The sequence below is a fragment of the Miniopterus schreibersii genome, assembly GCF_964146895.1.
Source record: "Miniopterus schreibersii genome assembly, chromosome: 17".
Classification (NCBI taxonomy): Eukaryota; Metazoa; Chordata; class Mammalia; order Chiroptera; family Miniopteridae; genus Miniopterus; species Miniopterus schreibersii.
In genome coordinates this window covers 17,439,211-17,562,328 of record NC_138117.1, presented here as the reverse complement: position 1 = coordinate 17,562,328, position 123,118 = coordinate 17,439,211, and the positions used below count along the sequence as shown (strand labels likewise).

Here is a 123,118-nt window from a genome sequence, read left to right as displayed (position 1 = left end):
AACATTTATTAAAGGTCCTTATTAAGACCCCATATATAAAAATTGGCCCCTGGTATCATTCCATCGTTACTTTGTCAGTTCACAGTTTAACCTTTTGTCTTATCATTTGAAAAAAAAAAGTGCATTTTTGAAAAAATGAGTTTTAAGAAGAATAAAATTAAAATAGTTTCACTTTTAAATTAAGTGATGCATTTTAAAATTTGTAATTCAATAAAGTTTCTTGTTATTAAATTGTATCACATTTTGTCATTTTATTTAACATTGAAGCTTACTTTTTTTCCTTTTGTTTAAAAAGTTCCCCTCTCCCAACTATAAGGTATTCTTTTTTTTTTTTTTTTTTAATATATCTTTATTGATTTCAGAGAGAGGACAGGAGAGGGAGAGAGAGAGAGAAACATCAATGATGAGAGTCATTGATCGGCCACCTCCTGCACGCCCCTGACTGGGGATCAAGCCGGCAACCTGGGCATGTGCCCTGACTGGGAATCGAACCGATTGCCTGGATCCCGGGTCGACGCTCAACGGCTGAGCCACGCCCGGCCGGGTTATAAGGTATTCTTAAAGTACACCTTTAATGAAATGATTTCTGCTGGTTTTAAGTAAAAACAAGGGTTGACCAGTAGTATAGAGGATGCTTCTCTTTTTCTGAACCCCTGGTGAGATGCAGGGGTGGTTCTGAGTAGAACATTTGAGCACATCCCATGTGTGCACTTAATGTGAGAGACCAAATAGTGAGTCTTACTATTGGAAAAGACTAGCCAGTTATAAAGTAACTAGAAGTAAAAGTTATCAAGGGTAATATTTGATATTTATTTCCAGGATGGAGTAACTGTTAAATGAACATACAGAGGAATTAAGTTATGCAACTGTGGCAATTAATGAAGAACCTCCTGGGAAATCAGAAAATAACCACCTTGGGTTTTTTGCTCACCTGAGAGGTGATGAGCATTGGTTTATAAGTTTTGTTAAACCATAGCAAAAGCTCTGAAATACTTATATACACCCAAATGTTGAAATCTGTATATACATTACAAATTGAAGGTTTTAAAGTATTAACAAGACAGAAAAAGAAATATCAGGCTGTGCTTTCCACTTTTATATACTTATGATTGCATACAATGATTCTCCTTATAGGCCAAAGTGAAATTTTGGGATTTGAACTGAATTTCTCAAAAACTAAAGTTATGATTTGTGATTTTAAAGGGTTTTAATCAGTTATCCCCTCCAACCTCTGCAACACATTTAACTGTAGAAAATTAGCTATTCAAGAAGAATATTCCACTGGGAAATGTGATGTGAATAATCACTGAGATAAAATTCACGTATTTCTGTCAGTTTATAAATAAATAATAAATAAATACATAAATAAAAACAAAGTACCAGCATTGAAGATGCTGTTTCACAGTAAACAGAACAGAGTTACAACTTCCTAGGTAGTAATGGAAGAATTATGTTGAAGGAAAGCTTAAGTAAATTGAAAGCAGTCAAAAGTAATAGAGAAGTATATTGGAAAAATTAATCATAGCTGTAACTTAGTAAAGATGGAGTTGGTAAGTTTTTATGGAAAACTTGTCACTGCTACTACATCTTTACCACCTAGAAGAGCGCTTGACACATAGTAGGTACTCACGAAATAAGTTTTCTTGGATGTGTTTGTGTCAATGCATTACATTTTTTCCTTACTGTGTTGGAGCTGAGATGTAAAGAATGTTCCGTAGCCCTGCCAGTGTTGTTCAGTGCTTGAGCGTCGGCCCATACACCCAGAGGTCACGGTTCAGTTCCCGGTCAGGGCACATGCCTGGGTTTTGGGCTCGATCTCCAGCAGGGGGCGTGCAGGAGGCAGCCAATTGATGTTGATGTTTCTCTCTCATTGATGTTTCTATCCCTCTCCCTCTCTCTAAAAAATAAATAACATTAAAAAAAAAAAAAGTTCCATTGGCAGAAGACCTGCACAGGAAGGCTAGATAAATACTTATTGGCAATGATTTAGACTCTAAAGGGGGAAGTGTAATGAGCTGGAGTCTTGAGGGATCTCTTTTGGTACTTCAAGTGATGCAACAGTTTTATTTTTAATTGAAAAGTAGTTTTTCAAATCAACCAGTGTTACTCTTGTACTTGTTTATCCAACTGGTGGTGGAAAATGAAAGCATAGATGACTCCTCAAATGACTTACCATGTTCTGATTCCTCTCCCCGGGTGCCATACAAAAACAGCTAATTTTTTTTTCCTTTAATAGCCATGACTGCAAATATAGAAACATTTCATATGTGATACGCCATACAGTCCAGTTAAACTTGCCCTGGTGTTTTCATAATGCAGTAACTGAGCTGCTTTGAGATAAAATGCTTTTTTTTTACCCTTAAATATGGTTTACAATATGTAGCCAAGATATTTTTGTAATCCATTTGAAAGCATAGCTGATAGTATTTTTAAAAAAAGAAAAGAAAAAACTCACCAACACAGGAGCACTGGATTAGAATGGCACCTTTTGCCCTTCGGGCACTACTTCCCAAGCGTGTTTTCTGGTTCATTTGCAGCATACTTCTCACCTCCACGTGGCCCTGGATGGTCTCTCGTTCACAGCATCCCACCCACCCATGCTCCTTCCCTGGGATTACTGTATGAAATATGGGAGAAACTATTTTTACTGGAATAGCTAAGCCAGCAGGAGCTGCATCGATCAGGCTGTACTGTTTTGCCTACAATATGCAGAGACCCTCTGTGTGTGTTGAAGTCTTGGAAAGCTGAGAAAGTTTTGATAACATCGAATGACTGGATCCAGCCTTGCAGAAGTTAGAACTACCCTCGGACTTACTGTCAACGAAAGCCAACCAATTTCCTTTGTGTTTAGCTAGTTTGAAGTAGATTTCTGTAACAAGCAACTGAAAAAAACAGTTTTAATCCTAAATAGTTTTGGATGAATATTTGAGTTAAATGTATAATGATTTTTAAATAAAAATACTGATGTCAGAACATTAAAACCTGTGAAAGCAATACGAATATTTCCAGTTAATTGCAGAAGCATAAGTGATCTGGAAGGAGCATTTAAGTCATAGGTCAGTATCAGACTGACTTCTCTCAGGATTATTTCACTGATCTGTCCATCTTCCCCCACCCCCTTAATTGCAGTCCTAACCCTCATTTTTAAATTCATCAAAACATATTCATAGACCAAATGCTTGTTAATCATCTTCCCATTAGAAACTTTTAAAATTGAGATGTAATTGACATAACATTTTATTAAAGTTAGGGGTCCAAGATTATGATTTGATATATGTGTATATTGTGAAATGATTGTCTCAATAAGTTTAGTTAGCATCCATCACCACACATAGTTCCAAGTTTATTTTTTTTTCTTGAGATGGGAACTTTCAAGATCTACTCTTAACAACTTTCAAATATACAGTGAAGTATAACTATAGTCACCTTACTATGCATTTTTAGAACTTTCTATATTTAATTTTTTTAGACTTCCCATTCTTAGGCTAATGAAGTTTTAACGCTTGCTTTTCCTTTAGTTAATATTTTGATTCTCTCCAGAATGTTTCTCTGGGACAGTTAATTTAATGGCTAGATTATAATGTCAAGGCTGCAATTTCATCTTCCATGAGATTAAGTTGGCATTACTCAAAAAATCCTGCTTGGTGACCGCTATACTTCAGATGATTCAAAGTAGAAAATTTTGATTATGTACGTGTCAGGAAAGAAAGCTTAGATGATGTAGCTCCAAAATCAGTAACAAAACGCCACCACCACCTCACTTTGACTTGTGTAAGACAGCAGTCTCTTTATACGCATCCGAAGGCCAATTTTACATAAATGTTTACGTGGTTGTGTTATGTTCACCTTCACAAGTTCTGAGAGCACAGAGGATTGGTCGAAAGCCATTCTTAACAACCAGCCTGTGAAACCGGTTTTATTATTACCTTTGTCTTTTAGGTCAACATCATGACCTAGAGAAAATGACCTTCCTGGCTCTGTAATTGCTCTGTTTTCCATGAGTTGTTTGTGTGTGCTCGTACCGGACTACTGAGTCCTTGGTAGGAAATGGGCACTCAGAGTGGTTAAGAGCATGGGCTTTGGATCTGCTCAGACTCACGTCGTAGACGACAGACTAGCCGTGGGACTTGGACCGAGGTGCTCTGCCTCTGCCTCATCTGTAAGGAGCAACACCATCCTGCCTTCCAGGGTTGTGGGTGAAGACTAAAGACCTCAGGATACTACCCAGCTCAGTGAGTGAGAGGGTTTTTTGGAACGATCGTTATCACCGCTACAAATGGGTGCGCGTTATACAAATCCTACAACTTGCTTTTTTAATTCAGCGGCTTACCTTAGACACTGCCCGCCGACGCATGTAGATGCATCACATTCACTTTCACCACACAGCGATCTGTGCGTCTGTAACACTCTCTTTTAAAATACTCACCGTGGGTATTTTGTTCTGATGTTTTCTAGGTGAGCGTCTTAGAAGTTTAACTGCTCAGCTAGTGGATATGCACACTGAGAAGGACAGGTATTGCCAGATAGCTTTCCAAAAAAGTGATAGTTTGTTCACCCACCCGTCAACAGAGCATGAATGCCCATTTCCTGACCCTTTGCTAATATTGGATATTATCGATCCTTTTGACTTTTGCAAATCTAGGGGGAAATAGTAACCGCTATCATCTCGTTTTAACTTGTGTTCATATATTTGTCTTTTTGTATATATTATACTCATCTTGTTTCTGTTTTTATTATTAAATATATATTGATGTCAGAGGGAGGGAGAGGGAGAGAGAGAGAAACATCAGTGATGAGAGAGTCATTGATCAGCTGCCTCCTGCACCCCCCCCCCCCCCCACTGGGGATGGAGCCTGCAACCCGGGCCTGTGCCCTGACCGGGAATCGAACTGCGATCTGGATCCTAGGTCGATGCTCAACCGCTGAGCCATGCCGGTTGGGCTTTTCTTGCTTCTTAACCAATTCTTTTTACTTACTTTTTTGTCTATAGGGTTATTTGTCTTTCTTATTAACTTTTAGGCACTTCTAATGCATTCTGCCTAGTAATCTTTAGTCTTTTATAGCCTAATATTTGTGTTTTAATTATTTTTATGTTGTCTTTTGTGGCACAGAATTAAAATTTTAAAAATATAATACAATTTATCAGTATTTTATGGTTTCTAAATTTTATGTTTAGTTTAGGAGGACCTTTTAATCTCAGGTTATAAAAATATTGCCTAGATTTTCTTCCAATGTTCTTATAATGTTCTTTTAAAAAGGCCTTTAGATCTTTAAATCATTTGGAATTTATATTTGTTTATATACACATTTTTCCAAATGGAGAGCTATGCAACCTGACAAAATCAGCTTGACAAATTTTACTTTTAAATTTACAAAAAACCTTGGAATTGCATTGAATTTGTAGGATACTTTGGGAGTGACTTTAGGATTTATTCATATACATAGATGGCCCTACAGGTTTATCCACTGAATTGGTCTGTAGTAACAGTGAGTTCTGTAGTCGCATGGGCTGTGATATCTTTCAGAGATGTGACACATTGTAAAACAAATCTGAAATGGAATTTTTAATTTATAGCTATGGGAAGTTCAGTTTTCGTGTGAAAACTCTCGGTTCGGTTCTACGTGTGTTGAACGCTGCTCTAAGCCAGACATAGTCATGCGCCACGCATCCCGTAGCCCAGTTCCTCATGGCTACACCACTTGCTACAGTTTATTGTGGCTGCCATGGACCCACCTGTCATCCTTACCGGAATGAAAACTACTAGAGGGCAGGGTTTAGGCCTTAATCACAATCATGGCCCCTTTGTCTAATGAAAAATATGAGACTCCTGGATCTGGAATCAAAAGCACATGTAAGGGGTTGATGCCTTGAAAAGGAGGGGAAACATACTATTCTCTGAGAAAGGACTGAATGAGGCAGGAATAGACGCTGATCTATACATATTTACAGGCTACACAGGAAGTTGAGGGGGTTAGGGACCCAATTGTCATAGAGTAGGAGGTAAGATGGGCTTAGGTTTGGAATTTGAACAGAGTAACTCAGAAATCATCAGGCTGAAGAGCCAGGTGAGGGAGATGACCAAGGGAAGAGCGTCCCATGCCCTGGCTGGCGTGGCTCAGTTCGTTGGGCATCGTCGCATGCACTGGAGGGTTGCCGGTTGGATTCCCGGTCAGGGCACATGCCGGGGTTGTGGGCTGAATCCCCAGCAGGGGGCGTGCAGAGGTAGCCAGTGGATGCTACGCTCTCCCATCGATGTTTCTCCCTCTCCCTTCCTCTCTCTCTAAAAAAGAAATCAATAAAAATATTTTTTTAAAAAAAGAGCAGAGTATTCCATTGAGGGCTGAAGCATGCTGTGGGCTCTTGCAAATTAATTTCTTAACCCACTACTCAAACCATTCCAGCTTTGGGTGTCTTTCATGATCACCTCGTTTTAGATGTCTTTCCCATTCATTGTAGTGATGAGTTCTATGAAGTTATTTCATTTGCCTATCATAAAAATAGTGGAATTTCAAAACAAAATCCTCTGCCCGGCTGGGTGTGGCTCAGTGGTTGAGCATCGATCAACCTAGGATCCAGGAGACTGAAGTTCAATTTCAGTCAGGGCACATGCCTGGGTTGCAGGCTCCATCCCCAGCAGGGGGTGTGTAGGAGGCAGCCGATCAATGACTCTCTCATCATTGGTCTCATCATTTCTGTCTCTCCCTCCCCCTTCCTCTCTCTGAAATCAATAAAGATATATTAAAAAAATAAAAATAAAATCCTTGTGTGGGAGCTAAAACATATCTTGCATGCATCCCTACTTACTTAATCTTGTATTTCCCAAATATTTACATGTGAAAAAGTAAAGATTGAGGTAAAACTCTTGTGCTTTATTTTTTAGGGTGAAAATGCCCATATTTCTTTCAATAATAAAATGGAATATGCTTATTTCAAAGTTTTGTTATGAACATGACCAAGTTGTGAACTTAAAAATCCATTTGTTAGGTTGGCAGATTCTGATAAAATAATGGTAAATTTTCAACAAAATCATTTCCTACGCACTATTCTCTTGCCAAGCACCTGACACTGATGCACTCAGAGCACAGTGCTTTATATTAACATGGACAGATACACACGCACATGTATGTATCTACATACATATATTCTAAGATGAAGTAGGACCCCATTTTTTCACAAGAAGTGGTCACATCTTTATGAAATGGGAATTTGGGTCCTGTAATGGCACTGGTAAGTGAAATATCCAAAACTGAGCTTGAGGGAATGAAGGAGTAGTTGAGAAACACCTGAATTTCTTTGGAAGAGAGTAATCAGGTACTGAACTCAGGTAGAACGAAAGCAGTCCTGTGTGCTCCAGTGGATGGACATGCTCTGGGCAGATGGAGTCTTCTAGTGTATCCTTTGCCATTCAGAACATGCTACTGTTATTGTAAATGTAAATATACTATCTTTCTAAGACAGCCAGACCCATTTTTTCAAAAGTATCACTAAAGGTGGCTACAATTTATATTATGAATCTATAGCCTTCTGTGGAAGGAAGCATCTGTTATTAAAATAGCCCAGTATTACTCCAGCAGAAGACACGGACTGCTACCTCTAAATTCCCTGTACTAGACGTAGTCCATGAGTTTTTATTATTTTATTAATAATAAATACAGCTGATAACATCCTATCCTTCAACTGATTTCTCAGCTAAGGACTGGAGCAAGTCTTTATAGACAGCAGAATTCATGAATCGGGGATATGAGTCTCTGTGCATTAAGGTGTAAATCTGAAGCTGTGCGTCATCGAATATGTGTTGGGATGGCTCCACCATGTTCCTGTTGATGACTTCTCTTACTCGGGAGTCTAAGCTGACCTGTCAATAGAAACAAATAAGAGTTGTATTAGATACGTTTCTCTTTGGAAATCCATCCCAAACTCCCATAGCTTGTTCCAGTTTTTAAAAATCCCAAACCAACCAAGGTCATCCAAAAATCTAAGCTCCCAAAAGAAAAAGTGGGTGCATAATGAACAGTGGTTCTCAAACTTCAGTGGCATCAGTTGGGTCCTCCATGAAGAATACGTCTGGGGAGGGGCTATAATGTATATTTCTCACAAGTTCGAGGTCGTGCTAATGGGGATCACACTGCTTTAGAAAACAGCAACATTGCTTTGCTTATTTAAAATGAATATACTATGTCCTTTGAAGAAAAAGGTAGTGTGCCTAGACTTACCCGTTGCTAATTTCCTAATAGCAGTAGGGTAAACCCTGGAGGTCCCAGGCTGTAGCTGCTAGAACACAAATGCAGATTCCCAGGAATGAACACCAGGCTGGCTAGTGAAGGGGAGGCTGACTCAGAAGCACTGTCAAGGGTTCAAATCATGGGGCCTGTGTTTAAACCCTTGCACTGTCCCTGCTAGTTGTGAGGACTTTGCAAAGTAAACTGTACCCTAATGAACTTCAAAAAGTGGAGATGATGATAGTTGGTGAGATTTAAGGAAAATTTATTTAAAGTGCTTGGAATTCATTCAGTCCTGAGGGGAAGTTGGCTCTTCTTGCGCTGATGCTGGCCCATCCTAGACAAGGCTGTCTCACAGAGCAGAGCAAGCTCCTGGGCTCAGACTTCCCCACAGGGCACCAGACAGACAAAAGTACAGGCCAACGTGTCAAATATGGACTCACGCCTCTTCTCTTCAATGTGAAGAACCTTAGCAGACCATCTTGGCGCCAGAGGGTGGTTCTAATGCTATGCAATGCACATTTGTTTAATATAAAACTGAAACTATGATTAGCTGAATCATTAAATATTGGTGGCAGTGACTATCTTTCCAGATGCATATATCCACCCTCCTCTTGCAAAGCCCCTTTTGCCTAGCCACAGGTAACTCCAGCCTAATACATTCAAAACAGCATCTCCAGATCTTTTTCTGTGCAGCCTGTGAAGGAATGGAACTATTTGTTCCCACCCAGTTCTGCGTCCTGCTCATCCCTCACTCTCTCTGGCTCTATATTCAGTAAGCAAGTCCTGGTGACTCTGCCCCTTGAACCCCTCTTGAGTCTGCCCGCCTCTTCCCTCCTCTCTGCCATGCCCCCTTGTGGAGGTTCACTCGAGATTTACTGCTGGATTTCTTGTCCAGCCTTTACCTAACTGGTTTCCTGATGTGAATCTAGTGCCTCTCTGAAGCAGCACTCCATGGGATCTTTCTAAAGTGCAAACCCTGCCTGACACTCTGCCTTGAGCCCTTGCACTGGCTTGCCATGCTCTCAGGACCAAGTCCAAAGCTTACAAGTTCCAAGTTGAAACTTAGGAGCCCTTTTATGGTCAGCTACACTTCAGCCACACCAAGCTATGGACACTTTTCACTGAGATGGGACTGGATACATTTACCCTTGGCCCATCTAGTCCTAGCCTCTGGGATGTCTTCATCTGTTGTGTTTCTCGCAATTTCCTTCCTACTATCCTTGGTCCGTCTCAGGCCTCTCCCAGTGTGTCTCCCTCGTTCCTGCCCCACCCTGGACATGGCTCACCGCACTGGCCCCTGTTAGGACCCTGAGGTGTTGGCTCGTCCTTCATGTCACTCTGTCCCCTTGTGGATGAGTTCCCTGAAAGGAGACGCCCTGTTTCATTAACTTTATATTCTTAGCACATAGTAGGAAATAATGAATGATTTTGTAATGAGAGCTACAAGGCGCTTAGTTTTGAGACCAACCTCACCTCCTAGATTTTGGAGTCGAAAGAACAAAGAAACTCTGGGAGATGAAAACTTTCTTGATTTCACGCCTAACTTCTCTGATACTAAGAAAGGACGCCCTGGGGAAAACCTTTGAAGCATCAGTATCATGTTAGTGGTGCCACCATATAAAATAAAGATGCTTATAAAAAAGATTTTGCTCAGAATAAAAGGATAATTTTATTTAAAGACATGCTTATAGGGTATACTATTTTAAAATAGTATTAATAGTAAAATGCATAGACTACTCCTTCTGGAGAACCTGATGGAAGTTCTGAGTACTTTTCCCAGAAAAATGCATAAAATCTTTCACAGATTTCAGGCTGTCCTTGGAGCCCATTTGTGGGACCATGGTCACGGGAATTTGAATACAGCTGATCCTTGAACAATACGAGGGTTAGGGGCCCTGACCCCATGCAGTAGAAAATCCAGGTATAACTTTTAACTCCCCCAAACTTTACTAATAGCCTCCTATTAACTGGAAGCCTTACTGATAACATAGTCGATTAACACATATTTTGTATGTATATTATATACTAATATTCTTACAATAAAGTAAGGTAGAGAAAAGAAAATGTTATTAAATGACATGGAAGAAAAAATATATTTACAGTACTCTACTGTATTTATTGGGGAAAACTGCACAGTTGAAACCAGGGTTGTTCAAGGGTAACTGTACTATGAGTAGTAGGTGGAGTGATTTTTCTGTGTTTTGGAGTAGCTGTAACCGTGGCAGGCGACCCAGCACTGAAGGGTTACTTTAGCCAAGGCCTCGGGACACAGCCTTTCGGTAGGTACATACCTCCTTAGGAGAAAGAATAGAAATGTAGTCTTCGTATATTGTCCTTGCCTTTTCCTCAATAGTGCTTTCGTTCGCTTCCTTTTTCAGCTCCTCACAGGCCATCCAGAAAAGCATATTTTCTTCACTGAATTCTGTCCGGAGGAATTCCCGGAAAGCATTCCTTCCGGCCGGGGTGAGCATGACCTTGTCGAAGGACTGGGCCCAGGCGCTGACCTCTTCCAGGGTGGGCGTGGGGCTTCGCGGCGCCAGAGAGGAGGAGAAGGGGGCCGTGTTATTGGCAGTTCGTCCGCATTGCATCCCTGGAAGCCTAACTTTTTCCCCTCTGAGAATGAGAATGCGCTTAGGTCCTTGCAGGGAGGGGAAGAGCTGTTCCTGTTTTCTTAAGCCTTTAGCAAAAACAAGTGAGTTTGGTGCTTTCAAATTGTTTCAAATTGGGTTGCAGGGCTACTGCCCAAATGCTTGCAAGCCAAATTGCTAGGATAATTGCTGAGAACACGCTTGTTTATGTCTACGCACATCCTGGAAAAGGTTTTAAATTATAGAAGTAAAGAAAACCCCTGTAATCATCTGAGCAAACACTCCCCAGTCAAGTGGCGGAGCTAAGTCAGCCCCGACCACACTGACTTCTAGAATAGCAATGGGGCAGAGCCTATTGAGTATTTTTTAAAACTCAAAAGAGAATTTTAAAGAGGAGAAAAGAATATAAGTTATATAACTGCAGGTTATAAAGGGTGACAACAAAAACGAGCATTTATGAATTCACCACTTACTTTCGGAACCAGGTAAATAGCTGCGCTTACCTTGGCCCTGCATGCACACTGCTCTTGGACTCCCAGGCCCCGAGGGAACCACTGTTCCTGATTAGGGGTTTTCCCTGTTTTATTTTATTTTTTTAAATACATTTTTATTGAGTTTTTTAGAGAAAGAGGAAGGGAGAGGGAGAGAGAGAAACATCAATGTTGAGAGAGTCATTGATCGGCTGCCTCCTGCATGCTTCCTGCTGGGGATCGAGCCCGCACCCGGGCATGTGCCCTGACCGGGCATCCAACTGTGACCTCCTGGATCCTAGGTCAATGCTCAACTGCTGAGCAACACCGGCCAGGCTGTTTCAGTTGCTTTTTTTACTTACATTTAATTATATTGAAGTCAGAAAACACAGTCTGTTTAACAATGGTCTTTAATATTTCTTTTCCCTTACCCTTTTCACCCTAGTTTCTATGTGTGTATGTATCCCCGAACAATGTATTTGTTAGTTGTGTGTTTTTTTAACTTTACAAAATGGCTTCTGTAACTTGCTTTTCTCACCCAACACTAAGTGTCTAAGATCCACCCACACGGCTGTATGTGGCCAGAAGAGTCCCCGGGAAGGGTTCACCTCTAGTTTTCCATTCTTGCACTACTCTCATCTGATTTTGGTCTCGCTCTTACACTGGCCTCCTAGACACTGGGGTAAGTTATACAAGACGTGTAACCTTGGGATGACCAGTTCCTGAAATGTTCTGTGGAACTAATCTGTAAAACCAGCTGGATCCAGTGTTATTTTGTGGGAAGGTGTTATTGGGTTGAATTGTGTGCCCTAAAAATATATATATATGTTGAAGTCCTAGCCCTCAATAACTCATGATGTGACCTTATTTGAAAACAGGATCTTTGCAGATGTAACCAAGGTAAGATGAGGTAACTGGAATGAGCCCTAATCCACTACGAGTGGCGTTCTTGCAAACAGAGGGAAGGCAACGTAAAGACACACAAGAAAAAGACAGTCATGTGACCGGCAAGAAATATCTGTAAGACAAGGAATGCCAAGGATTGCTGGCAACTGCCAGAGAAGCTAGAAGAAGCAAGGGAAGATTCTCCCCAAGGGCCGTCGGAGGGCGTGGCCCTGCTGACACTATGATTTTGGACTCCTGGCCTCAAGAAAAGTGTGCACTTCTGGCCTCAAAATAATAATAATATTCAAAAAAATTAAGAAAAAATAAAAGAGAGAGATACCATGTACCATTTGCTCTGTTTCCCCCATCATAGCATCTTGCAAAACTGTAGTACAACCTCACAGTCCCCCTGGACATTGCTGACAGTTGAATTCCACATACTCATTTTTGTGATTCCATCTTTTACTGGTTTAAAGATTTTTGAGATCATTATTTTATATTTATTACAGATACTTATAACATCTTAGTCCTTTGGGTTCTAAATCCAAGTGTTGTTTCTACTTAATCTTGTTTGTGGTGGGTTGTTTCCCTTTAGTTTCATAATTTTTGGTCGGTCTTCATCTTTGGTAAAAAGCGTGAGTGGAAACAGGATGTTTGCTTTCCTCCAGAGAGGATGTGTGTTGGCTTCTTCTGAGATCTAGAAGGTGTTACCGACACAGGACCATTTCAGCTCCTTTCAGAGATCAGGGCTTAACCCGGAGTCTCGATTTCAACACCTTGCCCTCACCCCACCCTGGACTTGCCCTTGGAGACAACCCTTCTTTCCTGTGCTTAGCAGTCACTAATCAGGGTTTTGCTTACTGTTTATTTGGTTTTGTTTTTCAGGTACTTTGTCATTTTTCTTATTTCCTGTGAGCCCAGAAATGCAAAAACTTTTAGATTTATGCAAAATCTATGGAACTGATTTTTCTCCCTGCCACACAATAAATTAAAAGGAATTCTGCAGTGACATGTGTTGCTGTATTATGATCTGGTATTACTAAATCGCAGTTACAGAAACTGTGTTTATTGAAACATATAGTGCAAAAAAATAATAAGGTATAGAGTGCCAAAAAAATAATAATAAGGTAGGCATGTCTGTCAACTTAGAGAGCTAAACAAATGAGATTTTACCTTTCTTCGCAGGTTGGAGGGTCGTCTCTTCCGAGTTCATGGGAAGCCCTCCTGGGTCTCTGTTCTTGGTTTCTAACAGTGAGACTACACAAAACGAGACATCAGCATGTCAGTTGAGATCATTCTGCAGCAAAGGAAGCTTTTAAACAAATATTCTAAAGAGAACTCCAGATTGCCAAGCAGAACTTCTTTCTTTTCTTCAAAAAAATGACCCCGATTGGTTTTCTTTAGAAAACTGAAAATATGACAATAAAGTATTAGCAAAAATAAATTATATTTATGATACTGAGGTCTATGCTAATCAAGGGAGAGTTTAGATTTAGAATAATGTTTCTTTTCATAAAAACATGTCTATTAGAAAGTAATAAAAAGGTAGGGGTTTTCATTTCTTTTTTGTTGTTTTTCAAATATTTTAATTAATTAATTAATTTTATTTCTTGCATCTTGAAAACAAGTACATATTCTCCAGACTTTGTTTGCAGTCAAAATGGAGGTTTTATATATTTATAGGTACACATACAAAAGTATCAGAGAGACCCAGGAAAGTGCAATAGAAATCTATTGCATCATTAAAGAGAGTTTAAGTTTCCTTATATACATTTTGTACATAACTTTGCAAATTTTTTCCAAGTATTTTTGTTGTTATTGTAAATGGAATTTTCACTTCCATCTCATCTTCTAACTGGATATTATTTGTACATATGAAGGTTATTACTTTCTTAATAGCTTTATTGAACCATCATTTATAGATCATAAAGTTACACGTTTAAAGGGTGCAATTAAGTGTTTTTTAGCATAATCACAAGGTTGTACAACTATCACTACTATCTAATTTCAGAACATTTTCATCACCCTAAAAAGAAGCCCAGCCAGCTCTGGCTGGTGTTGGCTCCGTGGGTTGAAGCATTGTCTCGTGGACTGAAGGGTTGTGGGTTTGATTACCGGTCAGGGCACATACCCAGGTTGTGGGTTCAGGCCCCCGTTGGGCCGTGTATCTCTCTCTCGCTCTCTCTGTGTGAGAGGGAAACATCAATCAGCTGCCTCCTGCACGCCCCCTATTGGGGATCGAGCCCACACCCAGGGCATGTGCCCTGCCTGGGAATCAAACCTGTAACCCTTCAGTGCCTGGGGCAATGCCCAACCAACGGGGCCACCCCAGCAAGGGCCTTATTGAATTATTTTGTGCTTGCATCAGTTTAGCCATAGTTCTCTTGGGGTTTCCAAGTATACTCTCGTATCATCTGCAAATAGGTAGAACTACTGCGTATTTCCAGTTTTTAGGACTCAGGTCATTATCTCTGGTCTCATTTCATTGACTGACACCTACAGCACAATGTTAGAGAGTAGGGTTGCATGGACATTCTCACCTTGTTTTTGATGTCGGCAGGAATGCTTTTAGTTGCCCATTGACATCAAAACGGATTTTTATCAATGATTATTTGAGCTTGCTTTACCTTTCAATCACTACTGTACTATCTTTTCTATTCCTTTTTTGTATCTTTCCTTAACACTACACCATTTTGTAAGTCTTTCAGTCTATTTTCAGCACATCTGCTTATGAATTTTCAGTGATTTTGTGTGTGTAGCTCTATTTTTTCCTTAAATGCAAAATCATTAGAAACTCAGCAACTCTCCTGACTTGCTGCTTTCATGATGACAGGGCTAAAAACTTCCACTAAATAATGGTTCCTTAAAACAAAACAAAAACAGACTTGAGAGGCACCTGGGTGGTGTTCTCTCTGCAGGAGCATTAATACTGCTTAACTTCCTAGGCTCTTTTGTCAGCAGAAAACATTACTACACAGTAGGTATGAAAAAGCAAAGAGAAGAAGGGTGAATTTGACACAATATTCCTAAAAGAACAGGAAGTTATGTTGTGAACTAAATAAGCAATATTTATTGAACTGTTGACATTTTTTCCATGTCTCATTTTTTAAAAAGTAGAAATATTTAAGGAGACAATGTATTCTTTAAAAAGTGAAGACTATATTTTGTGTCAATTTTTTAAAACCTGAGTTAAATTGTTATTGGTACCGTAAAACAAGAAAATGTGAATCCAAGCCAAAATAGTTTCTCACCATTCAGTAAAGGAAGAACCATGGTTAGATACATTTTGGTAAACTTTTGAGTTACCAAATGGAAAAAAAAAATCTTCAGTCTTCTAGAAAGGAAAAAATAAGTTTATTGTCAAGTGATTAGCAATCTGCATGACTTCTTTTATAAAATGAGATACCAGAAGGCTGGCTATAAAACAGAGTTTTGCAAAAAATAATACAAAGGCTTTGAGAACATATTGCCATTTACCTTTCTTAAAAATTTACGTTACTATGTATTGTCAACATGGATAAACCTCTGGCTGTGTACTTTTTCCATCCCATTTCTCCTCTGTCCAACCCAGAGATAAATACCATCATTAATTTGTTGTTTACATGACCATACATCGTTATGTTAGTCTATATACACATGTATAAATATATAAATATAAACATAAATACACAAAGATATTTTCAACTTTTTAAAAATGTTATTATGTACTATGCATTGCTTTACAATTTGCTCAGTTCCGCCCCCTCTCCTCCCGGTCTAGCACATGAATTTAAACGCTGTGTGGTATTGCACTGTATAACTAACTATACCACACTGCAGTCTCCTGTCCATAAGCTTTGGGGACATTACACCATCAGTCCCATGCATTGTCCAGGACAAGGTCTCAGCCCCTCGTGCCCTCCTAAGGCAGCTGAGAACGGAGGGAGAACAAGGTAAAGCAGCTGGGAGTCTCACCTGTACCCGGATCTCTTTGTACATCTCTCAGATAGTTATCTCTAATCATCTCACTGAGACTGATTAGCAGAGTGAAAGAGTGAAAAGTGGGTCTACACCCAGTCTCTTCACAACTGGTGGGTGTTTGCCCTCTCGGAGGGTCCTAGGCAGTCCCGTGCGTAGGGTGTGTCAAGGTGTTCCTCTCCTCCAGTGTCCCTCCGTCCTCTAGATTCCTACTTGAGGATGGCGTCTTGCCTTGAATGTCAGACTGCTTAGCCTTTGTCAGCCCTGTCTCCCCAAATCCCCACTTGCTGTCTGGATTGTGTCCTGAACGGACACACCGCCCAGCATCACGAACCCATCAGTCCTTAGAGTGTCATTTGCTGCATCTCATGCACCAGATGGACCTTCTTGGAAAGTAACACTATCCCACGCCCATGGGAGCAGACCAAGCTTTCCCAGACATTTCATTTTCAATCTCCACCCCCACCCCCAATTCTGTCACGACTCTTTATCAGTCTCTATATCAGTTTTTCACTGGATAGTGAGGGACTGGTCCAATCTGTAGTCAAGCTTATGTAAATTTATAATAATTGAATTGCCTAGAGTTATGTACACATTTGGCCTCACACTAAGTGCTTTTCATATCCGATATTTCAAAAATGCAATCTAATGTTCCTATGATTTCAAAGAATAAATCATATACATTTCTCTAGACTTTTAACTGTGTGACTCAAATAGCAAAGGTGTTTTAGATTCAAATCTTACGTCTCTCTTTTTAAGCAAGGATTGTGTTTCTTCTATCAGTAAGTTAGCCTATGCTTTTAGATTTTTTTTTCCTGCTAGGCATATATTTTTACATTTTTCTTTATTAAAAAATAAAAAAATTAATAAGGCAGCAGAAGATAAAACGCAAGCTCTTTGTGCTCCAGAACCTTGACCTTTAAGGCCCATCTTAAATTCTAACTCATCCACGAAGCCTGTATTACCAAGTAGAGTTCCTTGAGTTCACTCCTTTCTAGTCATCTAGGCGGCGTTTCTGACCAAATATTAATGTTCAATCATCAACAGCCTCTGATTCTTCTTTAGTTGTTTTCTTTTAACAACATCAGCCTGATTTCAGGAATGTGAATATAGGTCCCTCAAGAGCTAAGGCTCCTTCACAGAACCCAAGTCAGTGTCAGGCATGCGGTAGTTGTTTAAAGGACACTGCTGTGCCACAACTGGGAGGCACAGTTTCTCAGCCAGAAGCACGTTAGTTACAAAGCCCCAAACCTCACCAAGAGCAGCTACAGCAGCAGCACCAGCAGAAGCAACAAGCGTTGGATCCTCGGCTCCCCGCTCCGCGCTGGCCCGGGAGGGAGTCTGACGTCTCCTGGGCTGCGGACATCTGTCGCTTCCGCATCTCCATCCGTTCTGAGCCCATCAGCTGCAACAGTGAAAGGAAAAGGGGCTGGGGCGGGCGGGCAGGGTGACCCCAACATAAGCTTGGAGATTCAATTGTTTGGATCATTGAGAAGAGGCAGTGTGACTATATCCTGGTCATTCCCGCTAATTCTGGTAAAATTTGGTGCTTAGAACTAATTTATAAAACATTTACTTAATGTCTAGCATCTGCCAAGCAGATTTTAGGGACAAGATGATGAATGGAGGGCCCCTGCCCCAATGCACTCATGGTTGAGTAAAGGAGAGAAACACCAACATCACAGACATTGGAGACATGCAGTAAAAGCTTCAATCGGGTCATTTCCCAGCTCCAGGATTCCCTTGGGCTGAACCCATGGGGAACAGTTGAATCACAGCTGCCCACGAGGCCAGGGCATGGATATGGAGGAAGCCACACCAAAAATGCCAGGCGCCCTAACACAGCGGCATGAGGAAACGTTAGACGAGGGAGAATGGTGGGGGTGGCTGCACTTAGTTATAAAATAAATAAGTCACAGAGATGTAAAATACAGCACAGGAATAGAGGCCATAATTTTGTAATAGCTTGGTACGGTGATGACAGATGGTGACTAGACTTAACGTGGTGATCACTTTGTATGCGATGTAAGTGTCCAATTACTGTGTTGTATCCTGAAACTAATACAATGTTGTATGTCAACTATACTTTAATAATAATAATAATTTAAAAAAGGAAGTCCTGGGGAGGCCACCTGGTTCTGAGGCCCCACTGCCATATTCAAAGTTTTGCTAGCTGGGAAACGAAGGAGTTACCCCACTCAGCAATGCAAAGCACTTAGCGCCCGCCTGCTGTGTAGCATTGCTCAGTTATTCTTGGGGAGAGAGGCAGGACTGTGGCCTGTGGCCTATTCAGGTCCCTCCTGCCACCTGCAGGGACAGTCACACTGCCACTGGAAACAAGGTCTGTGCCGTTCAGCACCTCTCCTTTTTCCAAGGACAACAAGAATGATTGAAAGAAAGAAGCATAAAAGTAGTAAGAAACAAGAAATTGCTGAGTCCATTTTTACTTTTGTTGTTATCGTTGAATTGTCGTTGAAGTAAAAGCAGAAAACTATGAAAGCTACATTAAATAACCTCACAGTGGACTGTGGAATTAAAATCTACATACTTTAAATGGGCCAGTTGTATACTATGTGAATTATATCTCAATAAAATGGTTTTAAAATGCTGTTAACTCACTTTAAAGGCAGGATGGGGCTGGAACGCTGGATGTGAGTTCACTTTTGTCCCTAATTTGGTGACTTTACATAAAAGTCATTTGCACTGGGCTTCTGTTGGCCAAGTCATTCCCCTTTTCTGTTTTATAAAGTTAGTTTTCACTGGGTGTTATTAATTTTGTTGGCGACAGCAAAGGTATTCCATGACTTAAAGTCTAGACACAGCAAAAAAGAAAAAAACACACAAGGAAGAGATAAAGACAGCAGGGAATGGCAGCTGTGGTGTGCTGGTGTGTTGGCAACAGTGACAAACACAAGTGTCACAGGCACTAAGGTGATGGGGAGGAGAGACACAGGAGCGTCATACAGGCCTGGGTGTAGCAAGTGTGAGGACTGACAGCCTGACTCCCAAAGGAAATGCTACTTCATCGTCCAGAGCTATGTATGGCTCCTAATACGCAACAGAAATATTAAAGTGTTCATTTGGGGGGGGAAAAATGCCATGAAAATACTTTTCCTGAACATCATGTTCAGTGGGAAATTCAGGTGACTGTGCCAGTCACACTGCACAGCACGTCAGTGCTCTCCTTTACAGACAGGTCAGTGCCAAGATCAGGAATGAAAATTCTTCACTTGAACTTGGTTAAAAGCACTTGAAGTACCCTTTGGCCCAGAGAATTATTATGTTTCTAGTCTTTCCTACATTCAACAGTGGAGAAGTGGGTTCCAAAAGTGCATCCAGAGAAACAAACAGCAGGGCATAGAGCTTACCTACTGACATGTCAGGGTTGATTTGATGGAGGAGACCATGACCACGTGCAATTAATGTCACGTCAGCCCTGACTGTGTTCAATCTTGTACATATTTCAAATCTACCTCTGGTTTGAAATCTAAATAAATCTAGAGCCTACAGGGTATCGTGTATTATGTATGCTTGAGTGTGAACTGAAATTTGGTGTTAATTTAAATCTTCTACAAATCCACACTTTTATGGAAGTGTCTGAAGGATGAAAGCAATAGAGCATTAAGAATGAAATTGGTTTCCTCTTTGATTCTGAAGTGATACAAGAAACATATCCTTCCAAGGAAAAAAAAGATAAGCCCCCCCCCTGTACTCCCCTAATCACCACCATATTTCTAGGCACACTGAATACTCTTCAATACTAGGACAAGGGTCTGGGAACATCTGATATCCTCAGATGCATTTCTGGAGGTGAGGCAGTTTCCTTAACCTAGAACAATTCTCCAAATTAACAATGCAGAGGAGAAGTGCAATATCATCATCATCACCATCATCATCATCATTGCTGCTCTTCAGGCGAGTCAGGAAAGTTGCAGCTAGGGGGAGAGGGGAGGCACCTGGTGGTGCAAGGGGAGGGGGGTGTCAGGAGGCACCCCAGCCCTAGCGAGGGATGAATGGGCCTTCAAGGGCTGGCCTGGAGTGGATACTGTCAAGATCTTTTGGCCAGCAGAGGCTCCTGTAATAAGAAGAGCACCTGTTACCTTTGCAGCATGTGCTCAAACACACCTTGTACCTAGCAACTGCTTTGTACATGTTGAAGTGACCCATCAAATGTTCAGAGCAGCCTTTGCAAAATAGTGTTCTCAGCAAAAGTCAAAGTGAGCTGGTCATGCAGACGTGGTGTCTCTCTAATGGGGTAGAGTAGCAAGTGCAAGTACCACCCATAAGGTGGTCTGGTCAAGTCATCGAACCTAAGTCCATTCAAGCCTTTGAATCTAACACCCAGTGCTGCAGAAGCCCCCTTCCACTCTGGCCCAGCCTACTGGGGCTCTCCTAACCCATTCTGCTTGTGTCAGGAACAAGACATTGGTGGGACTTCTTTTCCACCAATTACAGCAGATGATTATGAAATGTGTTCATGTATATGCAAATGAATCATAATAAAAATGTACAAAAGGTGTGTTCATAAGAAACTAACTCCCCTTCTCTACTCCTTATAGGTTTGTCTGCGCAAATTTTCCCTCTACATCTCTCTTTTTTTAGAAATTCTACTTGATCCCTTAGTAGACAGTAAACACTGGCTCCTCAAATTTTGCCTTCTGTCCACTATTAGTTAGAATTTTCCATCCTGTGATAAAGATCCTACTGTAAATTATGTGAAATAGCAAGCTCCTGTCCTATTTAAAGCTTTCAGGCTGTAATCAGAATCCCTGAGAGCCTCTAGCATCTGAGCTCTCTCATATACAAAACCTTTGTGCATACTATTTCCCTCTGGCCCCTCTTCATTAGCATTTTTGGGGTTTGTTGACTGTCATTAAGTTTTCCTGTTAGTATGAAAAGCTGGATGTTGAAATGGCAGGTACCAAAAGGAACCTTAAATTAGATACTTGGGATGGAAAACTGTCTGGTGATGTCTGAAAAATCTGAAAATGGAGCTATCATATGAACCAGTAATCCCTCTCCTTGGTGCATACCCAAAAAACTCGAAAACATGTATTTGCGAAGATATATGCACCCCTATGTTCACTGCAGCATTATTCAGTGTCCAAGGTGTCCTTTGATAGAGGACTGGATAAAGAAATTGTCATATATAGACACAATGGAATACTACTCAGCCATAAGAAAAGATGAAATACTGCCATTTGCGACAACATGGATGGACCTTGAGAATATTGTAAGTGAAATAAGTCAGGCAGAAAAAGCTAAGAACCATATGATTTCACTCAGATGGGGGATGTAAAATTGAAACTTGTGGACATAAACAGCAGTGTGGTAGTTGCCAGAGAGAATGGGGTAAGGAGGTGGGGGGTGAAGGAGGCCTAATATATGGTGATGGAAGATCATTTGACTTTGGGTGGTGGGCACACAGTGCAATATACAGATCTTGTAACATAGAAATCCACACCTGAAACCTATATAATCCTATTAACCAATGTCACCCCAATAGATTTAATAAAAACACTGAAGTAAAAAACCCCCACAACCCTCTATGACTAGAATAGTAGTAAGCCTGTATTTTGTACACAGCATGGCAACATGCAGCATGTTGGGGTGAGGTAAGAATAAAATTTTTGAAGTTAAAATATAAATAAATAAACAAACAAACAAGTACTATTTGGAAAAAAACTTAAAAATTAGGTACTTCGATTTTATCTCCTATAAGAGATTGTCTTTAATTGGATTATTGGTTTGTCCTTTAGAAAAAATTTTTTTCTTGGGAGCACTCTATTTCTCTAAGAAATGACATTATTGGTTGCATTTCATACTTACTTCCATATAGATTGCTTCCTATAAGAACCTAGTAAAACTCCTCACTTACATTTAGGTTATGGATGAGAGGTAAAAAGACATTTTCTGTAAAAGATTAGAAAGTAACTCAAATTGCAACTGCTCAACTGCAAAAGCGGTCACCGACATCATGGGAGCGAGTGGCTGTGTTTCAGTAAAACTTTACAATTTTAATTTTGTAAAATGATCATGCATCATGAAACACTATTCTTTTTAAAAATTGCCCCCCAACAATTTAAAAATATTCAAATTGAGTTTCTGTGTTGGTGAACACATCAAGCTGCTGGGAGGAGGAAGCACCCAGAGATCGCCTGGAAGCTCCAGGCCCCTCTCCCATACCTTGCCCTATGTATCTCTTCCATTTGGCTGTTCCTGGGTTGCTGAGCCCCCTCCCTCCAGGCAAGAATGAATCCTGCCAGCAGACTGCCTTTGGATGTAAACTGCAGCTCTTCCCTGAATCCCCAGCCTACCTCATCAAGATTTTGGACTTGCCAAGTTTCCATAATTGTGTGAGCCAATTCCTCAAAATAAATTCCTCTCTCTATATATAAAATAAATAAATAGAAATGTTTAAAAATGTAAAAGCTATTCTTAGTGCTTAGACCATATAAAAACAGGCAGTGGTCTGGATTTGGCCTATGTGCCTTAGTTTGCTGACATCTGTAATAAATATACAAAAATTTCAGTAGATTATTTACAATTTTAGTAAAGGAAGTACAGATTCTAGGGTTGTAATACCTCATTGGCTACACTAAAGAATTTCCTACCATACCTCATGAATATTTAGTATACCACAATGTAGCAAGCTACATATCATAAATAAGTAGTATAACAAATTCACATTTCTGCCTCTAGCCCAGGCCAAACCCTTCATTTCAAAGCACATCAATCCAATTGCCTACTTGCCGCCACAATTGGAGCTCTCGTGGACATCTCAGACTATAGGGTCTAAAATAGACTCTAGAGTCTCCTCTCCTGCCCCCTCTGTTTCTTCTCCAGTCTTCTCCAAGCCCATACATGGCACCCACATCCTAGGAGTCACTGTGACTCCTCTCTCTGCATCTTGCTCATTAGCAAGCTTGCCAGATCTCCAGAGTGGATGTTATTGTGTCTGCTCACTTCCCTGCAACTCCACTGCCCCTCCGGCTCAGTTTGGCACTTTGCCTGGATTGCTACAATGAGTCCAGCAATCCATCCCTTTCTACGCTACCCCCAAAGACTTTCCGCTACAGTGGCAAAGTTGAGCGGTTGCAGTAGAGACCATGTGGCCCACAAACTAAAACATTTAGTGACTTAAAATAGAACCCAGATTCTGTTAGTCCACTGTGGCCTTCAATGGCAATCTATGACACCAGAACAAAATTTACTTTTTATCAGAGCTTGCTTCCTCCGCTAACAGTTTTTCAACTAATGTGCAGTTTCCCCTTTGTCTACATGAGCAAATGCAGCAATACTCACACCTTTCTCACATTTAACTTGTGAAATTATTTTGTGGAGCAGATTTCAAGATCCTATTTTATCTACAGGGAAACTCATACTCAGAGAGGTTGTGTGATGTGCCCAAGGTCTCAAAGTCTGCCCCCAACAGACTTGAATCTACATTATTGGCTCCAAGTTGCGATCCTTCCCCCACTCTTGCTCTTAACACCACAGCTGTGCACAGGCCATGATTAGACAGGTTTGGGTTATTTTTGGATGTCCATCAGGGAGAATGTCTCTGGGGTCCTTTTCCCAGCAGGGCTGCTGCTAATTAAAATGGACTGACAAAAACTTCAGAGCATCACCTTGGTTCCACATCGCCTTAGTGTTCCCAAGACAGTCCTCGAGGGGCTGAGCTGACGAATGTTTTTGTCTGCTTATTTTTAGGGTGTGTGTGAGAGAATCTTGGTTCCGCAAGGGTTTGGTTTCCTACAATTTGTGACAAAATTTCTACTAAATTTTAAGACCCCATCCCCATTGGCATGAAAAATTAAATAGCTAGATATGTTGAACAAACATCTAAAATAAAAAAAAATTCAAAGAATTGACATTTTGGACTATCTACAGGGGACTGTAGCCATTTGATAATTTCTCTCTCTCTCTCCTTTCTCTCTCTCTCTCCCTCCCTCTCCTTCTTTGTGAGACAACATAAGGCAGTTAGATACAGAGATCTGGGAATAAAGCTTCCATTCTAAGGAATACATAAAATGGCTCAAATAAACAAAGTTAAAAGCAATCCAGAATGTCACAAAAATACCTACAGCTCCTCACTGAAATTCAGCAAATTTATGTAGAATCTTCCTTTCACTTTTATGAGTAGTCTAATTTATTAAACAGTCCTGATGATCTGAATTTGCCAGGAATTACATTAAGTCAGGAAGAACAGAACTCTTTATGTATGGCCCCCATTAAATGCAAAGAAATATCTATTTCTTTACACATAGCAGAAGATGTATGAATTGGTATCTGGTTATCACTAGAAATGGATATTTACAGAAACACAATAAAGGCATATGGTAAAGTCCACACATCAGAGATTCTCTTGGGACCAGCAGAAGATAGAGAAAAATATACATGTACTTTTAAACAGTAGTCAATTCTTGGTTCCAAGGATAATAACCTCTTACCATTATCAACAAATTAAGAAATATCGTCCCTTAAACCTCATTATCACTCCACCTTGAGACATAAACGTCTTACATGGGTGGGGTGAGGCCCAGGTTGCACCATCCTTTCCACTGTCTTGCATAAATGGAACAACCATATAAGCCTGTGTTGATTTAGCCATACGGCCCTAGAAGGGTTATAAGTGCTGGGTGGTGTAGGCTTAGAACAGCACCACAAACTTGTGTTCTAGCTCTTGAGCAAATACTGTTCACTTACTGTCAGAGGTGACAGAGGCACAAATGGAGACAACCCAGAGGACAAGGTGCTCCCCTCTGCCTCCCTGCTGTGCTAAGTGCACTCTGTCCAACCCAGGACCTCACGAAGCCGAACTGCTGGGTAACGTTGCATAAGATGCTGTTGTCTAACATTAAAATACTAACGTACCTAAAAATTATTTTACAATTTAGAGTAAAATTAAATAGTAAGTAGCAATTGAGCACTCCAAAACCAGAAAGTTTAGCTCGCTTTAATAATCAGTGAAATAACTCAAGTACAATATTACAGCTGGGCAATAAAGCATATTACTCATATTTCACAAATGATTTCCCATGCAAATAGCTAGAATCTAATCAACTGGATTAGAATCAAAGTAATTTGTCCTGTGCAAGCATAATCATGTAATATTATCTTGAGCACTCAGTCACATCCAACTTTATTGTAAATGGCTGTTGCAAAAGCCCACTCAATCATACTATGAACTGACTCACCCCATGCAGTGTTGTCTAAACTCTTGAGCTGCTCAAGGTAACATTCAGGAACCATCACAGATGCTGCCGGGTAGTCAGTGACTCACACTTATTGTACTAAATGTTAAGCTCTGACTCAGAGTGAACCCTATGCGTTGCTGACTGACACTATATGTATCTGAATAGAAGCTCACATTGTAAGTCACCTGATAGTGCACTGAAAACCAATCCACAATATTCCCAATTGGACAGTGATTCACATTACAGTCATTTTGGGGCCTGACTTAACACATACGATTTCAAAACTCAGTTCTGCTGAACCAGCTTGGGAGCATGCTAGAAAGTCACTCCCTGCTTAATGCCCTGTATTTCTGTCTAAGAACATGTGGTAGGTATACAGAGATGCAGGGTCAAGGATCAGATACGCAGTTCACGCACTAAAGAAAACCAAGTTTTCCTTCTTCAAGGATGCAGGCACAGTTCCTAGAAAGGTTATTTCTGGAAGATACCATTCCTATTAATAACTTTGCAAGGCCAGGTGCTCACATGAAAGGCTCTGCCTTGTAATTCCTAAACTGCTCACATGAGGGCTGGACCTTTAAGCCCCACCAACTCCTCTGTCTGCGTCAGGTGAATGTCACTGCCACATGCAGAAATGAAAGAACACTAGGATTACAGAAACTGCTATTCAAGGGCCTCAAATGAAACCAGGAACCAGGTTATTGTTCTAAAATAAGAAAGTTTTTTTCACTTTCATTCTTGCTTGTCCACAAAATCTGGAATAATAAAATCTCTCTCTGTGTAATTTTGAACGCCTTTACCCAAAAGCTCTTTTTACAGGAAAGACCTTCAAAGCCAGCAGGAGATTTTTAAAATTTAAAAATGATTTTTAATGTAAAACTGCTACAAGGGATTAATAGGATATGCAACCAAATGTATACTCCAGTGAGACCTTAAATTCTAGTGCTGGCTCTGCTTCTTGCTTTATCTGTGACCTTATCTTACCTTAGGCAAGTCATGTGGTCATACCTTCTGCTGTGAGGGACCATGATGAAGCTGAGGGACAACAGCAGCCACAGCACTGCCTGGTCTTACTTGTGTTGGAGATAACATGTTTGTATGTTTTTCCTTATATAATACCTCTGGTTTCCTGTTTGCGAACAGTTCATAAATCTGTAGGAAATCACCAGTGCGGGGTTGAAGAGCCCCGGGGAGTGACTCAGAAGACCTAATTCTAATGCTACTTCAGCCCCCAGAGACATCAGCATTTCTAGCCCCTAAGGTAAGTTTCCACATTTTCTTAAATAAAATGGACTCAGGACAATATTTTAATGCAGACCTTGGATTTTTGTATTTTTTTATGCATATCTGTTTTACAAAGTGAAATATGTTGAAGGTTAGAGACAATTTTCTTAAAATGATGTTCAAAGCTTGTATGTAAATATTTCATAATTATTTAAAAGATGGGTACAGAAGATGTAGAAACACATTGTATTTAAATTTAGATACTGATATAAAAAATATTTACTGTTTTTCAAATTTTTCATGATGGACATGTATTTCATTATATATACTCTTTCTAACACACAAAATATGCATTTTTCCCCTTATCTTTTTATATTTTGAAGTTTACTTGGCTAATGTAGCATCAATATAATAATAGTAATAATAGCTTTTGTTTGGTATGCGCCAGAGTTCTACGATATTAATTTAGTGAATTCTGGCAGCTACCCTATGAGGTAGGTACTTTTATTATCCCCAATTCGCTGACGATAAAACTAAGGCACATAGAGGTTAAGTAACTTGCCTAAGGTCACACAGCTAGGCTGGGGTTTGAAACCAGTTACACAGCCCAGGACTCTTACCCATCAGGGTATATTGTCTCTCATTGGAGTTTCTGATACACGATACAAAAGATGCCACTTGATGACTAGAAGATAAACAGGACAAAGCCCAGTATAAAGTTAGCTTCTGAGCAAAAAATAAGAATTCACAGAGAGTCATTTTATTACAAGTGTCCTTACCAAGTCTGGGCAGGAAGTCAGACCGTTTTTGCGAACTCGGACCCTCATTTAGTTAATTAATCCCACCATCTGGAACCACCAGGAGTGAAACGAAGGCCCCGAGCAGGATCTGTGCCCAGAGGAGGGGGGCGGGCCATAGGCGGTGACTGGAGAATCCTGCAGGAGCTCCCCGCGCCCCGCATCCCCGGGCGAGGCGAAGTCCCAGGGGGCAGTGACCGCGCGCAGCCCGCGGGCGAGCGCCCAACGCACCGGCTGCGGCTGCGGGGGACACGGAGCCACCCGCCCCTGCGGAAACCTGAGAAGCGAGGGCTGCGAGGGGACATTGCCCCGCTGGCGTCCTGCTCCCGTGGAAGCTGCGTCCGCGGCCACTCCTCCACCCCGGCCGTCGCACGTGGCGCGGACGCGGCAGCGGCACCCCGGGATCTCGGTCAGCGCCCCCTTTCCTAGCTGCTGCTCGCCTGCGTTTTCCTCGGACGCGGGCAGATCCTGAGGCTCGCACCGCGCTCGCCAGCCCCCGAGCGCCCGCGCTCCCCCGCCCGGCCCCCGCCCACTGCCCCGAGCGCGGGAGGGCGCCGGGCGCACGGGCCTCCCCCGCCGACTCCGCCTCCAGGCCCCTCCCAGGCCCGTCCCCAGCGACGGGGGCCGGGAAGCCGCGGCGCACACCGATCCCCCCCAAGCCCGCCTCCCTCCCTGAGCGCGCCCCGCCCTGGGTCGCTCTCTCACCCACGCCCCCCTTCCCGTCTCTTCAGCCCCGACGCCCAGACTCGTTCCAACTTCCTGAGAGCAACTCCGAGAACGCGGGAGAGTCCATTACCCAGGTTTGTTCAAGAAAAACACCCGCGACACTCGCTCCTAAAAACGCCGAGGCGCGGGTTCAAGGGCGTGAATGCCGACGGCCAGGCGCACCCGCCAGGGTCCGTGCGCCGGAGCCCTTTCCCCGCCCTGCTCCTCGGGTCCTTCGCCCGAGCGGCGCGTCCCCTAAAGGGAGGCTCTGCGATCCAGGGGGTGCCGGCCCTCTTCCTTCCCACCTGCGCTCCGCCAGCCCGCCCCCGGCTCCCCGCCGCTTCCCAGCCCCGGCTACCCAGACAGAACGCCCACGTCCCACCCGCCTGGAGTTTCCCAGAGACTGCGGGTGTCATCATGCGTTTTAGGCGTTAAGGGCTAGGCTCCCGCGTCCCTCACCCGCTCACTGACCACGAGCCAAGAGGTCGAAACGTGCCGACGCCCTGGCGGAGCCGATAGAAACTGATTCTGGGGGCGAGACCCCCCCCCGAGACGCGGTCACGCCCTGAGCCCGCACACCTCCGAATACGCACTGCCTACTGCACCTGAATGTACCCGCGGAGCGGGCGGCCGGTCCCGCCCGTGGCGATGACGGGCGCGCCGCGTGTTGCCCGGCGAGCGGGCGGGTCGGAGGCGCTGGAGAGGCGCGGGAAGCGGGTACTCACGACTCCTGCGTCCGCCTGGAGAGCCGGAGGGGAAGCTCCGGCCGGCTGGCCTCCGTGGGCCGCGCGCCCGCGTCCGGCGTGTGTCTGATGATGATGGTGATGATGATTTAAATAATACCAAGTGGTGTCCTTTCTACGTCGCGACTGCTCTCTCCGGCTTTCCCCTTCCTCCGGCTCTGGCTCTTTCCTCTCGCCCTCTCCCCTCCTCTCCTCGCCTCGGCTCTGCCTCCTCCCTCTTTCCTTCTCGGCGGGGCAATCCCAGGTCTCACCACCTCCCTCTGGCGGCCGCTCGCTCCGCCGCGGTGCGGTGCGGGCTAGCGGGGGTCGCCCGAGGCCCCACGCGGGACCCAGTCCATGCCGGGACCGTAGCCTCCCTCCTTCAGCCGGGATTAGGGAGCGCCGACAGCGTGGGTGCGAAGCACTGCGCGCGCTGAGGGTATTTGCAGAGCCCCCCTCTGTGATTCCAAGGCTCCGGCGCTCAGAGGCCCAGCGAGACCCCAAAGTGCGGAATGCGTGTTCCAACCTCGTGAATGAAGAGCGCCCAGGGAGGTGCGCGTGCTGGGGGTGCGCCGCGCAAGGCGGGGCTGCTCGGGCCACGAGGTCCTTGCGGGGGACCGCCCCGCCCCTGGAGGGCAGCCTGCTACCTTCCCCCTTTCCCAGGGTGTTTCTTGGAGCTCCGCCCCCGGCCCCCCTCGGTGCCACCTCCGCTTCTGGTTGTCCCACCCGCCTTGGGAAGGGGGCTCCTGGCGCACTCCCGGCTGGAGGGAGCCAGAGGCTCCACCTAGTTGGGGGGCGGCGGAAACGCTAACTCCTGACTCCGGATTCTGCTGAGACCCTCGGCAGCGGCTCTCCGTCCCCAGGGGACTCCGGAGTCGGGCGTCAGAGGGAGGCCCGGAGAGTGGAGGAGGAGCCTTGTCGCCAGCTCTGCCGGCAGGGATCGCCGAGTGTCCCTAGAGACCCCAGCTTGCCCTCGGGAGCGAGACGCAGTGGGACCGCTGGGGCCGCGCGCCCGAGCTCCGAGAGCTAAACTGAAGCTGGTTGCTGACCTGAGACAAAAATAACATCACGTCATTTCCTCCCCGGCCTCTCCAGCTGGCAGAAGCCGACAGGGCAGGGGAGTGGGCGCGAAAGGAGGGGCCGGAGGCCCCTCTGAGGGCGCGGGGAGGAGGGGAGGGCGACGCGCGGGACCCGGAGTCTGAGAAGGAGCCTCGGGAAGGACGAGGGCTTCCTCCCGCTCCCGCGGACCCTGAAAGGAAATGGCCCAGGAGAAAGTAGCTCGGAAGGTTTCCCGAAAGGAGGGGCGTCAGGCGCGTCGAGGGCGACTTCTCCGTGGACGCGCTCAGTGCCGTCACGACCTCCCCGTCCCCGTTTGCGGACCGCAGCCCCCACCGCCCGGCGTGGGGTGGCCCGGTGGGGGTTAGGGAGGAGCTGGGGCCCTGCGGGCGTCCGGGTGAGGCCAGGGAGGGGCATGGTGGGGACGACGGTACTCACGGGCACCGACGAGCGCTGCCCAGCGCTGGCGTCCCCTTCCCGGCGCAGGGGTCCCCCGGGGGTCGGCCAGGCAGCGAGAGGCGCCCCGCGAGCCCCGCCGCTGGCCGGGCGGGAAGCGGCCGCCGCGGAGCCTCAGGAGGGGTCTCCGGGGAGGCGAGAGAACCGCGCGGGGTTGGAGAGCGCGCTAGAAGGAGGCCGAGCAGCTTCGGGGCGGCGGGGGAATCTGGGATCTGCGCGGGGCCGGAGAAGGGAAGGGGGAGGGGTGGGAGGAGGGGAGAGACAAACCGGCGTGCGGTTCCTGCTGGGTCCAGGTACACACGGACTGAGGAAAACGCGCCCTCGTGTCTTTACTGCAGCACTACTTTGGGGATGCAAGAGAAGGTTGGTGAGGGCAAAAGAAAAGGCCTCTGGTTAGGTTCTCTGCCCCTCACTTTCCTTCCCCCCCTTTCTTCCCCTCCCCCCGCCTCCCTTGCCCCCCACTCCCCTCTTTCTAACACCAGGCCATTCCAAGTGCGGTCCCTGGAGCAGCCGCTTCCCTAAAAAGTTGTTAAAAACGCAGAATCGTCGACCCTACCGCACCTCCTGCATCAGAATCTGGTGTTAACATTCTCAGGGGATCCGTATGCACACAGAGGCCACGTGCCGCGTACCGAAGGGCCTGCGCGCACATCTCTTGATTCTTTAGGATTTGGGTGAAAATCTCCTAGTTCACTTTTGCAACCCTCGTTCTTCCTCCCCTGTCTCTCGCCCTCTCTCTTTCTCTGCCCTTTGCCACCTAGAGCTCTACCTGCCAGAGGCACAGAAGGTGGAAATTGGTTACCAGTTTCTGCTGGGATAGGTGCCTGGGAGAGGGATCCCACACGCGCCTCGGGCTGGAGGGGGAAAGGGCCTGGCTGAACTGGCTTTGGTTGTGCTGGGTGGGGTCGGTGGGACGGCAGACCTGTCGGGGCCCTTAATTAAGGATACACTCCGCACAGGCCCTCTTCCTGCACTTTCTGTGCCCATCTTAGTCTCTGGAACACGGGCCTTTCCACCTGCCACTTGTTGCTTAGGAGACCTAGTGGCCGGGGGGAAGGTAAAACCCTTGCTTTTCTCCTTGGAAAGTCGAAGGAAGGATTAATTGAGAAGTTAGAAGTCCAGGGTCCTGGGCTCAGACTCGCGACTAACTTGACGGCTAACCTCGGGAAAGTCTCTTACTCTCAGACTATCTGGGTCCTTTATAAAGTAAAGGGGTTGAGCGCGGCGGCTTTCCGAGGTCGCGGGTTTTGAGAAGCTCTCAGGGCTTCTTGGTCCGCTAACTTGTATCGAAGTTTCAAACCGGAACCCAGCCCGGCCAATCCAAACAGCCCCCTCGAGCAACACAAAAAGGCACTTTAATCCGACTGTGAAAAGCAGGAGTGGCCGTGGCCAAGAAACACGAAGGTGGAGGAGGGAAGCGGCGTGAAAGTGACAGGCCGGCTGGGCGCGCGCCAGGGGGTCCGGCGCGCGGGGCGCGGGGCGCGGGTCTCAGGGGCCCTGCGGCCGCTCTCCAGGGTCCTGAAGGCGGCCGGGCGCGATTCCACCGCTCCGCAGCGCCCGCGGCCGCCGTGTTTCCTTTCCCCGGGGGAAGTCTTGTGGGAAGCGATTGTCAAGAGGGAGGGAGGAAACCTAGCAACCCGTTCTCATTCATGAGGCCCTTTCTGGGGAGCTGCCGAGCGCGCTGGCGGATTTGTCTTTCGCTCGTTTGTATGCGCCCCGGGAGAGGTTGGAGCTCGGCTTGCATTTCCGAGTAAGTTCACACACTCTTTCATTTCCCCTCATTACTTTTCCCGGAGAACCGGGTCGCTCTCCTAGTCCTGTGGCTCTTCTCGCCCCTGCCCCCGCTTTCTGGCGCCGCACGTTTATTTCAGCGGTTGGAGCTGGGAGCTCGGGAGGCTTCTGGAGAATCGCCAGCAGCTCGCTCGAGGGGGGGGGCGGGGGGGGCAGGAGCGATTTGGAAAAGGCTCAGAGCCGGCCTTGGTGCCCGGCGTTCTTCTCGCCAGGGGAGGACCGCAAGGGACGCGGCCCTTCGGCTGGGGTTTGGGGTGGGGGCTCAGCGGACCCCAAGCGAGCTCGCCGCCTTGGCGCGGCTGGACCCGGGCACCCGCGGGGTGGCGGGCAGCGGCAGGGGCCGAGCGCCTGGAGCGGGGTGTCGCGCGGCCTCGGGGAGCTCGGGGACGTGGGCGTCGGGCGGACTCCGTGCTAAGGAAGTTTAGAGAGAACGCGCTCGGTCCCCGGCGACTCAGAGCTAGGCTTTCACGCAAAGGCTTGGACAAAGCGGAAAACGACGAAAGTGAGCGGCAGGCACCCTTCTGCGACACACGCCCCACTCCACGAAACCTCCACGGGCCTTTCGGGGGTCCCAGACTTTGCGTCTCCGGCTCTGCTTCCAGACGGTTTTGTGAGAATGTGTGACCCTGTGTTCTGACTCTCTTCCCCTCTCGCAGCAGCCCTTCTTTCTAAGACATTTGCAACCCTTCCCGCCCCCGCTTCCCTCCACGCTTCATTAGGCATTTTGCTTCGGTCCTGTGCTTCAAGACAGAGACACTTGTGAGGGAAATAGAGGAAATATTCAAGCAGAATTAAAGTCCCAGACTCAGTCCCAGAAACACAAAGCTCGGGCTCCTTTGCTCTTCTGGAGACAGTCCCCTTTCACCCTTCCCTAGAGTGGTGTTTCCTCCCCACATCAGCAGCCTCTCCCCAGTTCTGGCTTTAATTAGTGGGGGGCGGGGGGGGGGTGAAGCATGGTAAGTGGAGGGTGCTAAAATCCACTTACTTCTTTTGGCCCTTGCGGCAAGGACAGAGCTACACAGTATCAATGTAGCCACAAAGTTCTATCTGAGCAAACTTACCTGAGGAAAGACCTGCCTGAGGTCTTTCCAGAGAGTTCATTCTCTCGTTTAGGCCTCTAGATTCTAGAGGACAGCCTGCAGGTTTCAAAGATGTTAGCCACAAAATGGAATCATCTTGGAATCTGTGTTCCTGAAAGCACTGCTCCTTAGGGAATACTTTATTCTGATGGAATATCCACTTTCCTGATTAATCATGTTGGCTATTGAACCACACAGAGCAGAAAAGCACAGTGCTCCGAGTCAATACAAAGTCTCATCCCTTGAAAGGCAAATTGAAATTTTTCATTTACTCCCAAGTAGTACCATTTCATAAAGGAAGCATCCTTTATGGAGTAGGGTGGGCCCCTAATCTAGTACGGCTGGTGTCCTTATAAAAAAGGGAGATTTAAACACAGACATGCACACAGGAAGAACGCCGTGTGAAGATGAAGGCGGAGATCACAGGGATGCACCTACAGGCCAAGGGATGCCAGGTTGCCAGCAACACCAGAAGCTAGGAAGAGGCATGGACTAGTTTCTCCCTCAGAAGGTATTTGGCCACAAGACTGAAACGTGGAAACCCCGACTGAGCTTCCAACCTGCTGGCTTGCCCTACAGACTTCAGACTTGCCAGCCTCCAATATATCCTGTTGGTCCTGGTAGCCTGGAGAACCTTGGCTAATACACCCTAATGGGAGTACTATCTATCATCTTTCACCTGGACTATTAGAATATCCCCACAACTGGTATTTCTTCTCCTTTGCCTTATCCTAATTTTTAGTATAGTCTCAATACGGAAGCCAGACATCCTTCTAAATGTAGGTCAGATGATGTCATGCTGCAACTTCAAACTTTCAATTGGCTTCTTATTTCAGAGTAAAATCCAAAGTCCTTACACCAGCCCTCAAGGCACCAAGTGAATGTTCCCACCCTACCTCTAAGACCCCCTTTTCTTATACAGCACTTATTGCCATCTGACATCCAATATCGTCACTTGTTTATGTGTATGATTTTGTTTATTGCTATATCAATAGTGCCTAGAACAATGTTTGACCCTTAACAAAATGCTCAATACATATTTGTTGGACAAATGAATTAACAAACAAACTTCAATATCATTCAACCATAAAAAGGAATGGAATTCTGATACATACCACCACATGAATGAACCTTGAAAACGTAATACTAAGTGAAAAAAGCCAGACACAAAAGAACAAATATTGGCCCTGGCAGGTGTGGCACAGTTGGTTAAGCATCGTCTGGTGCGCTGAAAAGTCACTGGTTCGATTCCCAGTCAGGGTGTGGTCAGGGCACGTGCCCAGGGCTGGATCCCTGGTGCATGCCAGAGGTGTGCAGGACGCAGCTGCACTGGAGGCAGCCAATGGATGTCCACCCCCCTTTCCTCTCCCTTCTCTCTCTAAAAATCAATGGTAAAAATATCCTCAGCTGAAGAGTAACAACAACAACAACACATATATTTAAAAACCAGAAAACACACACAAATACTGTATAATTCTATTTATATGAAGTACCAAAATTAGGCAAATTCATATAGGTAGAAAGTGGTTACCAGGGGCTGGGGAGAGAGGATAACGGGGAGTTATTGTTTAATGGATGCAGAATGTTTGAATTGATGAAAAAGTTCTGGAAATAGATGGTGGCGATGGTTACACAACCTTATGGCTGTATTTAATGCCACTGAATTATGCACTTAAAAATAGTTAACATGGTAAACTTTATGTTATTTAATATGATACTCAAAACCCTTCAGGGTGTGGGCTATGCAAAGTTATCACAATGTTACTGACTATATTCCCTATGCTGTACTTTATGTCCCTATAGCTTATTTATTTTGTAACTGAGAGTTTGTACCTTTCATTCCCCTTCACATTTTCCACTCATTCCTCCACCCTTTCCCCTCTGGGAACCATCAGTTTGTTCTCTGTATTTTTTAGTCTCTTTCTGTTTTGTTTATTTGTATTTTTTTAAAATTCCCTATATGAGTGAAATCGTACAGTATTTGTCTTTCCCTGTCTCTCTAGGTCAATCTATGTTGTTGCAAATAGCAAGGTTTCATTATTTTTTACTGCTGAGTAATATTCCATTACATCTATGGAATATACAATGTAATATATGTGGAATTTATATACATTACATCTTTATCCATTCATCTGTCAACGCCCGCCAAGGCTGCTTCCATATTTTGGCGAATGTAAATAATGCTGCAATGAATACAGCACATGTCTTTTTGAATTTGTGTTTTCTTTTTCTTTGGATAAATACCCAGAAGTAGAATGGATGGGCCATACGCTCGTTCTGTTTCTATATTTTTAAGGAACCTTTGAGCCTGTGTTCTTTCTTCGGTAACATTCTGTATCTCCAGAGAGCAGGAAGGGGATTGTTACAGCAGAGCAAAACCCCTGGAGAGAGCCCCAGAGACAGCCTGCCTCCCCAAGCATGCACTTAGCAGCATCCCCATGGTGACTTCCCCAGCTCTCTTAATTAAATTACAGCAGCCTCCTTACACAATTCCTGCCTGGAGCCTACACAGCGCCTATGTCCACTGCAACCTCTCCCCGACCCTGTGGATGGAGTGATCTTTCCAAAAGGCAAACGTGATCATGTTACTTGCCTCCCTCTAACCGTGAATTGGCTCCTTATTTCTCTACCGTACTTAGTGTGGCGTAAAGACCTTTTCTTGAGTTGTTGCTCTGCACTCTGTTTACTTACCCACAATTCTCACTATTCCTTTGTACCCAAAGCTTCAATCACATTAAGGTTCCTTCAGTTCCTAAAATCCTCTTGTTCAGTCCTGTTCTAGGCACTTCATTTAAAACTGTTCCCTCTGCTCAAATCACGCCCCTTTCCCAATTTGCTCCTCCTCTTCTCCCCCAGGGCAATCTCCTATTTAGCCCTCAAGTCTTGGCTTGCATGCCATTTCCTTGGGGACGCTTTCCCAAGGTGGGTTAGCTGCCTGTCTGCTTTCTCTTATCCTGACACTGCTTGCACTGTACTGTGGCCTCGGTTCCCCTTTAGACTCTAAGCCCTGTGAGTATCAGAGCTTTGCCTTATTTAGAACTGTCTTCCCAAAACCTGAAGCAGTACTAGGACACAGTGTGTACTCAGTTCTTGTTATATGAATGGATGTAGAAAGGACATGATCTGGAGTTGATAGTTATTAACGCTGGGTAATGGGTACGCAGGGTTTTATTATGCTATTTTTCTCCACTTTGATGTATGTTTGACATTTTCCATAATAAAAATATTTTTAAAAAGGACATGATTTTAAACACTGTATCTTCTCTCTTCTTACATTCCTATAGATAGAAACTATGGGATAGAAGCTGCCGCGATTCCATGTGCAAGCCTCATGGGAATGTGCTGAGAGAGGCCTGATGCAAGAGGGAACCTGGGCCCGCCTTGCTCGGAGAGCCTGCACTCTATTTGTTCCCATCAGCCCCTGGCCAGACCCACCGATTTCACACTGACGGGCACAAAAATAAACAAACAAAATGGCAAGAACAAGGGAAGTCATTGTTCTGTCCAAAGTGGACAGTCTGTGACGGGCCTCAGGAAGGCTGCCTGGGCTTTGCAGCCTGTCCAGTGGTTCCTCATAAACGGGGCTTTGTGTGAGCCTCTCTTGGGCTGTGCGGGCCCTGTTGTTCTAAAGCTTTCTTCCTCTCTGGCCTGGCTGCTCAGTGAACTTGTTAGCAATCATGGATTTCTTTGAGTTGGACTCGACTGAATTAAATTGCTTTGCTTGGCATTTTAGAAAGGATGTTTTTCTTGAGGAAGCTGGAGTTTGGTACTGCTTTGAAATTACACATTTTGGGGCCATTCAAGATTCATAACTATTATTAAATTCCTTCAAGACACATGAGACATTTGGCTAAAGGAAGATTTTAACAATGACTTTAGCTTAAAGAGGTCAAGAGAAAAATGAATATCTTTAAGGTTTCACCCAGATGGTGGGAATAAAGCAGGGAAATAATGCACTTCTGTCTACTAATCAACTGGCCAATCAATATTGTCTGGGCTCTTAACCATGGGCCCAGTAGGTGCGAGGCCCGGCCTGTAGCTTGGAATTAACTAGGTTAACAACTGTTGTGGGATAAACTGGCTACAAACATATGGATTCCAGGGGTTCCCCAGGACAGCAGTGCCGGATGAATGGGAAGCCTGGATCCAGGGATGCAGACTGGCTTTTTATTTTAATTTTTTAATTTTTTTATTTTTTAAAAATATATCTTTATTGATTTCAGAGAGAGGAAAGGAGAGGAGGGGAGAGAGAGAGAGAGAGAGAGAGAGAGAGAGAGACAGAAACATCAATGATGAGAGAGTCATTGATTAAGCCCACAACCGGGCATGTGCCCTGACTGGGAATCGAACCCTGATCGCCTGGATCCCAGGTCGACGCTCAACCGCTGAGCCACGCCCAGCCGGGCCAGACTGGCTTTTTAAAAAAATTCAAAGTATCTGATTAAAAAACAACAACTCGTGAAATTACATGTGACAGGTATTATTGTCTTGATTTTATAGATGATAAAACCAAACTCAGATAATTAAACTGAACTTGGACCTCAATTATAAAAGCAGTACTTAGTTGCCTGGGGACAGTTTGTACCTGGGTATACTGAAAGGATGCACATTACTGAACTTTTTCAGTTGGAAAAAAGATGTTTTCGAGTAATCAGATTTCAGTTAGTTACAACTGAGCCTTGGGTTTTTACCGGTTTGAAATCCTGCAGTGCGTGAATTTCCACCAGATGTCACCATTTGCCATTCTATCACTCTCTTCAGTCTTGCTTCTAAAAAGTATCAGAAAAGAAGAGCCCATTTTGCTCTTGGGCTCCTCAGAATGGTTATTGTGTCTGGGTATGAGGTGGAGGGCTGTGAGCTCTGAACCTTGACTCAGTGAGATGGAATTTGAAAATGTAGTGAGCCGTTTGCTGCCCTGATTTCCAACCCTTTGTGATTTCATGTATCTAAGAACCAGCCAATTTCTGATGGATGAGTCAAGTAGAGTTATAACCTGGCCTTTGGCCATTGCCGCACAGAAAAAGAGGAGGCTTTGAAGTGAAGGGGGGACACCAGGAATGCTGCAGTTTCTCAGTGATCAACAGTAGAAGCCAGTGCCAGATGGGGCTGGGATTTGGACCAGGCTTGAGCGCAGCTTCTGAGAAGGGGCCAGAAACAGCCCCAAACACCAGGCCTCTCACCTGCTCAAATTTTATATGTCCCAAATTACACTACTGGAAGTTCATTCCTTTGGATCTAATATTAGCATTCCCTGTAGATTTTGTGAGCAACAATATATTAATTATTTTACACCTAAGTGCAAATAAATTTCAACTTTATTTTTTTTCTAATGGGAGAAACCAGGCCGGAATGAGAGAATGAGGTGCCTAGGGTGTGCCTGGGGATGTTGCGGAAGGGGATAAGGTGAGGGGTGGGGGAGAGAGAGAGGAAGGCAGGCTTCTCTTATATCCCAGTTTGGCCCAGACTAATGGCGTTTATTGGCTGATCATATGCTCATTTTTTAAACCAGCAACAAAGTGTCTATATAATTAAATGCATGTCCTCCTTGGAAGGTGCTGATGGAAATAAAGCTCTCTTTTCAACTAAAACTTCAAAAAATATATCCTTCCCAACATGTGACCTCCTGGGCAAAAGGTCACAGATGAAAGTCTCAAATAAATGGGGCTAAATTCAACTTGCAGACATGGAGAGAGCAGATTTATTACAGAACTGGGAGATGTGTGAACTTCATGATACCAGATGCTTTCATCATTTCTTTCTGGTAATGTTTGATGCATACTGTTTGGTCTTACTTTGCTCAACTATTTTTGCACAGCCTTGAGTAACTTTTAGTGATGACTTATAGGTAAAAATATTCATGTTCCAGTGTGTCTGGGTTATCAGATGATCACTCTGTCTGACTCAAGAGAGCAGCGAGAGTCACACAAAACCTTCACAGTCCACCTGTGTCCCCTGGGGTGGAGGTGGGGTGCTTGGTGACTCTAGACTTTAGTTGCTATGGGGCCCATCCACAGAGCTTTGCTAAACAGGGCATAAACAGAGGAGATGTGTGGATTTATCTCTGAGATGTGTTTACAGGCATAACTGGGAGATAATGTGGGTTCCATTCCAGACCACAGCAATAAAGTGACATTTTTGGTTTCCTAGTGCATATAAAAGTTAGGTTTACATTATACAGGGGTCTTTTAAGTGTGCAATAGCATTATGTCTACAAAAACCCACAATGTACATATATTAATTAAAAATACTTTATTGTTAAAGGAACCATCACCTGAGCCTGTTGGAAGAATGGCACCAATGGACTTGCCTGACACAGAGTAACCCACAAACCTTCAATATTGAAAAGCACACTGTCTGTGAAGTTCAATAAAGCAAAGCACAATAAAATGAGGTATGCCTGTATAAAGTTTGTGAATGCCAAACATAAAAATGCCGTACTCAAACATCTAAATCAGGGCTGCCTTCTTTGAGCATTGTGGCTGCTTTGGGAAACCCATAGGCAGATTCAAAGCTGTAGTTGCTCAAAACATGTGCTGGACAATTCCTTCAAGGCTGTCTCATAATCTACAGGAGGGCGAGGACTGACTGTGCAAGGGGTGGATACTAAATCCACACTGGACCAGTTCTGTCTTCTGGGAATTGGAAATGAGAACATGGAGATGCAATGACAGGAATCTGTCAGTGCCAAGTTGTTTTTCTAGAGTCTCCCACAGACTCCTGGGCTCAGGTTCCTGAGCAGCCAGGTTCCTGCCTTCCTGCTGTTTCCTTTTATCTTCTCATCACATGCAATTTGAACAGGCAGTTAGAAAAATGTGTGAAGACTATGTTTATGATGTATTAGTTCATTTTCAGTCTTATTTTGAATAAAAGTTCTTGGAATAATTCGGTCTATCACTTGAAAATGAATCCTTACAATTTTCAGTGTTGAGAATTCAAAATCATATAAACAAAATATATTCTTATGGAAAAACATATTTGATTACATCGTTGTTGTTAAATTAAATTACTTATGTAGTGCAAAATTTGGTTTCATTCTTGAATATTTGAATATATTCCCAATAGTCTCTGCATGGTTTAAACTATTATCTTTCAACATAATTTGCTTTATTTTAAATTCCCGTTTTCCAGTCATTTTAAATCCAGTAGCTATAAAGCCATTCCACAGAAGTTTCCAAAATAAACTCCCAAATGATTCAAGCCTAATCTGAATTGGTTTTACCCACAGAATGGAAATAAACAGTTCACACAGAACCTCTAACAAGTTTACGATCTAATGTTCCCAGTAGAGTTCACTTACATCTCTACCTTGTAAGAAGGCAAAAGTTTAATATAAATTAGCTAGGATGTTTGCAGTGATTTTATGGTTCTGTAAAGGCTGGTTTGATGTTGGCAGGAAAGCAAACATGATTTTATGAGACCTTTTGAACAGTGGAGATGAGACTTAGATATATTTTTTCCTAACCATTAATTTAAAATCTGAGAGTTAATAAAACTTATGTAAGAAAAAAACAACACATACCATAATAGTTCACTGACAGCAACCAGGATTTTTACAATATTGTTTTTAGACTTGCAAACAGGATTTTTTTGTCATTTTTAAAGATTTTTCTGAACAATCAAGATCCATTGTGCTACCCAATGAGTGTCTGAATCATTCTGATATATATATAGGATATGGAAAGTTGTTTTTTAATTTATTTTTTGTTTAATTTTAAAGGTTAAATCTTAAGTTCTAGTCTTCAAGATTAAAACATTTTTATTTGGACAGACTTACAGCATTTAATTCTGAGCTATGCTGATTATTTGTTAGACATTAACACATGCCCACCCCCACTACACCAAATAATCTTTTAAGAGATAATTCTATTAATAGTTAAGAGGACTTACAGACTTAAACTGTACTTTTTACAAAGATACACACAATGCTAAGCAGGAAAACTGTCTCATTTTGGGGAAATAATGTTATCTGGTGGTAGAATTTCATGCTTAGGAAATTCACTTTATAAAACTACAATTTTAGGAAAAACACCCCTTTGCTTCTTAATGTCCTTATGTTCCTTAATTAATATATTAATTTTTTCCTCTGGCAATTTTGTAGAAAGTAGTCTATAATTTTTCTTTTATTACTATATGGGATATAATCTTTATATCAGAGACAAACATTCAAGGGTTAATAGCAATAGCCATAAAATTTGTCAAAGTTTTCTGCTTTTTAAAATATTATCTCCTGAAACAAACAAACAAACAAAACATAAATAAAGAGTCATTTGTCTTGGTAAAGGGAAGTTGTTTAGGTTGGGGAAAATTGCACAGATGAGGTAATTATCATTAAGGTTCTTGGTGTTTCTCTTGGGGTTGATTTGAAAACAATTTTAACATAACATCAATAAGATAAAGCAACATAACATCAATAAGATAAAGCGAGCAATGGCTCTAAAGCTTTCTTAGGTTTGATATTCTTTGTCTATAAACCCTTTCCTTGTCAAGAAAGGATCGTGGATTGAGGAGATTGTCTTACCTTGATATCATGCATAGCCTTGGTGCCCCCTTCCTTTTTGGTGGTTTGGTGAATATTTGCATTATATGCCTCAGCCCTAGGCAGGGGCAGAAATTGCTTCCATATGGATGGCCTGGAGAAATGTTTCTGGAGGCATTGTTAGTTGTCTTGGGAAAGCTTGGGCATGTTTTATAATAAAGGATCCAAATGAGTCCTGTAACCTGATTTTAACACCACCAGCCCAAAATCCATTCTATTTCTCTTCATTTGGCTAATGACGAGCTGTGTCTCAGTCCCCTGGGGACCGCCTTGGAAAGTGACACTAATCCAAGCGAAAGGATTATCTGTTTTGTGGATCAGCAGTTCATCCACAGATATTTAGTGCTCTATTTCAGGTAGGGCCTCCTATTTTGAATGTCTAGGTATGTTACGACTGCCCTCTACAGGTAGAAATGTATTCCTAATTAAAATTTAATCCTAAATCAAAACTGAAAGAAATGATTCAAGTGATATATTGCTTAGTATACAATGATAAAGGAAATAGATTGCTTGGCAGAATTCTGTACTAGCGGTGTGTGGTAGGGAATCTTGGGCTATGCGACTGAGAGGCAGATGGTCCGCCTAATCTATTTAGGTTCCTTAAAACATCATTTTAGTACCAGTCAGCTTTGTGGCTAGAAATGTATGCTAAACCCATACCCAAACTTAAGGCAAGGATTATCCCTCTTTATGTCATGTAGAATTAAAGTGGATTTCTTATGAGGTAACTAATCATCTAATGATTAAGGCAAGATTTGGCTTGTGACATCATATTTCATACTTGTCCTCAATGGACAAAAACTAAAAGTGTTTAACTTAAAAAAGGGAACACAGGGATGTCTGTTTTCATCACTCTCGAGATGGGGAGAGTTGCTACGATTATCCAGGGGGCCTTAATCTAATCATATCAGAGCCCACAAAATCAGAGAACCCTTCCCAGCTGTCCTCAGAGAAAGATACGGTACCACGTTGCTGACTTTGAAGATGGAGGAAGTGGGTCCTAAGCCAGGGCAGCCTCTCAACACTGGAGAAGGCAAGGATGCAGATTCTCCCCCAGAGCCTCCAAAAGGAACTCAGCCCTGCCAGATAGTCCAGTGAGACCCACCTCAGATAGTCTGTGTTGGCTTACGCCAGGAAAATTGCAACAATTTGTCACAGCAGCATTAGAGACATTATACAATATTATATACTATTATTTTAGGTATTAATAATCAGTGTATAATATTGGTTTTGATTGTTTTTAAATCTTGGCCTAAATTGAACATTCATAGCAGCTAGATTGAACATTCGTAGTAGAGATGCATTGGTTAACTTAGAAATCCCTGTCAGTACTTATCAACAAAAATACGCTGCTCGGTACACCCGGCCACTAGGTGCGGAGATTCCAGTGGTGTCACTCAGTATCGGAAAGACCGCAGCCGAGCCTTGGAATGGGGAAAACTTGGGCTCAAGGTAGGATTGTCAGGTTAAAATAATGGGCGCCCTGTAAACTTTGAATTTTAGATAAACACGAATCATTATTATTATTTAAAGGATAGTTTAATGATTTTGAGAGAGAGAGGAAGGGAGAAAGAAACATGGATGTGAGAGCGCAACATCCACCGGCTGCCTCCGCACGTCCCGCACCGGGGACCCCAACCAGGTGCGCCCTTGACCAGGTGTCAAACCCACACGTGACCTTCCGTGCCCAGGAGGACGCCCGACCAACTGAGCCGTACCGGCCGGGGCAACACAACTCATATTTTTTTAGTATAATTGCAACTATTGCATGGAAGGGACATTGTTTGCTAAATCCGCAACCCTAGGGCAAGATAACTTTTATGACCCACGTCTGAGCATCCGTTTTCTATATAAAATCGCAACAAGAACGCCTGCTCCCCTGATCTGTTAAATCCAAGTGAAAGTCCATCTATTTAAAAGTACTGAATTAAACTTTTCAAAAGATCTCTGCCTCCAGTGGGTACCTTGGCACTGGAGTGGCCCGCTGGGTTTCGGGGGGACCCCCACGTGGCCGCCCCGCTTTACCCTCCCTCGGGACCGGCCAGTCCGCGCTGGGGGCGGGGGGGCCCGAATCGCCGCGCCCCCGGGCTGCAGCTCCTCGCTCCCGAGCGCGCCGCCCCGCGCCCGGCTCTGTCTGACGCTCCGGGCTTCCGGCTTCCGGCTTCCGCCTTCCGGGTGGTCACATGCCCCTGGTCACGTGACCGACACTCCTGTCATTCTACCGCTGCCACTCCGGCTTCCTTCTCCTGTGCTGCCCTCAACGTCTCCTGGGTGGTGGAACCTCCTCACTTTCCGGCGTCCGAGTCCCCCGCCGTCGCCTAGGCCTCCGGACCGGGCAGGAGAGGCTCTGACTCGGCGCCCGAGCTCGGCGGTGGCCCCGACGCCCCGGACCGCCGCGCCCCCCTGCCGCCTCTGGGTGCGTGGCCGGGCCCCCGGGCTCGCGGAGGGAGGCCGCTCTCAGGGCGCGTCGTGCGGGGCCCTGCCCAAGCGCGGCCGCCCCCGCGGTTCCTCAGCGTCCCCGGTGCGCGCAGGTTCCCCGCCGCTCGGGCCCTCGGGCCCGGGTTCCAGCTTCCCTGCCTCTCGGGCCTTGGCCGGGTTAGGAAACCGCAGAGCCTTCCCCGCAGGGCGGGGGCCGCGAGGGCCGGGCGGGGGCGAGGGAGAGGACGCGTTCAGGGCGAGCTTTCCGCGGGGTGGGCCCGGGCCCGCCCCCCGGAGGCTCGGGTCGCTCGGGGCTGAGGCGACCGCCCGGGGCACCTTGGCGGGCGGGCGGGCGGCTGGGGCCGGAACGAGCCCGCTGGGGCCGGAGCCCCCGCCCTCCTCGCCCCGGGGTTCGGGCCGCAGCGCTCCGAGGTCGAGATTAAGTTGCAGACGCACCGCGGGCATTGGGACCCTGGAGCAGAACCTCAGCTCCTCTGCGGCCGTAGAAGCCTGAGCTGCTGTTTTACGTAAAGGAGCCTCCGTGTTTAGTGTCGTGATAAAATCAGGCCTAAACCTGTGTCTGCTCGTTTCGGGGTGAGACTGACTCAGAAGCTCGTGACTTGTAGGTCCCTGTCGTCAGACTGGACTCCCACTGTTGGCTGTACCTAAGTTATAACTGGTATTTGTTCCGAAAATTTCTCCTGAAATTGATTTTGAAAATCGCTCTGAGCTTTGGTTGGAAAAATAAAGCTCTGTCTTCTAGGAAATTACACCCCCACTTTGGTTATTTTAGTTCGAATGAGTAATTTCAGAAAGGACTTACAAGTTTTTCATGTCACGTGAAAATGATGCTTAGTAAATGCAAATAAAATAATCGATCCTATCTGTACTTTACAGGCTCTTATTTTTTCTGTCAGAAGAGGAAAGTTGATCCCAACTCTCTACAGTTAAAATACTGTCCTATTTTGTATGCCTGTTCTATTTAAGCATGTCAGTTTAAAATACTGTCCTATTTTGTATGCCTGTTCTATTTAAGCATGATTTCCGATGTCAGTTTCTTAAATGGGTTACTGTAACAAAAACCTTTCCTGGAAAAGTATAGACCTAGAGAGAACGCTTTTATGGAGCAGCACATAATTGGTGGACAAGATTTGAAATATAATGATATTCATGTTTAGGATATTTACTATTTGTGGTGAATGATGGGAGAGAGTAAGGTAATAATGATGATATTATTATTAATAACGGTAGTAGTTGTTAAAAAATAACAGCACCTGGTATTCTGGTTTTACCTTGCATCAGAATTGAAGATCTGTTGGAGAACTGTCAAGATCACAAAATTTAGATGACCAAAATGGACATCCGTGGTGCCGTGGATGCTGCTGTCCCAACCAACATTATTGCTGCCAAGGCTGCAGAAGTGCGCGCGAACAAGGTGAACTGGCAGTCCTATCTTCAGTAAGTACTGCTTTGCTGTGAATCACGGGTGATCATGCGCTTTTGCATCAGACTTTTTCATGGTCATGCTTCTATGAGAGAAATATTGGAACCATACTAATAAATGTGGAAGAAGACACTTCCTTCTTAGAATAATTAGCTGTCCTCACCCGAGGATATTTTTTGCATTGCTTTTCAGAGAGAGTGGAAAAGGGAGAGAGAGAGATAGAAACATCGGTGTGAGAGAGACACATCAATTGGTTTCCTCCTGCTCACTCACCAACCAGGGCCAGGGGATTGAACCTGCTGAAACCAAGGTACGTGCCCTTGACTGGAATCGAAGCCGGGACCTTCAGTCTGTGGGCCGACGCTCTAAAAACTGAGCCAAACCGGCCAGGGCCTGTGTCCTCATTTTATTGCAGAATGCACTTAGACTAGAGCACAGGGAGTTTCATGTTTATAATCTAAATAGAATAATGTTGTTATTGATCATAAAGCACTGGCTGACTGGCAGAAGTTGCTTAGCACTGGAATTTGGAACATTTTTAGTTACATGGGGATTTTAAATTGCTTTCTCTTCTGTTCCTCCTTTTCCAAGGCCTCCATACTTTATAAGTTGTATTCTCCATTTTTCCTATTTCTGTCCATTGTTCAGTTGTCCATCTCATGAATTTCTTTTATAAAACTCCTCTGCTCTGTATGTCTGCCCACAAATATTCACCAAATGTTAACTGTATGCCTGCTGCTGAGCTGTTGGTTGTGGGGACATTAGTGGGTATGAAATGTGCCTCCCCTAAAAGAGCTTACAGATTGATAGGGGCTGGACATAACACATGAACTATCAGTGAATCTTACATCACAGTATATTCTGATAAAATAAAACCTGTGGAAGAGTTCCCCAATGTCAAAGGCTTAAATAATATAATAACGCTTTATCTCTCACAAATTAACATGTTATTATGAAGATAAGATTTGATTGAGCCTAGACAGTACATACAGTAGAACCTTTGTTCTTAAACTTATGTTGCCTGTTCTTAAAGGTATCTGGCACATAGCGATTCTAGGTAGAGGAATTGTTAAGACTGGTGCCTGATTCGGTGTGGGATTTTAGAGAAGAGATCAGAGCCCCTAACCTGCTATATTATAGGACTGTCAAAGGAAGACTCAGAAAATATTTGAAACAAGAAAAAAAAGGGTTTCTTGCAACAAATGCTAGGAAGTCTGACTTCAGAAGGAATATCTTGTCAAGTAAAAATAATTATTTGAATGCAGAAGAAAGTTGTAAAATTATAAGATTACCAAGTGTAACGTTCATCATGTACTTTCTTAATGGTAGGAAAACTGCATCTTTCCACATACTTATCCTGTTTACAAAGGTATAACGTGCTTTTACACATTAGCACAGCAAAATCTGGGGGCAGGGAAGTCGTTTTAGCTAGGCAGTTCAGGTTTATGTAAAGACTTCATTTATTTTGGGGCCAGAACCAGATGGAATGGTTTTATCTTAGCCTGTCCCAGGGTGCAGAGTGCATTTTGTCTTTACTGGGATATGACATGCTTAGCCACAATGGCAACAGGACATAGAGTATTTCTTTGCTTCCGTTGTCCCATTAGCCAGACTGGGGATGGAGTGGGGGGGGGAATATATGTTAGTGGCCTCAGTTCTGTCCCTGTAGGGTCTGTCATGCCTATGTGACCTGTGGGAGGAGAGGTTCAATACACGTATGTGAGCGGGGATTGTTTCACATAATTTTTATAGCAATCCTGTGACGTAAGTCTTTTTGTCCTTATTTTATAGATGAGGAGATAGCTGTTCAGATAAGTAACTTGCATGCTCATATAGGTTTTACTTGGTCAAGTGGTTATTAAAAATTTTTTATTGAATGCTTCTGCCTAAGTGCTAGGTAGAACTGCCATTCAAATTCAGTCTGACTGATATGAAAGGAGTAACGTGGTCCGATGTGTGCTTGACAGCCATCTGGTGGTACGTAAGAGATGTGGAGGAGGGTGGATTAGAAGCAGGAAAAAGTGGGGGCTGTGGGAGGTTGACCTGGAGGTGAGACTGTGAGCTGCTCGCGCAGAGTAGAGAGCAGCACTTGGGGAGAACCCGTGGAGTGAGGAATGAAGAGCGCTTTCCACGGAGCCTGAATACGGGCATGGGGGGGCGAGGAGTAGGTGAAGGGGACTGAAGAGGAGTGGCCTGATGGGCATGAGAAGAATGCAGACGTCAAGAAAGAGAGTGTCAGGTGTGGCCACATGGCCACCTGCCTCAGAGATCTAGAAAGACAAGGACTGAAAAGCCATGTTAAATAAGGAACATGTGTGAAGACAGTTCAGTGCTAGAATGAACTAAAAGCCCTGGCTGGCTTGGCTCAGTGGTTAGAGTGCTGGCCTGCCCACCAAAGGGTGTCGTGTTTGATTCCCTGTCAAGGGTAGTACCTGGGCTGCCGGTTCGATCCCCGGCCAGGTTGGGGCATGTAGGGGATCAGGATGAAGTTGTTTTTTCTGAGAGGAGGAGGATCTCATTTTCCTGAGTCTGGAGGAAAAGCATATGCTGGAGAAAATGATCATAGAAGTTTATATAAAGTGTTGTTAGTCTTGATAAATTAGAAGTCCAAATAAACTGTTTGGCTTGGAAGGGGAGTAAAGGTGAGGTTTTGGATAGTGCTAAGAAGTGACATACTTTTGGGTTCTTCCTATGGGCCAGGCATTGCGCTAATCGCCCCATGTGAACTGTGTAATTTCATCCTCAATTCAGCCCCTTAAGAGCAATGTGGTTATTGTTGCCACTTCACAGATAAATTCACTCAGTCCAGAGAGGTCGCATGATCAGTAAGTGGTGGAGCTGAGCTTTGAACTCAGGTCTTTTCGATGGCAGGGCCCCGTGTCAACCCTCATGGTTTACTCCTGAGGAGAGAGGAGGAAGACTGAAATGTCTACGTCGCTTGCTTATAGCGGTTATTCAACTCTTACTCAACAAGAACACCTTGTTCTTACTTTCTAGGGGCCAGATGATTTCTGCTGAAGATTGTGAATTCATTCAAAGGTTTGAAATGAAAAGAAGTCCTGAGGAGAAGCAAGAGATGCTTCAAACTGAAGGCAGCCAGGTGACTGATGTAAACATTATATCACGGACACTTCCCCACATCATTACAAATTCTAGAAATGTTTTTAACGACTATGTGATATTCCATTGTAGGTACGCATCATAATTGAGCTACAAGTCCTTTTTTATTGGAAAAGTTTTTGAATGACTTCCAGTTTTCTTTGTTAATTTTGGAAAAATGTTATATTGACTATGTTTATTCTCTTATCCTTTTCTGCATTTCTGAAAATCTTCTGAGAATAGATTTCTAGAAGGGAAATCACTGTTTCAAAGTATATGATACTTTTAAAGTTGCTGAACTTTTTTGTAGAAAAAAATTTTCACTTTCTGTTCTCACTAGAATAATAAGCAGTTCCGCTATCCATCCCATTTTCTGATGTGGGACCCTGATTGGCTGAAGGAGCTCACATACAACTCAGCCTGACTCCCACAACAATTAGTCATTTAAATTCCTGGGAAATTTGGGAAGGAATGTGTTGTTGGTGCCAGTTTCTGTTGAATTCCAGAGAGGCTGTTACATAGTTGATAACTTGAAGAATGGAGACAGGTCAAAGCCTTCTGATTCCAATTCCCACTACCCTTGTTGTTCTGCTTCCTAGTAAACACCAAAAAAAGAGAAAAAAATTCAAGACCAATAATGATATTTGATTGTCTACATAACTTAATCTTTATGTTGTCTTGAGTAATTAAGAGTTGATAGTGGCTAGGCCTGTCTATTTAAAAATAGTAAGTATTTTGAAATTTACCACTAGAAATGAGCAAAAATCTGAGGCAAGTCATAATATGGTCCTCCCATACCTTATCACAATATTTGTAAAAGGCATACATTTTTAGTAATTGAAATCTGTTGGTGAATAGCACTTGTATCCTAATTTAGACAAGCAAAATATAGGAGTTGGCAAAAGTAGGTTTATAGTTGTGAGTACATGAAATGCAGAGTTTATTCCTGTACTATTATTATTTATTAATTATTGTATTATTTACCAAATGAACAACTGTAAACCTACTTTTGCCAACTCCATGTTATACTGAAATTCCATTAATATGTTGTGTTTTTAGTTGAAAACAGTAATTAACATTGATTTCATTTTTTCTAGTGTGCTAAAACATTTATAAATCTGATGACTCATATCTCCAAAGAACAGACAGTTCAGTACATACTAACTATGGTTGATGATATGTTGCAGGTAGGTATATTCTTAATATATTTGGTGACTTTGTCTTTTTGTGTACTGCACAGTAACAACATTTTTGTAAGCTTTCACTTACAACACTGGTTCTCTTTTAGAATGTAATAATATATTTTTCTTAATTATATGAGTTGTAATTTGCTAATAGTGATAAAGATGGGAATGCATACGTATAGGCTGTTTTTGTTGTTTTTCAGCATAGGAAGTAATCCATAGGTATTTTCCCCCTGAAACATCTTGGAGTTCTTTGTGAACACCAGCAGTGTTTGGTGAATCACTTGAAGCTTTTCGGATGCTCTGTGTACTTTCCGATGAAATGGCTCCTTCACTTTCAGTCATTCAACAGATTTCTATGCCCCTGTGTTCCAGGCTAGTGTGAGGCACTGGGTCTTCAGTGCTGAATGTAGGCAAGGTTCTTGCCCTCAAAAGCATTGTCCCTTTGGAGAATGTTTTGCTAATCGCCTGAGACTTGTCTAGTTGTATAAAGTTTCTATTTATTGCCTACTCTCCCTGAACACAGAGGAACCTCATTTATTCACAATTTTGTATTTTACACCTGAGTACAATCTAGGTTTAGATTGTTGGTATATAGAGTAGTTCTTTTTGAAACAGGTTGTCTGGCTGCTAAATCCAATGCCTGTCTACATGTCTTAGGAGACTTGAAGAAGAGTGTCAATCTGGCTGCCAAGGGTTGTTCTGTCAGTTTACAAGAAAAAACACTTATTGATAGCCTACTATGTGTCAAGCACTGTACTAACTCTGATTGAGAATACAAAGGTTAAGAAGAATGGTGCTGTCTACCTAAGGGCCTTCATGTCATTTACAGGAATGTAGTGATTTTATAATGTGAGAGAGGATCAATACACAGCCTGGGGTGATGCAGGCCTATGAGAATGGCCTTGGTCCTCTGAGCACTTTTTCCTTTAAAAAAGTAAAGTTTAGAAAATTGGGGAATGTTGTGGTCTGCATTGGCTATCCTGGTGGTTATATGAGACTACACCTAGAATGGGGAGGCTATGAGTTGGTATGTAGACCTCTGTTTTATTTATGTCACACACACAGACACACACACATATCCTCAATTTTTATGTATATCCACATAGCTATAAATTAAAAACCATGAGTTCACACTCTCTCAAATTTCATTGTATCTCGGTACTACAGACTTCATTCTCGCCTCCTCTTTCCATACTTGTAATCTCTTCTGACAGTGAGATTGTGAGATCCTCTAATCCTCCATCTATTAACTCATTTATTCTACTCTATAATACAAAGAAAATATTTTTTGACTTACGTAACTGAAAAACAAGCCCTTTACCTAGAGTTCAGTGTTTGTTTGCAGTACTTTATCTTTAAACTGAGGGTATGTAGTCAGAGTATTGTGTTCAGGTTTCGTTCAGACTGGTTAAATTATTTTTCTTGAAATAATTTGGATTCATTTACTTGTATTCTACTTTAGTTTTTTTCTCACCCTTGTTTATTTTATTTTATTATGTAAAACATTAATGTGCTTCTAGAAGTCAAAACTATATACAGAAAAACATGCTCAGAAATGTCACCAACACTTTACCCCACCCCTTGTACTCCATTCCCACCCATCTCTTGTAGGTAACCAATATCCTAGATTTCTGGTTTATTTTTACTGTTTTTCTTTTTCCTTTTTTTTTTTTTTTTTTGGCAAAAATAGGTAGGTACATATGTATTTTCTTATATTTCCCTCTTTTTTATACAAAAATACATACTGTGAAAAGAAGGCTTTATGCATATTCTCTTAAAGGTTTGTAATGGGACTCCTGGGACAATGATGGTTGGTATTACATTTTTAAGCAGGAATTGAGACCACAAAGGACTAGTAGCAGAAGATGGATTTTAAAGTTATTTAAAACGTATAAAATAGTTTCTGCTCTTAATGTATGTAGGGTACTTTGTTCATTTACATGCACAATTAAAATTTTAACTTTGGAAATAATCTACCAGTGGAGTTAATGATGACCTACCGGAACTTTGAGTCCTTTGATAAAGTCATCATCACAACCATTTCCATTGTTACTCTGGACTATAGTGTTTATTGCCTCAGGAGATGGTAGTGTGTTCCTCAGATGGGGTAACTGTTAGCACAGACCAAAATTAAAACCAGTGTATTTAAAAAGAATTAAATGTTGATCTGAAAATTAAAATTATTGTTTATGTTGTTATTTGTACTTTTACCAAATATAGCTACTTAGAAACCACATTCACTTGGTGAACCTGATAGTGGATTTCAGCCAATAATATGAGTAGAAGTGTTGAGATAACAGTGGGAAAGGCAGGTCAGCAGTGCAGGCTGAGAAGAAATTACCTTAAGAGTGCTACACCTTGCAGGGCTGGCATCTGTTATCTTGACTCACTTGAATTAAACTAATCATAATAATTAAAGGTGATTTCATTTTTTAAATATCCCTGTACCCATTACCATCCCTTTTCCCCTCATAATAATAACAACAGGGAGGCAAATCTCATACATGCTGGAAAATAAAACACTCAAATTGATGGGATATAAAATGAAACGTTGAGTAACAGTGCACAGTGGTTACATTCTTTAGAAAAACACATTCTGACTAGTGATATCATTTCTTTTATTTTTTAGGAAAATCATCAGCGCGTTAGCATTTTTTTTGACTATGCTAAACGGAGCAAGAACACTGCCTGGTCCTACTTTCTGCCAATGTTGAATCGCCAGGATCTCTTTACTGTTCATATGGTAAATTTGAATTGGTCAAATTTCTGATTTAGGGAAGAAACACAGGCATTTATGACTTGGTAACCTCCCAGTTCCCAGAGGAGTAACTGCTGTGATGTTAACTTTTCAAAGTAGTGTTTTCTTATTGGTGTTTAATAATGTGGAGATATGGGGAAGATAAAAGAGAGAGGGTTGCTCTGATATAGTTTTTGTTTTGTAGAGTGTAATGATGAGTCCTTAGCATAAAAGCCTTATAATTCACACGTGCAAGTAGCTCTGGACATCTCTGAAAGAATTAACCAAATTTTACTTTATAAACTAAATTTTGCTTTGAAGCAGCTACTGTGTTTAATTTTTATTTTAATTAAGCAATTTCTTAATTACTTTTTAATATCTTAAATACGATCCTGTTTTAAACTGAAAGGCTATCTTTGGAAGTCTTAACACTGAAGAATCTTTTAAGGAGTGTGTGGAGAAGTTATGAGAGGACAGTTGAGAGAATAAATCTCTGACCAGGCCTTTTCTGTTCCCAACAGGGAGTGAGCTGTGGGGCGGGGGAGGCTCCTGAGGTTGCTCATCTTAGTAGATGCCTTTAGTGAATCACTATCAGTGAAATAATTTTGAGCATGCATGTTCTCTCTCTCTCCTTATATATACATGTTCATTTATGTGTGAGTGTATTCATATATTGTATATATTTTAACACATAAAAAGAAGTTAAAAAGGAGGACTCATGAAATAAACTATTTTAAAGAATACTTTAAAAAAACGATAATATATTTTATTTTTTCAAATTTTAGAGGCTTGTTTTCACTGTCTGGATACTGGTTTAAAAATCTTCCTAATTTTGATGGTTTTATAATAAAATTGACAAATATATTAAAGACCAAATATAAATTTAGGGTAAAGTTCATCATTATTAATTGTGTAGCCAAATCCAGGTTTTAATTTCTTTATGATTTCAATTACTTTTGGCTAATCTTTTAAATTTTGAGAGTCAGATTATCTTTGATATATCACTGATAAAGGAGCTTTATGCTAGGAGTAGAAACCTCAGGTCTCTTGTTCCTTTGTTCCATTTTGATTGTGCTTACATTGCTGATAATACTTTCAATTCCTGGTTTCCGTATGGGAACCTTTTCAAGTCACTTATCTATTTTGTGGATGTTAGGTCAGTTTGAAGTAAATAATATAACTGTAAATTCATTTAGCTAGGCACATGAAAATGTCAGTATGTCCACTTAGTAAAGTAGTTGAGGTGCTCCTGTTAGCCCTCCATGGTGTAGAATTCCAGATATGTCATGACACTTGAATGCTTGACACACTGACCTTAAGTGTGCCTCCATCACCTGGCTCAGCTGTATCCAAGTATAAGAACAAATATCAGTCCACCGGCACAGGAGTTATTTGGGGGTTAGCTAACCTTAGCCTTCCATTCTCGACTAGGATTAATTATTGCTGAATAATTGGAGTTTTGAAACACTGGCTTGCTTTCAGAAAGTTCTGAAAGAATATATAATTGGGTTTGTGTGTGGAGAAGTAGTATTTTATACTGCCTGTTTTGTTTGTGTATATATAGGTTTTCAGATTTATTGTATAATTATTCAGGTGTAATTGACAAATTGTAAGACATTTAAAGTGTACAACATAATGATTTGATATACATATACTTATAGTATCTACTTAATAAAAAAATCATGATTAGTTTTATAGCTTGAAGAAAATTGAGAAATCTTTGAACGAGGAGAAAAGGGTATATTTTTATATACCAAGAGAGATGGCTCTTTAACGCCAGGATATATTTTACTTCAAGATAAAGGTTTTTAAGTATGAGAGCTCACAAGGGGCTTGGAATGAGCAAGGTGCTGGCTGGCAATTTGTTATAGATTGCTCAGGACTCTGGCAGGTGCTTTGGTGAAAGTCTGCTGCTGAGAAGGATTTCTGCATTCTTTTGATTTTTGCTGGTCTTATAATGAATCCCAGTCTTACTTTTGAAACTCAAAATAATACAGAGAATGTCATGAAATTCTTAATTTAACGACTAATTTTGGTTCACTTTATTGGAAATATTTGAAAATCATTTGGATTATATTTAAAAATTAACTTTTAAAAATGAAATATAAACTATTTTTGGAGGAGTTGAGTGTTAAAAAAACGTAGCAAAATGGTTACAAGTCCTGGTTTTGAAGGTATATGATGTGATTTTAAAAACCGATATAGTATTCACATGCATTTCTTATTTTTTAGGCAGCAAGAATTATTGCCAAGTTAGCAGCTTGGGGGAAAGAATTGATGGAAGGCAGTGACTTAAATTACTATTTCAATTGGATAAAAACTCAACTGAGTTCACAGGTAAAAGACATTTCTTTTGGAATATAACATCCATGTTCCCTTAAACTGTTTGTGGTAATTATGGGAAATTACAAAGAGTCTTATATTAAAATAATGCCATTTTGAACTTGATAAGTAAGCCAAACTACTGTTAGGTATGGTAATATGCTTCACTTTTTCTTTGACTGGCTTCAGCTCAACCCTTTCTGTCCTTTCTGCCACTTGGTATTTTCCATTCATGCTTTTCAGTGGGCAGGGATTACCTCCTTTCCAGTTGGCTGCCAAGATCACATAGGTCGGAAAATTGAAAGGAATCACACAGCTCCAAAGAGCATACTCATGTAAGGCTTTTATGACTGGAAAAGAAACTGTACATCCGGGAGAGAGTGCAGGCAAGCTTTGGGGCTGAGAGGCTTCCAGAAGCAGCACCCACATCTGTCTCAGGACTCTGGACCACCAATTGTGGGAGAAATCTTGGTTTTGGGAGAACTCCCCAGAAGTTTCTAGTGGGATCTTTCATGCCCTGTTAGTCACTTAACCAGGCTGAGCTGCCTAACTAGTTACACCAATAAACAAACTGGCCCTGGGTGCCACCAGGGAGTTTCAAACTGTAAACAGCACTTCATACATCACTAGTCAGCCCTCTTATTCCAGCCTTGGCCGAGTCCATATCAGGTTTCTAGGCACTCCTGGGCAAGCTGGGGATGCTGGGACCAGCTGTGAGACGACAGCCTCACAGAGTCGCTCAGGATTTCACTGTATCATTGTGGGGCTGAACGTTTTGGCCTGAGGTTAAACATGAAGCCTGCTTACTGGTTGTCTTGTTGCTTTCAGGCCTCTCTGGTTCTGCTTCCCCGTGGAGGAAGTAGCTTGCTGGCTTAGTGGCTGGGAAAAGGACAGGTTTTCTGGTTTTGTCTTCACAGTTCCCTAGAACAGGGCAAAAGACAGGATACTTATGATGGCTTAGTGGTGTGTTTCTCTTAGGCTTCCAGTATTCGGTGGTAAGGGGAGACTTGGTGGGAATGATCAGAAAAGGAGTGACATGAAGGTGGTGGGGGAGGAGCATTCTGGGGGAGAAAGGTAGAAGAGAATGAGATTTTGGTATTGGGATGGGTGATGTGAAGGAATGGGACCAGGAGAAGTAATACTGGCTGCTATTGTGTCGTGTTAGATTTCAAATAAATGTCTATTAGAAATACATTTTTGGAAAGTTGTCATTTAGATTTCAATGATGATTATTTTAATAGATTTTAATTTGAAGTATAAGAGATACACCATGACATTTTGCTGAGATTGGTTTTTTGACTTATTGCCTGTGTTTTGGAGGGAGCCTAATTGTTTTTATATTTGGATAGGGATATTTTGGGGTGTCTTGAATAAATTAAGTATTTTTTATGTCAGTAGCATAAATATTAACACTTTTTTGCTTAGTTTTAAAATGTATTTTTCCAAGAGCCACAAGTTTATAGATTTTAGTGAGTTTGTGAGGTATTTAAAAAGCAAGATATTTAGAACATGAACATCTCATTTTATAATTTCTAAATGTATATCATTTGGGATCAGAATACTTAGTTAAATATGTATATCCCTGCTTTTTTCTATTTGAATTTAGTTCTTCCTTTGAGCAAACTTAATTCTGCATTAGTGTTAGCTTTATTGTATAGTGCTATATGGTATGGTGCTATAGTGCATTAGTGTTAGCTTTATGGTATAGTAGTAATGGGACTCTATTGTAGCTAGATTCATAAATGAAAATAAGCAGGAAAGAATGTATACTTGTAGTTTGCCACTAACATTTTGAGTTGTTTCATCTAAGACTTTTCCTCATAGGAATAACATTTATGTTGTGTCTCAGATGATTTGTCACTTTTGGAATGATTAACAAGGGTTGTAACCATATTGAGCAATTGGAGGAAATATTCCTTTCTTAAAAAATATTTTTTTCATTTTTAATTTTTTTCCTGTTTTTTGTAATTAAAAATTTTTAATGTTGACACAATTGCAGGTATCCCCCTTTCTCCCACCCTTTGCCCACCTTCACCAACCCCCCCCTCCCCCTCCCTTGGCTTTCACTAAACTATTGCCTGTGTCCATGGGGTATGTATATTGATTTGAGAGAAGGGAAGAGAGAGAGAGAAAGAGACAGGGAGAGAGAGAAAGGGAGAGAAAGAAACGTCGATTTGACTCTTTGGTTGATTAGGTTGATTCATGCATGTGCCCTGACTGGAGATCAAACCTGAAATCTTGGCATTATCGAGATGATGCTCCAACCAACTGAGCCACCCAACCAGGGCGTGCGGGAAATATTTCTATTGTCACTAGTGGAAGCAAATATTTCAATGTATAGAACAGTTTTCATTAGAATTGGTATTAGATAAGTTCTCTTAAAAACCTTTTCTGTATCTTTCTAGCATATTCTTTCTATCACCAAGTCTTTGGCTTTATTTACGGTATGGCATTTCTGCTTTGCAAGTTCTTCTGCTTACAGAATGACTCTTCAGGGTTCCCAGGCCCAATCTGGCTTTGCTTCTCGGAGCCTGGTCACTGCTTCTGCTAGGCTCTGTATTGCACTCTCTCTCTTGCTGTGGGCAGACACCTCTTCTATAGCTTTTTATCAGAATTAAATTACAGACTTCTTGTTAAAAGAATGAAACATAGGATTATTTGGGATTTTATTTGCTACTTTGCTTTAATGTCATTTGATAACACTATATCTGGAAGGTCTCTTTTTCTTCGATGTATTTTCTCTCTCATAAAAGGGACCACAATTTCATGATTCTAATAGAAATAAATTTTCAAAAGTCTAGATTAGTTGCAAGTTTGGATATTTTGTTCTTTGACTTACAGCGACATTTAGGAGTATTATACTTGGTTATAGGGGGCTCATGCCTGACACTTAGTAGGCAATAGTTATTGAATAAAACAAAATAAAAATTTCCTTTCAGAAATTTATTATCACTTTTCTTTTGTATATTTGGCCTTTCACTTTCTACCTTAAAATTTCCTTGGTCATTTCTATATAATGAGTGAAATTTTGGTTTTCAGTGTAACTTGTTAGCATTGCTGTGATAACCAGATTTTAAGTTCTGTGTAGTATCTTCCCATCATGAGGCTCCTATTTCAAAAACTTGGCACAGAATATAGTGTAGATAGTTCAGCTTAAGACAATTGTCTTATTGGAGAAACAATTTAGTAAGTAGATCCTGAGACTTGGAAATTTGTACCAGCTTCACTCCTGAAATTTAGCTGGAGCTTAGTATTCAGCTTATTATTGTTCCGTTTTAAATAATATGTTGATTAAGATAGTATCTGGATGAGTATAATGATAATTTAGCATATTCATATCATCCTCATTCTTTTTCTTAGTTGATGATACTCCAATAAGTAGGATTAGGGAAAAATAAAATTTGGTTAGCTCTCTTTCATACACTGATAAATTAGGATAAAATTAAAAGCAAAACTAAGTAATAAGTTATTTATTTTGTAATAGAAACTGCGTGGTAGCGGTGTTGCTGTTGAAACAGGAACAGTCTCTTCAAGTGATGTAAGTACATTCCTTCTTAATTCACTAGCCTCCTAACACCCTGAATATAAGTTATTTTGAGTCATAGACATTTACAGTTTTGAAGATGTTTACTAGTGCCCCGAATGTAAATTCATGGATTTGATGTCACCTCCAGTTAGGTGAATGATATTGTAACACTATATCTAAATATTTATGGTCTCTAGTGATCACTGTTCTGTGGATACACATGAGACTTGTGCTTCCCTGTTACTCTCCTTCTCGGGCCACTTTGTGTCAGATCTGAGAATCAAAGCAAGAGCAGATACACAGTTGGAGCAAATAATCATAAAGTTATTGTCTTCAGAGCTTCAGTTGTCTGATAAACTAATATCTTTCTAATAGATGAGTGAACATTGTGTCAAACAGTTGAAAACAGTTCAATAACCTTTATGCCACTGAAACACCGTTGCTCAAAACGTGTTGCTCAAGGCTTTATATGGGGTTACATGGTGGCCAGACCCTCTTCCCCCTCTTTTTGGGCCAACTTCTCCCTATATTTTTGTAGAGCCAAAAAGTTAAAGGCTAAAACTAATCATGTCTCTCAAGTTTGTTTTTTGGTTAGAGTTATTTTCTCCACTTGGGAATGGTATAACTTTATTGTACTCAGAATAGCTCCAAAACTGGTAATACATTTGGACAACAGGGCTGGAATGATTGGAACCAGTTGAGAGAAAGATAAGGGGACAAAAGTTAGAAATGTAGGTAAAGTGTATCTAGCTTCATTTGTTGGAAATATCTCTGGAAAACTAAAAGCATCTTTAGAGGATAGTGTCTATAGTCTGCCTATAATAGACCTAAATGAAGCTCTGTAGAAGCCATTTAATGCCCATATTAATTACTGATACTTCCATATTTTGCATAGAACATACTTGTATGTATTCTCTGAGATTATAGATGGCAGCACAACCCACTTTCAAAGCCAAAAGTGGGTCTTTTCTTGGGTTGAAGGATTTGACAAATAATGTATTAGACCAGAAAATGGCCATTAGCCTTCTGAGGTGGAATCAGAACAAGGTGTAGAACTAGATGAGCCAGGGTGAGGGGAGGTGGTCGGGCAGAAGTCTAGATATTCAGCCATAAGTAAATGTTTAAATTGGGAATCTTTATTTTATATGACTTGAATTTCTACCAGCTGTAATTTTGAAAAAAATGTTTAATTCATGTATTAGACTTATTGGTAGATTTTTAAAAAGGTGTTTTTATAATCATGTCTTATAAACGAATTTGAGTGGTTGTTAAAGTGTTTGTAAGTTATTAAGGCTTAGATAATGACTTGCAAGTTCTGGTGACGTTAAACTCTGATTTTACTTTTTCTATCCAATTATTAGAAAAACAAAAATGATTAACTGAATTGACTGGCATTAGTCAAAGTGATTTACCTAGTAGACTCATACATATACATCCCAAATGTAATTAGCATCAGGGGTAATTGTGAGTAAGGAAGAGATGGCCTTTGATTTCCCACTTTCTTCCCTTTAGTGCCCTTCAAACCTGAATGTACTCTTTGTTACTGTTTCAAATGGCTGTCAACTTCAGTAAGTTCAGAGTAGGGTGTTAGCCTTGCTTAGATATTTGTATTTTAATAGGGAAATCTAAATTGGTAATCCATAGTGAGCTCTTACTGTGCCTGGCATTGTTTTACTCATTTTACATTTACATTTTCTTGAATATTCACACTCCTTTGATATAGATCTTACCATAAGCCACGTTTTATGGATATGAACAGTGAGGCTGTGCAGAAAGGCATACCAGGTTACCCAAGGTCATTCAGCTAATGAGTGGCAAAACTCCCAAAGGAACGAATTACTTACTGAGATAATTACTTTTGAGGCAACTGAACTGGAGTTGGATCTTTAGTAGGCATTCTCAAGTCTCACAGCCTATTCTGACTTGTGAAAACATCGGTATTATATCTTAAAATCCCTTTAGATTTTCAGAGCATAGAAAAAGTTTGGCAAACTGCATTACATGATATTGCCACTTGATGTCAGTATAGAACATACAAAGAAAAGGTTGACACTGCAGAATGAGAGAGAAATATGACAAAATTTCCATGCCATGGAAGCATCCTAAATTATGAGTGAATTGTTACAAAACTTTTATTTAAAGGACATTACATATGTGGAATTTCCTGAAAATGAATTGTGTTGTTTTTGCCTAACTATGAAGATAACAGTGACATCAAATCGTATGCACTTACCTTAAGCTTCCTGTTCAGCCCTTCGCTGGCTGTTGCGTGTGAATGATCAGGCTTCTGCTCTTCTGAGGAAGCTGCACAGCCTTGGACGCTGATTGTTGTGCTGAAGCCCTGACAAAAGAGGAATACTGTGATCTCTCAGAAATGTGGAGGTTTTAGAAAGAACCCAGGAATTTTCTATTTGTTCTTTTTCTTCTTTCTTCTGCCCGACTTCACTTATACATGTGCCTAGGGGAACGAGGTGACTCCTGGCTCCCTCATTTGACTTTGTCTTGTTTTCTGGCTATTTTTGGTGTAGACCTAGTTCAGCATCAGTTATTTCTAGATGAACGTGGTTTCACTGGTAGTAAAGTAACTTGATTAAGTTGCCAGGTTCTCTTTTTGCTTATTTTATACTTTATCTTGGCTTTTGTTATTGTTAATCCTCACAAAAATGGATATTTTTTCCATTGATTTTTAGAGAGAGTGGAAAGGAGGGAGGGAGAGAGAGAGAAACAGAAACACCAATGTGAGAGAGACACATTGATTAGTTGGCTCCCACATGCGCCACAATTGGGGTAGGGATTGAACTTGCAACCCAGGTATGTGCCCTCAACCAGGAATTGAACCAGCAATGCTTCTGGGTTGGGGCCAACTTTCTAACTACTGAGCCACACTGGGCAGGGCTATCTGGCCTTTTAATGTTCTGGAGCAGTTCTGTCCAATAGAACTTCCCATAATGATGGAAATGTTCTGTATCTACACTTTCCATTATGGTAGCCACATGTGGCTATTGGGTAGTCAGAAATGTGGTAAGTACGAGTGAGGAAGTAAGTTTTCAATTTTATTTAGTTTTGGGTTTTTTTTTTACAGCCTTATCAAAATACATTTCACATACCATAAAATCCATCTATTTGCAGGTCAGTGGGTTTTAGTGTATTTACAGAGTTGTGCAACCATCACCACATCTAATTTTAGAGCATTTTTAGCACCTCAAAAAGAAACCCTGTACACATTAATAGTCGCGCTCCATTCTTGCCCCCATTCTCCTAACCTCTGGCAACCACTACTCTACTCTCTGGATTTGCTTCTTCTGGCCATTTGTTATGAATGAATCATATAATATGTGTTGTCTGTGCCTGGCATCTTTTACTTAGTGTAATGTTTTCAAGATTCATTCATGTTTTAGCACAGTAACAACGGCATTTTAGAATGAGAAGGGGAAAAAAATACCTTTTTTGGCTTTTGGCCAAATTCCTTAAATTGTTTTCTGTGATGATTCTAATATCTTTGTTAATATGAGGTTTTATTGCTTTAACTTTGCTTTTACTTTAACGCCATGCTGATGTGACACTTTTCAATCTTCCAGAAGAGCTGGAGTACTTGAATGATTTAGTTCTTTGCTACTTTGTTGATTAGTACATCAAAACTGCTGCACAAGTAGCCCAAATGAGTGGGCTGCATCAGTAGTTCATACAGTTCATACATTTCAGGCCTGTTATTTAACTGCAACAAATTACATCATCTTTTTAAGCCTTGGGTTCCTCATCTTAAAGAAAAGGGGGGGGTATCATAATATTTCCCTTTTGTTCTTTATTTAAATTTTTAATTTTTATTATTTGTTTGAAAGTACTGAAATATATCATGTTAATTGTTTTTATAAAAAGAAACTTTTTTTCTTTTTTAGACAGTTTTTTGGTTAGTTATTGAGGGTTATAGGATCCATTCTGATTATTGAAAAAAAACAGAAAAACTTTACATCAAAGAAAAACTGTGCTTGAATGACATTTAAGCAAATAGTATTTGGGAAACAATATAGTGTGTATCTAGTACATCTTTTTTGTGTGTATGTATTTTTGTTAAGTCAGTCCAAATACAGGCAGTTTTCTTCCACCAGATAAATGAATAACCTTAGCAATGTAAATAGAAACTATTATCTGGCTGAATGAGCTCTTTTACCATAAATATATTCTAGTAAAACAGAATGACGTAAGGTATAGCCAAAATTGATTAGCAATTTTTATAAATTCTCAAATTGAGATGACTTAAAAAAAACAACTAAGCAATTTTGTAAGATCTATAACTACCAAACATTTATTTTTGGATCTAAATAGGATAATAGTGCTGTGTTGTGTATAATTCTGCAGTATTGATTATTATCAGTATAAAATTTTTGGTCAAACTTGTAATTACCAAACCATATCTATTAGAGCCTCATTCATTTGGTATTAGTATAAGATATGAAGTTTGGTTGTATTTCTTTTTGTTCATTCATTCAAGAGATACTTACTGAGTGCTGCTGGGTACAGTGCACTGTGCTGGAAGCGTAACACTGAACAAGATGGGTAAGACTCCTACCTTCATAGGGCTGCCTTGTATCCCAGGGAGGACAGCATTAGACAGGTTATTACACACTTTGATTATTTTAGTCCACTTGTGGCAGTGCTTGCACAGGTCCTTTGAGAGTGTACAAGGAGTAGAACCTTAATTTGTGTTTTTTTTTAAAAACATACATTTAACAGAAAATTTCTGCAGTGTCACACAGAAATCTGTGTCTTAGGAATGAGAGGTGATAAGAGTGACTTTTTATATTATGCTGTTCAATACTGATTGGATATATTATGATAAATATGTACAAAGCATCTTATGTAAATTCAGGTCAATAAAAGTCATGTACGCAAATGTTAATAAGGTTCCATGCTACTTGTCAAGTCATACTTCTAGTTTGTATCTATACTTCATACCCAGAAGCTGATCTTAGAGGCATCTTTCTTGGGAGTTCTGAGCATAGGAGTTAGGGAGCCTCAGGGAGAGGCCACCTGGGAAAGGCAAGGCTTTAGGGAAGACACAGAGATGCTCTTCCTTATTTGATTGTTTCTTGTGACTTTGTATTTGGTAGGCGCAATATTTGATCACCACAAATACTACCTCATCAGTTTGGTGGTTCTTGATATTGTCCTGTAAGTTAGACTATTTCTCTACTTTTCAGTTCTTGTTCAGTTTGTCTTTGAAATCTCATGAGATTTCAGGACTTCCTATTAGAATTATAGCTATGCCAAACAATACTTTTCAAATTACTGTCTGCAAACAGAATAGGAAATTCCAGCAAAAAGAAAAATAATACAGCAAGAAAATATTAAGTTAGTGTTTGTATTGAACAATATGGAAGATAGTAGTACATTTATATATAATTATCATGGAAGTCAGTTTAAGGGAAGTGATCATATAGAATTTGGGGGTTTCTATATTTGGTCTTTTTTTTTTAAAAAACAGTATCTTGCTAGGCAGCAAACAAAAATGCTTCACTTGGAGAAAATATAAAGGGTGGGGAAAAAGTAGGTTTATAGTTCATATGGAAAATAATACGATAATTCATAAATAATAATACAAGGATAAACTGTGTTTCACATACTCACAACTGTAAACCTCCTTTTGCACTACTCTGTATTTTTCAATTTTAAGTTCTACTTTTTTTCCTTCTAAAGCCAAATGGCAAAATAGAAAAAAATAAGATCAAGTGCAATGAATATTTAATTATTCACTTAGCAAACAAGCATTTTTAAAGTGCTGCTATTTATCAGGGACTATGGTAAAGTGCTGAGATTAAAAAAGACTCCTCTTTTGCTCGCTGGCCTAATGGGGATCACACACACACACACACACACACACACACACACACACACACACACAGAGGGCAATAATAGGGACATATATGTCATACCGTGAAAGGGATGAATTCCATCTGGAGAAATCAGAATACAACAGTAGATGCAGCAGCAAAGTTGTTGAATATTATATGACAGGCATCACTGAAAGTTCATATATTAACTAATAATATTATCCCCATACTCCAGGGGATTTGCCTGTTTTCCCCATTTTATAGTTAGGAAGCTCATACACAGCTTGTAAGTGGGTGAGTTTGACAGACTGGTTCCAGAGCCTTTGTTCTTTTTAAAAATAGGTTTTTTATTGATTTTTTTTTTTTTTTTTTTTAGAGAGAGAGAGGAAGGGAGATAGAGAGAGAGAAACATCGATGAGAGAGAAACATTGATCGGCTGCCTCCCACACTCTCCCTACTGGGGATTGAGCCCACAACCCCAGCATGTGCCCTAACGGAATCGATCAGGTGACCTCCTGGTTGATGGGTCAACATTATGTTATACTACAACTTTCTTTCATGGTGGAGGAGTTAACATTTGACTTAGGACTTGCAGCAGCAGGTGAGTGGAGAGGAGAATGGAAAAGAGCTTTCCAATAAGTAGTTGTAGATAGAGGTCTGGTTCTCAGGTGGAAAGTAACTGTTGGGATTGGCAATTTAAGGTCACTGGCAATCCTAGCATTTGCCATGTTAAGTGGGGTGATAAAATATAAAACAGGTAAAAATTTGGTGATAATTCTTTCAAGGAACCTTTATGTATTGGGAGGAAGAAAGGTGCAGAGATTGGTACAAGCTTTAGGGTTAGTTTAAAGATGGATAAGGCCCGGCCGGGCGTGGCTCAGCGGTTGAGCGTCGACCTGGGATCCAGGCGATCAAGGTTCGATTCCCGGTCAGGGCACATGCCCGAGTTGCAGGCTCCATCAATGACTCTCTCATCATTGACGTTTCTGTCTCTCTCCCTCTCCTTTCCTCTCTTTGAAATCAATAAAGATATATTAAAAAAAAAAAAAAAGGTAAGAATTGAGTATTTTTAGAGGCTGAGAAAAGGAAACCAATCAGAGAGGTTGAAGATACAGGAGAGGGGTCTGGTCGATGGACCGTTGTGTGGGAGGATTGGGATTCAGACCTTGCTGGGGCGTTGGGCCTTGGACAGGAAGATGTCTGCCTGTCTCCTAGGTGAGAGAGAAGTAACAGTGGCTGTAAATGAAGTTCAGCTTGGGGAGTGAGGTGTTGATAGCTGAGTGAATCTCTTACTAATGGTCCCTGTTTTTTCTCATATTGCTGAGAGTGAGGGCAGAGATTAGGACAGGAGGATAGTGGTGAGTATGTGACAGTGACTGAGGAATGGCAGAACAGACTAGAATTGCTTGATGACTTTGCACAGTTGTACGATTTTCTGCAGCAGTATCGTATTACCTTTGTGTAGTATTAGAGATGGTGACTGGGTGGATTGATTGAAAGCTGATTATTTTCTTAAAAAGTATTGACTAATTTATACATGAGATTAATAGGACAATGTAAGTGAAAGACAAAGAAGTGAGACAATTTACTTTGTTTAACTGAAAGCAATAATTCAATCATTTACCAGTCAGTGTTGCCTTCACTGTATACTTTGAAAGTAATTTCTAGAATGGCGTTTGTATTACCTCATAGTGTATAATAGGAGAGAGTACAGTTTTAGAACCAGCATATTTTATATGGCTCATTTGTAATGTGAATCCTGAAGCTGTAAATAACAATGAAGAGTCCATATTTGAAATGTATCATGTATTTCACAATAGTATGGTAAATGGACACAGAAAGGAAGACATACAGTGAACCAATAAATTTTTGTGTTGAGAGGAATTGTTGATGAATGGAAGAGGAGAGAATACCCTAGGTTGCCTTTTTACTGATCACATGTAGAAACCTTGCTTAGTCTGTCTCTCTAAACAAGAAAATGGAATTCCTCCTTCACTGAGGATTACTACCTGCTGATTTAATTGGAAAAATACACATTTTTTTTCCACTATGGAAGATTGTTTTAGAGCTGAAGATTCACTATTTTTTCGGTCATTAATTTCTGCTAATGTTTTGAGTTTTCAGGCAAATTATATTATTGGATATATTGTCTTTTGGGAACTATGTTCACTATTTTCTAGGTAAAATCAAGATAACCTTTTCTTTTGTAACTTTTGATTAATCCACCAAATATATCTATATCATTGTGTTTTTGTATTTGAGTGCTTGGAATTTCTTTGAAGTGTTAGGTTTTAACAAACTTTGTTTAAGTTAAAACATTGTGTATATTAGGTTTTGTGAATTTATAGAACATCCATGAATCTCTCTTTTCTTCCTCTTTCTTTATTTTTCATTAGTATGTTCTTTAAGGCTAGAGTTTGAAATTACCTCTTGTCTCTCCATTTCTTATAGATGTAAGGCTCATGATAAATAATTAGAGTAGAGCCCAGGCCAGGTGTTACTACTAGCTTTGCTAAAATGGAGGAACCTGCAAACTCCTGGGGATATTATTCCTGTTTGCTTCTAGTTCCAGATTTAACTACAATTTCTCCAAGACAATGCTTTTGAACTAATAGTTTTTAAAAATTATAGTCTTTTTCAAGTGTTTAATTAGATGTTTTATATGCTGTGTAGTTTTTAAGGTTCTCAGTTACTGAGTTTCTATGAAATGTCTAACTGTATGCTAAATGAATTAATTTACTTAGTTCTAACAATACTTTCTCAGGTGCTTGGGGATGTCATCCTCTTTGAGGATGAAGATATTGAGTATTGGAAAGGTCCAGTAACTCACCCAAGATCGTTCAAATATAGGCCTGTCTCAAAGCATACACTTTTATCTTTTTAATTTTATTGTTTTTTGATATTTCTATAATTATGAAGAGTAGTATTCTCCATATAGTGCCTCTATTCAGGGAAATGAAACATTGCCAAGTAATTATAAAAACTGTATCAAATATATAATTACTTTGGTCCTTCATTTCTCTGACTATGTATGTTAAGTAATCTTGAACTGTGTAGGTTTAACTTGGCAGAGAAAATCAGCTTTATTTCTAAGAGGTAGAGAGAAAAGCAAAAATGTGATTGACTTTTGAAAAAATATTAGGGACTTTTGAATGTTCTAATGATAAGAAATTCTAGTAAAAAAAAAATTCAGACTTTTTGTATATGCGTGGTCTCGTGACTTTAAATGCTTCCCAATCTTAAAACCTTGTACTTCTTGTGTAGAGCTCTCAGTATGTGCAGTGTGTTGCTGGGTGTCTGCAGCTGATGCTTCGGGTCAATGAGTACCGCTTTGCCTGGGTAGAAGCAGATGGGGTAAACTGGTGAGTGCTCTTTTACTTTCAATGTAGAATAACCTTCAAAAGATTCTACCCTTGACATTTGCAAAGAAATTAATAGTATTAATCATCCAAAAGAAGTATTTAAATTTTTTTATGCCTGTTTAACAGTGAATTATGCTAACCTTCATAGAAGTCACTAACTAATGAATACCAGATGGAATGTTTCCCCTTTCCTTAGCTTGGTCTGTGCTATTATAAGAGATTAAGGACTCCTAAAAACCTTATCTTGATAGAACAAATTCCAGGTACTCAGAATAGAAAAGCAGTCATAAAAGTATCTTGTACATGCAGGCAAAAATCAATAAGAAAAGGTCTTATTAGGAAAATAATGAATATAAGCCATTCATTGTAATGCTATAGAATTAATTCATTCTTGTGGGCTCCTCATTTGCAGGTCCAGAAACTCTGAGGAGCTGTTTCCTCAGATGTAACGAATGCATTTATACAAAGTACTCACCCCAAGCCCCCCAAAACAAATGAAATCCTCTTTTACAACCAGAAGGTCAATTTATTTATTCATAATGAGATAACTCACTGCTCTTTTAAATTAGTGAAGACATTGTTTGTTGGAAAATATATACAGGAAGCTAGTTTATCAACAGAAGGTTGCGTGGTAAGCAAGGTTTCAGAGCAAGAAAAGTTGACTGAAAAATTCTGGTGCTGTGTCAGCCTAAACATAGTTAGTGCAAACATTTTAGGTAGAGTGAGCCACTCTTATAATTTAGAATTTTTGTGTCAGTGTAGGGAACCGTTTACCAGTTAAGTTCCCAGAAGCCAGCCAAGGGCCAGCCAGTTTGTAAGCAGGCCTTTCTAAGGATAAGCAGCCACAGGACAGTGGTGTTAATAAAGGCAGACTACAGGTGGTGTTTCCAGCCCGTTTACCTTCTTAAAAAAATGATGATGCAGTATTTTGCCAATACAATTAGAAAGGATAATTATTTCACTATTAATATTATTTTCCTAGGCAATTTCATAATTCGCCAATTTTCTTATCATTTTAGCCATTTATTTTTTTTTTTTTAGTAATAGTTGGGAATAATGAATGAATATTTATCAAATAATGTCTGGGATGATGAAATAGAGTAAATTTTCAAGTTATAGATAACATAAATCCCATAGTGTGCCTTAGGTTTCAAAGACCTGTGTGATAATAGCAAAATAAATTGAATTTTATTCTATTCACAAAAAGTAGAAATTCTTTGTGTTCTTTGGAAGACTGGTAAGAGAATAAGAGTCACAAAACAGCAATTTCTCCCCCGCCCCCCCCTTTTTTTGTTGGTCACTTATGTTAAGACTTTCTTTCTATTTATTTATTTAATTCATTTATTTATGTTAAAAATTTTAATGTTAACATTATTGCAGGTTTCCCACCTTTTGCCCACCTGCACCCACCCCTGCCTCCCCCTCCCTTGGCCTTCACCCCACTACTGTCTCTGTCCATGGAGTATGAAGTATGTTTTTTAGCTAATCCCTTCACCTCCTTTATCCAGCCACCCCTATCCCCCTCCCCTCAGATATCGGCCAGTCTGTTCCATGCATCCATGCTTCTGGTTCCATTTTGTTTGCCAGTTTATTTTGCTCATTAGATTCCACATATTAGTGAGATCATATGGTACTTGCCTTTCTCTGACTGGTTAATTTTGCTTAGCATAATACTCTCCAGGTCCATCAATGCTGTCACAAAGGGTAAGACTTCCTTATTTTTTACAGAGCTTAGTAAATGTACCACAGCTTTTTTACCCACTCATCTACTGGTGAGCACTTGGGCTGTTTCCAGATCTTGGCAATTGTAAATAATGCTGCTATGAACATAGGAGTACATATGTTCTTTCTGATTGGTGTTTCAGGATTCTTAGGATATATTCCCAGAAGTGTAACGGCAGTTCAATATTTAATTTCTTGAGGAAATTCCAGACTGTTTTGCACAGTGACTGCACCAGTCTGCATTCTTACCAGCAGTGTACTAGGGTTCCCTTTTCTTCACATCCTTGCCAGTGCGTGCTGTTTGTTGATTTATTGATAGTTGCCATTCTGACAGGTGTGAGGTGATACCTCATTATAGTTTTAATTTACATCTCTCTGATGATTAGTGATGTTGAGCATTTTTTCATATGTCTATTGACCATCTGTATGCCCTCTTTGGAGAAGTGTCTATTCAGGTCCTTTGTGCATTTTTTAATTGGATTGTTTGTCTTCCTGGTGTTGAGTTGTCTAAGATTTTTATATATTTTGAAAACCCCTTATTGGATGTATAATTGGTGACTGTGTTCTCCCATACAGTGCTTTTCTTTTCATTTTGTTAATGATTTTTTTTGCTGTGCAGAAGGTTTTTAACTTGACATCAAGTTCCATTTGTTTATCTTTTTCTGAGTTACCCTTGCCCTCAAGATATATCAGCAGAAATATTGCAGCAAGAGATGTCTGAGATTTTACTGCCTATGTTTTCTTCTAAGGTTTTTATGATTTTGAAATTTACATTTAAGTCTTTTATCCATTTTGAGTTTAGACCATAGAGGGAGGTGTACTACTGCCCCTGAGCTCAAAGCAGGGGCCTTATAGGTCGGGGACCCAGACAGCTGGTGCTGCTGTGTCTCTGAGGGTGCACAGTGAGGCTTGTTCTGCCAAAGCTGTTGCAAAATGAATTCAGCTGCTGCCATGGGAAAGAACAGTTGCTACCAGGGTGAAGAAACGCTGCTGAGTAATACAGGAACGGGAAGCCAAAAGGAGACACTCCCTTCTCCCTCCATCCTTGCAGTCAGCCTCTAGCACCTCCTATTGGCAGAACCAGCTGGTAAAGCAGAAATGTGGCTTGAAGTCTTAGCAATAGCATCACGAAGTGTAGAAGCCTTACCTTAGTAACTGGAAGAATCAGACAGCACAGGAAACCAGATATTAGGGTGTTACTAGAATAAAATTACATGATTTTACAGATGTTGAAATACTGATGTTAATATTAAATAAATGCTAGTCTTACATAACACCCAAAATAGAAAAGACTCAAGGGAGAAATCATTCATAAGAAAATTAAGGGCAATTTAGCAAATTTATAACTAGTATACAAATCACAGAAATGGAGAAATGGTGCCAATGTAAACCTTCCACTAACTTAGTAGTTATAGATTGTAAAATTAGATTTACAATTTGTTTATATTAATAGACTTATTTTTTAGAGCAGTTTTAGGTTGACAGAAAAATTGAAAGTGCCAAGTTCCCATATATACCTGCCCTTCCATAGTTTTCTCTGTTATTAACATCTTGCATTCGTATTCTACATTTGTTTCAGCTGGTGAACCAATGATGATCTATTCTTATTAACTGTGGTCCATAGTTTATATTAGAGTTTGTTCTTTGTGTTGTACATCCTAGTCATTTTTTAGTGGCCTAATTTGATAGTTTGTTCTTCCTTGTGTGAATGAGGCTTTCCCCAGGGCAATTACCTTCGTGCTCTTTCTTGGTGTAAACTCTTTCATTTCCATTAGCTTTCCCAGTTTTCATGTCAGTAAAATGAGAGGTTGAACTAGACACTTCTCAGGCTCTAACCCCCCAATTCAGTGATTGGCTATGTCAAATTTAGATTCAGCCCGGCCGGGCATGGCTCAGCAGTTGAGCATCCACCCAGGATCCAGGCGATCAGGGTTCGATTCCTGGTCAGGGCACATGCCCTGTTGCGGGCTCGATCCCCAGTTGGGGACACGCAGGAGGCAGCTGATCCATGACTCTCTCATCATTGATGTTTCTGCCTCTCTATCCATCTCCTTTCCTCTCTATGAAATCAATAAAGATATATTAAAAAAAAAAGAAATTATAAAGATATATTTTTTAAAAAATTTAGATTCATAGTGGGTTTTTGCCAAACTCATTCCTTCTTTTCTCTCTGAGTTTCCTAAGTATTTTTAAAGCTATACGTGATCATCTTGGTTGTCCAAATTCAAAATCTTGATATAACATCTGACTTCACTAGGATGTGCACCTGTCGTGCCACCAATCCTGTTGATTTTAGCTTCTTTAATGTCTCTCGTGTTCTTTATACCGTTCCTTCTGCTGTATTGCAAGTTTGTGTTTCCTTCCTCATTGCTTCCCTGCAGCAGGCGCTGCTGCTTGAAGTCCTGTGACTCCTGGAGAGCGGGTTGAGTGAAGCTGTGCTGCAAGTGGTCCTCCCTGAGTAGGAGTCAAGAGTGCTTGTTATGGAAGGAAAGGAACCGAGGGCATAATTTCGTTCCATCAGTGCAGAAAGAATAATCAATTATTTCTTTTTTGTTGTTACACTGTCATATTAAATGTTTTCTTAATATGTGTTCCTTTACAGCATAATGGGAGTTTTGAGTAACAAATGTGGCTTTCAACTCCAGTATCAAATGATTTTTTCAATATGGCTCCTGGCATTCAGTCCCCAAATGTGTGAACACCTGCGGCGCTATAATATCATTCCTGTTCTGTCCGATATCCTTCAAGAATCCGTCAAGGAGAAAGTGACAAGAATCATCCTTGCAGCGTTCCGTGTAAGTGCTTTGTGCTAGTGTGTGTGCGTGGGTGGGTGGCGTTTTCACTGTGGAGTCCATTTCCACTTAGGGCCTTTAGCAGCTGGGAAAACATCACTTGTTCTTCGTGCACTTGTAAAACGCGTCTTGGTGGACACAGAGTAAAAGCCACTGATTTGTATTTACGCCCTGGGGACTGGGACAGGTGGGAGGAAAGCTTTTAAGTGGATGAAATGGATGAGCTCTGGAATGCTTGTAAGAAAAGGTAGTTGCATTGCATTTGGACAGAGGAAATCCCCCCCCCCCTTTTTGACCTATAACACATAGACCCAGACAACAGTGTGGTGGTAGCCTCGCCAGAGAAAAGGGGAGTAAATGGGGACAGAAAGAGGCTTTCCTTTGGGTGACAGGCACATGGTGCAGTATGCAGATGATGCTCTGTCCAGTTACAGACTCAATGTCACCCCAATAAACACAATAAAAAAGGAAGCCCTTTTGTTGCTTCTGTTGTTACAGTGTTTTCCAAAAGACTATTCTTGAGGCTTTTCTCTTATGGGACCCTTATTGTGGTATGGAATTGTATTTCAGATTTTGGATCTACTAACTTGCAGTATTTCTGAGCAACTATAAATATATGTGGTAGACATATATATATTTCCATAATATATGCAAATCCAAGTTATTGGCTTCAGAATCTGCTTTTAACCATTATTTGTTATTGTGCTTTCTTTAAATAAACAACAAATCCAAAATAAAAAGTGTACAGATATATCAGAGACATTTAAATAGCATTGACATCACATCTGCCAACTGTAGTCACTTACATCTTTGTAATTTTTCTAAGCACATAGAAATAAACATATAAATAGGCCTGTAATTTTGTTTTGTATTTAAAAATAAAAATGGCATCATGTGATGCTGTTTTATAACTTTATTCTTAATACTATATAATGAATATGTTTTCATTTTTATATGTGTTTATCTTCAGTGTTCTTTTTAATGGCTATATTCTACCATGTTGATGTAACGAGGTTTACTTAACCAGTGTTCTATTGATGGGCATGTAGGGTTTTTACATATGCTTGCCCACTTTAATGAATATTTCTGTTGGATACAGTTCTAGGGATGGATTTGCTGAGTATACTTTTCTACAGTTTTGATAGGTAATATCAAATCACCTTTCAAAAATGTGCAAATTTACATTTTTATCAACTATATATTGGAAATGCATGCTTTTCCATTCTTTTACTTGCAATTAATATAATCTTTTAATTGTTACAAAAAATTAGGTGAAAATTAAATTGTTTTAAATTTATATTCTGTTAATAATGGGTGGAGCTGAACATCTTTTTAATATTTTTATCAGCCATTTATATTCCTCCTATAAATTGCTTATTCATAGCATTTGTCACATTTTAATTTTTAAAATTTGATGTGTAATAACTTTTCTAGATGTTTATAGCTAATAATAATAGTAATAACTAATGTTTATGAGAGTTTATTCTGTGTCAGGCACTGCTTTAATTGCTTTAAATGTATTATGCATTTAATCTCCCAAGAACCCCATGCAATGGGTCTGAGGTCACAAGAGGTTAAGTAATTTGCCAAACTGGCCACAAAGCAGCAGAGCTGGAATTCAGACTCAGGCAGTCTGACTCATGATTCTGTTTGCTACTTTAGTTTGGTGGTTTTCTATGATTTTTTTCCTTTCTTTTCTCTTTTTTTATGTTTTGTGTCTCATCTCTGGATTTTTGTTTTGTGGTTACTATTAGGTTTGTGTAAATGTCTCATACATACTAGTGCCTTTTTTTTGTATTGCATCTTATGTTCTTTCAATGCTATGCATTCAGGTCTTTTTCTCTTCGCTTTTTATGATTTTGTCACAAATTATCTTTTATATGTTGATCATTTGTTACCAAATTGCATTAACAATTAACATTTGTTGCAAAATACATGTTTAATATTCATTTCTGAAGTAGATTTGTAATTTCATGCTTCTGTCTGTTATTCAAAGTTTTATATACTTTTGTCTTTTTGTTTCTGGTAGATCTCCTTTCAACATTTCTTGTAATGCAGGTCTTGTGTGGGGTAAATTCTCTCAGCTATTGTTTGTCTATGAAAGCCTTTATTTCTCCTTTATTTCTAAATGATAAATCTGCTGGATATATTATTCTTGGCTGATGATTCCCCTCTTTCAATATTTTGAATGTTTCCTTCCACTCTCTCCTGGTTTATAATGTTTCTGTTGAAAACTCTGATGGTAATCCAATTGGGTTTTCTTTGTAGGTTATAGTCTTTTCCCTGGCTGCATTTAGAATTCTTTCTTTGTCATTTATTTTGGACAATTTGAGTAAAATGTATCTTGGAGGTCTTTTTATGTGAATATAATGAGGTGTTCTGTTAGTGCCCTCTATTCTAAAGTCAGGTTCTTTCCATAGGCTTGGAAAGTTCTCATCAACTATTTATTTGTGGAGGCTCTCTGATCCTTTCTCCCTCTCCTATCCTTCTGGTATAACCATTATCCTTATGTTGCTCTTTCTAATGGAGTCAGATGGTTTCTATAGAGTTCTTCATTATTTTTAACTCTTCTTTTTTTCCTGCTCTTGGGTCATTTTTAGATTTTTATCTTTGAGCTTACTAATTTTTCCATCTGTTCTGCTCTGTTTCCAATGCTCTTTAATGCATTCCTCATCTTGTTTATTAAGTTCTTCATTCCCAGAATTTATTTGGTTCTTTTTTATGGTTTCCGTCTCTTCGGTAAAGTACTTCTTTTGTTCATTAATTTCGTTCCTCAACTCACTGAACTGCCTTTTCTGTGCTGTCTTTTATCTTGTTGAGCTTGTGCTTTTACCTTGTTGAGCTTGTGCTTTCTTTTGCTGAGCCTCTTCTTAACTGCAATCTGAAATTCTCTGCCATTTACATCACAGTGTCCTATAATTTTCAGTTTGGTTTTTGGAGACTTTTCATTTTCTTTCTGTGCTCCTGTGTTACTTTGATTGTTCCTGGCATTTGTTGGCTTGTTTCTCTGGCTGTGCATCTGAGGTAGTTAACTCTTTTCTTGTTTAGATACCTATTTGTTCTTAACAATTTAGTAAGTTGATAGGTAAGGCACTTTCTTTTGTTTTCTAGTAGATGTTACAGTTAAATTTTTGTTTTCTCTTCCTTACATTATTTGCGCCTCTGGGATTGTAGTGGAGTGTCATCCCTTTGGTTGAGGGATGTAGTGGAGTCATCCCTTGCCCACAAGTACCATGCTTGCTGGTAATGTGGTGGGCCCCCAACCACACATGTGGCCACTGTCTCTATCCCCCCTCTCCTCCTACCTCCTCTCCTTGTCTTTCCAATATGCTCCCCTTTAGATGTACTGATGCATGGATTGTTCAGGCATGTTTGTGTGTTGAGGAGAATATTCTTTGTTGAGTTATAGTTATTTATTGCAAATTCAAAGAGAGAAACAAAGGAGTCTTTTCACTTTGCCATGATGCTGACATCACCTTCTCTGGGCTTCTATTTTCTAATTTAGATTTGAAATTATTTAAAATAGACCCAATCTATTGGCAGGAATATTAGGTTTTTTTGTACTCTTCTGTGCTAAATTAGTGACAATACAATCATTAGGTGAGCATATTTAGGGCTGAAAATCAAGAGTGTCTTTAGATGCCCACAACTTTGATGTACATGACTAAGTTAAAATGGAGCCGTTAGGAAGGACATAGTTAAGCCTTTTGATTTAGACCATCCAATATGTGGAAAAAACCAATGTGTCCTTTTTTCTTTATATTCTATTCCCTTTAAAAAAGATTTCACTGATAAGTTTGTTTGAGGATGGTCTACTGATATATTTTTCCCCACATCCTGAAACTCAGGAAGGAAATTTTTGTGCTGAAGACTTCAGGAAGCTTGCTGAGCTGCTATGGGCTGAAGAAATCTAGCAGCTACTAATTATTATTTTTTCCACTTGACTGGATGAATTTATTTTTGAAAATGTCAATCTCACTTATTCATAGCAGGTGCTGAACTCCAGGTCTCTCCACATGTTATTCTATTGGTTAAACTGATTTGTCAGTCTTTAGTTCCTAATATAAATAAGAATGTTTTGAGCCTGTGACTGAGAAAGACATTGAAGATCATATTTGTATTTTTGAGTTTTACATCTGTTGAGTTTTATTTCTCTTTTTGGCTTTCTTTCTCTCTTTCTCTTTTTATTTCTCTTTTCTCATCAGATAATGAGATAAATTATATTTTTACAACTGTATGATTTTTAGTAGAAAGGCTTAGAAAGAAATACCACTAAATTGAATTTTGATTTTCATTAGTTATATTAATCACAATGTTTAATTCACACGCACATACATATATACACACAGAGATATGTACATACATATACCTTCCTGTGCAGACAGTTCATAGCCATAATCCTTTCAAAGAAGCCCACTCTAGTTTAAATGTATGAGAATCTTTTGCCCACTGCTTTGACATGGAAGTAGTGCTATCAAAAATTTTTATTCCCAAGTTTATCCCTCATCCCTTATTACAGGAATCTTCCTATGTTGTTCATGAGATATGATGAAGTCTAATAAGACTGAGAGATTTTTAATCTTGGGGTAAGTTTTTTTAATACAGTGATGCTTCAAGTGTGGTCCACATGTCAGTGTAGTGCTATGAACTCTTGATCAGCAACCTTTAATAAGTAAGTTCTGTTGGCTGTCTGTATATCTTTTTTGGAGAAATGTCTCTTTATGTCCTCTGCCCATTTTTAAAAATCTGACTGCTTATTTTTTGTTATTGAGTTATATTAATTCCTTAAGTATTTTGGATATCAAAATACTTTTCAGATATATATTTGTGAATATGTTCTCCCATTCAGTAGGTTGTCTTTTCATTTTGTTGATGGTTTTCTTTGCCATGCAGAAGCATTTTAGTTTGATGTAGTCCCATTTGTTCATTTGTTGTTGTTGCCTTTGCCCCGCTGACATGGTTGGATTTAGTTCTACCAGCCATTTTACCATTTTCTCTCCCTCTCTCTCTTTTTTTTTTTGTTCTCCTGTCTTCCATTATTGCCTTCTCTTGGGTGAATTGGATCCTTTTTGGAGTTTCATTTTAATTTTTCTATTGGCTTTTTAAATATTCTTTGTGGTGTTTTATTTTTTAAAGATTGTTTTGATGTTACAATATACATTCTTAACTTCTTTTCATTATATTTAAAATTAAGATTATATATCTTATGTAAAATATATGTGTTTTTCCTTTTTTATATTGTAGTTGTCATATTATATTGTATCAACCTATGTTAGAAACCTTAAATACAGTGTTTTAACTCTTCCTTTAAATGGTCTTATTGTCCTTTGTATTTATCCAACTACTTACCATATCTTCAACTTTTCCTTCTTTTCTGACTAGTCAGCTTTCCATTTGGTAGTATCATTTCTCATTTTCTACAGAATTTCTGTTAGCCCAGTGGTCAGCAAACCATAGTAGTTCGTGGGCCAAATCTGGCCTACCACCTGTTTTGGTAAATAAAGCTTTGTTGGAACACTGCTGTGCTCATTTTTAATGTATTTAGTATGGCTGCTTTAGACTACAACTGTGATAGATATTTCAAAGCCTAAAGTATTTACTATTTGGACCTTTGTAGAAAAAGTTTGCCAATTCCGGCTTTAGCTTATCTTCAGCTACATATCTGCTGGTCAACAATGATTTTAGTTTTCAATATCCAAAGATAATTTCATTTTACCTTTATATTTTTAATTGATATATATAACATTATATTACCTTCAGGTATACAACATATTGTTTCAATATTTGTATATATTGTGAAATAATCACCATGGTAAGTTTAATTAACATCCATTACCACATACAGTTACAAATGTTTTTTCTTGTTATGAGAACTTTTAAGATTTACCTTCTTAGGAACTTTCAAATGTACAATATAGTATAATTAACTATAGTTACCATGCTGTACATCATATCTGCAGGACTTATTTATTTTATAATAAAATAAATTTTATCCACTTCTCACTTCCTGCTTCTGGCAATTACCAATCTGTTCTTTATTTCTATGAGTTCATTTTTTTAATTTTAATTTTTTGTTTTTAGGTTCCACATATAAGTGAGATCATACAGTATTTGCCTTTCTCTGCCTGACTTTTTAAACTTAGAATAATGCCTTAAAGGTCTATCCATGTTGTTGCAAATGGCAAGATTTCTTGCATTTTTATGGCTGAGTAATTTTCTTTATATATTCATCTTTAATGGACACTTCGATTGTTTTCGTATCTTGGTGATTGGGAATAATGCTGCAACGAACATAGGGTGCATATTATCTTTTCAAGTTAGTGTTTTTCTCTTTTTCAAGTTAATACTCAGAAGTGGAATTCCTGTATCAGGTGGTAGATATAGGTTCAATTTTCTGAGGAACCTCTGTACTGTTTTCCACAGGTTCCACAGTAACCAGTTTATATTACCATTAACAGAGCACTGGTGCTCCCTTTTCTCCACATCCTCGCCAACACTTGTTATCTCTTGTCTTTTTTATGATAGCCATCCTGACAGGTGTGAGGTGATATCTCATTGTGGTTTTGATTTACATTTCTCTGGTGCTTAGTGATGTGAAGCCCCTTTTAATGAACCTGTTGGCCATCTGTACATCTTTGGAAAAATGTCTATTCAGATCCTCTGCCCTTTTTTTAATTGCCTTGTTTGTTTTTTTGTTGGGTTGTATGAGTTCTTTATATATTCTGGATATTAACCTCCTTATCAGATATATATTGTTTGCAGACATTTTCTCCCATTTTGTAGGATGCTTTTGCATTTTATTATTTCTTTTGCTGTGCAGAAACTTTTAGTTTGATGTAGTTCTACTTACTGATTTTTACTCCTATTGCCTGTGATTTTGGTGTCCTAACCAAAAAATTATTGTCAAGACCAGTGCCAAGGAGCTTTTTCTCTGTTTTATTTTAGGAGTATGTCAGTTTCATGTATTTAAACAGTTTTGAGTGAATTATTGTGAGCTGTGTAACAGTGGTCCAGTTCCCTTTTTTTTTTTTTTGCATGTGGTTATCCCATTTTCCTAATGCCATTTATTGAAGAATATTCTTTTCCCATTGACTATCCTTGGCTCCCTTCTCAAATATTAGTTGACTGTATATGTAGGGGCTTATTTCTAGGTGTTCTATTATGTTTCATTACTCTGTGAGACTGTTCTATGACATTACTGTACAGTTTTTATTACTATAGCTTTGTAGTTTAGTTTGAAATCTGGAAGAATGATGCTTTCAGTTTCATTCTTCTTTCTCAAAATTGCTCTGGCTATTTGGGATCTTTGTAGTTCCATATACATTTTAAGATTTTTTTTCTGTATCTGAAAAATGCCCATTGGATTTTGTTAGGGATTGGTCACACTAATTTCCATATGCTAAGCTAATTCTCTTTCTGTGTTTATTTGGTATAATTAATAGGACTATAACTTGATTACAGAAATAAACAAATTTCAATTTTTGGTACAGTTGATTTGGAATTAATGGTTATTACAGGATTTTTATTATTATTTATTTTTATTTTTTTAATGCAGGCATTTACCAACTTGGTGAATGGTAGCTTTCTTAGGAGTTTGCTTTTTCTTGTCCCTAGGCCTAAACATGTTCTTTGCTCAGAAATATTGGTTTATTCAGTGAACATTTTATCTGTATAAATATCTAGATTCCTTGCTGTTTTCATAAATACTCTTAAAAATGAAAAAAAAAAATCATAGGAGAAAAACTAGGGACTTTGCCTGAATGTCAATACTTTTCTGGTAATTGTTCAAGCAAGAGAGTTTTTTATTGTTGTCCTTTCTGCACCTGTAGGTTGATTGAAGGGGGGGAAAGGTGACTGAATGGAAACTAGAGAAATACTTGAAACATTCTTTCTTAGTATACTAAGTGATCTTGGTGGCCAGTGAATGGAGAGTTCACTGTAGTGTGCTCAGGAGCAGGCTGTGGGAAAGGATTGTGATGGATTTAATTATAACATGTTCAGTATTTTGAGGCTTGTATGGGTCAATAATTTAAAATGTTTAGTAAGCCAGTAAGTAAGCAAGGAATCAGAAGTACATTTCTGATGTGAACAGATGCTTAGGAAAGAAGTAAGGATTTAGATACACTTGAAGGTGATAGTTAACCTGTCAATAGGGGGAGGAGGAGAGAGGGTGTAAAAGTAAGTGCAGAGCTCTGAGAATATCCCATAACAAATTATGTAGTTTCTCATTATATCTTTGTCTAAATCAGAACTTTTTAGAAAAATCAACTGAAAGAGAAACTCGTCAAGAATATGCTCTGGCTATGATCCAGTGCAAAGTTCTGAAACAGTTGGAGAACTTGGAACAGCAAAAGTATGATGATGAAGATATCAGTGAAGATATAAAATTTCTTTTGGAAAAACTTGGTGAGAGTGTTCAGGATCTTAGGTATGCTATTTTTAATTCTCACAAGCTAGAGATATTGGGCTTTGTTTGACTTTTTTAGTATCTTAAGGAAAATTAGATTTGTTACTAAATATAAATTCAAAAGATTTCACTAAAGCATTATGTCTTCTATTAAATATTTGGAGGGTAGGGCAGACTGGCTCATCACCATGGTAACAGTTGGTCAGAGCTGTGTGTCATTTCTTCTTTGGGAGGAGTTCCACCATTTTCTTTTTAAAATCAGACCGACTATACTACCACAGGTTGTTGGCCCTACCATGGAAACCTTCAGAAATCTCCCCCGGGTTAGAATTTTTTCAAGCAGTAATGGTTGTTAATTTTTGGAGGAGTTTTGCCCATATATGGAAAAATAGTATATTTTTTCTGCTTTTTTGAAGTTTCTGTTGGTTTATTTTTTATATTAAACATTATACAAAGGATGTACATGAAGCAAAAAAAGAAAAGAAAATGCTTACACAGTACAGAAGGGACTCCATGCCACTTACACCATCTTCCCAACCTGTTTCCATGCCCCTTCTCCCTGGCACATGTGCACCACACACACAGACCCACACACACAGAGACAAATGGGATTCTGTGTATTCGTCTAGATTTGTTATTTTTTTGTTTAATAATATCTTGCTGATCTTTCCCATTAACTCATATGTTCTTTGCTTTTTAATTATTGATACATTTTGAAAAGAGTTACTCTTAAGAAATACATCTTTTTCTATAGGTGGATTGGGTTTGGAAGCCAGGCTGACTCCAGTTTGAATTGTTTGGCTACTTTTTCCAATTGTTTAGCTACTTTTTCCAACCAAAGAATTACCTCTTCACTGTTGGTAATCACATTGTAACATATTGTACAGATATGTTTTTGTTTTTGTAATACAATATAGTAGTTTATAATGTTTATAATAGTATTAGAATATACTATTTTATTTTATGTTAAAGTAAGATACTTTTACATAAATTTGTATTAATGTATCTAGTGGTCTGGAAAATACAGTAAATATATGTGTATATATATATATATATATATAATCTCCTTACCTGAGGAAATGTTTTTATTAATATTTGAGAGAAAGAAAGGGAGAGAAAGAGAGAAACATTGATCTGTTGCCTCATGCATGGACCTCGACTGGGGATCAAACCCACAACCTAGGTATGTGCCCTGACTGAGAAACCCACAAACTTTTGGTGTGTGTGTTGATGCTCCAACTGAATGTGCCACCAGGCCAGGACACAAATACAGTATTTTAAGAGGCAAGGTAGAAACTCTGCTAGATTATCAGATATTTTACTGATATACATTTATGTATACATTTATTAGGGTAGGGATTTTGAAAGCAAGTACTCCCTTTAATGTCTTATAATGAGATTCAAATTTGACAGGAATATTGGACCTTAGTACCCTGAGTCAATTTCACATGATTTATAAAGCTTATTTAAGCTGTTTAAACTTTTTTTTAGTGGAATTTTGTTAATGTATAAAGGATGGTCAGTCTTTGTAGTTAAATAATCAGTGAAGATGTTTTATTGTGCTTAATTTGGAGGATCTTTTGGGTTTTTATAAACTCTGAATTCTTTGAAAATTTTTATAGCTCATTTGATGAGTACAGTTCAGAACTTAAATCTGGAAGATTGGAATGGAGTCCTGTGCACAAATCTGAGAAATTCTGGAGAGAAAATGCCGTGAGGTTAAATGAGAAGAATTATGAGCTTCTGAAGTAAGTTTTAAATTCCAGTTTATACTCTAATACCTATTGTTCTACATCTTCACAAATACATTTTGTCACTCTTTAAATTTTAGATATTCTGTGGTTTTAATTTGTATTTTCTTGCTCATTAATGTGGTTGAATACTTTTTATGTGCTTATTGGAAGTTTGTATATCTTTTTTTCCAGAAGTCTCTGTTGAAGTATTTTTTTTTTCCATTTTATAAGTTCTATATGTATTCTGAACATGAGTTCTTTGTCTATATATTCATCACAACTATTTTTTTCTACTTTGTCACATACTGTTTACTCCTTAGTTTTAATGTAGCTCAATTTATTAATCTTTTTCTTAATGGGTAGTGCTTTTTTGTGTCCTGGTTAAGATGTTATTGCATCCCCAAGGTCATGAAGATATATTTCTGTGTTATCTGATAAAAGCTTTGTTGTTTAACTTCTCATATTTAAATCTTCATTTCATCTGGAATTGTTTTTTGGGTAAAGTATAAAGTAGGGGGTCAAGATTCATTTTTTTCATTACATGGATATCTGATTGAACCAGTACCTTTTATTGAAAGTAATATTTTCCCCAGTGCTTTGAGGGCTCCCTTTGTCATAATAAGATGTGCAAGTGTCTGTCTTTCTTTTTCATTGAGATACATGTTATATACCACACAATTCACCCATTTAAAGTATACAAATCAGTAGGTTTTAGTATATTCACAATGCATGTAATCACTAACACAGTCAATTTTAGAACATTTTCATCACTTCAAAAGAAACCTCATATTCTTTAGTTATCACCTCTCTACTAACCCATTCACCCAACCCTAAGCAGCCACTAATTTACTTTCTGTCTCAATGGATGTGCCTATCATGAAAAATTTATATAAATGGAATCATGTAATATTTGTTCTTTTGTGACTGGCTTTCTTCATGTATCATAATTTGTTCAAGTTTCATTTATGTTGTAACACTTATCAGCACTTTATTCCTTTTTATGGTTGAATTATATTTCATTATATGTCACATTTTATTTATCTACTCATCAATTGATGGACATTGGATTCCTATGAAAAATGCTAGTAATAAACATTTGTGTACAAATGTTTGTGTGTATATATGTTTTTATTTCTCTTTGTTGGTTATCTACCCAGGAGTAGAATTGCTGAATCATATGGTAACTATGTTTAGCTATTTGAGAAGTTGCTATTTTCCAAAGTGGCTGCATAATTTTACATTCCCACCAGCAGTGTATGAGGGTTCTGATTTCTCCACATCCTTGTCAGTACTTGTTATTGTCTTACTTTTTAATTCTAGCCATCTTAATGTGAAGTGGTATTTCATTGTGACTTCTATTTGTATTTTTCTGATGGCTAAGGATGTCAGGCATCTTTTTGTTGTTGTTGTTTTTATTGATTTCAGAGAGAGGAAGGGAGAAACAGACAGACAGACATCAGTGAGAGAGAGTCATTGATAATCTGCCTTGTGCACACCCCTACTGGGGATCAAGCCCTCAACCCAGGCATGTGCTCTGATAGGGAATCGAACCATGACCTCCAGGTTCGTGGGTTGATGTTCAGACACTGAGCCACATCGGCTGGGGCTCTTAGTCATTTTTTAAGGTAATGTACACAGGCATTTTTGTGGAAACATGGAAATATTTCTGTAGAATTGATTCCTAGAAATAGAATAGCTGGATTAAAAAGTCTGTGTATTTTAAATTCCATTAGGAACTGTCAAAATTGTTTTTCCCAGCTGGCATCACCATTTTATATTTAATTTATTCATTTTTTTCAACAAGTGTTTATTGAACATCTATTGTATGGTCAATACTGTTTTAGGTATTATAGATACAATGACAAATAAAACAAAGTTTTCTCATTATACTTACATTATATTTGGAAGAGAAAGACTAAACAAATAGTCAAGTAAATATATAATGACTGGTGGTCATTAGGACTGTGAGAAAAATAAATCAGGAAGAAGGGTAGAGAATGATGGGGGGAGGGTGTTGTCTTAGGACAATCTGAGGCTCCTAAGCCAGAGTTGACATTTGAGATGAGAACTGAATAAAGGTACTTTCTCAGTATTCTACTGGGTTCAATTAGCTAATTCTTTAAGACGTTTATATATATCTCTAAGTGAGTGGCTGTTGCTGGCATGTTTGAAAGCAATTTTTTTAAATGTTAGCTTTCTATTTACCTATTCTTAAAAATTACTCACTCTGATCAGCTATCAGAGTTATGCTCTGCTTGTAGAATGAGTTGAGAAGTTTTCTACCTATTTCTCTGCCCTTGAACAGTTGTAATAACATAGGAATGAGAATGATCCTTGAATAATCTCCACTTGCACTCCTGAGAAAAGCAGCCCTTTCCCAGCTAACTGGACTCTGAGCCATGTAGTTCGTCCCTTTTCCCCTTCACTCCCAGAGACACAGAATCCCCTGAGGAAGATGAACCCTCTTCCCGGGGTCCTTGAGGCAGCAGAAATCATGGTCATGGCTCCAGGTGTCCAGCAGAGGGAGCTTTTCTCAGCTGTTAGTAGTTGGATCCCCTTAGAAGAATCCTGAGACCCCAGCAGCAGTTTTACTTTGCTCATACCTTACTCTGAAAAGTGTATTAGGAGGGCAGGGAAGTCAGGTCTGTGAAGCTGGGTTGCCGTCCTCTCAGGAACATTCACTTGCTCTTGTGGATTTCGTTATGTGAAGTTCAAGTCTTTTGTGAGAGTAGGAGCAAGAGAGGAGAGAGGTATGTTCATGCTCAGGCTCCGTCTTGAACAGAGCTCAAGGTAATTTGTTCTTAATCCTAACAAAAGGTTTACAAATGGTTTATTTTCAAAATATAATTAGTAAGGATACAAAGCAGTAGAGGACTCAACACTAATGTGCAGCTGGTAGTTACACATGAAAATAACATTTCCTCAAATTGGAGTTGTCTTTCTTACGAGAGCAGGAGAGGCAGTCCCTGATATTTCAGGAATTGTGCATGGTACACATTGTGAATTTGAAATTAAGCTATTATATATGTATAAAAGTTGAAAACTATTAACTTATGTATAACATATTAAGTATTATAGTGAAATCTGTAGAAAATACAATTGTATTTATAAATGTCTGTTTTCAGAGGATATCTGTGTTATACCTGTGCACTGCTATGCTCTATAGAAGAATCAAAAATTGACCTCTTTTTGTATTAAATTTATTTCAGAATTTTGACAAAACTTCTGGAGGTATCAGATGATCCACAAGTCTTAGCTGTTGCCGCTCACGATGTTGGAGAATATGTGCGGCATTATCCACGAGGCAAACGGTAAGAGACAAGCCATTAATATCATTTGGATTTTCTGAAGCACTCAATTAATGTTTGGTAATAATTATACTGTACTTTTTCCCTCAATTCAATACATTAAAAAAAAAAAAGATGCTTTAAAAAATAAAGTATAAAAAGGCATAAAGATAAAAGCCTCTCTCTCACTCCTGGCCCCCATCCACCCATCTGTGAGGTTGTCTTAAACCACCAAAGCCCTATTGCATTAAGATGTTACTTATCACTGACTATGTAATAGTTATATCTCCCACTAGGCAATGCAGACTGGGGAATCCACACTTGCGCTGGAGTTAAGAGACTCCACAGCTCTGTCCACAGCCACGTCCTTGCAAAGGAACAGAGAACCTCTTTCCATTCACAAAGCAAATAACATTTTCACTTTACTTTTGCATCTATAGTAACTGTATTTTTCAGGGTGTTAGGAGGTGCAGTGATAGAAAGCAATGTCAGTTGTCAATCATCTTGGTGCTCTTGACAAGAGTAATTTTCTCCGCTGGTTCACTGTCCAGGAGGTCATGTGATATATCCCATTGTTATAAGAAAGAACAGATATCTTAAAAATCAAGTGTTTTTCAGGAAATTAACATGGCTTCTTCTACTGGGTGCTTTTTAACCCTGTGTTCCCTGAAATCTGCCCCTGAGCCCATATCTGTCTCACAGCATGGCAACTGGTGGACTTAGTATTGATCTCATATTATTACGGATATTAGGTGATGTTCAGTATTACTGATTTTAAGCAGGCCAGAAGTACTAATAATCAAGAAGTTAATTCTCAACTACCTAGAAAGCTATATCTAGAATACTATGTGAGATACCCAGGTAGATGATATTTGCCTGGATTGGGAAATGAGAATAGCAATTAGATTTATCATTAGAAAGTCAAAAGAGGAATATTTGAATACTTTAAATCTATGATTTGGAGAAAATGATATAAAAAAGATGTGTCGGTTTCTTTTTAAAATCCTTGGCACTTTGGGAGTTGGGCTTTCTGCTGACTGACAGCACGAGTTTGAAAGTAATTGCAGTATCTTGACAAAGTGGCTTCTGTTCTTCAGGGTTATTGAGCAGCTTGGTGGGAAGCAGCTGGTGATGAACCACATGCACCACGAAGACCAGCAGGTTCGCTACAACGCTCTCCTGGCTGTGCAGAAACTTATGGTGCACAACTGGTATGTGCCGGCTTTTCCCTCCCACTCGCACACTGGTCTGCAATGTCTCCCTTGTCCATAAGTTCTTATGTAATTGCTCCAATGAATGATAGTTTTTAAAATCAGTGATAATTTTTAGTTTTGAAATTTAAAATTTTTTTTCCCTCTTATTGAATTTTTTTGGGGTGACACAATTCCACAACATCTATACACTGTATTATGTGTTCATTTTTAAATATCTAGAAATATATTTTAGCAATTCATAGCAATGCCATGATAATTTTTAAAAAACTGTATTAATGTTCTGAAGAATATGTATGTATATTCAAAGTACCAATATCAAACACAACTCCAGAGGTAACTAAAAGGACCCTGTGACATAAGTGAATCAGCCTTTTTGGAATGAATGAAATGCAGTTTGACTAGACTGATCAGAGACCACAGTTTTGCAAAGTTTAACTATTCAGCATATGGCTCATCTGACTGGATTTTACCAGTTCCCACGAAAACACAAAATGATTGATATATTAAGATTTAATTCTCACATTTCACTTTTATTCATTATAGTTTTTTGCTTTTGAAATAACCGATCAGGTTTTTCTGTCTTTAAAAAAAAAAAATCAAAATTATTGACCTCTGCATCCACTTAAAACAATAAAGAGTGACTGCTTGTTAAATGGTGAGCCATTTATGTACAGGATGGAACAAGCCAGGATTCCCTGTGTGATGGCTATTGTTAGCTGATGGTTGGATGTTCGGCATGGCATCTTCTGAGCAGTTCAGGTGCCTCTCTGTTCCGCACCCTGTGGGAGCATGCTCTGGCGTTACTATTTTTGTTAATGCACAATGAACAAATATACATTCCCTATAACTGACAATAATACTACCAGAAAGAATTAATGGTGCATTAGAATGTGTACGTCCGAAAGGTGAAGCAGATGCAGTATAGGAGAGCATCCAGATGCCACTGTGGCATTATATATTAACTTTTACGATCTTACCACTTAAGCCCTTTCTCATAAATGCTGACATTTATGCATTTTTTCAACACTGTGTTTTGAGCTCTTACTTTGTACTCTGTTATGTTAAGTGCTGGGTCATAGCTGTGGTGGAAGTGGGCACGACTTTATGTAGGATGATTAGAGATGGCCTCTTGAGGAGACCAAAACAGCTAAGCTGGGGTAATAGTGAAAGGAGCCAGTCAGAGAGCTCAGGTAGGGGGTAATTAGTTCAGGTAGAGGGAATGAGAGTGTACAGGACCATGAAGCAGCAATGAGCTTGGTTTCTTTAAAAGAAATGTCTGGAGGCATAATTTTTATGTGACAACTGGGGGTGCTGGTGCTACAGGCACCTAGTGGATAGAGGCCATGGATGCTGCTAAACACCCTACAATGCACAGACAGTCTCCATAACCAGCAGCTGTACTGCCCAATGTATCAGTGGTGCTGAGGTTGAGAAACTCTAAAGGACAGAATGAGGCCAGCATGAAAAATAATGGGCAAGGAGAGTTTGGCAGGGATCTGGTTGCGTAGGGTCTTAGAGGCTGTTATTTGACTTTTATAAGATGAGATGAAAGCCATTGAGAGATTTTTTTTTTAACAGGGAAAGGATAAGATTTGATTTATGTTTTAAAAAGTTTGTTTAGGCCACTCTGGGGAGAATGGATTGTGCAGGAGTAAGTGTGAAAGCAAGAAGACCTTTTTAATAGGTTCTCATTGTGGTCTAGACTAGAGGTGGTTAGCTTGGACTATAACTATAACAAGAAGCAGATGGACTTAGGATAGATTTCAGAGCTAGCACTGGCAACATTTGATGGCCAAAACCAGTTTTACTTTGTTCATAACCTCAGTGCAAGAAGAATGAGATCTGCAGAAGGCACACAAAATAGCATCTATCTGTTTAGCAGGAGGAAATACTTGCAGATCTGTCAGTCAAATGTGGAATACTTTCCTGGATTTCCCCCTTTTGTCACTTCAATCCTAGCCACATTTCTCTCTTTTCTATTTTCCACCACCTTTTACCCCCTCTATGCCCTGTTCCACTTCCACCCCCTGCCCCACAATCACCATGCCGTTGTCCATGTCCATGGGTTCTCTCTCTTTTTACTTTTCCACCCAATCCCTCCACCCCTCCCCAATACCCCCCGCCCCCCACCAGAGCTGTCTGTCTGCTCTCTATCTAAGAGTCTGTCTCTGTTTTGCTTGGTAGTTCAGTTTGTTCATTACATTTCACATGTGAGTGAGATCATGTGCTACTTGTCTGTCTCCGACTGGTTTATTTCACTTAGTGTAATGTTCTCTAGGTCTAGTTGGTTGAGCATTGTACTATGCACTGAGCCACATTTTTCAGTATGAATGAATTAGTAATTTTATCTCTCTTGGTTTATGTCTCTTTCATGAAATTTGCTTAAAGAATGTTGGCATTTAATAGGTTGAGGCTGTGGCAACTGGTGAGCTTATATTTGTCTGGTGATTTTCTCAGGTTTCTGTGAGATAGTTTTATTTTCCCCTTTTGTTGAAATTAGGGTTGCTAAAGTATAATTCTTGTTTTAATTTCTCTTGAAGAATTTATTGTTGGGTTTAGCTTTTTTTTAAAATGTATATTTCTGATGTGAAAGAAAAGATAGGTATGAAATAAGATGTGGACCTTTTCCCTTTGCTAGTGGAGAAAATGTTTTGATTGAGAATTTTTTTTATATGATCATACACTGAAGGTGAGATGTTTAAAATTTGATATCCCCCCCTCCTGAATTTAGGAACTTGATTTAATCTCATAATATATTTTTTGATGTGTGTACAAAAGGAAAAGTAAGTATCTTTAGCCAGAAACTGGTTTATTCACTTTTTATCATTGACTAGCTGATGAGAGAATATCTTCCCCTGCTAATTATGTGCCAAGCTATTTTAACTTAATGTTGTTGTTTTTAAAAAAAATATGTTTTTATTGATTTTAGAGAGAGGAAGAAAGAAAGAGAGGAATAGAAACGTCAATGATGAGAGAGAGTCATTGGTCGGCTGCCTCCTGCATGCCCCCTACTGGGGATAGAGCCCGCAACGCGCAACCTGGGCATGTGCCAGGAATGAAACAGTGACCTCCTGGTTCATAGGTCAATGCTCAACAACTGAGCCACGCTAGCCAGGCTTAACTTAATGTTTTAATTATAATAAATCCCCTTTAATGGACAAGCTTAGTGTCAGTATTTTTTCTACACTTTCTTTATAAAGGAATTTTCACATAAAAAGATTAGAATTCACGTATGACCTGTAGATTTTGTTGTTACATATATAATTCTTTGGCTCTTTGTGCCAGAGAATGAAAATTGCTCAAGTAATAGCAATTTACTTTACCTTCGATCAATAAGAGACCAAACAGAATGCCGTTTGGAAAGTAAATCTTCAGCAGCATTATCCCCAAAGGTAAAAGGATTTTGAATCAAATCTTTATGCAGATAACTAAGTTGTCCTATTTATGTCATACTGGTAAAGATGGCCTTTCTACTTACCTAAAATAGAAGCTTTTATTACCTAAAATATGGTTCTAAGATGTTTACACCAAATAAAAAACATGAAAGCACAGTTGATTTTGTTTCCTCTTAGCATTTGTTTTGATTTAATTAAAATTAATTTTTATAGGTGATATATTTTAGTTGAAAATAATTAAAATATCATCATGGATAGAAGTGAAATAAAAGTCTGCCTGAGTGGCAACAGCAGCAGCAGCTTTCCATGGCAGGTTTACTTGTTATCTGCAGTCATTGTTTTGCTCCTAAGCTGTGCTGAAAAGATTTCTCACACACTCTTGATTTTTTTTTTACTTTTCTATCATAAATGATTTTTAGCTATTTGACATTGCATTATTCCTAAAGTGTCTGTTTATTAGAATAAATTATAATTTTGATATAAAGTAAACATTTTTTTACTGTAGGAAATATTCTTTTGTTTTAAATATAAGTTTAGAATTACATTTTAAGTATAAATTAGATACTTTTAAAATCATAGAACTGGGCTATCTTTGGATATTGATTTTGATTCTGTTTTAAGGAGTTAAATATTATGTTCCTGGATAATATAGAGATGGATTTACCTCTATTTTACATAACATGGAGTGTAAAGTTATATATCGTGTGAAAATAATTTTTACAAGTTTATGATTAATTTCAAAATTATTTCCATAAATTACAAGTATTCATAGAGTAGCAGTGCTTCTCCCCTCTACTTGACATCTGTATTTGGATGGAATAATGGATTACAAATAACGGTAACTGATTTTTGGTGGGGGAATTACAGGGGCGGGGCAGAATAGACAGTTGGCACACACTGGTGCTGCCCAGTTCAGGAGGCCTGGGACCGGTCACTCCTACTCACAGCCCTCCTAAGTGACACGCACAGCCTTCTGGTCGTCCTGTGCCCACCATGCACTTCTGGCACGTCCCTTGTTCTTTTGAGGAGTGCTGAATTTTCATATTCGTAAGTTTGGCAGAATATATAAATAATGACAGCGTACTCTAGAGAACTCTTATATGTGCCCCCAGTTTAAACTTTCTAACTTAACATCATAAACTGTTACCGTTTTTCTCCTACAGAATGATTGTGTGTGTAATCAGCTTGTAATTCAGGAGCAACTCTGTGCATGTGGACAGCTCAAGACTTCAGGAAAGAAACACTGAATTTTGTAGGTAGAGGATCGCGTGTAGAATTTTTTATTTGTCTCTGGATTCTCCTTCACCCTTATTTCAAGCAGAATAATAAGTTCTAAGAGTATTACCCTCTGTAGATATTTAATGTGTAGGTAAATAATGTAACAGAGAAAACCCACCAAGCCAAGCGAATGCGTGACACTGCTTTGTTCATGGAGGTTTATATCTGCTTAGGATATTTTAGTTATTTTGTTAGTACATAGCCATAAATACAGTGATTAAAATAGTTACTTATGAACTGAATTGAAGGAAAAAACCCCTAATATAAGTTTTAACCTTTTAGTGCTAAAAATCATGTTACTAAAACACTCCATATGATTTTAAATAAACATTTCCAGATTTAACATTTTTTGGAATTAATTTAGAAAATTGAGTTCTCTCTCTGAAGTGCTTGGAATTTTCCACATATGTTGTGGTTATTTAATAATAATAATAATAAAAAATAGAATACAATAAATTAAAAAGCTATTAAATAGTTACAAAAACCAACCAACCAACAAAACACAACAACACACAAATATAACTTGATTTTTAAAAATATATTAAAACTAATTCCAAGTAAAAAGGAATTCTTTATAGCTGTTGTCTCACTATTACTTGAGCAACCCCAGGTCTCCTAGTCTAAAGTTGCTTCTACTTTACTAGTTAGAGATGTCTTGTTTTGTTTTAATATGTTTTTACTGAATTTTAGAGAGAGAGGAAGGGAAAAGGATAGAGAGATAGAAACATTGTTGAGAGAGAAACATCATTTGGCTGCCTCTGCACGCCCCCTTCTGGGGATGGAGCCTTCAGCCCCAGGCATGTGCCCTGACCAGGAATTGAACCATGACCTGCCATTTCTTTTTTCCTTCTTGCACCTACGGACTATTTGATGTTTCACTTCAGGTAGTGATCTCGAGGGAAATATGACTCAGTATCAGCTTCCTATCTCAGTTACAATTTCCTGGAGATGACATTATATCTTTGATCTCTTTTAGAGTGTTTTTATGATGTTTTATAGTTATTAGAAAAATATCTCCTAACCATGCTTTTAATCAGAAGTTAATACTAGAGTTTGTATTAGCTACACCAAGAGTGAGTGTTTTCCAATGTTAAGACAATTTTAAGAAAGTCAATCGTAAGGTATTTAGATTACTGCAGCCATTTATTTTCTTCAGTTATTAGATATATAAATGATTGAGATGTCTTATTTGGTAAATCGATTATTTTTTCATGGTTAGTATGTTAGTGATGTTAGTACAATAATCAGCATAATTTTGAGACCCTACTTTTTCCATTTGCCTAGTGTTTTTCTGCCTACATAAGAAAATTGTGTGTATATGTATGTATACATACATATATATACTTCCTTTTCTCAGATACAGTTTGCATATTTAAAATACAGTATATCCAGTTTATCATCTTTTGACAATCTACAACAATTTTGCTATTTTTCTCTCAAGAAACAGTTGTTTTAAGTAAGAATATGTGTTCTGATTTATTAACTTGCATTTTTCATAAAGTTGAAGGGATGGTAAAAATTTATTCTTAGGTGATAATTTAAAAAAATTGTTGCAGTGTTTTTATAGTCAGTAGAAGCTACACATTTAAATAGAAACTGCATAGGAAATAACATAAATGATAAAATTATAGAAACAACTTAATCACTAGGTTATTCTTCCAGAACAAAACAGGAATGTAATAGTTTCTGCTAGTCAAAGAGGACCTTAGTAAGCTAAGGCCTGAACATGTTTTTGGTTCTTTTTGCTCACTGGGAATGGTTAGCTTAAATAGAAGAAAATATATTCTAAGAATGTCACTGCAGCTCACAGAACCTTATACCTGGCGAGGTGCACAGTCCACTGAAACCGGGACCCAGAAAGCTGGCAGGAAGCAAGCCCCCTTTTCCATCACCCTTTTTTTCTGGCCACATGATTCTCATGTCTGCAGTCCTTGTACTTAGTTCTTTCCGTAGATGGGCTCTCCTGCCCCAAAGCCTGTCAGTGGTTCCGCAGCAGCAGGCAAGGCCTCAGCCTTCCTATACCACGCTCCTGCTTTTGGCTGGCTCGGGCTGGCTGGGCCCTTCCAATATCTGGGCATGGGGAGTTCCTTTGACTCCTGCCCAGCCTGTTCCTTGGCCACTTGTCTCTCCTTTACCTGATGAAGGAGGAACAGGATCTGAACAGCAGTAAAGAGGTGATTTTATTTTTTTGACACATTGCATTTGATGTCTCTGAATTATATCCAAGAAGAAATAAAAAAGGTAGTCAGAAATGAAAGCTTGGAGTTCAGGAGCAAGATGTAAGCTAGGGCAATAGATCTAAAGCCATCAGTAGAGGAAGGAATGAAGTCATGAAAGTGGATGAGATTATCCTAGAAAGCATGTGTGGAACAGAGCTTCTTCACCTAGGAGGTTTTTGGATTAACTCCCTGAAATTGTACGCAGAAATGCGGGTATCAGTATTTTCTGTGGGAAGGATCTATGCTTTTCATCAAATTCTCAAATAGCTGGGTAATCAATGGCATGAAGGCCCGAGAAGGCAGGATGAGATAGTTAGTTAGGGAAAGATAATTAGGTAGGGACTGTCTACTATTAAATGTGTAGACAAACTTCCCTGCCAAATACCCCTGCTACTGATCAGATTAAAACTCTGTTGTCTGGACTGGACTAATTTAGCAAATAAATATTCATTGAAGTAAATTGGTAAATTGGGAAGGGTAAGTCTCCTATTTATGTTGAATAAATGTTTTCCTCATAGCTAAAGTTTACCTTTTTCTGTTCTTAACTTTTAATTCGAGGGTGGGGTGGGGACAGGTAGCAATGCAATTTGTTAAAAATGTTCAGAGTATCCCTCGCTTTTTATCAGTCATTGGGTGTCCTATAGATAGCAGGTAGAGGTAGAGTGCAACAGTTCTATTCATGACCGTGAGAGGGAAGAGAGATCACATTATTGAGGCACTGGCCAGGGACATAATATTATCTTTTTTTTTTCTTTTCATAATATTATCTTTATAAATCTTCACACATCTCTGCCAGGTAGGTGCTACTGTTCTCATTTTTACAGATATGAAGTCTGGTGCATAAGGGTGGTCAAGCAATTGCCCAAGCTCTTCAATTTATGCAGGTAGATTTTAACATGGATCTGTGTAACCCCAAATTCCAAATTTGGTATTACTCTATCATGCTATTCAGTAAGGCATACTCAGGGGCCTGATGGGGCACCATTGCCCGCACTCCCTCCCCACGCACAGTAAGAGCTCTTAACTTGTCAGGGGTTGGCCTCGGCACTCAGATGGCATTGCTGCGCAGCTAGCCCATCGTCTCTCCTCTTTTTTCATTGTCAGTGTCTATCGCTTACTGTCCGTTAGTCTTTTTCTTTTCCGCTCCAAGTCCTTGCCATTTCTATCTGATTTCAGCTACCTCTGCAGTTGGCTGAATTATTTAAGTTTTAAAAATCTCTTCTGCCCTTTTGTTCTTGCCACGCCCTGGCTTTTGTGCAGCTTTGCCCGGCAATCAGTCCCTCCTTTCCTACACCCGGGAACTAATGCATCGGCCCCAGTAGGTTGATTGCCTGGCTTTCCCTTCTTTTTGCCTCATTTAATCACTGCCTACTGCTCCTGGCTCTTTGTTGGTGGGAAGAGATGCCTTTCCACCTCCGTTTCCTGGCTTTCCTTTAGGTTTAGAGTGATGATGATTCTGCTGCCATTGAAAGGGAAAGTGACTTATTTCACAGGTGTTAAGAAAGTGACTTCTAAGGAAAACTTTGCTGGACTCCTAAGACTCAAGCATCTTCCCCAATTGTTTTTAGGAGTAGACAGAATATGAGTTATAAGTATTTTGATAAGATAAATATAGCTTTCTTCATAGCCTTTAAAAACAGAGCTATAAGAATAGACTTTTTATGTTGTGACAAATAGGAACCATTTAGTTTTCTAAAATAAATTTTTAAGTTGAAACTTTAGAACAGGAAATTGAGCTTCTAATTTGGAGAAAATTGCTAGTAGGAATTATTTTGTCTTAAAATCATGTTAAATTAGAGCCAGTGTAAATTTCAGGTTTGTCTATAGAACAAAATATTAACTGTTATTGAAAGTTTTCTCATTTGTGAAAAATTAGGTAACTTTTATTTTTTTGCTTTTTTTTTCACTTGAATGATCTTTGGCATAGTTTTGAGTATAAGTTGTGGTCTAAAATGTTTAAAATAGTTTTGATTTAATCTACATTTTGCTAATTAAAAGTTTTACCTTGTTTTTCCTCTACTGACAAATGGTTTCTTGTCAGTGGTGAGTGCTCTTCAGACCATGTTGTTCATATATTTTCCTTTTAGATACATTATCAACATTTAATTTGAAACATAGATCTCTTTCCAAAGGACAATATAAAAGGAAATCATCACATACTACCTTTTTATTTGTTTTGTTTTATTTTTTACTCTCCTGTTTATTTGCTTAAACTAGTCTTGGATGATTAGTCTCTCAGTGGAGTAGATAATATTATCATATGTTCATAATTTACTTTGACTTTGCTGCCTATTTTCTTGCTGCTTAAGATTTTCTATATTGTTGGTTGTTAAACTTTATTTTGTTAGTTCTGGATTGATATCACAGCCTTTCTACTCATCTGCATGGATAAGAGTTAGAAAAACAGGCAACAAATAATAGATGAACTGTCGGGTGGAAATTATGTCAGGGCTGCTGGATACTGAGGAAACTTTCAGAATTGCAATATTTGGGAAAAAAATTCAGAGTTCTACCTCCATCTGTTTGAATTTATTTAAATTTGTAGGTAAGCTGTTACCTAGCACATTTCAAATGCAAGTGACTAACCTAGTCACATATACTTGCATTAAAGCCAGTGTATATCTAGTACAGTATAGATAATAATGTTTATGCAAGAGGAGAAATAATTGGTAGGATAGTTTCAGCTGACAGTATAACAGGTTTAACTGCTGGCATCTTTGTGTCTCCCGGTGTTTCAGTCCATTTCCCCATCGGAGAAAAATGCACACTTTTTCAGGTTCTCACTTTCCTGCAGGATTCTTCAACTACTTTTCATCTGACAGTTATCAAGCTCCTAGAATATGCCAGGCACTGATTTAAAAACTGGAGAAAGATAAATCAGACACCTTCTCCTCACTCATTCACTTAGGAGTCTTATTAACAGCAAGTAAAAGATGAACAGACTGAAAAATCAACAACTCTTCTAGGATCCATCAGAGGGGCGAGGGCACAAGGCAAACCACTGTCCTATGAGGTTGGAGAGTCAGACCGGTGAGCACAGGGAGCCAAGGCTTACGGAGCAGAGACTCACCAGCAGAAACTAATGTGGGAGCAGGGCCTGGGCAGGAAGACGCAGACTGTAATTGACGGATTTCAGGAGGCGCAGTGTGGACAAATCTGAGACTTAAAAACTTCAAGGGGACCAAATTATAGGCGGTCTCCATCACAGAGTGAGTTTAGCTCCAGAAGCTAGACCAGGTTCTCACAGTAAATATTGGGGGGAATCCCCTTCGGCTTCTGGCAGGGGGAGGGAGAAAGGAACCATTTTGAAACACACCAGGGCACTGTGTTCTTAGCAAGGCCTGTCCTCAGGGGAAACTAGTTAACCAGAGCCAAAGCTCAACACTTCACATATAACTGTATGTTAGAAAAACGATAAACAGTATAAGACACAGCTGATCTAATGATAAAGCCGGTAGTGACAGGTAAGGGTCTGTTCTTGAACAAAGCAAGAGATAAAGAAACTTTGGATTTGATATTTAGATTTTATAGCTAGTTTAAGAAGATTTGATTACTGGAATTCCTATAGGAAACATAACTTTGTTATTGCTAATTTTGCCTAAATTGCTTTTATAGACTTCTCAGTAGACTCTGATGCAATTGCTTTTCAAATGTAATTTCACCTTGGCCCCCTCCTTTAGGACCAAAACTCACATAAATAGACTATATTTTTAGAATCACTGACTTCCTTGTTTGTTGTGTTTTAATCCCATGATCACTCTTGAGGGATACTGCTAATTTGTTAATCTTTGAATTTAGATACTTTGGAAAATGAAGTGGCACCCTGCAGCTGTTAAAGACAGATTTTCCAAATGAACATACCTGGGGTTTCAGGATATTTATACTCTGTGCCCTAAGACTTAGATAGGTAGGTAGGATAATGCCTTACTTTTCTTTCCATGGCAGAGGGCGAGGGGAAGGGGAGGGATTGCTAGCTCAGTCGCTCTCCAGAGACAGTAAATTTTCAAAAATGTACCGCCATGGGAAAGAGTCTTCCTGATGGGGATGTCCAATTCTTCAACTCCTGTAGGGTCTCTGCCACGGTGACAGAAGAGGAGGTGCCATTTAAGTGTATACCTTAACTCCTATGAGAGTTCTGCCAGCATGCTTTAGAGTACTTTTGGGGGCCCAGAAGTCATCCTAGGGAGAATGATATTGCAAGAAGAAAGAGCCCTTGGGGTGCAGGAAATTGAAGAGGTTTGTTTATTTAAATCATAGGCTATTAATAAAGGTGTCCATTTGTTTTTATAAAAAGAAATGGCTAGCAATTATGGAAATATATTTGAGAAAATAAATTGAGGACTCACATTGTGCTGTTAAGCTCTTTTTTCTTATATCTCTACAATAGTATATCTTCAGCCAGTGAGAGGTAGAATAATGTACTATGAGACAGTACTATATAGTGATTAAAACTCTGAGTTTTAAAATTAGATAGATTTGAATACAAATATCCTCCCTGCATCCTAACATGACAACATTTCATTTGTCATTGCTAACCTCCAGTTCCTTATCTATAATGTGGGGCTCACCTGTGTCTTTCATGCATGTTATTGGGCACAGTAATTGAGAACATGCATATCAGGCAGTGAGCAGTGCAGTGCTTAGTCAACAGCAGGCACTAAGAATAGTACATGTGGTGTTGATCACTACTTTCCCTTGGCTGAGATTTTAAAGTATCGTGGAGACCATTTGACATGTGGACTTTCTTTTGGAATTTAAATATGTTTCTGTAAATTAGATGCAGATGAGAGAGCACTGTGATTTTTATATGGTTCAGTCGTTACACAGGAAAATCAATTCATAAAACAAAATTTGATTAGTTTGTATATAATACTCAAAATCATGATAAAAGTTGAAAGAATAACTCCGTTTATAACTACAGTGAGTTCGCATTTAAGAAAATAGGACTGTAAAATTCTTAAATTTTATTTTTGCTCTTTACCAAATAGAAATCTGTGTTGTAAATGACAATATAGTCCATATTTTCTAAGCTGAATTATTTTTATACATTAGGAAAGGAATGTTTCGTTTATGATTAATATTATACCCACTTGTTTTCCAAAACAGGACAGATAAAGGTTAAGAGAACTAAAATTATGACTCAGTTCTACTTTTAATAATTATTATGATAAACTCAGAAAGACATGGGATATAGAATTCCAGGTTCATTATAATTTTAGTTATGAAAATTTACACACTAAAAGACTAGATAAAATAAATAATACAAAAGTGATAGTAACAGTAGATTTTCTGTTGAGCTTCTTGGCAGCCAAGGCAAAAAGGAATAAAGGGAGACTGTAGTTTTCATAGATTAATATGTTGGTCAGGAGAAAATTCACTTTTTTCTTGCCATTAGATTATCTAGGTGAAGTTACCGTATAGTTTCTGGCACTGAATTATATAGCTGAAGTTACCATGTGTTTAAATTATGTAAGTGAGGTTGGTATGTTGAATGATAACTATAGTTTTAAAGAAAGAGTAGTAATTTTTGACCTTTTAAACAACCCTAAATACAGTGGTCCCTCGGTTTTCTAATGTCATCCGTTCCAGAAGACCGTTTGAGCTCTGAAACATTCAAAAACCAAGGGATCCGCTGCCGACAGCTGGGCCTCAGGGTCTTGCCCTCAGCGGAAGCCGTGGGGCATGTTCGACCTCCGAGGCGAGTTTGGAAACCGAAGCATTTCCTCCCGGGTTTACGGCATTCGTAACCCCAAATGTTCGTCATCGGAGATGTTCAAAAACCGAGGTGCCACTGTGTAGTGAAGTTTGGCAATTAATTATAATGCATCGAAGGCCTGTCTGTTGTTCTAAGTGTAATGCAGGCCAGGTGTAAATGCTCCCCGGTGTCCTAACGGAATGGAACCCAGGTGGCTAAGGGGGCCTTCGGACCAGCCCTTTCCAGCCTCGGCTTCGCAGTGGTGCGTGTGGGAGCCGGAGGGCAGGCTGTCGGTTACAGTGGCAGCTGAAGCGTGGCATTGGTGCCGTTGTCAGGAGGATGAAGTGGTCTTTCTTAATCACACGGACACTCTTAGCAAACAGCACGAGCTCCTTTGTGGGCTGCTTTCAGATGCCTCTTACAGTGGGATCCCAAGTGATTTAGGGTATGGCTGACATTCAAGAGGAGAAAATATTATACTTCTCCAACTTGCTTTGTAGGTAGTGGAAGCAAAGACTTTATATCAAACCTCTGTGAATTGCTGGTATAAATCAGGCACTTTATGAGTGAATTGTAAGTTGAATTTTTATTGTTGTGTTGATCTTCATGTAGAGAGAGGAAAACTAAATAAATACTCAGGCTAATTCATTTAAAGTAGCTCTTGAGTCCTTCGCTATAGATACATTATAATCCTTTGAAGTAAAATCTATAGTAGTTTTTCCTTTTGCCTGACAGTAAATGTAACTTTAACCTGAAGACATTATTCATATCTGCTTATTATTTTCTAATCTATAACAGTAGGAACAGTGTCTGTTTTCTGCGTCCTCTAGGCTCTTACTGGAGGCTAGGCAGCCTCACGGTACAAAGAGTAGGATCTGAGCCCCGGCCAGACGTGATTATGGAACTTAGAGCGAAGTAGGCAGGTGCTGCGGTGCGCGTCCAGCTCGGTCCAGCTCAGCTCCGTTCCTGAAGGAGCACGTCACGCCCTGCCTGGAGCACGGGAAGCGTGCGTCGCCCGTGATCGCCCCGCGGCTCCGTGTGGCCCTCACCTGTGCGGGCCTGAGACTGTCTGGGGCAGAGTGCGTGTCGTGCTCCCTACCAGGCCGCGCTTCCCCAGCGCTGTGGTTCCTGATGTTATCTCTGGGGGCTCGTTTTCACGTGCTCTCGTGTTCATCCCCAGATGTACACTTGCATTCTCTAACGTCAGGGAGTGTGTTTTCCCTGTGTCAGTCCACCGACAGGGAATCATACCTAAGTGGATTTTTAAACTTCTTAGGTTGCAGGAGTGGCAGCAGCAGTAAACAAGGCTTTGTCCAAACAGTGAAGCAGACTTCACCCGAGCAGTAATTACACTGCCTTGTAATCGTGTGCGGAATGACTTGTTTGTGTGTGTAATGACTTGCTTGTGCATTTTGAATAGAGTGTTTGACATTCATACAGTATAGGTACTTTTGAAATTTGGAGATTTGTTTTCTAAGACTAGTTTATTAATTTTTAGATATTAAAGTATATGAAGTGTATACTGTACTTAGATTTTGAAAGAGATCCTTTGTCTTTGTCATTTAAAGTCTAATTTACCTTGTTGTTTTATTTTTTTTTAGGGAATATCTTGGTAAACAGCTCCAATCTGAGCAACCTCAGACTGCTGCTGCCCGGAGCTAAACTGTGTCTCCAGCCTTCCCATTTCACCTGTGACCGACCACCTGGAGTGTGAATCTCACTAGTTGAATGACTTTTTATTTTATTTGTAATTTCTTCTGTGTGTAGCTTTTCCCACTGCTGATTTCTGGTAAAAGTCTTTGTCCATTAACTTGTATAAAAGTAGACGCTTTCTGTACCTAAGGAAAGGATTACTGTTACATACATTGCTTGTGTTTCTATATTTATTGTTCTCTGGAAATGAATCTAGTTATTAAAGAGTTCTCACTCCAAATAGGGTTTTCTCTTTACTCAGTCCTTACTTGGACTTTCACAAAACCACCTATTGTTTCTTCTTTTAAAAGTTTCATTTTTTCAATTACAGTTTACACTTAATATTATTTTGTTTTTTGTTTCAGGTGTACTGCACAGTGGTTAGACAATCATACTGTACACAAGTGGCCTCCGCAGTATTTCCAGTGCCCGCCGGGCACCATACATACTTATTACAGTATTGCTGACTGCATTCCCTGTGCTGTGCTTTACATTCCCGTGGCTATTCTGCAGCTACCAGTCTGTACTTCTCAGTCCCTTCACCTTTTCACCTAGTCCCCCAACCCCCCTCCCCTCTGGTAGCCATTGGTTTCTTCTCCGTATCTGAGTCTGTTTCTGTTTTGTTCGTTCATCTATGTTGTTCTTTAGGCTCCACATAATAAGTAAAATCATATGGTATTTATCTTTTGCTGCCTGACTTTTTCACTTAGCATTTTCAACATAGACATCGCGTGGGAATAGTTAAAATGGTGGGTGCTTTGTTTTTGTCAAGAAGTTCATGTGATTTTTCTCAATGCTTTTACTTTATATTTGCCATGAAAATAGGTCATATGATCAAACCAATTTTTTTTCTTGACTGAAAGTTTTTAAATTTTTAAATGCTTAGACCTGTGGTAGACAGTTAGACACACATGAGCAAAGCAAGGACAATGGGCCAGACACAGAAGGTCACCAAGGTGGAAAGCCCCCAGTGCCTGGCAAGGGACAACTGTAGGGTGGGACCTCATCCCCAGGGTGACCTTTTCTACCCTAGCATATGGCTGGTCATTTGGTTTGGGCCCCTGAACGTTCCTCTTTAGAGATAACATCTCGGCCTCAGTTATATTTCAGCTCCAGGCCCAGAAAAGCAGCAAAGCCAGGCAAGAAATGCCATGGTTGACCTCAGGACAAGCTGCATTAGATAATGACCCCCTGCCCTGGTGCTGACCAATTGATCAGCAGAGGTCTAGACTCTGAGAGGACACACTTGGAAAGCTGCTGAATATTCTATTGAGATCTTCTCCTAGGACCTCCCCTAGAATCTCCACCTTTAAAACCCTCGGTACGGAGGACCCAGCCTGCTCTCCTTCCTGGGAGCATGCCCACGCCTTCCCCTCCATCACCTTTACCTTCCTCACTTCTAAGCTCCAATGGCCCTTCCTTTGCCTCTTTAACTTGTTTCATAAGCCCCATTTCTTCTACAAATTACTTCTACCTCTGTGATATTCTAAATTAAATGTTCTCTTGTAGTTTGAGTCTTGGCTCTGAATTCTTTCCTAGCTAGAACTCTACGAGGTTGCTAAACCCAGATCTGGTCTGACCCCATCAGTCTAATCCCTGGTGCTGTTCCTGCCACTGCCAACAGACCTAGATATTTTGCTTCCCAAAACATGGAAAAATACTAGACAGAACTATATTTAGGTTTTTAAGACACTGAATTTCTATAAGTTCTGGACAAAAGATCCAAGATGGCTGCAGATTAGATGGAAGCTACACTCACCTCCTCCCAGGACCAAACTGGAGTGATAACTAAAGTACAGAAAAATCATTCTGAATAACACACTGAAGTGTAGCTGGAGAGAAGCCTTATAACCAAGGACTTACAACCAAGCCTGGCTCCCATGGGTGGAGCTGAACTTCTGGAGGGATATGTCAGCTGTGGGGCATTCCCCCTGTGAAGTTGGGGGTCTAAACCCCAAGCCAGGCTCCCCGGCCCAGAGTACCAGAACTGGGAAAGGCTCCCAATAACATCTGGCTGGGAAAGGCAGCTGGGTTTGTGTCCACCAGGGAGAGACAGCTAGAAATGCAGGCCAACACACAAAATTTTGTTCCCAGACATTCACTCTGGGCTCCTATGGAGGGAGGGCAGAGCGGACTAGAGCTGCGTGAAGAGAGTGCTTATAAATGTAATCAGGACTATATGGTAGAACAAATTTTATTAAGCATTTTTAAGCATCTTAGCCTAAACGAAAACCACAATGATTACAAAATGTTTACTCGACCTGTGTAAACACAGCTTGCGCAGAATTTTCTCTGTACTTATTTATGCATGTATTCGTCTTCATCAGACTTCTCAATTTGTCAGAAATAATTTCACTAGCCCTAGCAGGTTTGGCTCAGTGGTTAGAGTGTGGGCCTGAGGACTGAAGGGTCCCGGGTTCGATTCCAGCCAAGGGCATGTACCTTGGTTGCAGGCTCGACCCCTGGCCCCTGTTGGGGTGCATGCGGGAGGCAACCACTCGATGTGTCTCTCTCACATCAGTGTTTCTCCCACTCTCTCTGAAAAGCAATGGAAGATATCCTCAGGTGAAGATTAAAAAAATAATAATTTCACTAAAAGTTGAAATATATTAGAAAAAATTCGGTGCAGAATTTAGGTAACATTTTATTGGATTTTTGTTGTTGAGGGCACAATAGGTTTTACAAAGTTTGACGGGAAACTCAACTAAATAAACTAATTTCTAAAATATCCATTAATCATTTATAATAAAATTAACCTTGACCACTTTTGCACAGTAATTTTAAGGGGGGAAAAAAAACCTTTGGGTTTTCAGATCTTGAGAGGAACATAGACGTTCACATTAAAGAGAGAAGGAAATTGTCTCTTCCTTTTTAGAAAACTACTTTCCTTTTGGCCCTCATTTTAAAGATGTGTGAAAAGAGCCTTATCATTCACCAGAGAAGCTTGATCCCACACATTGCACCTGGCCAGTCACAAATATCGGATTTATAGAATATATGCAATTAGAAAGTTCTCATTTCCTTCCCCTTTAGCAACATTAGAGTAATTGTAGTTAATTTTCATATAATTAAAATTTAAATAATTTTTTGGAAAGCACAGAATCAAGTTTTGATGCACTTGGCTTATTTTATCATTTAAAGTAGAGACTATCTGAGACTAAATCTTCGAACTAAGAGTTAGTATGTGTCAAGTCCAACCCTTGTGATGAAATCACTGTTCAGTTTGAAATTTCTCTCGTTTTACTGTACAAAGCGTCTTGTTCTGGTGAAGAGATGTCGCTCCCTTAACTCTCTGAACAAAGTTTCCAATGGCAAAGTCAGTTGGAAAGAATGAGCTGCAGGTAATGTTACCTCCACATTTATGCAAACCTTACACAAAGCCCACACTTTTTCCACTCATAAAAGAGACGGTGTTGAATATTCTTCAAAAAAGAGAAGAAGCCCGGCCAGGCATGGCTCAGTGGTTGAGCGTCGACCTAGGATCCAGGAGATCAGGGTTCGATTCCTGGTCAGGGCACTTGCCCGGGTTGCGGGCTCCATATCCAGGCGGGGTCATGCAGGAGGCAGCCGATCAATGACTCTCTCATCATTGATGTTTCTCTCTCTCTCCCTCTCCTTCTTTCTGAAATCAATAAAGATACATTTTTTAAAAAATTAAAAGAGAAGTGGAAGGGATACTGGCTCTAGAGGTTTTACTCTGCAGCAACCACCCATGCCTTTGTCTGTTCCCCTCTCAGAGAAGAAAGGGAAAGCCAGGATACTTGATTGAAAGAGCCAATGTACAAAGATTAGCGAATCACAATGTGACACAGGCAGAAATAAAATATTAGCAACAAGAGCATAAAGGCTGCAGGGGGGAGGAAATGGAATTATGCCCTTGTAAGGCTCTTACATATACATGAAGTAGGATAACCATATAAAGTAGACTGTGATGAATTCAGGATGCATATTTAATGCCCTAGAGCAATCACTAAAACAATAAACAGACTCAAAGGTCTAGCTAAAGAGCCATTAATGAAGATAAGATGGAAAACTAAAAGTACATGATTAACCCAAAAGAGGACAAGAGAAGGGGCACGCAGGAGAGAGGAGACACGCAGAAAATCAGTAGCAGGAGAGGAGGCCTAACCCGGCAACAACGATGGCGCTCATGGGAGCCTGGGGCTCTCACCACTATACACCCAGAGTTTAGCTGTTCAGCGGCCACCTCCAGGACATCAGTGCTTCCGGTTCCCGAGGTTTGGGGACAGGGGTGCTCTAGAGCCTAAGTGGCTCGTTTTTATCACCTTCCCCCACCTACCCTGTTGCAGGCTATTAGAGTGGGAAAAGCAGAAACCCAAGGTGGCTCCCACTCGCCCGCTGGGCCTCCAGTGCTCTCCACACCTCTGCCTCCTTCGTCTTCTGTTCTCGCTGTCCCTCTGGGTTTACTCCCTTTGGTTTGTCCTTTGTCTGCCCTTTTTTATCCCCTGCAGGCCTTTGGGTGGGGCTGGGAAGGACGCAGACATGAATGTATTTAGTTCACCAGGTTTAACCTGAAGTCCCGAAGGTGGTGTTTTTCATCAAAGTTGATGTGTAAGGTCCATGTTAGAATAAGCCTGGATTAAACTTGGCAGTAAGGGGGCAGATGTGCCAGAGGGTGTGGACTCAGGAGCTGGGAGGGCTTCAGAGGCTGTTTGCCCAACATCTGGAGCTGTGACAGTTATAGTTAGTATGTGTAAAGGATTGAAAACGGCTCCCAATCATTATATGTGATTATTTTGTGCAGTTTAGAGACAGATGGGTTTCCTGCCTCTTCTTGGCACACCAGTGACAGGCAACCTGTTTTATCGCAAACAGCTTTGGATGGAATGTTTTCTTTCTTCATCAGTTTCTAGTTTCTAGGTATCTCTTCCGTTTAATATCATCTTACTGCCTGTCACTTTCATCTAAGTCTTATATGCCGCCGACTCAAAACAGAGGCCTGGACCAGCTATGACTGTCCTCCTGGACCCCCCTTCCCCTCTCCCCCACCCCGGGCCGCCCGACATGCTGGTCCCTATGTTCTGATTCCCTTTAGGTCAGGCCCGGTCCTGGGTCCAGTCAGCTGTGCTGTACAGGAGGCCACCAAGGCCGCATCTGTGAACAGAGCCCCAGTCCAGACACCCAGACACTCCTTACGGTGAAGATCACAGGCACAAGTGCTCTCTCTAGAGAGCAAGTCCTCAGGACCACATGGAACACACGAAAATGTCCTGTTTTAAAGTGGTGCAGTGACCACCCACCAACTCAAAACCTCACTTTTGTGATCACTTCTCCAGACAGTTCCTCCTGGTGTGTAGGCTGCCTGGGGAGGAGGGTCACAGCCACAGTGGCTAACACATCACATGACACAGGTTTGCTTCACCTTTCTATGTCAAAGTGTGACCTAAAATGTGCAGCATTCAAAAAGATACATTTTAAATGACAAAAATAAAGAATTATTGTTTTAGAATAAATGTTTTAAAAGAAAGTAGAATCTTAAGGATAAAGATTTGTGTTACTTCAAAGGTGGAACATGGCCCAAATCTACTAGAAAATGTTGGAGCCATATTTATGTATAAAAATCTCCTTTTACAAAATGCCATTTTAATAAAAATTGTTTTGAGACGAAGATGTCTGAGTGACTCTACATATTCAAATTATGCAGTTACTATGCAGTTTTTATTGGTGCATTTAAATTTTGAAAGTAGGAAACTCTTGCTTACCTTATTTTTTCCTGCCAAATTGCTGCTAAATATAAATGACTGTCAAGGAATGAATATTTATCATATGCTAAACACCATGCTGAGCTCAAGCAGGAAAAATCAAACAAGAAGCTACAACTTACTTCCTAATACCCATGAACCTAAAATATGTTGTGTTTATCTCACAAAATACCAGGCATGTACATAGCTTTTTCCTAAAAAAGTTATTTCATTTCCCAATAATAAGATAGAGGAAGGAGGCCATTCATGAATATCAGTTGGAAACCAGCTGAGTATCTTGCTTAGAGTTCAAGGGAGTTTGCCACCAGCTGATTTATGGGGGCCAGTTCTCTGTCCTGTACTTTGATATTTGAGGCTGGATCCAGCGTCAGCAGTGGCTTCCTGACATCAGGCTCTGGCTTCGAAAACCCTCCCACCTCACAGTGCCAAAGACCAAGTGGCACATAAAGAAACTCAGAAAGCTCAGCAGCTTCTTGTGAGATAACCACATCCCCTTGGGAGGCAGGGATCTGAAATGATACGTGGAAAGTTAAGACTCTCCAAAAAGGCAATGGTAAGCGGACAATAAAGATAACAGACCAAACCGCTCTTCCCAGTTGGGGGCACCCTTTTGATGGATGAAGTGGGGTGTCCCTTTCCCACTGTGTGCTGGGAGAGGAGTCCTTCCAATACCTCGAGAAAAATAATTTTCTGAGCCTCGCAGGGGAGGCTGAGTGATTTTTATTTGTGTGGAATTATACCCCTGGGTTTCCAAAGTCACAGAAGAAGTGTAGCTGGGGTTTCATAGAGCTAGAAGCAAAGCCAGTGTCCAGAGTTTTCTTTCCGTGTTGGAACTGGGTGCAGTTCAGCACCAGGCCAGCTGCAGCCCATTAGCCCCTTGCGTGGGGTCCGCATGGCCATGGGCCGTGTGGGCAAATGCAGGAGAGCGCACCCAGGGCAGTAAGACTCCCAAGAGCCTCAGGGTCCAAGAGAACAGAAGAGCACAAGAGGGTGAGTTTCTTTGTTCGGGGAATTAGCAACCCACATCTTCCTGGGGTTTCAGGGGACATGCCCATTTGGCCAATGACCTCTTTTCCGAGGTGTGATTGACAGCAAGCACCTCTGCTAGTCCCCCCAACTTTACCAGACGTGTCTACCTTCCCTTTGCTCCCTTCCTGTTATTAATAACTAGGTTAATTACCATGGTATCGCTTTCAGGTGGAGATGTTAGCTAGGCTTTGGAAATGAAATCGTGGGTTTTCTTTTCTGCTTATGCAATGTAAGTATTGCTCTCCTCCCTCAAATAGGATACACGCCAGTCTCAGGCTGGTGTTGTTTATGAAGCCCGTGTCAAGGACAGAACTCCAGGAGAATAACTCAGCTACTCAGCAAACATCCAGACAGAGCGTAATGGATCCAAAGAAGTCACCAGAGCATTAGCTAAACTGTCTCTGGGAAAAATGACAACATTCATTAAATCTGTATGGTATTTTATTCAATTATATAGTGGTTTAATAACTTCACCTGATAAACCATCTGTTCAGCTTCAATTTTCGTTAAGCAGATAAAAATGTTGAATTCTAAAAAAATTAAAAATATATATAAAAAAGGAAAGCCATCTTAGGAAAGAAGGAGAGGGAAGGGATTCCAGGGGCCAACTCCTTGCAGATCCTCAGAAGATTTTTTGGGGAGGTGGGGCCCTGAAGAGGTGTGGGCTCCAATGTGCAGGGGAGGCTGCTCAGCTGCTTCAGTGGCCCCAGAGGCCCTGGGACTCTGAAGAACAGTCAGTGTTCAGCTATTGACTGGCTGAGAGGTTGTGAAATGGGAACCGGCCTCTTTTTTAGTAGTCATGAGGTGGGGAATGAGTTGCTTTCTTCCTTCTAGAGACGAGAGGGCCTGCAGACATGAGATGGGTTAGTGAGATGCCTCCAATAAAGGCTGCTTATTTACATTGTGCTTCCTGGAGCAGAGCACTTTTTGGAGATAAAGTTTTCCTTCAATAAAATGGTGCCTATCTGACAGCTTTGTTACGAAGATGGCATGAGATGATGAATTTGAGTTAAGGGCATATTACAGGTCTTTACACATAGTTGGTGCTCAATTACTTACTTCAATAACCAGGAACATGTTTGGGGGATCATGTCCTTATGAGAGAGAGGCTGGCCAAGATTGGATGGCCCTCCACAACTATCATGCACAACTCAGTTTAGAAGCAGATTTGGGAGCTATTATCTTGAAGCACTCACTGGTTTGTAATTATCAATCCTATACTCCTCATGACCCAAATTTTCAAGCTGTGCGTTTGTTTTCCTAGTTACCTGCCAATATCTGCTTTTTTGAACACCACTCAGTGATCACCGTTGCTATGTTAATTTAGGTGAATATAAAACAAAGATGGATTCTTTTTAAAATTTGCATGAATGCAAATGGGTTTTTGGAGCTGAATATCATGGCCTTGTTTTGGTCACTGATTTGTGGGAGGACATCGTGAAATGTCACTTCCACTAGCTGGTTTGTTTTTTCTAGAACCCGGACAATAAGTGAAGTGTCTGCTCTTCCTTTCAGGGAAGGAGACAATGAAAATGACACTGCACTCTTGCTCGCTTGCTTTTCCAGGCACATCTGGACAAATTGAAAGCAGAGTAGAAAGCTGCTCCTTCTTACACTTTTCAAAGGTGCATTGAAGGTAAACTTCATTTTAATTGTCACGTCAATCTTTAAGATAGACGAACGAAAACTGAAGCAGCACAGAAGGAAAACTGGGGCAAGCAGACAAAAGCTCATGGCCTGACTGAGTCGTGTCCCTGCTCCCTCCAGATCTGCACATCAAAGACCGAGGACAAAGGTGGGGTAATGACCGCAGGCTCTTGGCTGAATCCTTTGATTCTGGCTTGAGATTCGTAGAGCTCTTACAGCCCCTTCTTCATCAGTTTCACAAGTAAGCAAACAACTCATAAAGACAATTTATTTATGCCAGTAAATAATAGAGGTAAATTCAGGCCAACTAGTAAGCACATTATATTTTAGTAGTATTTCTAACGTAAATATCAAGTAGAGCCCATCACACCTATGCTTGGCACTGTGGAGTGTTTATGAAGCATCTCTGGTAGCTTTACAGTCATTTCATCTGCTCCCTGAAATGTGTTTGGATGACACAGGCCAGCAGTGGGAAGGGTCGGAGGTATGGGTGGGGTGGGTGCATCCAACCCAGTTCTGTAGGCACTGCTATAATCAAGAGATTAGGTAAAGTTGGGGTGTGTGGAGGGCTGGGGTAGGGGAGACAGATCACCAAAGTGAGGCAATATAGTTTAAATGGATCTTTAAAATAAAGGGCCAGGGAAACATCTAGAGAGTTCAGCTTTTGAGTCAAGAGACTGAGACTCAGGAAGCAGAGACAGAATACCTGGTTTCAGGCATTGCCTGTGGGGTTTGCTATGGGCTCCAAGCAGGGAGGTGGGTGAGTGGGATGGCTACGCTCAAAAGGCCAGGATGGGAGCCAGGAGTCCTTCGCCAGTCATAGCAGCTGGAAGGTAAAAAATTCTGCATGTTTATGACGAGGGTCTTTATTTCCAGCCAAGTGGGGCTCACAAGAAATGCTCTACTTGCTTTGTGTATTGGTCTCCTTACCCAGGGCACACTCAGGAGCATTCTTGGGCATCAGTGAGGCATCATAATATCCAGTGACTGGTGGCCCTGCAGGTGGCTGGCACTTGCATTTGTACCAACAACCCCAGTGATGCTATAAGATTAAACTGTTTCCCACCCTCACTCCCTCGGTGCCCCATCACACATTTTATTCTTTGCCAAAGTGGTGTGTTAAAAGCCTGGGCTGTAGAGCCAGTGGATCTGGGCATAAGTCCTGGCTCTGCCACTTACTAGCTCTGTGACCTTGGGCAAGTGATTCAGCCTCTCTGTGCTGCTGCTTTTGCTTTGGAAAATTGGTGATTACAAGAGTACCCAACTCATAGGACTTTTATAAGGAATACATACAATAACATTTAGAGGAACTTAGATTACTGCTGTAGAAGTGTTAAATAAACCCCACTCACCAATGCCTGACAGTCCTGCCAGCTTTTGGATTCTTTGAAGTTTAACTGAACACATCAACAACAGCTGACACCTCCAGCACTCATGATGAGTAAGAGTCCCGGGCTGAAGACCGGAGTTTAAGCAGGAGATAAAGCTGTGTTATTTTTCATACAGTCCCCAAATCCAGGGCTGAATTTCCATCAGCGATTTTATTCTGTCCCTGCTGTCAAGCCCGGCTGCCTCTAACCCATTTCCAATGGGTAATTTGTCTCCATGATCTCAGGGAATGATCCTCCGCTTCCTCCCGCTATAATTTATTCTAATCACATTGGCTTGTTTTTATTCTCTGCTGCTAAGCAACACGTACTGAACTCTTCCTCTTTGTTCTTTTTTGTTCTTTTTTCTCTCCAGCTCAGTACAAGAAGCTCCTTTTGAACCAAGCATGGCACAGTTCACAAAAGCAAATAACAAAAGAGCGAGAGCGCGTGGAGGGGAGTGAACTGGTCCCAGCGCCAAGCTTTGGGAAGCCCTGCACATCATATAACAAGCATGCGAGAGGCGCTTCCTAAACCCTCACCAGCAGGATGTACTAAAGACACACGAGTGCTTGATATCGTGAGGTCTCCGTTTGCCTGCCCACCGGTAACACCTACCCAGGCAGCAGGCAGCTGAGAGGAGGGTCGGGAAGGCAGCCCTGTCTGCAGAGAGGGGCCTGGCAGGTGCTCAGGCCTGCAAGCGCCGCCCGCTGCCAGCCGCACGGCCACCTGGGCGATGCTGAGGACAGCCCTGGCTCCTCACTCCATCTTCCCTGAGCATCGCCTCTCCTGTCCCTGGCCTTGTGTAAGCTGGAGGGACGCGGCAGGGCAGGCACCTTGCTGGCGTGAGCCTGGGCCCAGAAGTCCCTGGGACTTGCCTGGTAGAATGTGATGTAAAGGTTATCTGATGAGTTTGTAGAAAAGCTTTTCAGACCAGGAACTGTTCTGGCCTCAACTCAAGCGCAGCAAGGCTGTCATTTTACTTCTGGTTCTGTCCGAGCTCGGAGCCAGCCGTCGGAGGCTCCCTCCCTGCGCGGCTCTCCCACCAGCAGGCGAGCTGAGCGCTGAGCCTCCTCCCAGAGCACCGACGGGGCTGCTTTCTCTGTGGAAAGACACGGCTGTGAGGTCAGAATTGTTCTAATATTTATTTTCTGTACAAACCAATATCTCTGGTGAACATGGGTGCAAAAATCCTAAACAAAATATTAGCAAATCGAAGACAACAATACATCGAAAAAATAATTCATCACAATCAAGTGGAGTTCATTCCAGGGGCACAAGGATGGTGCAACGCATGCAAATCAATACACCACATTAACAAAAGAAAGAATACAAATCATATGATATTATCAATAGCACAGAAAAAACATTCGATGAGATACAACATCCATTTATGATTAAAACACTAATAAAATAGGAATAGAAGGAAAATACCTCAACATAATAAAGGCCATATATGACAAGGCATAAAGGACATATATGCCTTCCTGTATACTAACAACAAAAGTTCAGAAAAAAATAAATGAAAAAAAATTATTTTCAATTGCAACCAAAAGAATAAAATACCTAGGAACAAACTTAACAAAGGATGTGAAGGAGGTGAAGTATATGGTGATGGAAGATGTTTTGACTTTAGGTGGTGGGCACACAGTGCAATATAAAGATCTTGTAACATATAAATCCACACCTAAAACCTATATGATCCTATTAACCAATGTCACTCCAACAAATTTGATAAAATAAACACACAAAAACCTTAAAAATAAAGGAGTTGTAGGTTTAGAAACCTCAAAATACACTCACAAAATTAACCTTAAAGGCGATATCCAGCTTTAAGGTTTTTTTCAGTATCTGAGAGTTAAAGGAATCATGTCAAAGCTACATTAAACCCTCTTATACAAGAAACCTGTGTAGAGTGAAGGCCTCTTTCGCCACTGGTAGCTCACAGTGGGCGCCGGCAGTCCTAGCGAGAGCTCTCGGCAAGTGAGGAGGAACCGAATTCAGTCATTATCTGCGCTGTGCGCGATCAATGCATAGGTCCCGGCAGGTCAGGAGGTGGCTGGTGGAAGCTACCTCGGTGCTCCTGAGCCACCATGTGGTCTGGGGGCCCCTCTTCCTTCCATCGCAAACCTTGGCTGCCTCAGCGAAGGAAGCGGGGTACTGATTTGGAGGAAGAGGGCTGGGTGGTGTGAGGGAGCTCAGTTTGGAGGACTGTTTTAAGCAAGAGCTTGGACCAAGGGGTCCTGACCATGTTTGTCTTAAACAGGTCAGACATGAGCCAGAGGCTGGGAGAGCAGGAGCCTCAGAGACAGTGTGAAGAAGGCATTCGCTGGCAAATGGGAAAAGCTGCGCAGTTTTCTTACATTTCAGATCTGATATCGCTCATCCTCAAATACCTTGTCATGTCCTCACTTTCCAAATGAAGATTGATCGCTTTTCTAAAAGCCATATGGAATGTTTCGAGAGACTGCACAGTAACAATGCAATGAATATTTACTTATGTGTTCATGTTGCCTCTGAAAATGCAGTTTGTTTTTAATGTTTTCCTTTTTCTCTCCTTTATCTATTATTATTACTCTTGGTGCTTGCACACTCACCGTCTCCCAGTTTTAAAGAACATTGGATGAACTGTCCGATACTTAAATTACCCTCTCCAAGGCTTAACTGTGTCTGAGTTATTCTGGGTTGAGGTGGGGAGATAAGAAAAGTCATTCAGTTTCTTATTTGCATACGGTATCTTGACATGTTAATAAAACAACCCTGAATAATTAATAATAATCTTTTCAAGTTATAATGTATATATGTCATAGCTGTAGTCATTAGTGCCAAGTGAAAATGAGGGGGAAATGGAAATTTTAGCCATAATCTCATTACTGAGTTCCTCAGGGGTATACATTATACTTTAATAAAGCAATAGCTTGGGAGAATTTTGCTATTTCAATGAATTCTGGTGTAGTATTATTGCTTTAGAGAAAATTTAATTCTAAAAAATCTTATTTCCCATTCACACATCTGAAAATATGTTTAGGCTTATTACTTTTATTCTCAAATTCAGTTATCAACTTTTATTTTTGTTATTTATTTATTTATCTTTAACCCTCACCTGAGGATATTTTATCCATTGCTTTTCAGAGTGGAAGGGAGGGGGAGAGAGAGAGAAACATCGACGTGAGAGAGACACATCAATTGGTTGCCTCCCGAGGTACGTGCTCTTGGCTGGAATCAAATCCAGGACATTTCAGCCCACAGACCGATGCTCTAATCACTGAGCCAAAGCGGCTAGGGCTCAACTTTTAATTATTAGCCATTTTTAGCCTTATTCCTAAAACCATGTGCTTTATATGTACCTTGGTGTCTCTGTCCTTGAATTCTCCAGCCCTTGAGAGTCAATTTCCCCTTTATTATCTAAACAAAATAATTGATCCCTTATCTTACGTGACTATAACAAGCTTGGTCCCTTCCCAAAGAGTGTCCGTGAAGGTCCTGGCTGTGGGTAGGGTTTTTCCTGGTTGTTACTTGTTCTTTCTTCAGGTGACTTCCAGTTGTTTACCTTCCACCTCTGGCCACGCACGATGCCACTATATCTGTGAATCTCTTCATTTCATCTCTGTCCCAGATGCTGAGCCAGTCCCATCCCCTTTGTCCACAAAACAGAGCGAGTGAGCACAGGCTGGTGTGGGGGCTGGGAGGTGACACAGCAGAATTACAACCCAGAACAGGAGATGGTCTACACCTCTCTGTCCTCATGATTATTGCCTGCCCCTTAGAATCCTTCCCTACTGATGCCCTCTTTTCCTCGAATGCCTCCTCAGCGGTGGCAGGGATGGGCGGTGTGCCTTCCACTCATGCCTTTCCTCCCCACAAAATGCCAGGACCCCAAGCTCCCTGTTGATGGGTCTGTCAGTAGAAACCCCAAATCTCTTACCTCATAGTCATCCTTATAGTTACACATTCCATGGTAACTTTTTTAACCCTAATAAAATGAACATTGTCAGGAGCATCTGCATTTAGATTACTTTACCAAAGTTCAAGACCAGCTTATATGTGTATGAGAAAAACTCATAAAATGATCCCTCCCAGGACAAAGATGAAGTCTCCCCATGGATAAATTCCAGCTTCTAGCCTGGATGCAGAAATGACTGGAGTTTTACAAATAGCACATGTTGGGGACTTATCAATCTATCGATCAATAGATCAATCCACTAACCTACCTACTTACCTATCTCCCTGCCTATCCATCTATCTCGTGGAGGTACATCTATATACATATGTAGTAAGGACATACCTATAATGGTAGGAATCTTTTATTGCAGAGGTCAATATCCATTGATAGTTGCAGAGCGTGCCTTTTGCATGTAATGAGTATTGCATAAACTATAGATGATTTGGGATCAAAACTTACATAGTTAATGTTGAAGTTAACTTTGGTAGTAGTGATACTTTTTGAATAAATAAAAGGTTTTATTTGTGTCACATAATGTTCAGAGGTGGACAGTCCAAGGCAGGTGAGAGAACTCAACATCCCCCCTTCCCCATCAAGTTTCACTGTAGTTTTAATCTTTTACGTATTAAGCAGGTTTTTCCTTGGCTTGAGAACTTTTTGAGTCAATTTGAACAATTCTGTTCTATTGTCTTTATAGAGCATGTGGTGACTTTAGGGGGGAAAAGTAAGCCATGGTCGATGTCAATTCGATATTTTTTGTTTACCTAAAGGCTCCATTTTCTGGCTCTATAATGGAATCATCTAACTAATAAACCTCATTTTTCCATCAACACCCTAAAAGTTTGGAGGCTATTTCATAGGGAAACCAAATCTCCCTTTACAGGAGTTGCTAAAGCTGGTGATTTGCAAAGAACAATGGATCAATATTGAGGTCTACTTATCGACCGGGTCCACGCACCCCACCAGTTGAGGAGTGAATCCTGCAACTCCTTGGCAATTTAAAACCATGCTTTAAGAAAGATGGAATTCTCCATTTTGGGATACTCAAGAAACTTTGTTAATATTATAGTGACAAATCTTGCAAAGCAAAAGACAGGTTTTTTTGCATATAAAATTTATATAAGAATAAAAGTAGCATAATTTGTTATTTGCTATTTTCTCTGGCTGCTTAGCACATTCTTCTCAGAATCTTTGTGAAAGAATACACACATATGTATACATGTACACACATGGAGAGGAGAGAGCAATATGAGAGAGAAAGACAGAGAGATTGAAAGAGAGCATTATTATTTTAAGGAATTGGTTCATGTGATTGTGGGAATTGGCAAGTTCGAAATCCACAGGCTAGCTAGAGATTCAGGTAAGAGCTGATCTTACAGTCTTGAGTCCAAAGGCTAGAAACTTAAGCAAAATTTCTATATATGTGCAGTCTAAAGACAGAAATTCGTCTTTCTCTCCCTTGGGGAACCTCAGTTTTTCTCTTAAGGCCAACTGATTGAATGAGGCCCACCTACATTATGGAGGGTAACTGCTTTATGCATAAAAAACCTTCAGAGCAATGACTAGATTGGTGTTTGACCAAACAAATGGGCACTGTAGCCTAGACAAATTACACCTAAAATTAACCATCACCATGACTTAGACTCCCTCTATCACAAGCACTTGGCCAGTCTTTGGCTCAGGGTATTGTGTCCAAAAGAATCAGGGGCCAGAGGGATTTCTTCCTGCTAAGAGCAGCAGCATGGGAAGTGTCCACATCCAAGGATAGCGGTGGGGTGTTTCAGCGAAGGGTGAGGGGCCTGGTATTGGGGATGGCAGCTGGGAAGGCGGTGGCAGTGGGGGAGGGGTATTCACAGGGATAGTTTGTGGCATAATTCTGGACTATTTTCTTGGGTGTGTAACCTTAGCCACTGGTTCTCCAGCCCCTGAGAGATACTTTGAGCAACTCAATATCATTTACTAAATTCCTCTGAATTAGTCAAATTTTATTTTTATAATTTCCCACTGATTCAGGAGGTCATAAGAAATTGAGCCTGAAAATTGTCTGTGATGTACTGAACTTGCTTCTATGGTGTCTGGTGTATTGGATAAGAGAAGCATTTTAGCAGTGGGGGAAGAACTGATAGAGATAGATATGTGAGCTGGTGGAAATGCAACTGGAAGAGCCATGTAGAGGGATGAATGAGGTCATGGGGAGACAGCCCAGGCCGCTGGGAGTGATTTATGATAGAAATGCAAAGGCAGAAGAAGTTTGGTCTTCGATTACCCCAGTACATGAGAATCATACATCCTCTTGCCATCCTCTTGAGTCGGGACAGACTATCTTCTACATTAAGAGTAAGTTTTGTACCCATTTCAACAGAAAGAATGGAAAGGAAATCCCAGCACATAGAAGCTCATGTGGTCCTGGCAGATGTGATTTCTGGCTGAAAAATCCAGAGAAAGAGGACTGTCTTAAAATAGATTAGCCAATATTTTCAATGCCCTTGAAACATACAATATAATTATTTCTTCCTGTAGATATATATATCTATATATGTATATGTATATATATATTTATTTATTGCTCTGAGTACAATAGTCCTTTAGCTACTTATCTTCAAATACTCATGTGGCTCTGATACAAAAACTATGAGCTCTTCCATCTTTTGTGAGTTTATCAGAGTTCGCAAGGTTAATTATGTGTTCAGATACCACAGAGAGGACAATGCGAGACAACAGCAGCCGAATAATTTCATGCTTTGAGTGGCTCAGCCCTTTGTATTTGCATGTAACTCTGCAACACATTTTACTCTCTCTCCCTCTGTTTCTGTAGTGAGCTTTATTTGTCACACGTGGAGTCAACCAGAGACAGTGCTAGATGTCCAAGCCTACATGGGCAACATAATAAAGTGTTAAAATAACAAGCCATCGCCCCTGAGCTTGGCAGACGTTCTGCATCTCTCACACAGAATGGATAATTGACCTAGGAAGAACTCAGCTTGTTTCTCTTAGACACAACACATCTCAAGAAATAATAAACAGTGATAGCCAGATTAAATCCAACTGTTGAAAATGAGAGAAATAGGACTTGAAAACAGCATATTAACCAGAAACCTTTGCAAATGGATAGCCAAGCCGGAGGAAAGTGTTTGAACCAGTTCCTATGAAAACAGGGAGACACAGCAGCCTTATCAGGCGGTGGTTCGGGTCCAGGTGAGGCGAGGGGGTGTCACTGTGCGGCTTTGTCTCCACAGATGAGGGAGGCAGGCACTGTGGTTCTATTAGGTGGGGAGGAAAGGATAGGGAAGGAAGGAGAGGGAGGAGTTATAGCAGAAAAGCTGAAGTATGAACACGGCTGGACAAAGGAGGTAAAGCTGCAGAGCTTGAGAGGCTCCACGGTCCAGGTGGGAACAGCATGGCAGAGAGCTCGGCCTCCTGCGCCTCTGGGACACCATCATCATGGAACTGGAGAGCCCAGGTTCTTAAAAATCAGGGTAATACTTTCAAAACCATTGCACTCTTATTTTTTTCTCAGTCGAGTGAGAAATAGCTTCCCATCACCATCCATAGAGCATCTTGGAGACATTTATAGGAGTCTCCCTAGCCCCCACATTTTAATAAAGCGTGGAGAGCCCCCGTTCCCTGGATTGTTCTCAGAGGGCCCATTTCCTTCCAGTCATGCCTGTCCCTCTCCTCGGGCTGCGTCACATCTCCCAGCTTTGCTCATTTCTGGATTCCCGAGGCAGGCCTCTGCCCAGCACCCCAGGGTGTCTCATGTCACCAACCCGTGGCCTCCTCCCCCACGCCTGGGTGCTGGGTTCCAGGAAGGATGCTGTGGTCCAGCTGACAGCCTCAACCACCTCGCTGTGGAGAATTAGGGAGGTAGAGGTAAAAGGCGGCCCGTTTCAGGAAAACACCGGGGCAGACGGTGGGTGTCTGAAAGAGCGGCTGCAGCCTTCTGGGCTCTGTTCGTCTGTGGCTGAGAATCTGGCTGCCCTGGGCAGGCGGAGGTGGAAGCAGCCTCTCCGCCGGTTGCTCTTGCTCCCGTCTGCCGGGCTCTCTGTTTCTCCCAGGCGCTACCAAGTTGCTGCTAGAAGCTCCAGCTGAGCTGAAGCTCAACTGAAACTAATTAATTTGGCAATGTTTAGACGGCCAGGGTGGTTCTTCCAACTCCTCTGGTACAGATGAGACCACTGTATTACGAGTTATTGTCCGTAGTCTCTTCTAATGAGTTCTGTGACTTTGAGCAAGTCCCTTTACTCCTCTGGGCCTCAGTTTCCCTCCCAGTAAAATGAAGGATGTGAATGGGCGGTCTTTAAATTCCCTCCTGGCTTTACAGTGCTTGATTTTATGCAGCTGCTGCCACGTGCCTCCTGCAGCAGCGTCCCGAACCCTGAGAGCACTCCGAAGAGCCCATGGGTGTCAAAGCAGCAAGTCTGTGTGACAACTTGAGTTGGGTGTCAGCTTAAAAAACTAAGGGCTTGAAGGAGTCGACTAGAAAAATCCTTTCCTGCAGATAGTCCCCTTGGCCCTATTGCTCTTCTTTCCATGATGACTCTGAATGCAAAACTGTCTACAACCTGAAACTTTAAAAATTATTTCGAAATCACGATTTGCTGACATTCCTCGTTTTTAAAGCAGCTGTAGTAGAGTTTTCCAGCAAAATCCTCAAAAATACAGCTTAGCTGTTGAAAACTGCCTTTTGGATAGAAGGAAAGATGACCAAACACAGGGTTGGCCCCAGATCAGGAAGCCCCAAGGTGGCCAAGAGAGCTATCTGGACGCAGCACCAGATGTCACCACCCCTTCTCCGGAGCTGAGAAAGGTTTTTTGAATCAGTAGATTGCCCAGAGGCTGAGGCCAGGAACCTAGGGGCATTTGCATTATAAGAATCCTCGTGTGCACCGCCATCTGCCATTCAGAAGTGTTAAGTTTCTGAAGCTATCTGTGCGTTATTTGAACCTGAGGGGGAGGAAAAGCAGCAGATTCCACCTCTGTTAGTGGAGATGAGGGCGATGGGCTATCTCGCTTCCTAATTTTTCCAACTGAGATAAAGAATTTCTCACCATCCCTCCCTTTCCTCCTGTTTTAAAGGGCTCTTGGTTTTGTGCTATAGCAGTGAGTGTAGCGCTTGTGCTCAACTCGGAGGCAGGGAGTGGCATTTGAGAATGGATTCAATTCTAGCCTAATCCAGGCACCCCGAAGCCAATCTCATTGCACGTCTGGGACTTGATTTTGGACAAAGCTCAGCCAGCTCTCCCAAGGAGGCACGTACAGTGGCAGCATTTCCCTTGGGAAGCACGAGCTATCCCGCCCATCAGCTGTCTTGAAGGACTTGTCTGTGTTTCCTTCATGGCTGTGCAGGGTTGACCAACTTGATAGAAAGCGGAGTTTCACTTGGTGGCCTGCGGTGAGTGACAACTGCACATTTCACCCCTCGTGGGGGTGGAGAGGGCGAGGGAAGAATAGCCATGTATTTTGCTGTGGCATCTTGGGAATTTGTGTCATATGCTTTGTGAGTCTGTTGTTCTACCTTTTTACCACCCAAGGTGAAATTTCATTGAAATAAGAAGTCTGAAACGGCTGGTTCCAGCAGAGTGAAATGGATGTGAGGACAAATAAAGCCTGTTAGGGATAGAGAATCACGTTGACAGCTTGTCATGATTTGGAGAAACTGAAGTAAGAACTTTGCAATTCTCCCTTCAACCTCCTGAAAGCTTTCAGCAATGCACCCAGACTTAAAGCAATGTTTAATGGCTTGCAGACATGCTATTTCTCACTGCAATTTTGGTGAAAGCTATTCCCTTGATTTATTTTTATTGCCAGGAGTAGAGAGCTTGGATCAGAAAGCACAGTCGGGACAAAGATATAAACAGTGAGTACCGGAGTACTTAACTTTTCTATGGTCTTTTGATGTTGTTATGGGAATGTCTTGGCTGAGAGGGAGAATATTCTTGGCATCATGAAAATGCAAACATCCTAGCACCAGAGTCTTAGGCATTGGTGGCGAGTCGGGCCTGGGCTGGGCACGTTCAGCTTTGTGCTTGCAGCCAAGCTGCAATTACTCTGGGTCTCCGAAGATGACAGCGCTTGGTCTGCCTCTAGCTCTCAGTATTGTTATGTAGGCTGTGATGTCCTATGCCATCCAAGCAAAGTATATTAGCACTAATTTCCTAAGTTACAAAAGATGTACTTTTCCTATGCTCATAATTTTTTTTCTTTTTGCTAAAATTCTGAAAATGGTGCCACAGTATCTACTAGTAGCTGTTGGGTTGTTGTTTAACAGGCAGTCTCTCCACAATCTGCAATTGCCGTCTTCCCACGTTCATTTTTGAATAACACAATGAAAAACTTTCAACTTTGGAGTTTCCTCCAAAGTTGAAAAAATTTTCTTTCCTTCTCTGTTTTTATTCATATTGTCCTACTGACTAGCCAGTAAGCACTGAAGGAATTAAAGTGTAACTTAAATCGTTTTACCATATTTCATGTGTTCTGTGCAGTGATTTAAAATAATCAACCCCAATGAAATACAAAGGTACATAAATTAAAAAGAAATATGGCCCAGCCAGGCATGGCTCAGTGTGTGGAAAGGTCAAAGTATTTATTGCAGAAAAATAGCTCTTGTGGTGAAGCTGACTTAGAAATCACGCGTTGCCCTTGGGCGCTCTTCCCCTTTTGCCAAATGAAAACTCCTAGAATTTGGAGAGAGGTGCAGCTTCATCTGGTCAGTGAGCACTGACCTAGGGCCCAGGAGGTGGCGGTTCGATCCCCAGTCGGGGCTGTGCAGGAGGCAGCCGATCAATGACTCTCATCATTGATGTTTCTGTCTCTCTCCCTCTCCCTTCCTCTCTTTGAAATCAATAAAGATATATTTAAAAAGAAAGAAAGAAAAAAAAGTGCTATTTTGGATTTTCCAAGTCACTGCCTACCGCCCATTACTTCGATTGTTGGTGGTTGATTTGAAGTCACTTGTCTACACCTGAAAATGAATGTTTCCTTATTTTTCTTCTATAAAATCAGTATAAAGTATGACATCGTGTAAATGGACAAGGATTTCAGCCTTTCAGATAGGCTTAAAATGATCACAATGATGATTACTAAGAATACATTTCACACCAGAAATTAGTTTTATTCTTCGCTAAGAAGCATTTATTTGGAATTTTGGGATTTATGAACTTGGGATAACTTGGTGACTCCAGGCATGTTTTTTATCTTGAAACTTGGAGGGAGAGTTACATTGATGAGATACAAAATATAGTAGAAATTAGGATTAGTTGGTGGCCTTTCTGCACATCAGAAGACTGTATGTGAACTTGAGTGAGGAGAACAGACACACCAACTTCTCACCCGGATGGCTTTGCATCATCAGTCGCTACCTACGGTTGTTTGTCTATAATGAATGATTAGCAGGTCTGGTTTTTTAGTACCTTACTTTAAAAACGTATTTTAAATTTCTGCAAATTCCCTTCTGTGGTCCTTCCAGAGCAAACTTCCCAGTCACTCAGTAGGGAAAATGCCTGATAGAGATACCTTTGAGTAATTCCCCAAGGACCTTTTGGAGGCTAGGGAATCGCTGGGGCTCAGAACAACAAACCAGATGAAGCTGCACCTCTCTCCAAATTCTAGGAGTTTTCATTCGGCAAAAGGGGAAGAGCGCCCAAGGGCAACGCAAGAACTATTTTTCTGCAATAAATACTTTGACCTTTCCACACCCCCTATCTAGGGCGCTCAATAGCTGCACATCTTTTCTGGGGCACATCTTTTAGAATCAGCATTCAGAGAACAGGCAAAGGGTGAAGGCTCATAAATTTAGATGAGCGCTTTCAAGCGTTTGCTGTCAGCCTCTTCTCGGAGGAAGATTACTCACCATCCCCTGGGGACCTTGCTGCTTCCTCTGCCACCTGCTGTGCAACATTTACTTTCTACTGTGCCGGCAGAGACGGAAATGTGGGCTCTGATCTATGGGTGTCTCTGGGTTTCTAACAAAAATTCCATGCGTGATTATCTATAAAACCCACGCAACCCGTGGAGGCCAACAGAAGCATAGAAATCTCTATTATCATGTATTTAGAATTAATTTTTAAATAGCATTTTCTATTATTTAGCATTTCTAGATTTTCCATTCAGAGTTCCTATTTGTCCACACTGTTAAGCTGAAAAAAAGAGGGAAAACTAAGCTTTTAATGTCTGGAAACTATTCAATTCTTTTTGGTAAAGCTCACGGATAAAACTTCCAGGGACAGAAAGCTTTTGTGGCATTGTACACTCGGAAACAGGCTGGGGGGAAATCCTTATTATTCCTGTACTTAAGGTGACAGAAGGCAGTGAAGGCAATAAGGACTATTGGAAATGTTTGGTTGGCATTAGGGGCTCATTAATCC

The 123,118-nt window shown here is 40.6% G+C and overlaps 2 protein-coding genes across 6 annotated transcripts; one reads left to right on the top strand and one right to left on the bottom strand.

Moving 5' to 3' along the window:
- Positions 1-6,851: 6,851 nt before the first annotated feature.
- RGS20 (regulator of G protein signaling 20) lies at positions 6,852-29,311 on the bottom strand. Of its 2 annotated transcripts, none has more exons than XM_081117015.1 (5): positions 28,775-29,311; positions 17,380-17,528; positions 13,340-13,423; positions 10,515-10,749; positions 6,852-7,856 (listed from the first exon to the last, which is right to left on the bottom strand). In XM_081117015.1, the coding sequence occupies exons 2-5, from the start codon at positions 17,523-17,525 to the stop codon at positions 7,668-7,670; spliced, it is 654 nt and encodes a 217-aa protein (XP_080973141.1). In that variant the 5' UTR covers positions 17,526-17,528; positions 28,775-29,311; the 3' UTR covers positions 6,852-7,667. The 2 variants fall into 2 exon arrangements, with proteins under 2 accessions (XP_080973141.1, XP_080973140.1); XM_081117014.1 differs by having other exon boundaries at positions 28,655-29,300.
- A 2,583-nt stretch (positions 29,312-31,894) lies between these two features.
- Positions 31,895-102,559, top strand: ATP6V1H (ATPase H+ transporting V1 subunit H). 4 transcript variants are annotated; one of them, XM_081117013.1, is made up of 15 exons: positions 31,895-32,033; positions 39,415-39,544; positions 45,410-45,565; positions 48,549-48,651; positions 49,748-49,837; positions 52,467-52,580; positions 54,807-54,911; positions 58,381-58,434; positions 67,515-67,612; positions 71,937-72,129; positions 80,376-80,554; positions 82,156-82,281; positions 85,476-85,577; positions 86,651-86,764; positions 100,956-102,559. In XM_081117013.1, the coding sequence occupies exons 3-15, from the start codon at positions 45,453-45,455 to the stop codon at positions 101,014-101,016; spliced, it is 1,452 nt and encodes a 483-aa protein (XP_080973139.1). In that variant the 5' UTR covers positions 31,895-32,033; positions 39,415-39,544; positions 45,410-45,452; the 3' UTR covers positions 101,017-102,559. The 4 variants fall into 4 exon arrangements, with proteins under 4 accessions (XP_080973139.1, XP_080973136.1, XP_080973138.1 ...); XM_081117010.1 differs by lacking the exons at positions 31,895-32,033; positions 39,415-39,544 and adding an exon at positions 43,870-44,105; XM_081117012.1 differs by lacking the exons at positions 31,895-32,033; positions 39,415-39,544 and adding an exon at positions 44,517-44,701.
- The last annotated feature ends 20,559 nt before the right edge of the window (positions 102,560-123,118 follow it).

Coding starts and splice junctions, on each gene's coding strand:
- RGS20 (XM_081117015.1), bottom strand. CDS start 17,525: ATGGGCTCAGAACGGATGGAGATGCGGAAGCGACAGATGTCCGCAGCC. Junction 13,424..17,379: donor TGCTGCTGTAGCTGCTCTTG/GTGAGGTTTGGG, acceptor CGTTTTGTGTAG/TCTCACTGTTAGAAACCAAG. Junction 10,750..13,339: donor CCTCCAACCTGCGAAGAAAG/GTAAAATCTCAT, acceptor GGCGCCGCGAAG/CCCCACGCCCACCCTGGAAG.
- ATP6V1H (XM_081117013.1), top strand. CDS start 45,453: ATGACCAAAATGGACATCCGTGGTGCCGTGGATGCTGCTGTCCCAACC. Junction 54,912..58,380: donor AAACTCAACTGAGTTCACAG/GTAAAAGACATT, acceptor ATTTTGTAATAG/AAACTGCGTGGTAGCGGTGT. Junction 82,282..85,475: donor AAGAATTATGAGCTTCTGAA/GTAAGTTTTAAA, acceptor AATTTATTTCAG/AATTTTGACAAAACTTCTGG.